Raw genomic sequence first — 104,794 nt, forward strand, 5'->3', positions numbered from 1 at the left:
GCCTGGCGGCAAAATGGCCACCACAATTAAAAGCTTCATTTGCTTCTAAATAGCAATAAACAGTGCAAAATCTCGCAGAAATTGGAGGCAACCCTCTGCTTCCGAGAAAGGTAAATTTGCAGAGAAAGTTTCAAGAGTGGTACATCCTTATATTTTGTCTCACTGCTGTGGGTCATTGATACTGAAATGCACAAACAAAAGTAATTTAATCAATAATAGCATTTGTCCATTCCACCCCACCCCTCACCACTAGCTTTTTAATCAACAAACATAGGGCTGATATCCACTTCCCCTCTGTTTCTCACATGACTCAGGTTTTGTGTGTGGATAAATTGAGTAGCCAAGGCTGGCACTGCCTGGTCTGGATCTTTTCAGACTTAACAGGTCTAGGCCTTACCCAACCTGGTACCCTCTAGCTGCTTTGGACTGCTGGCTGGGGATGATGAGAGTTGTAGTCCAAAACAGCTAGAGAGCATCAGGTTGGGAAACTGACCAATTTACATCAATTGAATATACCATTGAGTTTAAATGGAGCAGAGGGGAGAAGAGGAACCTATGCAAAGACTTCTTAAACCAAGTTTTCGAAGGTTTGGATTGAGAGTTGCAAACTGGAGTCCAGGGATGGATCTGACAGTTGCAGTTGTCTCAATCTCTGTGTTTTCTGTTCTTAAATTCAGTTCTCCACATTGCTTACAGCGATTTACAATTTTAAAAAAACCCTCATGAAACTTCAGCATTTTAATGCAAATTTCTCCTAATAAACTTCTAATAAACACATTTTAGGTGCAGTTTTGACTAATGTACACATTTTTTGCAAGCAATTTCTTCTCATGAATTTTTGTATGTCATTTCACCAATATATTCATTTTTATGCATTCTTTGCCCTGATATATGCTTTTTTGGGGGGTAAACATTGGTTGGATAAGTGCTAACTTCAAAGGATTGCTATGTTTCAGTTATCACATTGTTTCAGAAAGTGTGTATTTGATAGATTTGTCTTCAGTAGCAAGTTATCCTCAACCATGCCTCCGTCTGATACCTGAATGCTGACAGGTGTCCTTTTTGAATAAGATGCTCTGACAATCTATTTCAGTCATGTTGTACTTTTTCTAGAACTTGGTTCTGCAGCAAGTTTTCAAGGCTTCTTTGGCACAGGTCTTCTTCCAGGTCATTTACTTCCTATCCACACCGAGATTGAACTCAATCAAGTTACATAGCTTTGAATTCTCTCAGGAAGCAAATCAGGCCCTTCTGTCTTTCCATCCCCTTCCCCAAGAATGGCTGCCTTGTGCTTCCTTTTATAGACACACACCTTTATGACGTCACTTCCAGCCAGGCATGGACATGTGTGAAGACATGTTGCCTACAGTTCACCTTCCATACAGCAGCTACTTAATAGACTTGGCTGGGAACACTTATTTAACAAAGAAACCTCCTTAAAAACCTTCCTTGGAGGTTTTTAAGCAGAGGTTGGATGGATGGCCATTGGACATTTATGCTTTAGCTGAGATTCCTGTATTGCAGGGAATTGGACTAGATGACCCTCGTGGTCCCAATTCTATGATTCTGTGGTTTGACTATTTTGGCAGTCCCCTTTTTCTGCAGGCTCAAATCTTACAGCTATAAAACCACAGATTTGGAGGAGATCCCAAAACCCCATTTAGTCTAACCCCAGCTTCTCACAATACCAATGAGTACTGCCACAAAAAAACAATATACGTCTGATGCAGTGGACTCTAGCTAACCAAGACGTGCTGTAATAATTCTGTTAGCCCTAAATGTACAACAATATTTCCTTTTTGTTTTGGGTACTTATAATGTATATGGTTTTTATTTCCTCTGCATCTCAGCGGCTTTGAGAGGGATTTCTAACAGCTTCTCAACAGCCCCACCTGTTGCTAAGACAGGAAAGAATAAAGAACAGGTGAAAAAGCAATGATTTTCCATTTGCTGCTTATTTGGGAGGAGTTTGTTTGAGTGGCTACTATGAGTATCTATCAATCTACGCTTGGAGCGCAGACGCTTCATTTCCCTACCCAAGGAAAAGCTAGGCTGCTGCTGAGATTTTGCAGAGCGTGGTGAAAGCATTAGTCAGAAACCAGACCAAGAAAAGAATGGAGCGCTGACCCCATCTGAGCAAACACAAGTTCTGCCATGCTTGTATTTCCTCCGGGTGCTCTGTAGAGAGGCAAATCGAGAGCTGCCTGCAACATGGTCTCAGCCAACCTCAGCAGTCCTGCCGGATACCAAGAACAGAATACAGAGGTCTGCAAAGAGTCCCTGTGCCCACTGCTGCCCATGCACACTCTCATCCCAGTGACAGCCATATGTTTGGCGCTGCTGGTTCTTGGCGTAACAGGCAATGTGCTGACCATGGTTGTGACAGGTTGCTCCCGGGAGCTGCGCAATACCACAAGCCTCTACTTAGCCAGCTTGGCTGTCTCTGACCTGCTGCTGCTGCTACTTGGACTGCCCTTGGACCTGTACCGCCTGTGGCACGCACAGTCATGGGCGCTAGGTGCACTGCTGTGCCACGTGTGGCACTGGTCTGGCGAGGCGTGCGCCTACTGCTCCATCCTGCACCTGACGGCCCTGACGGCCGAGCGCTACATCGCCATTTGTTTCCCATTGCGGGCCAAAGTCCTGGTGACCCAACGGCGTGTCAAAGCTCTGCTGGTGGGACTCTGGGCCGTGGCGCTGCTCACGGCTGCGCCTTTTTTATTCCTCGTGGGAGTCCGACGGATTGGCAACGTCTCCAGCGACGTCGATGCCAGGTATGAGTGTGCCCCCACGGCACATGCCCAACAGACAGGGCTGCTGGGTACCATGCTCTGGGTCACCACCAGCTACTTTGTGCTGCCCTTCCTTTGCCTCTACATCCTCTACAGTTTGATTGTCAGGGAGCTTCTGCGGGTCAACAAGACACATCTTGGCGGGGCATCATACCGGAACCACCAGCAAACAGTGCGCATGTTGGGTGAGTATTGGGGGGGGGCATTATGCAGTCTGGAGGGTGTGGGGAGAATAATGCCTTAGTGCCTCCGTGTCCAAGTCTCCATTGAATTTCCCCTGTCCTCATAGAATCACCATGCAATAGAGCTATCCTGATTCTTTATGGACCCCAAAAGTAAATGGACAAGGATGCCTCCACCCAAAAGAGTGCCTAGAGCATCTCGGGGCACCCTGCCACGGTCCCCAGCCAATCCTGCACGTATTGGATGAGTGTGTGAATGAGTGTTTAGCAATAAGCTGTTGCATGGCTCAGAGTGCTGTGCTGAAGTTCCTGGAAAATAAATACTCGCCCACTGCCCTGAAGAAAAGCCTTTTGCTGAAAACACCAAAGAGATTCCCACAAGGACCCCCCATCCATTGAATTAATGTCCCATGGAACAGACAAAGCTTTTGCCAGACACCCTCTCTATCTCAAGTGGAAGTGAGTTCCAGGGATGTTTATCTTATAAATCAGAGAAAATTGGTGTGGTTTGATTGGGGTTGTTTTTTTTTGTAGTAACTGATTATAAGCATAAAAGTTGAATACAGAGAGCAGGCAAGCAGATGATACCTGTCTCTCAAGCTGCATCAGTTCCTCTGAAGCATGTACTTGACCCCACTCCCTGGCAGGGCTGTAGCTAGGGGGCAGTGAGGTGTGTGGGCCCCCGCTAGGGACGCAGGCGATGGGGAGGGTTTTGCAAAATCAGCTTTAAAATATGTCCATAAATATAAATATTGATTATTGCCTCATAAGAAATGGTTTTAAATAGAGGGTGAATTGAATGGGTGGAGGGGGGGTGGAGGAGAGGCGGAAAGACGAGCTAATTTGTCCGTGGCTAGGGGGCGCAAGATTGACGGTTCTGCCAGGGCCGCAAGATCACTTGGCTACGGCTCTGCTCCCTGGCTCCCCATCATTATCACTTTTAATTCGTATACCGCCTTTCTATCTTACAATACTCAAGGCGGTTTACAAGCTGAAGAAACAAAGAATGCACACCCTATAACAATCTAATGCAATACAAAAATGTAATAATAAAGCATAGCTCCCCAGCTTCTTACCAACAGCAAACAATCTCTCAAACTAAAGTGTTGCCTGTCTGCTTCATGGGCTAAATTCCATTGAACTGAACTGTCTCTGTTTGAAGCCTCAGCTGGGAAAAGTGGAGTATGTCCAGAAGCAGACAACCACTAGCCATCTGACAATGTCTGGTTTTGTTTGCAGAACCGGGGGCGTAGCAAGGGGGTGTAGGGGGCGGTCTGCTCCAGGTTCCATAATGGAAGGGGTGACAAATTATCAAGGAACAATTACTGCCTTACTAGGGCGGATCATAAAAAAACTTTTTTTTTAATGCCTGCTCCAAAGGTCTTATCTTACTATACTAGGGATTATATAGCTATATATGAAATTTCATGCATATCGGTTAATATCTTGACCCTCCTCCACCAAAACAGCTGTTTACTTGGCTGTTTTCCTATGTCGTAAAGGCTGAAATTTCAGTTCAGTGGAGCACTTACTGTTCCCAACCCCAACCCCGTGGAAAGCCATCTAATTAGACTTTAATTTGATTTTGAGATGTTTTTAGGAGGTAATTTAATTATTGTTTGATTTTATACCAATGTTATGTATCTGATGTTAGCCACCCTGAGCCCGACTTCGGCCAGGGAGGGCAGGATATAAATAAAAGTTTATTATTATTATTATTACTTGTTATTATTCCTTTGTAAGAAAATATGAAATAACAAAATCATTTTTGCTGGGGGGGGGGATCAATGGGCGGGGAGACAAGAAATTTTCTGCACCGGGTACCACCTTACCTTCCTACACCTCTGTGCAGAATCACATTCAAGTCCTTTTAACTATTAACTAATTTGAATCCTATTTAAAAAGTCATCTCTTTTCATGATACCAGCCAAATCTTCCAGGAGGAAGGATAGAAATATAGATTAAATATAAATACAAATTAAATAAAAGCCTGCTGGATGATTCCAGTCCTGTTCAGCAACTGTATTCTGCGTGCCAAAGAGCAATCCAAATATTTGGAAACAAGTGTACTTCTCACCTACTTTGAGCAAGCCCATTAGGGCTAGAGTCAGCTGTGGCAGGGCAGAGAGTAACCTTTCTTCCTTTCTCCCCCTTCCTCTTGCAGTTGTGGTAGTCCTGGCTTTTGTAGTATGTTGGCTGCCCTTCCACGTCGGGAGGATAATATACATCAACTCAAAGGATTCCTGGATGATGCATTTCTCCCAGTATTTCAATATTTTTGCATTGCAGCTCTTCTACTTGAGTGCAAGTATCAACCCAATCCTTTACAACCTCATCTCGAAGAAATACAGGGCAGCACTTTATAAGCTACTAGCGTCTCCCAAGTCTGCAGAAAGGGCTTCTACGATTACTAGAGAAACTGTGAGCTACCCAGAGACGAGTGGGTAGTTTAAAACATGGGTAGGCAAACAAAGGCCCGGGGGCCGGATCCGGCCCAACCGTCTTCTAAATCCGGCTTCACATCATCACAGCTTCTTCTTTTTTTAAGACACAGCCTGCAGAAATTAGAGAGTTTCTGACAGGCTAATTGTAAATCTGTTTCCACAATTTTGCCACTAAATGTTTAGATTTGTAAATCAACATTACTTGTAGTTCCATCTGATCATGGGAATGCTCTGGGGTGTTAGTGAAGTGCTAGATTCCAGGCAAGAAAATGGTAAAAGTTTATCTGTCCTACAGCATGGCCAGTACTTTGCTACTGCCAAGCAGGTCTGGATCCTGCCAGTGCTTGAATGGCTGGCCACCTGAAAATCACATGTAATCACAGAATTGTAGGGTTGGAAGGGATGCCGAGGGTCATTTAGTCCAACCCCGTGCAATGCAGGAATCTTTTTGCCCAACATGGGGCTCGAACCCAGGACCCTCAGATTAAGAGTCCCTTGCGTTACCAACTGACACGTATGCTGCCTTGTGTTATGTGTAGGGATTGGAGAGAAATTCTATTCAGTTTGCATTCAAACTTCACAAAACCACACTTTCTATTGTTTCTACTACACGAACCAAAACACAACCATTCTTCAAGAGTCACATTCTTCCGATGCTGCAATATTTAACCAGTCAGGTAAAGTATATAAAAATGTGTATCCTAGGGTAAAGTGTACATAATCATGCAAATATTCTTGAAAATTGCATACCAAAGTGCATTATATATGGGGAATTTTTTTTAAATGCGCCTATAGGAGAAATTGGCACTAAGGTGCTAATGAAGTTTCAATAGGACTTATCACAAATTGATGTAGAAATGTGGAGAACTCAAGTTCAGGTTGGAAAAGTGAGAAACTGAGAGGAATCAAAATTGACAGATTGGTCCATCCCTAATTACATATGTGCTGGACGAAAGGTAAGATATAAATATAATGAAAACGAAGGTTTAGCAGCTGCTAAACCTTCAAATCAATGACTTAGCTCCCTTGTCATATCTTATATGGCTTATCTGAGACACACTTAAAGCAGAGTTGCGAAATTTAATTCTTGCCTATGTCGCCCGCAAGAACAGGGGCAGATGACTGCAGCTGAATAAATGCAAATTCAGTGGTGTGAAACCACAAAAATATTATTATTATTATTATTAATTCTAACACCACTCCCTATGGGGACTTTAATGAAACATGGTTTAACTAGGCCAGTTGCTTTTATCAATTTGCCTTGCTGTCCATTATACAGAAAGATTGGGAATGAGCTGAAAAGCCTGGTAGATTGGGAGCAGGTTCCTTTCACTCAAAATGTGAGTAATGGGTAATAATCCTTCTGCATGGAGCTTGACTGTTTTTGTGCTATCTTTGATGAAGGCTTAATTGTAAAACAAACACATAGGCAGGAATCCATAGTAACATAATGCATGATGGTTCTTCTTGGCATAAATGGCAGGGGGGCAAATCTTGTCACCTTTTGAAATGGGAAATGCTATCAGTCCAAACATAAAATAACTTGGCAACCTAACTAAAAGAAGGGTAGGTCGAATATTACGAAAGTAGAAAGCTGACACGGTATTTTTTTGCAGAAATTAAATTGCCAAGCTATTTGCCACCATTTTAGCTAAAACCTATTGGCACATATTTTGGTCGTGCTCTTAAAATAATGATATTTTGTGGAAATATAAATGGTGAACCATTAACAATGTTATCTGGAAATTTTAAGGATGTGGTTTTTATGAGGAGATGTCAAATTGACAATATGTCAGTTACCGGTAATAGCTACTGGTATGTTGTGGGGATGGACACTTACCGGTATTCATCTAGGAGACTAGATGCAGTCCCCTTACGTTATACTCAGAGTAGACCCATTAAAATCAATTGGCATATCTAACTTAAGTCCATTGATATCAATAAGTCTACCCTAAGCACCGGTAAGTTGGACTCAACTCTCAAAGTTGACTAATATTGACTAATATTGTACGAGTGAAGGAAGGAAGGCAACTTGATAATTTAGTCATTTAAAAATGGAGCATTTTTGTTAAGTATAACATGACACAAGAAAACATTCACCCTTTATGTTATTAGAAACAATTTAGAGAACAATTGTTTATATCTTTTTGCTTGTGACTTATTTTACTGCGGCTGCTGCTGCTTGTTTGTTCGTTCACAATGCAATTTATTCTTCTTCTTTTATCTGTAAAACAAACAAATAAATAAAGATGCCAAGCTACTTTGCTGCTATTTAGATAAAAGGGGCTCACAGCACCACCTTTCACTGACTTTATGCCTGATTGAGAAATGGCAAGTTCAATCCAGAAACTCATGGAAAACATCTATAAAGGGCTATTGGTCAGTGATGTTTCAAAGTTGTTTGCAGAGGACACAATTACGTACCTGAAAGAAGAATGTTTAGATGTTGCTGAAAATCTTAAGAGGACTGTGTTTCTCCGACTGAGGTGCAAATGGATGTGGACTATTTTCCTTGGACACACTAGAACAAAGTAAAGAACTATTATGAGCTGTGAATGGGTTGTGTGTGTGTGTTCCCCCCCCCTTACTACTACTACTACTACTACATCATGCAATAAACATTTGGCAGTGATCTAAAATATTCAGTGTTTAAGACAATATAAGAGGACAGAGCCACTTAGGAAAACATGAACACTTGGCAGGCTAGTTACAGTGGAAATACTGGTTTGTCAAATCCCCCCCCCCTTTCAAATCTCTAATGATATTCTTGACTATGTTTTAAGAATGGGTTTTTGATAGAAAAAAAATTGTACATAAGGGATTTGAAACAAGATTGCCTAACGCCATCATATAGAGACATTGAACTGGGAAGTTTTGAGTGTACAAATATCTGACAAATTATGATATAGTTTGGCTCCAAAAGTCTACTCCACACACATACAAAAACTCATTTAAGAGCAATATGAAAAGTGTTAGATATGCATAGCCACTTTACGTCAGCCAGTAGTTATCTCCCAGCTCTTGTTGGCTAAGGGAAATTGGTTAGATTTTGAAAAGAATGACTTTTTGTTAAGATGCATTACAGAATATATATTAATCTACATTTCATGCTGCTTTCATTGAAATCTTCTGAGAATTTCTACCCTAAGTGCTCTGATAACTAATTACGTTGACCCAACATTTACCCATTGTATCACTTTGTAAGATATGGATTATCATGTTATGTATTGTATGTTTGAACTGTAATGGCCTATAGCCAATTTGTAAATAAAGCTTAATTGAACTTTGCAAAAATTGAATTGTGACGGAAATCCTGGATAACCAGATTTGCCCTGCCAATGCAATGGATACTGATTTTAAAACATTGTATATTCTAAAACCCACAACAATTAATTTATCGTTTGTGGGCAATATGAAAATTCTGAAGGTTGCTATCCCACTGGCTCACAAGTTTCTTCTGATCGGGGGAAACGCCTTAAAGTTTGTACCCAGCAAAGTTACACACACAAAAACAACTCTTGTCTTATTTTGAAGAGCTCAGATTTATTTCAAAAAGATGTAGAAACCAGTGTGCTGCTGGTCTTGTAAGAGTTTATTGTGAAGAGTTGTGTAGGGGACTAAGAGACACATGTTTTATGCTTGGTGGCTAATGATACCATTTATTACCAATTCAAAAGAAGCATTTGAGAATTGTTGAAATTGTATAAGATTTTTTTTTCATACTTAAATTTCCATTTAGAAGTACTTTAAGCAATTGATGTCCGACAATAAAATGGAATGTGAATAGAAACAATAAACATTTTCTAAATTTGCATGTAAACACTTGCTAACCAAGAGAGGTGGCTATACACAAGAAGTGTAGTCAAGAAGTATAATCCTCAATTTTTGTTCTTTATTATTGTGTTTCAATAGTTCCACAACTGCATATTTTTTTCAGGGAATAAAAATCAAAGATGACTACCAAAGCAGCTTACAGATTCAGGTAGGTAGCCATGATGGTCTGACGCAGTCAAAATACATAAAAAATTAAAAAAATTGTCCAGTAGCACCTTAGAGACCAACTAAGTTTGTTCTGGCTATAAGCTTTCATGTGCATGCACACTTCAATCTCACTGTAAACGTGATACAGTGACAATAAAGTATTTCCACTATTCTTCAAATACTTCAGATATCTAATGGCTGCCCAAATGGAAAGTGCCTTGAGAAACTAAACCAGTGTTGTATTGTGGTTAGAGTATCAGAATACCACTTGGGAGACCAGGGTTCAAGTCCCCACTCAGCAATGAAGCCCACTGGATCACCCTTTACCAGTCACTGACTCTTAGCTTAAACTCTTAGCAAAAACCCTGTGAGGATATGGCACCCACCTGAGAGGTGTCGGAACTAAGTTCCTGTGAATTCCCCGTGAAAAAAGCCCTGCTTTCTCTCCAACCCCAGAGGTTGGCATGGGCTGTGTTGCATAGAGCGGCAGTCTTGGGGTTTGGGGTCAAACTGAGCATATGCAAGACCCTCCACCCAATTTTAGATGATTTCCCCAGTGCATTTCAATTCCGAGGACCCTCTGCAGAGAGGTGAAAGGTTGGTGATGTAAGCTGCCTTCTGTTTGTTTAGATACAGTCAAGGACAGATCTAGAACATCTGCATTTCTTTTATCACTCTTGATAATTATTCTTTACAGGACCGTTATAAGGTGTGTGCTCCGTCCTACATCAGCCATTCTTTGTTAGAAGAAAAGCTGTTTGGCGTAAGAAAGGCATGTCTAATTTTTTCTGCAAACAGAAACCCCCAGGAAGCCAGCAACCCATGTTATCTAGCTGCTCTGCTAAAAATTGCTCTCTTTTCATCACTGAACCTGTGCACATGTTGCTTCATACAACAAATATGCTAGTTTGTATGGCAGGGTGTGTGTTTTTGTGTTTTTTACAGTTTCCTGCCAGCTGGACTGCTATTGTAACTAATCAAAATAATGGGGAAAGGATTGAAACTCACAAGTGATTTTTCATTTAGCTGAACAATTCACTTGCTACTCCTTATCTGAGGTGTATTCTTATTTATCAGGAGGAGTGGAGAAATAAATTTAGCTTTCTGGTACATGCTACAGTTTAAAGCTGCAGTTGACTAAAAGGTAGCATCTGTTGGAAGTGATGCTCACTTGGAACGGCAAACTCCAAGATCCCTAAGCGACTCCCAGAATGGCCCTCTCTGGCTGGCATGTCCCTTCAGTCCAGAGTGCCGATAATCTGCAACCCTCCTCATATGAGAAGAGCACACAAGTCTTCTAGCATCACACAGCAAGAAGAAGGAAACATCCGTAGATCTAAACTACGTTTATTTACAGTCTATGTACAGAGAATCCATTTCCACATCTGTGTTCTCCAAGCTCTGGCAGAACAAGTACAAACTGCGACACAGCAGAAGTGAAACTAAACTTACAATAACACTCTTAGGCGGAAGAGATAAGAAGGTATTCCGTTCCCACACACTCTCTCAGAGGCTCATGTGATTTATACTAATCACAATAGTCCTGCTGAAGCAGCAGAGGATACACAAAAATCCATAACAGCATCCTGTCCAATGAAAAGGTTTCCAAATGGAGCACAACAAATTCTTAAAATCTGGTATGCACCCAACCCATCTTCCTAGTTCAAATACTGTAGCAGAGTATTCCACTGGTACTTCACTCTTTAGCTGAAAAAGCTCCCATATTGGCTTACAAAGAATAGCAGAAGGACAGTCCCTCTAAAAAGACATGACACACAAGGAAGAAGGGAAGAGGAGGGCCTTAAAAGCAAGCTCAAGCAGCAATTCTTAAACTTCAGTTATTCTCATGACCAGGTGGGACATGCTTTAAAGTGATATGTAGAGCTTATGGGAATAAAGGTGGATGGAAAGGCTTTTTCATTCATTAGCCCAGGGACAATATCTGGGTGTGGCTTCAATTATTCTTTTTCTTCAGGCTCATAATATGGAGAATCTACATGGAGAATCTATATGGAGAATTGTAAGACTATGAACAAATTAACTGAAGGATTCACTCTGTGGGCCAAACGGTTCTTAGTTTTAAGTCTTTGCACTGACACTCCTGAGCAGACCTTATTTCTCCTAATAACTTACTTCTTGTGATTTCTTGCTGCCTAGCTTTTGACACACACGCACACACTGAAGTGCTAATATAATGACTGTTTTGATGACCTTTTGAATGTTCTTCCATGCCTGCCATTTTAATTGTTTCATGTACTGTGTTTCCAAGAGGTTTTGGGTATTGATCACTTTCCAGCAGTGTAGCAACCCCTGCTGGCACCTGGGGCAGACCAAAGTTGTTGAGTTTTTGTTGGTGAGCTTTCTTTAGGAAACTGAAGTTGTTGAGCTTCTTTGGAATACACAGCTGATCTGAAAACACAGCTACCTAAAAAAAAAAAAAGCGAGATGAGCGCCGCAACCCCAGAGTCGTCCGTGACTGGACCTAACGGTCAGAGGTTCCTTTACCTTTAACGATCCTTTATTCAAACATCAGACATTTTAACTGCTAGGAGAAGCAAGCAAGCAAGCAAGCAAATAAAATTTGACTGGAAAAGACTAAATACCTGGAAGAGTGGACCTATATCCACATCAAACCCAAGGTCAGGAAATCCCGTAGCAATCACTTTGGCTCCTTGTTCATGGCCATCCTGGCCCATTTTTGAAACAAGAAGATGTGGTCAGGGGAAATCCTTCAGCTGACAGGAACTAGCATTAGTGCAGTAAATTTGAGAAGTGTAAGAAATTCTGTGAAATACAAACTACTGTATAGTTTAAATATTCAAAACTTTGGAAGTGAGATGGGACATACTTTCGTAGTGTGCAAAAAGTTAAAAGCCTGATAGCACACCATGTGATTTAATCCATTCCATAGAAACAGCACACCTTACCTGTGGGTTGCTTGAGCAATTTCGTCACTCTCCCCAAACTCCTGACGGTAAGCTCCACTCGCCATGCGATCACTGGCTTTGTGCTCAGCAAACACCTTTTTCATCGCATCCGTTATTTCACCAACTGTACATCTGAAAAAATGTATGCAGCCCAAACATTAAGGTTGGGTAAACACACCTCAGCAGAAAGAAAGAAAAACTCAGCACCTATTTCAAGGGCACTTGTCAGAATAGTTTCATATTACCGGGTATAAAAATTTAATCACAGCAAACTTAATCTCAACTTTCCCCAATTCCACAATATCGGAAATTGGAATGGGGTATTAATGTTCAGTAGGGCTGCGCTAAACGCTCCCAGGAGACGCCTTAGTTGGACCCAAAGCCTACACACTATGGGGCTGGTGGACCCTCACTTCCCAGTCTCCTCCCCACAGCAGTCTTGAAAATGCTCCACTGAGAATATAAAGGAGCAAAACATGTGTTGTGGCTGCTTCTGGCTTCCCTCCACCCTTAGATATTTATTCGGGTTTTCTTTAAAAATGTGTTGTCTTTTTCTTCTGGTTTTCCTGCAAAGAACTCATTGTCATGATTTAGCTTCCTAATCCCCACTGAATTAGCCTCTCAGTGAAAGAAATCAGGCTGAGAGACTGACTTCCCACGGTGAGGTTCACAGATGAATGCCTTCTAAATCTAGGCCTTTCCACCATCGAAAGCATCTCTCTAGTCACACACATGGACCAACACATTCCTTATGCGCTGCCAGAGCAGGGCCACAGGGAGTCAGTGCAGAGCCGTAGAGAGATGCTCTGGACCACCCTTTGGTTCAATGCACACTATTTCCCCCAATACCTTGCACTTGGACGTGCTGCTTCCACTGCTAGGCCCAGCAAATTGCCTTGGCCTGTGGCGGCGCATTCTGACAGGGCAGCAAGACAACGCTGCGCTACAGCTCCATCTCCGCAAACTTTCACCTTCAAGGAAAGGCACAAAAGCAAAACTTTACAACAGCCAAGAACTGTTTGCAGCATAATTCTATAGGGCTCCCCGGCTCTGCTTTAAGATGCTCCTTTTATACAATTTTTGCTGTTTTTAGATTGCAAGCCACACAGAGAGCTTTGGTTATAGGGTGGGATATAAGAAATTAAGTAAAAATTATTCTCTTTTTGGCCCTAGTCTTTCTTTGTTTCATGTCTGAGTGGGGTGGGTGGGAGTTTGGATCAGGTTAGCCATATTGGTAGACTTTTGTCATTATCTTGTTGGGCTGTGTGTGAGATAAAGGCATCTTCTATTTGTCACTGTGTCACTTTCAGCTTATTGGTTAATTTTTCTAGTAAGGCTGTTTCCCATACAATTTGGTACCATTGGTCCATACCATTCTTCTGCCAACCTCTCCTTTCCTCGGTGATGGGGCTGCAGGGTCAGGACTTCTCCTTCCCCGGGTGTCTCTCCCTCTCTTTCCGGTATGGCGGCATGGCAGCAGTGATGGCGGCAGCGAGGTCGGGCCCCCGTCCCCCCCAAGGTCCTTCTCCCCTTTTATTTACCTTGTTTTCGGAGGGGCAGCAGCGGCGACAGCGAGGTCAGGGTCGGGGCTTTCTCCTTCCTCCCCAGGCCTCTGGTGACTCATTTTTCCTCCTCTTCTTCTTCCACATCCTCGAGGATGAGCTCTTCTGAAAGGAAAAGAAGAGAAGACTGGCAGTTAGACTTTCGTACACACACACACGCACACATGCATACAGAGGGGGGGAGGGAGAGAGAGAGACTTTCCAAACATAGACACGGAAATAAACATTACCTTCTTGTTTTTTCCAAGTGGTGGGGAGGAGGTAACGGGAGCCTGCAGGGAAACAAAGAGCCACTGATTATTTATCTAACCCTCAAAATAGGCCTCCGACAGAGACCTTTCCTAAGAAACCTTAGGGACTGGCTAAAGGGTTGTCAGGGAACAGTCTGTCCCCAGCGAAGGGGCACAGGGGATGTCAGGGTATAGAGAGGCCCCAGCGCCCCTTCGATAGCAGTAGCACCGACTCCAGCCAGGATAGCAGCAGGAAGTCGTCCATTGGGGAGGAGAGGCAGCTGGGAAGCCAGGAGGAGAGGGCGCTTGGTGAGGCATCGGAGACCCAGAACGCACCCGTCCCCTCAGGGGAGGATAGTGTCCCCCTGCTTCTGGCGCTCCAATTACATCAAGGTGTGAAACACAAAGAGGGGAGGAGGCGATTTGGGCTGCCTAAGCTATTTGGTTGGTCAAGGACCACTCCCGGATTCTGGGATGGATTCGAGCGTCATGAACTTTAGAGCTCTCTCTTGTGTATATAGTTGTAAATAAACGGTTTCAAATGGAAACGGAGTCCAGCCTCCTTACTCACGAGAAACCACTACAGTAACCTTACAAGGGTCTTACCTTTTTAGTTTTTAGGAAAAGAGGGCCAGAGGGGGAAGTGGTGGGCGAGGGGGAAGGAGGGGTGGTGGGCAAGGGGGAGGAGTCCGGGGCAGGGGAAACTTTATTTCTTTTTCCAATATGAAAACTCTTTTCAGTCTGGAAAACCTAGAAAAGAAAGAGAAAAATGTGAGAAATGGGGCTGATCTGTGTCCCCATAGATTTATTGATAACAGCAATATGAGTGGTATTGGCATAGGCCAGTGGTGTCCAAACTTTTTTCAAAGAGGTCCAGATTTGATGAAGTGAGGGGCCGACCAAAGTTATTGAGCTTGAAGTTATTAAGTGGGCCGACCAAAGTTATTGAGCTTGAAGTTATTAAGATTGAAGTTGTTGAGGTTTCTTAAAGGATTTCACCCCAGGAAATAAACTGACACGGGCTGGATTAAACTGACTGGTGGGCCAGATTAGCCTCCCCCCCCCAACGGACTTTGGACATGCCTGGCTTAGGCATTGGCAATAACTATATCTGACTCCTGCCCGCCTTGCAGGAAGTCTGGAAGTGTAAACCACCAACAGAAGGAGGTCTGTCGATGGCGACCAACTGAAGCTCACCCCGGGGTTCCCGCTGGGTCCTAGCATGGCCCTAGCCTCCCAAGCAGAGTTTGGACGAGATCCAGACCCGCGGATTCCTTTACCGGAATACCCTTGTACCTGGAGGGGCAGGTGATGGCCGCATCTACCCTCCCCCACACTTCACTAAGGCCAGTGCCTAACCTTACAAAGTTGTGACGATTGCTAAGAGGTAGGTGAAAACCAAGAGGCCAGTACCAATTTGCCAAATGGGGAAAAAATCCCACCCAGCCCCTGTTCCAAAACAGGCGACCAACCAAGTCCAGAGCAAGGCCAAAGCACACACCTAAATCTAGGGCGGGCGGGTGTTTGGAGGCGCGAAGACAGGTAACCCCCCCCAACAGCGCCACCTTTTAAAGGCCCCCCTTGATCACAACACCACTCCTGATTGGCCAACAGGCCATGGTGTGATCATGGTGCCATAGCACGGCTCGGCTCCTCCCCCACCCTTCCCAAGGAAGGGGGGCTGCACCTATAGCCTGTGCGCAACACACACCCTCAATTAAGGGGATCCAATATGCTGAAAGAAATCCTACTTACATGTTTGCTCACTTCTCTCTCAGTCACGGAATGATCCAAGCATAGGAGATCCCCAGGCCTTCTAGAGCCAGCAGAGGGAGGTGTCACAATGAACCTCGCGATGCGGCAACCTGGGCCCTGAGAAAAACAGCAGCCACAAGCCCTGCTCCTCTTGAGTGACGCGACTAAGTTTTCTCACATGGTTTTCTTCCATGTTCCACTTTTTATCAATATGCTAAATGTGCCTATTCCTTTGGATTCCAGCTGCAGTTGTTCCTGCACCAACTGAGCACTAGCTATCTCCTATACCAGTGTTTTTCAACCACTGTTCCGCGGCACACTAGTGTGCCGCGAGATGTTGCCTGGTGTGCCGTGGGACAAATTGTGTTTATTTGATTCCTATTCAAGAGAATTACTTTATATATAGTCAATATAGGCACAGAGTTAAATTTTTTAACATTTTCTAATGGTGGTGTGCCTCGTGACTTTTTCATAAAACAAGTGTGCCCTTGCCCAAAAAAGGTTGAAAAACACTGTCCTATACCTGTCTCATACCATCCAACATTTCTCCCATGCAAATAGGAAGGTCTTATTCCATGATGATGACGATGATGATTCTGACTGGGTTGTCTCAGCCACTCTGGGCAGTTTCCAGCATGTACAAAAACAGAATAAAACATTAAATCACCACTTCAATATCATGTCCCAATGCTCTAAGGTAGAGCTTTCCAGACCAGCAAGAGCCAATGGTGCAAGGTGCACAGGTGCAAGAGCATAGGTGCAAGGGCCCAGCCAGTAGGGAATCAAACTTGTGACTATTCCCTGTGTTTGACAATAAGGGCTCCAAATATGTGAACCAGGAAGAGGTATGGTGTTCATCAGCCATGACACCCACATTCCTGCAGTTCACCTGAACTGGGCAGGGGGGGGGAGTGAGGATGGGGCTGTGCAGACACACAGGTGGAGCCAATCCAGCTCTTCCACCCATGTCCACACACAGCCGCAATCTCACCTCTGCCCATCTAGGAAAGCTGCGGCATCACCTGTGTTAGGGGTGCAGCTCTGCCCCATGGCACCAACCATGACTGATCAGACAGACATTTATTTCAACGCTAGCATGGTAATTTTGGCTTCTTGTGAGACTTCTGGAATTGAATGAAAGGGAGAAAAATAAAAGTAGGCACTCCCTACTTGTTTTTTTACCACACAGCTATGGTGTTGCTAAAATGATCCCAGGCTCCTGTCTTTAAAGCTGATAGACCTTTAAATTTTCACCTTTGGCAAGCCAGAACAGGTAAGTATGAATCAAATTTATCTGTAGACGCTATTATGATGATAGCAAAATATTATTGCTTTCTTTAACACATTATATAGCTTGGAAGTCCATAAAAGTTCATAAAACCAAACAAAATGAATATTGAGGATTGCTTTCTTGAAAGCATCACCACCAAAGACTGTGTGTTAGTCTCCTGGCATGGGCGTAGCTAGGGAGACAGGGAGGTAGCTGCTCCCTAAATCAAGTAAATCCATAAAAATACTTAACTAACTGACCAATTGAGCCACAGATAACTTGACTCTGTCCTTACCCCCCCAAATAAAGCCTGCCCCACCGTAAATCCTGTTTACACCCATGGCTCCTGGTATCCATTTTCCAAATCCAGGATGGTGCTTTCAAGGACGCAATTTCAGCCACATTTATCCTGGTCCTTATGAAGAACTGTTCCCTTTCCCTCATCCTCTTAACAAATACAATTGGCATGGTGGCAGCCAGGTTTGATATTCATGTGGGACAGCCATATATTCCTGCACTGCAGGGGGTTGGACTAGATGATCCTCAGGGTCCTTCCCAACTCTACAATTCTATGATTCTTATGTTCTCATGCTACCCTGGTGCCAGCCAGGTGTGGCCCCTCGGTTTCCTCAAGTACTTGAGGAATTGCAGCCTGTCATAATAGGATTACGGCTGATGGGCAGCAACAAGCCTCTCCTATCTGCTGGGATTGCCAGGCGGCAAATTCTGTTCCTGTTCAAAGATGCCTGTTGCTTGCAGGGAAAGGGAAAGGGAAAGGGACTCCTGACCATTAGGTCCAGTCATGTCCGACTCTGGGGTTGTGGCGCTCATCTCGCTTTACTGGCCGAGGGAGCCAGCGTACAGCTTCCGGGTCATGTGGCCAGCATGACGACTAAGCCGCTTCTGGCGAACCAGAGCAGCGCACAGAAACGGCGTTTACCTTCCCGCCGGAGCAGTACCTATTTATCTACAGTACTTGCACATTGAAGTGCTTTTGAACTGCTAGGTTGGCAGGAGTTACAGGTACAGCCATATAATTCTAGTTTGCATAAGGGAGTTCCTACCCAAAGTATCTGCCAGGGAAATGATGGGTCTGGAAAGGTTAACCTCGCTCAGAGCTGCCAAGGCTGCATCACTTGAGAAGATAATACTCTTTCGTATTTCGTATCCATCTCTTAATAAACAACACAACAGGACGTCCTTTCAACCAACTTCAGATGAGAGAGGGGAGCGAAGTTTCCGCCATTTATTTAGACACCTTTGATTTTCACAAATTTAAGCAGTTGTGTTATGTCTAAGAGCTCAATTCTCAATAGGCCTTTCCTAACTCAAAAGCTGACAGCAGAAGTTTGGTGGGTCAAAGGGGTAAGAGCCTCCCTCCCTCCCTCCTTCCCTCCGATTCTGCATCTTATTATAGGAGTCCTGAAAATGACTCGTGCCTCTGAAGGCGCCACACATTCAGCAGTGCTTGGGAGAACCAACAGGGAAGGACAGGTCTCCTTCTTCCACCATAGAGATGTAGAGAGAGAGAGAGAATCTAACTGCACAATTCTGATCAGAAACTTCCACATGGAGGTTAAGAAGTGGGAAATGTCCATAAATCAGGGCTGGTTGACAGACGCTTTCTGCACTGCTCTACATTGCACTTTTGACTAGGATGATATACCGAGGGACGCTGAGGGCAAGAGCCTGCTTCCGCAATGGTGATTCAATAGAAATGGGGCGACTTTTCTTTTTTTTTAAAAAAAAAAAAGATTTTATATGTTTCCCTCCCTGCCGCCGAGGGTTTTAATATGATTTTTCAGGATAGAAGAAAAGAACAGTTTAGTTAGGGATAATTTTAATTTTTAGACAGTAAGGGAGTGTATGAAAAGGGAACCGTGTGAATAGGCTGCATTATTAACACTGTATTTTAAAGCACATTGGGAGCACCTTCTGTGCCTCAAAGAATTCTGGGCATTGTAGTTTTCCCCTCACAGAACTACCATTCCCAGCAGCAGCAGCGCCAGGAATCTTTAGGCGGGAGAAAAGGACTCCCGAGGGGCTTCGGAGAGGCGTTCGGGAGCCGGTGGTGGCGTCGGAAAGCCCTTCGCCCCCTCCGCGCATGCGTGGTGGGGGCGGGCTGCTCGCGGGCGGGGGGAGGGGTCTGTTCTGCTTCTAACGGTTCCCACCAACCGCTGCATCCTTCCCTTTGCCTCTCCCTCCCTCCTCCAGCGCTGCTTGGGGAGCGCAGGTGGGGTCTTCTCCAGGTAAGGGGGGAGGGCACAGTGCTTGCACCCCCTGGTCCTGCGCTGTTGGGGGGCAGGTGGGGTCTTCTCCAGGTAAGGGGGAGAGGCACAGTGCTTGCACCCCCTGGTCCTGCGCTGTTGGGGGGGCAGGTGGGGTCTTCTCCAGGTAAGGGGGAGAGGCACAGTGCTTGCACCCCCTGGTCCTGCGCTGTTGGGGGGGGCAGGTGGGGTCTTCTCCAGGTGAGGGGGCAGAGGCACAGTGCTTGCACCCCCTGGTCCTGCGCTGTTGGGGGGGCAGGTGGGGTCTTCTCCAGGTAAGGGGGGAGAGACACAGTGCTTGCACCCCTGGTCCTGCGCTGTTGGGGGGGCAGGTGGGGTCTTCTCCAGGTAAGGGGGGAGAGGCACAGTGCTTGCACCCCCTGGTCCTGCGCTGTTGGGGGGGCAGGTGGGGTCTTCTCCAGGTAAGGGGGGAGAGACACAGTGCTTGCACCCCCTGGTCCTGCGCTGTTGGGGGGGCAGGTGGGGTCTTCTCCAGGTAAGGGGGGAGACACAGTGCTTGCACCCCCTGGTCCTGCGCTGTTGGGGGGGGCAGGTGGGGTCTTCTCCAGTAAGGGGGGAGAGACACAGTGCTTGCACCCCCTGGTCCTGCGCTGTTGGGGGGGCAGGTGGGGTCTTCTCCAGGTAAGGGGGAGAGGCACAGTGCTTGCACCCCCTGGTCCTGCGCTGTTGGGGGGGCAGGTGGGGTCTTCTCCAGGTAAGGGGGGAGAGGCACAGTGCTTGCACCCCTGGTCCTGCGCTGTTGGGGGGGGTCACCCCCGGGGCCAGGCTCTGTGGATGGAGTGGCTCCTTTCCTGGTACCTGGAATTTAGCACCTGGGCCAAGCTCCCATCTCCATCCCTGGAGGGCCAATCGCTGCTGCTGGGGAGTGTAGTGCTTTGACTCGGGATAAAGCAGCTTGGTAGGTGGGGGGGGGGGCGGCAGAACTACCGGTAAGATATCTGGCGCGATTGGTCAGTTAGGTATTTTTATTTATTTATTTGATCTAGGGGGGCAGCTACCCCCCCTGCTCTCCCGGCTTTGATTAGTTCTTATTTGTTTACCATGCCTTACAAGCTTAGTTACTATTGCATATTCATGCATTTTTGTAGATTCATGCAATCCATATTGTTTTAACTGTATTTTAGCTCCAGTTACAGGTAGGTTGCTGTGTTGGTCTGCTGCTGAAACAAAATTTAAAAAATCCTTCCCAGAAGCACCTTAGAGACCAATTAGTTGGTCTCTAAGGTGCTACTGGAAGGAATTCTATTATTGCATTTTAGCTGTATTATTTTAACATTTGTTTAGGAGTGGCTGGGGAAACTCAGCCAGATGGGCGGGGTGCAAATAAATTATTATTATTATATTATTATTATATTATTATTATTATTATTATTATTATTATTATATTATGATGGCCAGTTTATAACCATAAGGCTAAAATAGAAGGGGGGAACCACAATAAGAGGCTGGGATAGAATGAATGACCCTTGGCTGAAAACTGATTTACTAAGGGTGAAATCTTAATTGCATTTACCTGTGAGTAAGAGCCACTGCATTCAGCAGGACTTGCTTCTGAGTATATAGGATTGTGCTGGATGCTACCGCTATATTAGCGGTAGCAATTATTCTGAGATTATTCTCTTGGTTTTACCTGGCATTCTTACATGCAATTACTTCTCCGTCCATTACTTGGGAGTAAGCCCCATGGAATTCACAAGGATTTAGTTCTGAGTAGACGTCATTAAGTTTATACTGTTAGTCACTTTATTCCATTAAATAGTCCATAGCAGGTGAGACAGTTAAATCAAAAGCCACTCCTCTCTTGATATGAATCCACAATCCTATACAGTGGTGCCCCGCTAGACGAATGCCTCGCTAGACGAAAAACTCGCTAGACGAAGGCATTCGTCTAGCGGAAGGCTGCCCCGCTAGACGAAAAAGTCTATGGGGCTGCCTCTCAAGACGAAAAATTTTCGTCTTTTTTTTCCGTTTTGCGGAGCGCGGCTGCCATTGCCGCTCCGCAAGACGAAAAACCCGCTAGACGAAAATTTTCGCAGAACGAATTATTTTCGTCTAGCGGGGCACCACTGTACCTACTTATTTGGGAGTACCCCCGTTGAAGTCAACAGGCTTACTTCTGAGTAGATATGCATAGGCTTGTGCTGTAAATTAGCCACACTTTCATAAATTAGCTAGCCGTGACTGATTTTAACAGAACCAAAGAGTGGATAGCTTTCAGCACACACCAATACATGGTTCCATGTGCATTCACAGAATCATAGAACTGTAGAGTTAGAAGGTACCTAAGGGTCCTCTAGTCCAACCCCTGAGCCACAGTTTTTCCTTAAAGAATTCTGGGCAATGCAGTTCCTTAAGTGTTGTTGGGACTGGCAACTCTGTGAGGAGTAAACTACCGTGCCAGAATTTTTTGGGGGAAAGAATGTAAGGGTGTAGCATGCACATGTAAAGCCCATTGAAGTGAAGAGCATGGCATGGAAGGGGGTTAACTCAGAAGTAAGGGCCCTTGCATGACTTGCTTTTGTTTTTATATTCTTTCCCTACCAGGACAGTCCAAGCTGTAAGGTGAAGCTCACGACAGCCTGCACTGCTCAGAAGGTTGCCTTCCCATGAGTGCCGTATCCCAGAGCATGCTGCAGTTGGGCCAGTGTTCTGCCTTGCGCCCCAAAGAAAGAGACACGCTCACTGGGGAAATAGCAAGGTTCCTTCCGTGTGGAGCTCTGCCCAGCGTTGATAGAGAGCGATGGCAAACTCCGTGCTCAGGTTCTGTGGTTCACGGTGTCTGTATAAAAGCTGTCCTGCCCCTGCTTTCACTCCAAGTCTTCTATAATAGGTCTTCAAATGGAAAAGAAGAGAAGGCTAGCAATTATAACTGTTTTAGGGACTTTCTTATATACCCTGAACATATCCTTGGAAATAGACATGACCTTCATGTTTTCTTTGTTCCTTCTTCCTCCTGCCACCTTCTTCCAGATCAGCCACAAGAAAAGAAAAAGCACATATTGTGCACAAATCTTTTATTAAAAAATTCTGGGATTACTGCGTAAAACAGTATGAAATTAAGAATGACACACCAATAGATCCATTTCCAGAGAAAACAGGAAATTTTTTATTTAACTCATTAAGCATGTGAGCACACAAACTTTCCTGTAGGAAAATAAATTAGAGCTAAGTACAACCTCAAGAGGACCCAGGTGGCGCTGTGGAGGACCCAGGTGGCGCTGTGGGTTAAACCACAGAGTCTAGGGCTTGCTGATCAGAAGGTCGGCGGTTCGAATCCCTGCCACGGGTGAGCTCCCGTTGCTCGGTCCCAGCTTCTGCCCACCTAGCAGTTCAAAAGCACATCAAAGTGCAAGTAGATAAATAGGGACCGCTCCAGCGGGAAGGTAAACGGCGTTTCCGTGCGCTGCTGGTTCGCCAGAAGCGGCTTTGTCATGCTGGCCACATGACCCAGAGCTGTCTGCAGACAAACGCCGGCTCCCTTGGCCTATAGAGCGAGATGAGCGCTGCAACCCCAGAGTCGGACACGACTGGACCTGATGGTGAGGGGTCCCTTACCTTTACCTTTACAACCTCAAGATGCAGAGAAAAATAGAACTGTTTGGGGACTTTCTATATACCCTGAACATATCCTTGGAAATTGACATTCCTTCATGTTTTCCTTGGTGTTTCTTCCTCCTGCCATCTTCCTCCAGTCTCTTCCTGCTGTTTGATGTCTTCGATGATAGATCTTCCTAAAGGAAAAGAAGAGAAGGCTGGCAGTTAGAGAGACTTTCTTATATCACAGAACATATACACGGAAATAGACATTATCTTCATTTTGTCTTCGTCTCTCTTCACCTGTGGAGGGTAGAGGTATGCGGATCCTACAGGCTCTACAGAGAGCCACATGGGATATGTTTATTTTCTGAACCTCAAAACAGGCCTCGAACAGCTGATTTACACATATGAAACTGACCAGGGAAGCTTGTGGCTCCTGCCAGTCTCGCCTGTAGGTTTAGAAACAGCAAGTGTAAAAACTGAGAGGGAATGTTGTCTTCAGATAGATTTCGCAAAACTCAATCTGCTTTCTTTCCTTAAAAGTTATCAAATTTTCATATATGAGATAGTTTCAGGTGCTCATGAAATCAGCACCAGAGAGCTACATCACAATTTCCAGAACCGAGGCTCCTTTCCAATATGTTGTCATTCTATTGGGTAAATGTTTGGATAGGATATTAAAGGCCTTTGGGGAGATTTTGCCATTTCAGGCTTAGGGGTTAGCGGGGTAGCGGCGGCAGCAGAGGTAGCGGTGGTGGGCCCTGGGAGTACTTCATCTTGCGCAGGTTGGGCAGCCTGTGCGAGACGAAGTTTCTTCCGTGACATCAAGTACTCCCAGGGCCCCTCTGCTAACTGTTGCCGCTGCTACCCCTGGGCCTGCCAGGGAGGGCCCGCAGCCTCTGCAGCAGCAGCCCTCCCCCGATGTCTGCGCCCCTGTTGGTGAGGGTCCCTCAATGCAGGCTGAGCTCTATTGCCTTTCCCCGGTGGGAAGAGGGGTACTCAGCTGACAGTAAGCTGCCACCCATGCCTTTTAATCTTTGGTCAGATCTGCAGTGCCAAAGGTCAATTAATCATATCTTTTATCAGTCATTGATAAGTTAATTTCATTTCTTCAGCAAAATCACTTCTGTGGGTACGCTCCTCTAGCGTTCCTTAGCGGCTTTGGCCGGTAGGCCGGCCACATTTCTTCCATTGGCTGTCTTCCTTTTGCGCCATCTCGTTTCCGCGGCTCCTCCCCAGCAGGCCCAGGAGTAGCGGCCAGCGGGGCCCTGGGCAGTACTTCTTCATCTCGCGCAGGTTGGGCAGCCTGTGCGAGACGAAGTTCTTCCGCGACATCAAGTACTCCCAGGGCCCCTCTGCTACCATTGCCGCTGCTACCCCTGGGCTCTGCCGGGGAGGAGCCGCGGCCTCTGCAGCAGCAGCCCTCCCCGCTGTCTGCGCCCCTGTTGGTGAGGGTCCCTCGCTGCAGGCTGGGCAGCTGAGCAACAGGAAGAACTGAGAATGATATTTTCTCCAGTTTGGCAGATGCTGAGAGAAATCCTACTTACATGTCTAACTTCTTCCTGTAACAGACGTGAATGATCGAACCATAGGAGCTCACCAGGCCTTTTTGCATTCTGGTGACCAGTGAGCCAGCAGAGGGAGGTGTCACAATGGCTTCTGTAAATCTGGGGCCGTCCCTGGAAAATAGGGATGCTTGACAGGTCTGCTGAGGTGCCCAGATGAAGAAGTTCTTCCGCGACATCAAGTTACTCCCAGGGCTCTGCAGCTGCCTCTGAAGAACTTCATCTCGCACAGGCTGCCCAACCTGCGCGAGATGAAGAAAGTACTCCCAGGGCCCAGCCGCTGCCTCTGAAGAACTTCATCTCGCACAGGCTGCCTGACCTGTGCAAGTAGCAAATTTCCATGAGACGTGGGCGCTTTATAATAGAAGAAATATGGCAGCAACCAATCCCACGTCCCCCTATTTTTTACATTAGTTTCTAAGAATAAAACCCCATCTTTACACGTATGTGAAGTATGTGACTCACCATTCTAAACAGAAGGTCTATTTTTTTTTCCTTCGACCTCCAGAATTTCCTCCCTGGAGACTATGGGGAGTATGGGCGCCTGGGTGTTATTTTCTGAAAGAAAAAAAGGAAAATGAATGTTCCCCTTGCCCAATTATCTCATTTCTGACTCTAATATTGGAAAAGACCTGTCTGGCTTCAAGCAGTAATGGCCTCTGTTAATTCATTTTGTTGTGTTAGATTTATTGGCCGAGGGAGCCAGCATGCAGCTTCCGGGTCATCTGGCCGGACATTATTTTAAACATAATGTCTATTTTTTCCCCTTCTACTTCGAGAATGTCTTCCGTGGTCACTATAGGGACATACGGGCGCCTGGGTATTGTATCCCGAACTGTAGGAGGAGGGAAGGGGCTCGATTTTTACATGTTCTTTTTGTTTCTTCTTCTCTTTCTTCTTTTTTTCCTCCTCTATCTTCGGTAAAAATCTGAAAGGCAAGCATGGACATGACTCAGAATCACAAGAACTACAAGAAAAGGGTTAAATCCCATCTGATTAAAAAACAAAACTTTGAATCACCGTGCTCAATCAGAAAACCAAGATCTTTTACCCCTGTTACGGTATTGTATTCTAATCTTGGCTTTCTTCTGATAACTTTCCTCTTGGCTCATTTGTCTCCAGCGACTACATTCTCCGCTTTTAAAATTTATGGTAGCAGAAGAACAATCCAGCATTCAAGGCTGGGTGATGCCGGGGGTGGGGGGAACTTCTGAGCATCAACTTTATAGTTACAGTGGTACCTCGGGTTAAGAACCTAATTCGTTCTGGAGGTCCGTTCTTAACCTGAAACTGTTCTTAACCTAAGGTACCACTTTAGCTAATGGGGCCTCCTGCCGCCGCTGCCGCACCACCGCACGATTTCTGTTCTCATCCCGAAGTAAAATTCTTAACTCGAGGTACTACTTTTGGGTTAGCAGTGTGTAACCTGAAGCGTTTGTAACCCAAGGTACCACTCTATTTTGCAGGTAGTTGTGTAAGCCATATCCAGGGGCAATAAAATGAGAAACCCATGAATGCAACTTGACAGTTTATTCTTACCTTTTCTTCGGTTGTGCCAATCGATCCCAAATTGTGGGGTCCAATTTAATCTTTGGCTTTTCTGCCTTTTCTGCTGTTGGAAACAAAATGGTGCAGATTAAACAGCCTGTTGATGGTTATTATTATTATTATTATTATTATTATTATTATTATTTACAGTGGAACCTCAGCTGTCAAACTTACAGATAATGCGTTCCGGAAGCCTGTTCAGCTTCCTAAATGTTCAAAAACTGGGACTCAATGGGGCGGTCAGCAAGCCCCATTCAGAAAGAGAAACATGCCTTGAGGCACGTTTGAAAATAGAAGTATTCAATTCTAGTTTGACAGAGTTTGGGAGCTGCAACATTCAGCTTCCGAGGTTCCACTGTAGATCACAATGTAGATCTTCTTGATACCTTACCTGGTGGTGCTTTTGATGACTTTTTTCTCTCTGTTGTTGTCATTTCTTATAGAAAAAGAGCAAAAGGGTTATTTGATGGGTTCATTGTGTTATTAATATTTGGATGGGAGCTGCCCAGAGTGGCTGGGGCAACCCAGTTGGATGGGCGGCATATGAAAAATATAATATAATATTATAATTATAATAGAAGAAATATGGCCTCAATATGGCAGCAACCAATCCCACGTCCCCCTATTTTTTACATTAGTTTCTAAGAAGAATACCCCATCTTATACACGTATGTGAAGTATGTGACTCACCATTCTAAACAGAAGGTCAATCTTTTTGCCTTCGACCTCTAGAATTTCTTCCCTTGTTACTATTGGGTTGAACGGGCGCCTGGGTATTTTCTGAAAGAAAAAAAGGAAAATGAATGTTCCCCTTGCCCAATTATCTCATTTCTGACTCTAATATTGGAAAAGACCTGTCTGGCTTCAAGCAGTAATGGCCTCTGTTAACTGATTTTGTTGTGTTAGCTTTATTGGCCGAGGGAGCCGGCATACAGCTTCCGGGTCATGTGGCCAGCATGACTAAGTCATTTCTGGCAAACCAGAGCATTTCACGAAACGCCATTTATCTTCCTGCCGGAGTGGTACCTATTTATCTACTTGCACTTTGATGTGCTTTCAAAACTGCTAGGTTAGCAGAGCAGGTACCAAGCAATGGGAGCTCACCCTGTCGCGAGGATTCGAACCGCCGACCTTCTGATCAGCAAAGCCCTAGGCTCTGGTTTAACACACAGCGCCACCTGTGTCCCAAATGTTCCCCAAATGCTCCCAGAAGCACCATATGAGGTAGAGGTGGGAACATGCACAGATGCATTGCCACTGATTCAAACTGCTGGATGTAAGCTGGATCCCTTCCAACTCTTTGATTCTAACATTGAATTTGTTCTTACTTACCTTTTTCGGAGCGGCTGGTGGAGGTGGTGGAGGGCTCGCTGAAAAGTAAGAAATGATCACTGTTACCTGTCTGCTTCCTTTACCTTTGTCCTCTCTTGTGCTGCGTGTTACACTTGGCCCAGACAATGGGAATGTGGGCGCACCTGACAGGAACAAACCAGCAATGTGGGTCTGGCTTCAGCATATAATCAGGTCTAGCTCGTACACTAGTTTAGCAGCAGGTGGAGGCTCCATGTCCTGTGCAGGACAACCTGAGACGGGAAGAGCTGCAGTCACTCATTCCAGAGGATACAATGTAGGAATATAAAAATGCTTTCGATAAAGTCTCTGGCAAAAGAGCAATTAAATGTTGGAACAAACAGCAAAGAGGCTACATGAAATCACTGGAGATAATTTGCCAACTCTGATATATTCGGAACCAGACTTCACATTGCCTAGTAGGGATGATTTAGAGCTAATTAATTACTTCTGCATGAGAATGGACTGCCTGAATGCAAGAACAGCCCTGTGTCTCAGAGAAGGCTTCTCAAATTGTTCAGTGTCTGACAAGATCCCTCCCTTATTCCCGCACCAAGACACCATTTGAGACTTCAGTGAAAGGAAGGGCAAGGTTCAGCAAGGACCAAGAACTAGCCTCTAAATGGGTCAAGGTGAATATGAATTTTACATACCTGGCTTCGAAGGCGGCTGTGGTCTTTTAAAGACATATTCTGCAAAGGAAAACAAGACACTTATGTAGGTGGCTGAACAAATCCAGCTAAATAAAGGATGACCCATGCCTCCTCCTTTTTCACTGTTCTGCTCCAGAAAAAGAGAAAGGAAACAAAGTACAGTGCTACCTCTGGTTGCGAACGGGATCTGTTCGGAGCTCGGGACGTACCCCGAAGTTTCCGCAACCCGGAGGATCGCTTCCGTGCATGCGCACAGTGCGATAGAGCGCTTCTGCACATGCGTGCGGGGCGAAACCTGGAAATATACTTCCGGGTTTGCCGCTTACGTATCCCAAAGTATGTAACAGGAGGGATACGTAAGCAGAGGTACCACTGTAACTGAAAGGTGATGCAGAAATAAACTTTAACAACAACTATTCCATACCAGTTGAGCTGTTGCCTCCCTGCATGACCACCCCCACACGCCTACTCCTTGGAGCTGGAACTTAGTCTGGGTGCTAGCGGCTGCTGCCAAGGAGATCTCAATTTACACAAATGCAGAACAATAATTCCCTGGAAATAGGGATGCTGCAGAAATGGTCCAATTAGCTACAGTCTGAAAAGACTGGAGGCTACCTCTCTGCCAAACCCGATGGGTCTCAGAGTGTCTCGCATTTACTGGGAAACAAGGAAGTGCACCCATGACTAATTCAGGGGTTGTGGGTTGGTCAGCGTAAGCGTGTGACCCAGCAAACACACAGCCGGCTGTCCTAGCTCTTCCCTGCACAGAGTTGGGTGTTTTAAAATTGCATGTTAGATAACAAATACTTACTGGTAATTCCACATCCATTTTACTTCCGACCACGTAGCTGCAAAAAGATCAAGATTATATAGATGAAACTCTTGATATATTATTCCAACTTAACCTCTTCATCTTTCAAATGCCATTCTAATAGCAATTTATATATTTTTGATAATATTTAACTTTATTATTTAATATTTCCATTCAAATTTCATTTAGTATAACCAATCCATTTTTCTTTAAATCTTCTTTGAATATTTCATTGATTTGGCGATAGTGCAACCAATCATTTACATATCCTTTAATCTCTTCATAAGGTTTTATTATCCAATTGCTACCTTTCTCACGCACGTCACTTTTCATAGTTGGCCCAATTTTTACTCATATTATTTTCTCCACACTCATTGCCTCCAAAGGTGACGGCCACCATGGTGTTTTTTGTTCCAATAGATTTTTATACCTATCGCAAACCTCATATAGAGATTTTCGGAATGTGTGGTTTCCAAATCCTTTATGAACTTTTGTTTTTTGTCATACCATAAATATATGTGCAAACCAAATCTAAATATCTGGGTGTTGATATGACAGCAAAAATTTAACCTTTATAAAGACAATTATGAAAACTTTGGAATGAGATAAAAAGAGATTTAGAAATATGGACGAATTTAAAGTTATCTATTTCAGGCAGAATTTCAGTAATTAAGATGAATGTATTGCCAAAATGTATTGCTATGAGTTAAGACCCTGGGCTGGGAGGCTGCAGAGTGGAATTTCACCTCGCCCATGGACTTAACATTATCTCAGTGGCACAGCTGCTGTGGGAAAGTAAAAGTGTACAAACACAACAAGTCACGTTAGATACAAAAAGGTGTTTTTTCCAGGTGGCCGTTGTCTCTGGGAGTGTCCATAACGATTATGTCTTTTCCTTTATCACAGAACTGTTGGGAGTCGCCTGACAAGATTTTATAGTGCATTTGTGAGTGCATTTTGTCGTGCAGCCTTATTTGCTTAATAAAATCCTGTTTCTGTGTGTTCATTGGGGGTTTTTCCTGAGAGTCGGAGTTTTATTTAGGTCAATATATTTGTTTTCCGTTGTCAGGTGAGAATTTACAGTACCGCAGTTTTTTTACTTTATTGCAACTTCCTGGAGAATATTATCAGGTCATCAATGAAGCCTGCAGCCATCACCTCAGGACTTTCGAGGTGGCTCTGCAGCAGGGGGAGTGATTTCTTTCCTTAATAAATCCCGCCCCCATAAACTTTATTGTCTCACAACAATTACCTCGGGCTGAAGAGCAGACCATGTAAGATCAAGGGTGGAGTGTATGGGATACTTATCACGGAAGATTATTGTACTTCGAGGAGACAGTGATCTTGCATAGTCAGCTTTTCTGTCTCTGGTTGTCTCTTCTGACACCTGGTTACTTATTGCTTTCAATATCCTTGGTGAAGAGGCCCTTGACGTGTTGATGAAACGGTCAGCAAAACCTTTGATGTAGAGCAGTTAGTTCAATAGGACCCAGGTCTATAAAATATCTAGTTGTGGAGCATGCCAAGTAGGAGTTCGCACAGACTCGTGGCCAGAGTGCTGTGCAAAAGAAAGCTACCCAGGGTCGCTTTGGCCATTTCAGGGCGGCTCAATGGCCGATTTGGGTGTTGCTTGGTAATGTATGTTTTTGCTTGTTGTTTGGAATAAAATCTTTAATCTTCTCACCCAATTGCGTTTGTATTGCTTCTGAATCTAAATTTCAAAAGAACCATCTTGCCTTTAGCAAGACACCCTAATTCTGACAGTGGCGGGAGATGTGGGACCAAACGGGTAATTTTACTTACTTCCAGGACTGGTCTGTTCATCTTTTGCCTTCCTTCCATTTTCTTTTGTCTACAGTAATAGAAAAAAAATGCTATGAAAAAACTATCTAAAACATTATAAAATATAACCTGTTTTTAATGATTCTGTATTATTTAAAAAGAGGAAAACATCTGCCTGAGAGTTTGGCACCTACTTGAAGACAAGCATTCTGATATAACAAAGCAGGGCCAATACAAGGCTTTCTGTCACCTGGGTCAAAGACCCAGTTTGGCACCCCACCCTCCAGATGTGTGTTTGCAAATGTACACTTACAGTACAAACACACGCACACACACACACACACACACACAAAGTCAGCATTATATCATTTGAATACATCGTGTGATGCAGCTTGGTAGGGAAAGAGTCTTTTGGCATACACACCCTACTGCTCTCCTCCATAGGAGAAGGGGGGAGGCAGGGCTAGCATTTAATGTTTATAGAACATCATAGGGGGGTGTTGATGGGTTGCATTTTGAGAGCTTCCCACCCCAACTGAGAATCCTGATTATCCTGTCTCCACAATCAGGGTTTTTCTATGGTGTAATCGGTTGTTGATTTCTGTAGGGAGCTACTGGGCTAGCAGCTGCTTTGAGGTTGCAAGCATGTGACTTTGGGGCGTGGGTGTGTGGGTGTGTGTGGGTGTACATACACAAACATGCATGGGGTTTTTCCCCCCAAACCGGGTCTTTGACCCCAGTGACAGAAAGCCTAGTTTCGACCCTGCCCCATGGCATCTCCAGGTGGGGGCTGGGAAGGTCCCTTTCCTGAAACCATGGAGAGCTGCTGCCAGCCTGTGTAGTCAGTCAGTCAGGTTTATTACAGCAAGAGCCAGCGATACAAAACAACACACCTCCAAACAAAAGATCAGTGATATCATCACCGAAGGACAAGACAATGGCACAAAAGAATTATAATATACTAGCTGACCCGGCCACGCGTTGCTGAGGCTCATTTGTGAATGGAAAAAGGAAGATGTAAAAGAGAAAGCACATGCCGCCCCACAGCTTATCTTGTTGAACTCCCGCCTGCCTCCTCTCCATATTTCCCATTTTGCTTGCCTCACCACAGCTTCTCCCATTGAACTTCTGCCTGCCTCCTGTTTGCCTTTCCCCCGTTTTTTGCCTGCCTCCCCACAGCTTCTCCCATTGAACTTCCGCCTGCCTCCTGCTTGTCTTTCCCCTGTTTTTTGGCCTTTCCTCCCCACAGCTCCCATTGAACTCTTGCCTGGCACCTCTCTGTCCCTCCCCCCCCCCCCCGCTTTCACCTTCCTCCCCACAGCTTCTCCCGTTGAACTCCCACCTGCCTCCTCTCCGTATTTCCTGTTTTTGCCTTCCTCCCCATAGCTTATCCCGTTGAACTTCCGCCTGCCTCCTGTTTGTCTTTCCGTTTTTGCCTTCCTCCCCACAGCTTCTCCCGTTGAAGTTCCACCTGCCTCCTGTTTGTCTTTTCCTCCCCGTTTCTGCCTTCCTCCCCACACCTCCCTTTGAACTCTTGCCTGGCAACTCTCTGTCTCCCTCCTCCCCGCTTTCGCCTTCCTCCCCACCAGCTTATCCCGTTGGACTTCCGCCTGCCTCCTGTTTGTCTTTTCCCCCGTTTCTGCCTTCCTCCCCACAGCTTCTTCCATTGAACTCTTGCCTGGCACCTCTCTATTTCCCTCCCCCCCACTTTCGCTTTCCTCCCCACAGCTTCTCCCGTTGAACTCTTGCCTGCCTCCTCTCCATATTTTCCCCGTTTTTTGCCTTCCTCCCCACAGCTTCTCCTGTTGAACTTTTACTATCTCCCCCCCTCTGGAAACCGATACATGGTACAGTCCGCTCTGGCATTGAGCCTGGGGTCAGAAGGGACCATAACGATGCAAGGAGGGGTGATGGGGAACTGGTAGGGTCCTTATACATTTGTGTGCAGCGCTTTTTCCTCTTCTGATAACTGGAGTTTTGTTTGTAAAGCGATACAGCAGTGCAGAAAGGATTGTGTGTGGAGACAGGATAGGGAGCGAAGCATAGTTGCTGAACTTTCTCATCCTACATTCCCCGCCCCCCCTGCCATAAGGAATGGTATGGCCCGGGCCTAAAAAACCTTTTCCTACTGGAGCTGAAACTACTAAGAACATTTCTGGCTGGGGAAGGAGAGTTTAAACTGTTTTTTTTTTGGCGGTAAGGCACTTGGCAGAGGCTGAGGCTAGGGATATTAATGGGGGTTGTCCCTGCTGTCTGAAAATGGCTGACTGAGGTAAAGGAGGTTTTTTGGATCGGCGCACAGTCTGTGACACTGCCCTGCGATGAGCCTTTCTATTGGTTGTTGTTCAAAGTCTTTGGTTCTGTTGCTGGTGACACGTAATGCATGCGCCATTTTTTAAATTTTGCCTTTATTCTATATTTTAGGCATGACAGGTGTGGGGTTTTTTTTGAATTTTTATTATGCTAGATCCTTCCCCCATGGTCATGTTACGCTTTGTCCTAAATTTGATGTGATTTGGTCCAGCGGTTAGATGTTTTGCCTTATTCAAGGGTCCACTACAGAGATATTCAGGGTTTAGGCCAATTTGTTTGATCTTGTTGACAATTTGCGTAAGCCAAGGTGGATAAGGGACTGCAGCCAGAAAGTGAGGTAACATTCCCTTTGGGTTATAATGAATTTTCAACCATAGGAATATTGCCCGTTCCCAGACTTTTAATTCAACTCTGGGGAATCCTGCCTCTTGTCTTAATATTACATTGGGAGTACTCTTAGGGTACCAAGTAGGGATCTAAGAAATTTTGATTGGACCGTTTCGAGAATCTTAAGGTTGGCAGAGAGACCAATTTGTGAGCCATACAAAAGTTGGGCCAAAGATTTTGCTTGAAAAGCTTCAAGGCCATAGGAAGGAAGCCAGCACCTTTCCTTCTGAATAGTCTGAGGATGGCATTTGCACTTCTCTCTGCTGAAGTGGCTGATGCGGTCAGATGTGCTGAAAATTTGGCATTGTAGGAGAAGGTTATGCCTAAATATTGGAAGTTCTTAATTCGATCTATGACATTCCTTCATATTCCAATTGTTTTTCCTGAAAGAGCGGCCAAAGCGAACAATTTTCGTTTTAGAAAAATTAATTGTTAACAATTCAATGTTACATTGGTCATTAAATTTCTCTAAAGCTCGTTTCAAGCCAACTTTGGTTTGGGAAAGAAGTACAGCATGATCCTCGCTTCTGCACGCGGTGTCAACGCAGAATCGGGACCATCCATCGTAGCGGCACGAATCGTCTCGTGGCGGAGCAAAGAAGCCTTACGACGTCGGGCGCTTGCTGAGATTTACTTCCTGGTTGGGCTAGCGGGAAGGGACAGCCGAGTATTTGGGGGGTGGCACTGGCCTGACTTCGGAAGCCCTGTTTGCTGGGATCCAGCCTTGCTTCTGGGTGCTTTGCCGGCTTCCGTGGAATTGCGGTTGCCTTTGCCGTTTGTGTGTTGGGCAGCGCTCGGCTGCAGCCTCTGCTTCTCATTACATTGAGCGGGTGGCTGTGCGCTCCTCACAGCAGCTGCCTTCAGGCATCCCCCTCTCCCCCTTTATATTCCTAGAGAAAAGGTCCCAAATCCATAGTCAGGGAATGTCTCTGAGGTGTAGAGTTGGAAGGGTCATTCTAGGCCAACCCCCGGCAACCCTAGATTATGCAGGTGCCCCTTTTGGGGGCTCATTGGGCTGGGTGCTACACAGAAAAGAAGTTTGGGGTTGGGGCAGCGGGGAGGGACAAAAATACAAAACAATAGTGTGACTGTTGACGCCTTGTTGTTTCTCTCCCCTCACCTCCCAACTCCTGCTGTGTGTTGAACATCCAGCCTGATGAAGAGTAAAGCATGCTTGCTGTTTGGTGCCATTTGGGTTGGCCCTCTTAATAACTGTACAAACTTAAGCCTCTGGGCAAATGCAAATGTCTTTGTCTGCTGCTGAAAGATGCCAGGCACACCTGTTCTGGGAGGGCCATCGCAGCACTGCAGAGAGTGGGCAGGGAGAGAGAGAAAGGAAAGTCACACACCCTCCGTGCAACTCTTAGAGCGCAAGAGCCCTTGCAGGGTCTCTAACCAGCAGCCCTGTTGCAAAAGTGACTCAAAATGCAACTTACCTGTTCCACTTCCTCGCCTTACACACAAGACTTGAGCCAAGTTGACAAGGAGTTTTTACAATGCCCTTGCTTGAACCCACATAACTTCCTCCTCCTTTTCACTGTCTTAGCACTTTGACAGTGGCAGGCTCAAGCATTTCACTTACCTTTTTCCTCCTCGTCACTTTAATTTTTCTCCTATACTCCAGATTGCCAATATCATTGACTGGAGGCCATCACACCTCGCCTGTGTGAGTGACAGCTGGTTTCCTTTGCCCCATGAGCTGCCCCAGTGGCACGCAGGGCAAGATGCCTTGAGTTTGCTCCCAAAGTCCCTAGTTTGAAGACTCTGGGACCTTATAACAGTGCCACGAAGGAATATGCTACAACTGCTCACAGTAAGCAAACATCCATACATGCCTTTTGGAGCCGGTAACCCAAAACCTCTCGCAACAGTTTCTCGTGTACACAACTATTGCCCTTCCTTCATACTCACCTGTGGCACGGAGTCATTTCCTGTTCTTGCCAGGTCCTCTCTCTGGACTGGCTTACCTATGCTGTTGTGTAACATAGGATCTTCTTGCTGAAAACCTCAGCTGTTGCTGCCAAATTTTATTCATGCATTTATACGCAGGCTATTTCTCATGAGCTGTCTTTTATTGCAATTGCAAAAACAGTGACAACTACCTTCCATTCTCTAGTCTGAAGCAACTGGAAACAACGAGAAAATCCTTTATATCACATCAGCAGCTTCCTCTAACCAAACTTTCCCAGCCAAAATACTAAAGGATATTGATCAAATCAAATGTTCATTTGCTGACATCTAATGGCGGGATGCGGGTGGTGCTGTGGGTTAAACCACAGAGCCTAGGGCTTGCTGATCAGTCCAGGCGGGGTGCGCATTCGCCCGGCACCCCTTCCTTGGGAGTCACACTTGCGGGGGGGCAGCGCAGAGTGTCACGCCCCCCCCCCAGGGTGGAAGCCGGAGCTCAGCGCCCCCATCACCCCATCCTTCCTAAACCACTGGTCCCTTTACCTTTACCTATAGTGATAGAGGGCTTAATATTATATATACACATTGTTTTTTTCATTCTTCCTGACTTTTCTATTATTATTTTCTTTCTTTTTTATTTTAGATTAGTTTGGTTTTTATTGTATCTTATGTTGAAAATTCTCAATAAAAATTGTTATAAAAGAAAGCCTGAAAATGAACTGAATGCAGTTACGGATAATAGAGGCAAATTAAGGCTCCAATTACAGACGGCCTTCCTCAATAATGTTACCATTCTCCACACCACAGAGCGGCCGCATTGCTAATGGTATCAGTAATGTACACTAAGAGTGACTACTGGGTTTGTGGAGAGGAAATTGCCTGTAATCCAGCTGGCAAAAGAATGTCAGGTGTTTGAGAAAGCAAAGAGGAGGGAAAATTAAAAGCTGAAATGTGTTCTGGTCAAGCCATGGCTCCTTCACTGGCTTCTTCCCAGAGGATTTGTGGGAATGAATGTCAATTATAACATTTAACAAACAGGTCACTGATACATAGTTTAATAATAATTTATAATATTTTTCGACCATAGATACCGGTAATTGAAAAGCAGGATATGGATATATTGGATATTTGAGAAAGGTGAAAATACTTGAATTGCTTTTAATACCAGTAAGTATCAGAATGCAAATGTCACTGAATGAAGTTAGGTTTGGGAAAGAGACAGGATTTTATTCACTAACCAAAAATTCATTCAAAATATTCAAAACTAGAAAAATATGCCACAAATGTCTAAGCCAGGGGTTGCAATGTGCGGCCTATGGGCCGAATGCGGCCCAAGAAGACCGTTTTACCGGCCCCCGAGCCGCCCGTGAACAGAGCCGCTCGCTTGGCGAGTCCCCAGCCCGCTGCACTAAAGCAGTGCAGCGCAGCACGAGGACTCTCCGAGTGGCACTGGAAATCGCCTCTGTGCATGCGCAGATACCGGAAATGGCATCTGTGCATGTCCAGTTGCCTGAAATCGCTTCTTTGCTGACCCCTGGTGTAAGTGATGTGTCACTGAAAAAGCAGCCTGAAAAAAAATGTCAGGATTGCACAGTATTTTGCAAAATTCCTTAGACCAATCAGGCTCCACCCCTCCCCAGCTGGCTGTCTTGGTAGCCAATCAGAGAAAGGCCCTAGCTCTCTGGTGGAATTCTGAGGCATTACATCACCAGACTCTGGTCTGGCTCAGCAATCCGTAATAAGTTAGCATAATACTTAATTCTATGATTTTTCTGCCCTTCTGCAAAAATTGCAGAGTGCAGACAACTATCAGCATAAGTAGAGTATTCCCACCACATGGCAAGAGTACACTGATGTCTGTCTCTCCAAAACTGTGAATGAAGCAATAGTTTTGCGAAAGGCAATGTAATATAATATATATTCTTTTCTCAATGGTGTATCGTGTGGACCCCCCCCCCCCATAGAATCCCAGGTAAAGGATGGACCGTTAGTGGAGACCTTATGTCTTGATTTATACAATTAATGGGGAAAACAACTTATTTATTATTTACTCGTCAAGAGCTTTTAAGAGCTCATTTTTATGTAGGGTTTGCTTCTTCTCCCGAAGATGTCCCACAAGGCAGTGGGGGTCTAGGATCAGAGTCTTCTTTCTCCTTAGATGGGCTACATTCCCGGGCTGATGAGTCCTATACAGAAAAAGGAGCATAAGATAAGGGGAAACAGCAGATACCAGAAAGAACAATGAACAGTGTTTTCCTGTATCATTTCAGGCTATTATTACAATTTTCTGACCTTCCGATCCCCATGAGCTGCACCCTTTCTGAGCCAGGGTTTGCTTGGCCACCCCACACAGTCTCAACGCAGCCAGGAGCAGAAATGACACAGGCTTAGGCACAAACTTTAATTCTACCAGGCAGCCTTTCAACAGTACCATTCAGAGACTACCTAAAGAGCAAATCAAGCACGGCAAGAACAGAAAGAGCAAATCAAGCACGGCAAGAACAGAAGTAGAAGGGGTTTTTATTAACCAAACCTCTGACTAATCCAGGGGGAGACCAGGAAAGACTTCAAAGGTGAATTATTTTTAGAGGGGGGAGGTCATAAGAAAATAGGAAATGCATCTCAAAAGCATGCCTTGGCTTTGACACAGGAGTCCAGAAACAGCAAGATACTTGCAAGCTACATAGTCAATAGATATTATCAGGCCCTGTTTGGAAGCAAAAAAGCACAGTTATCTGGTTGCCTTTTTGCACATTTTTTAGACGTGCCCATGCAAAGTGTTTTACATGAGCATCCAAAAAGCATAACACATGCATGCAACAAATGTGTACGCAGAATCAGGGAACTGTTCGAGTTGGAACGGACCACGAGGGTCATTTAGTCTAACCCCTGCAGTGCAGGAAACTTTTGCCCAATGTGGGGTTCAAACCCACAACCTTGAGATTAAGAGTCTCAGGCCTTATCAAAGGGGAAGGGGGGGAGGCAAATTTTATCAACACAACTCATTAATTCTCATGGAATTGTTTTCTTTACCTGACAGTTTGGTTTCACAGGCCATTTGAATAAAGGTCATACAACTGATTAAACTGTTCCCAACAGACTTCTCCAGACTAAAAAATCCCTAACCCACGTGGTCAGAATTTCACCCAAAATCATCTGCTTGCATTCAGAAGCTCCCAGGTTCAGCCCCTGACATCTCCAGGTGGGAGAGAATCTTGCCTAAAACCATGGAAAGGGGCTGCTGACCACTGCAGACAATACTGAGCTAGATGGACCAATGGTCTGACTCAGTAGAAGGCAGCTTCTCTTGTTCCTACCGTGACAGCAGCTGCTCCCTTTTCTTGCAATGTCTCCCCATGTGCTTCTTATCAACCTGGGTTCCAGAAAGAAGGTGTCCTGCAGTCTGTTTAGTTTACATCTCAAAGTTCTGGGGCTAAAGTACTGCATTGTCACTTTACCTCCACTGCTTGTGGGAAACCACTCATTTATCTGAGTTGCAGTCCTGTTAGACTCGCTGAAGTTAGAAGACCATTTCATGGAATGAATAATAGTTTGAACTGATGCAGTGTTCCTCCTTAATATCTTGCACCCTTCAGACCTCCTGCTCATGGGGAGAGCCAGGATTTATGTTAGGGGGCAGGATCTTGTTTTGTTTTTATATGCTTTCCCCCCCAGGACAGTCCAAGCTGTAAGGTGAAGTTCACAACAGCATGCACTGCTCACCGAAAAGCTGTTTCTCAGAAGGTTGCCTTACCATGAGTGCTGTATCCCATAGCATGCTGCAGTTGGGCCAATGTGCTCCCTTGAGCCCCAAAGAAAGAAGAGAAGGCTAGCAATTATAACTGTTCCCCTCCCCCCCAAGTTAAATGACTTTATTCAAAACAAGGCTATACAGACAATCACACTTGTATATGCAAAGTACCTGTACAGGAAAACACCCAAATTCCTGTCTCCTCTCTTATCGATCCGTTCCAGGCATCACTCAAAATCTTCCTGCCAATATGGCCGCTGCCTCGCGATGTTCGGGCTTCGTGCTCCTCATCAACTCAATTAGCTCCCTTAGTGTTTCCGGGAGCTTCTGGCTGTACCTTGCCAATGCTAGTGGGTCCTGCAGCAGGTAGCCCAGCCCTCGCATGTTGCCCATCTGCCTAAGGGGGTTGGGTGTTAGCAACCACTCCCTCAGCATGTCCACAATACAGTGGTACCCCGCAAGACGAATGCCTCGCACAACGAAAAACTCGCAAAACAAAAGGGTTTTGCGAGTTTTTAGTTGACTCGCGAGACGAATTCGTCTATGGCTGTTTTTCGCAAGACGAATTCGTCTGGCGAGGTACCACTGTGAGCCGCCGGAGCCGCGTTTTAAGGCTGCAGCGAGCGCTGCAGCTTTAAAACGAGGCATCGCGCCGTAGCTAAAAAGGCTTACCTTTTGGCTCCGGTGGGGGGGGGGTGTTTTCCGCGTCGCATCCGCCATTTTGGATCGACTCAGACATGCGCAGTCGATCCAAAATGGCGGACGCGACGCGGAAACCCCCACCACCACCGGAGCCAAAAGGTAAGCCTTTTTAGCTACGGCGCATTTTAAAGCTGCAGCGGGTGAACAGTTCGCTCGCTGCAGCCTTAAAACGCGGCGCCGCGCGGCTCCGGTGCTGGCCGGCGCCCCTTCCGACCGGCGCCCCCGGACTTTTTCCCCATAGGAACGCATTAATTAAATTTTAATGCGTTCCTATGGGAAACGGTGCCTCGCAAGACGAAAAGTATTGCGGAACGAATTGATTTCGTCTTGCGAGGCACCACTGTATTCGACTTCTTGTGGCCCATCTCTGCATGAAAAAGGAGTCCAGTGAGCAGCCCCATCCACCATCTTGAAGCAACCGCCAACCCCAACATCTCTCCACCCAGCCACGCCCCCGCCAATTATAACTGTTTCAGGGACTTTCTTATATACCCTGAACATATCCTTGGAAGTAGACATTACCTTCATATCGTCCTGGGTGTTTCTTCCTCCAGATCAGGATGGCAGGAGGTCTACAAAGCCTACAGGGAAACAAAGAGCCACATGGGATATTTTTATTTTTCTGAACCTCAAAACAGGCCTCAGACAGTTACAGAGAGACCTTTCCTAAGTAACCTTAGGGACGTATATTAGACCTCAGACGTTTTGCATATTCATACATTTTTGTAGATTCATACAATCCATATTTATGAATGGCCAGTTTATAACCATAAGGCTAAAATAGCGCAGAGGGGGGAAGTAAATAAGGGTAGGGTAGAATGAATGACCACTGGCTGAAAACTGATTTACCAGGGGTTAAATCCTAACTGAACTTACCTAGGAGTAAGAGCCACTGCTCACATTCTCTTCCTGCTCTTCCTCAAGGTCTTCTACGATTAGATCTTCTGAAAGGAAAAGAAGAGAAGGCTGGCAGTTAGAGAGACTTTCTTATATACAGTACACTGAACATATTCTTGGAAATTACCTTCATGTTGTCCTGGGTTTTTCTTGAGTTCCTCCAATGAAGGAGTTCTTCTGCCATCTTTCTCCACATGAGGAAAGGAGAAGGTATGCAGAGCCCACAGGGAAACAAAGAGCCACATGTGATTTTTCTGAACCTCAAAATAGGCCTCAGTTAGAGACCTTAGGGACTAATATTATTCTGAAATCAGTATCTATATGCTGAAGGGTCTTACCTTTTGTGTCCTCTCAAAGAGGCGTCCAGAGGGGGATGCCGAGGGTGAAGGGGTGGGCAAGGGGAGGTCTCTGGGAGAGGGGAAATTCTGTTCTTTCTTCCCAATCAGGAAAACACTTTTCTGAGTCTGGACAGCCTAGAAAAGAAAGCGAAATGGGGCTCACTGTTAGTGCTCTGTAACGCCTCTATGCTCAAGATGAATTCTCTATCAAATAACTTAGATGCTGAAAGAACTTACATGGCTTCTCGCTTCTCTCTCAATCACGGAATGATCCAAGCATAGGAGATCCCCAGACCTTCTAGAGCTCTGGCGACCAATGACCCAGCAGAGGCAGGTGTCACAATGAACCTGGCGGTGCGGCAACCTGGGCCCTGAGAAAACCAGTAGCCACCAGCCCTGCTCCTCTTAAGTGACACGACTAAGTTTACTCATATGACTTTTATTCCATGTTCCACTTTTTATAAATATGCAAAATGTGCCTATTCCTTTGGATTCCAGCTGTAGTTGTTCCTGCACTTACTGAGCACTAGCGATCTCCTATACCTGTCCCATACCATCCAATATTTCTCCCATGAAAATAGAAATGTCCTATTCTATTATTATTATTATTCCCATGAACCCCAAAATCTGCAGTTGCAAGGAAGGCACCAAAGCAGCGCTTTAGAATGGGGAAGATTCCAGCCGTTGGTGGGGGCCGTTACAACACGGGGGGGGGGGGGCGAAGAGAGCCAAAGGGGCCCCCAAGCCCCTTTGAGTGCCTTGTCCATGGTCTCTGGGAGGGGGGCGATGCCGATCGCAGGTGTCCTGGCCAAAACAGCCCACTCTCCCCCGGTCGAGGAGGCGCCCCTGGAACTGGCGCGCTGCCTCTGACGGCGTCTCCGTCCCCCTCGGGCTCCCTGGAGCGTGTCCCGGGAGAAGTGCGCCTCCCCTGGGGGCCCTTCTTGCCCAGCCTGCGCCCCGTCCCTCCGGCTCACCTTCCTCCGAGACGACGAGGAAGCACCAGAGCCGCCCCGGGTCACGGAGGGGTCCGGAGAGCCAGACTCCACCTGGCCCAGCAGGAGCAGGGAAGCGCCGGGGACGCCATAGGGCAATGATGGCCAAACTTGGCCCTCCAGCAGTTTTGGGACTACAATTCCCATCATCCCCTGACCGCTGGTCCTGTTAGCTAAGCACGATGGGAGTTGTAGTCCCAAAGCAGCTGGAGCGCCAAGTTTGGCCATCACTGCCATAGGGGGCCAAGGGGCGGAGAGAGCCAAGCCGGATTCCTCCCCACAGATGCTGCTGCTTCGGGAACCAGCAGCCGGCCCGGCCCCAAACGCATGCGCGCTGCAAAGGGAGAAGAGAGAAATGGACTCCAAATGGCCTTCAAAGAGGCGCTCGAGAGCCGGCGGTGGCGTTGGAAAGCCCTTAGCCCCGCCTCCCTTGGGCGCCACCCCTCCCCTCTGCGTCCGCCTCCTCCGTCGCAGCGCGCATGCGTGGCGTGGTCGGGTAGGGCCAGCCAGCTCCTGGTTCCCAAAGCAGCAGCCGCTGCATCTTCGGGAGGAATCCGGCTCTGCGCTCTCCGCCCCTAGGTCCTCTTATGGCGGCGCCGGCGCTTCCCTCATCCCCGCTCCGCCGCCGGCCACTGCTGCTCGGCCAGGTGGAGGGCTCTCCGGACCACGCCGTGACCATGGCGGCCCTGGTGCCCAAGGAGGACGGCTTCCTCAGCGTGTCGGAGGACAGGTGAGCAGGGACTTGGCGCAGGGCACCGGGGCCGAGGGCGTCAGGCTCCCGGAGGGGACCCAGGGCGCGCCTCTCCCGGCGAAGCGGGAGGCTCCAGGGGAGCCCAAGCGGGACGGAGACGCGCAGCCTGGCCGCAGGGGCCACAGCCGGGCTCCCTCCGAGGCGGCAGCGCTTCATGAGGCAGCCCGTTCCAGAGGCGCCTCGGTCTGGGGTGGGATGGCTGTCGGGGCCACGAAGAGGCGCCCCTAGGCTCCCTTGGCAAGGGGGGGGGTCAGCATGCCCTCCCCCGGAGAGACCATGGACAAGAAACTCAAGATGTTGGCTTTGGGTCCCCTTTGGCTCTCTGCCAGTGACTCCCCTCCTCCCCGGCCACATGGGTCGGGTCTGTTCTCCTGTATCGGCCCCCACCAGCAGCTGGATTCTTCCCCTGAGGAGACACTACCATTTGGGACGCCCCCAGCCTCTCGCACTCCATTCTCAAGCGTTGCTTTGCTTCCCCCATTGCAACTGCACAGGTTGTGTGGGCAGGTGGGTTCCCTAACTACTCTGAGCAAGAGGGGAGAGGCACAATTTTTGCACCCCCTGGTCCAGCGCTGTTGGTGGGGGGCCAATGTAAACCAGGCTCTGTGGATGGAGTGTCTGCTTTCCATGCAGAGGGCCTCAGGTTCAGCACCTGGTGTTGAGTGTGGGCCAAGCTCCCATCTCCATCCCTGGAGAGCCATTGCTGCTGGGGAGTGTAGTTGTTTGACTCCATATAAGGCAGCTTGGTATGTGGGGGGCAGCTCCAGATTTAAGCTGCTTCAGGCTGTTGCCTCGCACAGAGCGCCAAGTGAAGGGGGCGCAAAATTGAGAAGATCCATTTGGATTCTGCACTTGACTGAGCTCTTCCTTTCTTGGGTATTTTTGATATGGACTCCCAGGAAAGTTGAAAGGCTTGTACGTTCTCAGAGGTGCAACACAGAAGCAAAAAATAGTATTGGTTTACCTGCTTGTGTATCTTGTCTTCTAGCACAGCAATAATACTCCCCCTAGAAACCTGGAGCCAAGCAGTTGGCTGGCTGGTTCAAATCAATACGTGACATTTAATCTCACCACCTTCGCACATTGTCTGATGGCCTGCATTGCCCTTCCTAGGTTGCTGAGTACTGCAGTCCCAGGAGAAGCCACGACAGGCAAACTTCCTTACCTGCATAACTGTTAGTTGTACAGGTAGTAGTTTTGTCAGGATCAATTACCATTGCATGTGGATACATAACAAGGCCCTGATCACTGCTTCTTTAAAACGGAAAAAAGCTGCTTGAGATGGGCCAGTTTAGGAAAAAGAAGCAGTTTGAGGGCTGTTTTAGCCTTTCTCTGCCTGCCACTTCTCCATTCGTAAACGTAAAGGGACCCCTGACCATCAGGTCCAGTCGTGTCCGACTCTGGGGTTGCGGCGCTCATCTCGCTCTATAGGCCAAGGGAGCTGGCGTTTGTCCGCAGACAGCTTCCGGGTCATGTGGCCAGGATGACAAAGCCGCTTCTGGCGAACCAGAGCAGCGCACGGAAACGCCGTTTACCTTCCCGCTGGAGCGGTCCCTATTTATCTACTTGCACTTTGATGTGCTTTCGAACTGCTAGGTTGGCCATTCCTATCTAGCCCCAACTGCTTCTGCCTCTGTGCAGTGCTGAACCCATGTTTGTGAGGGTAGAGTGTGGAAACAAACTGGGAATAGCTTGAGAGGGAGGAATCTGTTAGTGCAGAAGAAGGGTATGGAGGGTGGGGGGCTTTCCCTGCTCATTCTCTACTTAAAACAGCCCTCTTCCAACAGTGTTCTTTTAAAATAAGTAGGAGATGACAAATTGTACTTTCATGCATGTGCTTGCAATGTTCATGAGACAGGCGCTTGCAAAGCTTGCTATTCTGTGAGGTTTGGTGCCATTTGCACTTTTCTCCTCCAGCTCCCGCAGTCATTGTTTCTTCAGAACTCTGTTATACATCCTATATTTTTTTTGCTGGTAGGATAAATGTATGTGTCAGCTAAGTGGAAACTTGGAGATTGCAACTTGAAATGTTGTCTGTGGTATGGTGCAATGCAGCTTGTCATGTTCTCCAAAGTTCCTTCTCTCACTGGAGCCTTCTTCCCGTTTCTCTGTCCGTTCTGTGCTTTTCCTCAAGTCTCACTTTCCAGCTCTTCTCCCGTGTTCCTCTTTTTTCAGTCCATTGCCTTGCTGCATGCTTCCACTGGCCACCTTGCCTCTGGCCTCTCCACCCCTTCATTTTACTATCTCCTGTGATCTCTTTCTAGTCCCCAGCTTCCCCATGAAGCTCTCACTCTCCCTAGGGCCTGTGTGGTGTTTTAATCTTAGCCAAAATGACAAAGTTCTTTTTCAGCCTAGAAGTTGAACTGAGAGTATTCTAGCATCTGTGCTCACTCAGCTGTTAGATAATAATCTGTCTGGGGCTTTTCCATCAGAAGTGTAATACAGTGGTACCCCAGGTTACGTCCTTAATTCGTTCCAGGTTGCAGTACATAACCCGAAAAGGACGTAACCTGAATAATTCATTCTGCGCATGCACAAACCAAAAAATCAAAAACAAAAATTCAACTTTTGCGCATGCACGGATTGCATGCGCTTCGGGTTGCGCTTCCGGGTTAGTGGAGTTCGTAACCCGAAAAGTACACAGCCCGGAGTGTACATAACCCGAGGTACAACTGTACAATACAGTGGTACCTCGGGTTACATATGCTTCAGGTTACATACGCATCAGGTTACATACGCTTCAGGTTACATACTCCGCTAACCCAGAAATAACGCTTCAGGTTAAGAACTTTGCTTCAGGATAAGAATAGAAATTCTGCTCTGGCGGCGCAGTGGCAGCAGGAGGTCCCATTAGCTAAAGTGGTGCTTCAGGTTAAGAACAGTTTCAGGTTAAGAACGGACCTCCGGAACGAATTAAGTACGTAACCAGAGGTACCACTGTATAGTGGAAAAAATTATAGACATAGTTTCTATTTGCATATCACTCTTTTTTCAGTGCACCAATGTGCTTGAATTGCGTTATCGTTAAATATTTGGGCAGCCCAGTGACTGGTAATGTGACAATTGCTGAACACATTCTGGAGGTGCTATCATTATTGTGGTGTTAACATTGTTATCTTCTCAGGTATTTAATTACTTTCCAAAAGGCATCTATAAATTACCTTCCTAAGCAGCCTGCTATCTGAGGCATTAAAATATAACTTTTCATTTGGAAAAGTTGCTGAAAAATAATTCATTCTTGTGGTTGGCTTTCTTATTTTAGTTTATTACCCCGGCCTGTCAAAAACCAACCTCATTTTATCTTTAATCTGTATTAGCCACAGAAGTGTGTTGTGAATTGAAAAAAAATGCACCACTTAATCAGGCTAATAAATATTTTGGGTCTATGAGCACAATATTTCAAAATAATGTGTAGGTAGTTTTCAGCAGTGGTTACGGATGTAAAAGCTCAGTTGCAAAGGACATATGCTAGTTTTGTGTCACTGCACTAATGCTTTAATGTTTCATGATGTCTGTAGTTAAGACAGGTTTTGTAGTGTGGAGGTTCACAAACTTTCTTGGAGTGTTGTTTCTTTGAGGTACATGATCTCTTAGAGCTTCACACAGTACCTTCCTAATGCACAAAGCTTGAAAATAATGCACCTTTCTCTGACAGATCAGGGGTTAGTTTGGGTCTCATAGGCTGCCTTTTCTATCTGGGGATACACTCACAGCTTTGTAATACAGCAGCTGTTCTGCCTTTTGGGCAGTCGGTTCTTAGATTTGCAGATTCAGGAAACCCTGTCCACTGAGAGCATGCTGCTCTGTTTTCATGATGTTAATTCAAAGCCTTGCCCTCGGTGGTTACCGGTAAGTTACAAGATGCCATATCATGATGACTACTTTTTGCACAGCTGAGCAGTCAAGTTTGGATTTGTAGCTGGGTGTGTGTATTATAATTACAAAGAATGTGGGCTTGATGAGTCGTTACTAAAAAAATCACGTGGTTCTAAAGCATCTTCCTTGGAATGATTTTTTATTTATTTTTTTGGCTAGGCTAATAAGATACCTAAGGCCCAAATTTATGCAAGGCTGAAACTTTGAAAAGGAGACACTGTGTTGACTGTCCTGAGGGGCAATAGTGCAATAACGTTTCACCTTTTCGATAAGCATGCCTCAATCTAGTCCATTTTGGTGCACATCCCAGCACATGTGAATTGTGCTCTGCTTTGGGGAGTGGCCTTGCCATGAGACTGCTGAATCAGGAATTGAGTAGCAACATAGCATGAGAGAAAGTCACTCAGATCCAAGTTTATTACATGGCTTTTCTGATGAGTTGAGGAGCAATATGGCCCCTCGTGCTTTTGTTCAAGGGTGCCTGTACACAGACACCCCACCCCTCTGCCTGTACAATACATTGGCTGTCCTTGGCCTACATGAGAATGGAAGCAGCTTGCTACATGATTCTTCCTAGTCTGGGTTACAGTTGCATTGAATACTGCTATTCAGCTTCTCTGTTTGCAGAAATGTATTTTGCACTTTGGTGCTGCTTGTGAATGTAACTGAAGTAAAATTTGATGCCTTAACTAGGTCAGGAGGACCCCAGTGATGGTCATTGGCCTTGAATAGGAAGGCTTTGTCACTTTGATTTAGGTGCATATGGTTGCTGGCTCTGGGTTATATGTGTATAATCTAATACAGTATTTGATCATTTTCAAGTTTGTGAAAAATTTAGGGCCTTCTTTAATGACCTTAAGTAGCTCTGTTTGTGGACACGGGTGGCGCTGTGGGTTAAACCACAGAGCCTAGGGCTTGCTGATCAGAAGGTCGGCGGTTCGAATCCCCGCAACGGGGTGAGCTCCCGTTGCTCGGTCCCTGCTCCTGCCCACCTAGCAGTTCGAAAGCACGTCAAAGTGCAAGTAGATAAATAGGTACCGCTCCGGTGGGAAGGTAAATGGCGTTTCCGTGCGCTGCTCTGGTTCTCCAGAAGCGGCTTAGACATGCTGGCCACATGACCCAGCTGTACGCCGACTCCCTTGGCCAGTAAAGCGAGATGAGCGCCGCAAGCCCAGAGTCGGACACAACTGGACCTAATGGTCAGGGGTCCCTTTACCTTTACCTAGCCCTGTTTGTATTGGAGAACTTTGCTAAACTTAGGGGTAATGAATGCCTTTCTATTCTTCCTTCAGCATTAATTGCAGAATAAAGCAACCAAGGCAGAGTCATAAAGTTTGTTTTGTCAGTTCTCTGTTGTGTGACATCTTAAACCGTCTGCCTTGGCATGTCACAATGAACCATGGTTAATGTTTAACTTAACTTGCTCAGAAGTCCCCACTTCCACTGTCTCTGCAAGCAACAAACCAAAATCCACGGCTTGTCCTGTTGTCCAAACCTGGGTTCATCACATTTAGTAGCATTACCCAAGTATGGCAATTTGATCAGTGAAAGCTATCGTAGACCTTGAAGACAACACATCCCAGTAAAGGAGACAATAGATATGGAATTAGAACAGAGCTTATTTTGGGGATTCAAGTCCTATAGTTTTTCATCGGTTTTCTGGTCAAGCTTTTTAAGAAATGTTTGTGCAAATAAGGGACTGTAACTTCAACATCATCTGGTGATTTGGTTTTCTGAAACTGGCTTGATTCTCCACCTATGGAACACATTGTAAAGGCATTATATTATTTCAATTTAGTTCCTGGTTTCTGTAAAAAAAAAGAAAAGCAAAACTCTTCTTATTACCAATAGCTTTTTCCCTTCTAGAATGTCTCAGTGAAAGAACAGATTTGTGTTCAACTGTTGACAGTATTATGCTGACGTAAGCCAAAAATGCATAGAACAATCAGTGTTTTCAGTAACAAAATGATCTCCGTAATCACTCTTTCTCCAGAGCTGCATGGAACTGAATTGGTCTATAGTTATGAGGTGATATTTCTGTGCCCAGTGTAGAATTAAATCCTTTTATGAGCCAAAATATGATCTAAGAAGCACAGACAAGACAGGATGGGTGCCTCAGCCTGCGGTCTCCATTTTGTCTGATTTCATAGTTACAATATCTAGCCTAATTTTTCTACATTATTATAATAATTATACTATTATTATTATTATTATTATTATTTATTTTCTTTATTTCATAACGTTTATACAAAGTTTGGTTGTTTTAAAAAAAGGCAACTCAAAGCGGTTTACAAAAAATTAAAACAAGAAAATCTAGAAAAATTAATACATCATACAACATACAACAGTTAAAATACTAAAACAGATTAAAATCACCTTGATTTTCTAAGCTTTTTTTCACCCTGTGGTTCCCTACTTAGTGTAATTTCTGGCCAAACGAAGAGTTCTAAAAGCTTGCAAAATGTTTTTTGACTTTTTCTGTTAGGCCTAATGAAGATACTGTTAAACTGTGGCGTTTGAGCTTCCCCAGCATGGTGCCCGTTCAGGTGTTTTGACCTACAAAGGTTGTTTGGGGCTGAAGGGACTTGTAGTCCAAAAAATCTGGAGGGCACCTGGTTTGGGCAGGTTGTTTCATAGGTACATAACCTACCAAATCTACCCTTAGCAGGTTCCCAAGTACAGAATCAAAGAATCATAAAACTACTGTCTTAAACACTTTCCACACTAGTAGACTAACAAGATGTTGTAAACACACTGAATTATGATAACATCCTTTTGTACAAAAAATACAACCAATCTGAATGAGAAGACTTGTTAAGCTATATTTCCCTCATGTAAAAGGGTTTTTCTGCCTGCTGTAGCAAGGGTAACGCACTGTGCTAGGTGCTGTATGGTTTTTAATTGTATAATTGTATTTTTTATAGAAATGCGAAAGACCACCTGAATGAATTTTGCAGACTGCAGTTTGGAAACCACAGCTATAGTAAAAAAAAATTAGGTTCATTGGACTAACAGGCCTAGTTCCCATCTTGGTTGATAAGAATTCCCAAGTTGACAATTAGCAATGGTCATTTAAAAAAGCAAGTTGATAATTTTATAAATCACATTCAAATTTCTCTTTGATTGGTTGGTAGCTAGCTGAGATAAATATTTTAAAACTCATATAATCTCTTAATGAAAGATGAAGGCATATTATAAAAATGTCAGATTTGGTAATACTGAAGAAATGTTGCCTGCTATTGAGCCATCTCATGTGCCCTGTTAAGATAAGACTTTGAACCCCTTCTTTGATGTGAATCTAATTTTGATCATAACCAACATTCAAAATTTGCCATCCACATTTTGCTGTTGGCCACTTGCAACCAGCTGAAGATGCCCAGGTGCCAGGATTGCGTTTGACGTCTCATCAACAGCCTAGATTGGGCACGTCCAACTCCCAAGAGTCTGCGATCTACTCCCAGTATTTAAAAACTGGCAGTGATCTACCCATTGCCATTGAGCTTTTTAAAGAGGGGAATGCCCAAAGCTATTCAGCTTTTTTTTAAAAAAAAAACCAACAACAACCAATGGCCCACCTGAAGCACCATGGCGATCAACCTGTCACAATCGACAGGTTGGACATACCTGGCCTAGATGAACAAGCTGTTCTGTACCTCCAACTTGTTCTGCAGGTTCTCCCAATCACCCATAGCAGATTTGGGGGTTCATGGGAACTACAGGGTAAAGAAGTAGTAACTTAGCACGAGAGGAAGTCTGTTCCGGATACAACTCAAAGTTCTTCTGATGTATGCCTTTTTAAGAACACAGTACTGTATGACATTCTGAAACGAACTGTTGGCAAAAGTGAGCTTAGATCTTGTCTGAGAGCTCAGTCCTTCCTTACCAGTATTGTTTGGTATCTTTTCTTTGCATCTTGAGGTTGTACTTAGCTCTGATTTGTTTTCCTACAGACCAGTTATTCAAAGTACCCATATTTTTCCATGTATAACATGCCCCCGTGTATAACACGAGCCCTGTTTTTTGGGACTCAAAATTGAGGAAACGAGGGAACATTGCACAGAGTTGTTGAGCTTTTGGGGGGAGGGATTGCCAACAGTCACTCACCCGCCTGACCACCAATGCCAATCGCACGCATCCACGAAGCCAACAATCGCCTGACCACTTGGCGCCAGCAGCTGACAATCGCATGCCCGATTACTGCAGCACACCTTGCCGCAGCCCAGGGCCGTCTTAAGCTTATCTAGCGCCCTGGTTCAAAGATTCCTCCGGCGCCCCCCCCTTTTCCAGAGTTGTCAACCCAGCCAGGACCATCTTTAGCATATGAGGTGTGGGGTGTAAAGATCCGCCCAGCACCCTCCCCACCATATACTCCTGCTACCCAGATGGCTCCAAAGGAGAAGCAGTAAGGAGCCCACGGGCTGAGGGATCGGCTAGAACTTTTTGCCAGACTCCCCAGGATGAGTCTGGAAGGTCAGACGATGCAGGAGCGGGGTTTAAGGGGAGGGAGGAAAGGAAAGCAAAAGTTATCGCCCGCCCCCCAAGCCAGCACGCTCTCTCTCTCAGCACGAAGAGGAGGAGGAGGCAGCTGTCAGTTGCTGCCGCGGCAAACGCTGAGCAACGGAAGGGGAAAGGACACGGCTGCTAATTCATTCCTAGCCGCGATCTGAGCAAACACAGCAACCGAAAACACAAGACAAGTGGGTGGGCAGTAAGACCCTGAGGCAGAGGCAGGAAAGCTGCACACTGCAGCTATGTGCAGGGGGAAGAGCTGTGTCTTAGAGGGAAGAGGGATCGGCCTCTCCGCTCGCCTCCCTCCCGCTCTGGCCGCCCCTCAGGAGGGGGGTGGGCGAGCGGGGGATGAGGGCCGTGGCGCTGGAGCGGCGCTGGGCTTTGCGCGCCTTTCCAGCGCTCCAGCTCGGGCTTGGGGAGGCGAGGGCAGCTGGCTTGCAATCCGCCCGCGGGCGCGCGAGCGCCCACCCGCCCGCCCACCGGCGGGGGCGGGTTGGGGAGGGGGCGCCCCTGGGGGGCCCAGCGCCCTGGCGCACCGCGCCACCAGCCCCTATGGATGAGACGGCTCTGCCGCAGCCCCCATTCACCCCACCGAACACTGATGACAATCTCTTGCTTGCGGCAGCCACCAATCGCATGTCCCATCTCAGCACTATCTGTGTATAAGACGACCCCAAATTTTAAGCATAGTTATTTAATAATAAAAAAACTCATCTTAAACACAGAAAAAAACATTATATGTGTTCACATGCTTAATAAGCTAAATAAAAATTGCCCTGTTTTCTCTGGAAATTGATCTATTGGTATATCATTCTTAAATTTCAGTAATCTCAGAGGATTTTTAAAAATAGATTTGTAATCCAGCCTATACAAATATCTCAAGTTGCATAACAAACTTTCTCCATTTATTCATAGATCCCTTTGGTGATTATCCCTGGGTATGTGAAAGACTGATGTGGCCAGGTTCAGGACAAATTTCAAACATTGGGTGATTTTACTCAGTGTAGATCCATTGAAATTAAAGGCTCTAACCAGGGTGGATTTGATTTAAATCACTAGTCAGTAAGGCTTGATTTAAATCATAGTTTTCTACATAAAGACTAATTCTTGCTGGTATAACTTTAATATGCAAGTAGATGAAGATTTTTAGAATAACAACTTTTCATATTAGTTTGGATGGTAATATATTTTCCCCAAAAAGCATTTTATTTTAAAACAATCCAATTTTTTGTGTTTTTTTTTAAATCATTGATTTTTATCCACCCTGGCTCTAACTTACTTATGTTTATTTCAGTGGGTTTACTCTGAGTACAACTTGATTACCTTCAGTTGTGTCTTAGCTTTTTTCCCAAATCACAATTTGCTTCCTTTTGAGAGTTAACTGGTGGGCAGCGTGGAAGATTGCTCCATGGTGGCATCTGTTTCCTGAATGCTTAGGGTTGTAGAAAAGTCATTGTGCTGTACTAAGCAGGAGGTCAGTGCCAAAATGTGGGAGGCTTTGTGAGGAATCTGAAAAAGTTGTTAAACTAAATTTGATAATATAGCTGGCATAATCCACATAATGGGGTAGCCGATGGGTCTCAAACCCTCTGTGTATTAGGGATTTTCCTTGCACGCAAAGAAAGGCTCTGGCGGATTGAGTGGAGGAGACTAATAGTGGGTCCAGCGTTCAAGAAGGCGCTTTCTGCACATGCTATAGAGGGAAATGAGGGGCAGATGGAGCTCAACAAGGAAAGGTAGCCCATCTAGGAGATGGAACACTCTGATCCTAAACCTCCACTGCCTTCTTTGTTTCCCCCCTCCTTGCTGCCTGTATGAAATGGGCCTGAGGGCTGGAGGCTTACCACCCATTATGTAGACACAGGGAGGAGCTAGGAAAGAGCAGTGGTTCCTACTGTTGACTTGGCAGGACTGTCTGAGCTCTCTTGGAACCAGATGGCAGTGTAGTTAAGTGTCTATGGTTGTTGGCGGCATCCGTCTGTCTCAGGAGACAATATTAAATATTCAGGAAAAGTCAGAAGCCCAATGTAACTTCGTTTATTCAACAGCTCACTCCCATATTAAAACAAGAACACACTCTGAAAGCCCCAACAAGAACTGCCAGTTGGCAGTTGACAGTTGACAGTGCTTGCCATTAGAACTTTCGTCCACCTACGCTTCTACGATTGGTTAGAATCATAACATGTGTTAAACCCAATACATAACACTCCTCCCCCCAACTTCCTAACAAAAGGAACAAACATAGTCATCAAAGTGTGCTGGCCTTTTCCGCTCCCGCTGGGACCGTCGTGGTTCCTGTGCCCGAATGGGTGACCCAGGAGGTTCCTCCGGTGCCTGCGGTCTAAGTGGGGAGGCCAGCTCTGAAGGGGTAATGGCCAATGGCACCATTGAGGACTCCGGCCTGAAGTCACCTTGCTGGGGTAACTCGGTCACCTGCAACCCATCTGGTTCCCACCCTGGCCTGGGCACAGATTCTCCCAAAGTACCCATTTCTCTGTCCTCTGGTTCCGCTTGAAGTTCCCTGTTCGGAGGTGTCCTGGTTCTGATCTGGTCAAGGTGTCTCTTCCAAACCAGACCCCCCTCCAACCCTACCTCGTAGGAGACCAGACCTGTACAGCGGGCAATGGTACCTGGGACCCAACCCTGTCTGGGCCCATAGTTCCGGACGTACACAGTGTCCCCCGGGAAGAACCCTCTAGGAGCCCCCCGCACCACAGTCAATGGCCGTTGCTCAACTCTGCATCTGGGGTTACAATACGTGCTGTGGCTTTAGAGACAGACACGGGAGAGACATGTTTTGTTGCAGCTGGGGCCGGTGAAAGTGTTCATTGTGCTGCTGCAGATGCACCATGGCGTTTCTTCTCTCTGCGCTCCTCCCAGCAGTCATTCCTCTGCTGGTCACTGCTGTAGATACACAACCTTGACTGAGTGTCTCCAGGTGCTGGAGTCGTCTGCAAAGGGATTCTCAAACGGCAATGGTTGTTATTGCCAGCCTTGAAGTCTTGTTTGCAGACACCTTTGTAACACAGAGTTGGTCTGCCAACAGACTTGGTGCCTGAAGCCAGCTCCCTGGAGATCTCCCTTGGGGATCCTGCCATATTCCATTCTGTGGACATGGGCAAGACAGGGTAGACGTCGCTGAGACAGGAGTGTGAACGTGCTGGGAATGTGGGTTTGGGAGAGCCTATCTTTGTTTGAGAGACTGTCTTGCCATGTGATGCCCAAAATCTTCCTGACACAGCACATGTAGCCCCTGGCAATTGTAAATTGCCTGTGGCTCACTTCCATAAAAGCAGCGTGCTCAACACACAAGCCAGCTAGTCCTACATCTTGGTATTGGATGTTAGCATCACATTGTACCGTGCCCTTTTGGAGAGTTAAGCCATTGCCGTAGCTGGTAGGATACCATCAAACAACCAGGACCAATGTAATTCATGTACGCTGTAAGATAAATGTATAAAAAGTAAATAAAGTAAATAAATAAGACGACTAAAAATCAGCAGAGTATGAAGTTGATGTGTAGGCAGAATGTTGTACGTAGCACAGTCAGACTTGAACTGGGGTTTGAATTTTAAAAGCAGAATTTGAATAAAAAGGATCACAATACAGTCACAATCTATTTTCCTTTCTGCTACAGAAACCTTTGTTTGTGATCACATAGACCCTAGTCTAAGTAAAGGTAAAACCATCAGGTCCAGTCGTGTCCGACTCTGGGGTTGCGGCACTCATCTCGCTCTATAGGCCGAGGGAGCCGGCGTTTGTCCGCAGACAGCTTCTGGGTCATGTGGCCAGCATGACAAAGCCGCTTCTGGCGAACCAGAGCAGCGCACGGAAACGCCGTTTACCTTCCCACCGGAGCGGTACCTATTTATCTACTTGCACTTTGACGTGCTTTCGAACTGCTAGGTGGGCAGGAGCTGGGACCAAGCAACGGGAGCTCACCCCGTGGCAGGGATTTGAACCGCCGACCTTCTGATCGGCAAGCCCTAGGCTTCTGTGGTTTAACCCACAGCGCCACCTGCAATTAAGTCAGTTGTATAGTTCTTTTAGAGTTTAGGGTTCATTTGTGAAACAGATGGAATAAGAAGGGCAGCTTCCCAAAATAAAAGGGAAGAATAAAAGAGGGAAGAGGCAGGGAGAGAGGAGTTGGAAACTATTGCTGATCAGACAGCGGAACAAATATGAAGGAGAAAAAGCTCAGCTCACAGCTGACTTAATCCTGTGGGGAGGCAGTTCTGTGCATCTCCTGCTAAAGGCTTTAATTCAGACTGAAAGTGGCTCTTGGGATTTCACTTCACTGCGTACCAGAGAGATTCCCAGCGATGCTTCAAAAGTGACATTTGAAATGACAATTCTCCTTGAATGGTGTGGGGCACCCAGGTATCTTGCCGTGTGCTAAATGAGCTGGAAGTAGGTGTGCTCAGGATGTGCCTTTTTCTTCTTGTGGATGCCACAGGTAAGAGAACAGGACCTTGCTTCTGGGTTCAGGAGATGTCACAGACCATGGAACGACAGAATCGTCATGATGAGGTCCTTTGGGGGATAGGGTAGCTGAGAGGCACCGCCATTGCTTCTGTGTTTTCATGCTGAACTCTTGCTTACTTTTCCTGGATAGTTAGGAAGGAAATTTTCATCTTTGGAAATCTTAATCATTTTTCATTTGGAGTATTTGTAGATAGAAATATATATTTAACATTCTGCCATTACAAACCCATCAGCTTGCCAGATGGAAGTGTCCCCTGCCACTCTCCCTGCGTGCACACACCCCAGAAAATTTTGGGAGGCCTGCAGGGGAAGGAAAGGGGGGTAACCTCCATTATGCAAGCAGAAGCCCTTGGACAGGTTTTTTAGGTGAATGGTGCCCATTTTATATTACATACTATTACACACTGTCTATACATCTAGATAAACATATACGTGCATACTTGTAATTTGAGTCAAAGCAATGGGCATTGCATCTGAAACTTAGTCTGGAGAAGTCTGTTGGGAACAGATTACGTCAGTTGTATGACTTCTAGTCAATCAGCTTGTGAAACCAGACTGTTAGGTAAACAAAACAATTCCATGAGAATTAATGAGTTGTGTTGATAAGACTTGCCTCCTTCCCCCTCCCCTTCAGCCTCTTTGTCAACCTGCCTGACCTGTGCATAACACCTGGGAAGCTCAGTCAATAAAGCCTCAGACTCTTAATCTTAAGGTTGTGGGTTCGAGCCCAACGTTGGGCAAAAGGTTCCTGCATTGCCGGGGTTGGACTAGACGACCCTCGTGGTCCCTTCCAACTCTACAGTTCTCTGATTTTAAGGACACAATTGTTGCATGCATGTGTTATGCTTTTTAGATGCTCATGTAAAATACTTTGCATTGGCACTCTTCTAAAAATATGTGCAAGAAGGCAACCAGAGAACTGTGCTTTTTTGCTTCAAAACAGGGCCTGATAATATCTATTGACTATGTAGCTTGCAAGTATCTTGCTTTTTCTAGACTCCTGTGTCAAAGCCAAGGCATGCTTTGGAGAATGCATTTCCTATTTTCTTATGACCTTCCTCCTCTAAAAATAATTCACCTTTTAAGTCTTTCCTGGTCTGCCCCTGGATTAGTCAGTGGTTTGGCTAATAAAAATCCCTTCTGCTAATGTTCTTGCTGTACTTGATTTGCTCTTTAGGTAGTCTCTGAATGGTACTGTTGAAAAGCTGCCTGGTGTAATTCAAGTTTGGGCATAAGCCTGTGTCATTTCTGCTGCTGACCGTGTTGACACCTAAGGAACTCCTTCAGCCTGATCTTGCACTAAAGTATTGGGTGGTAGTGGCTTCCTTGAGTTGGACTCCAGTGCTTAAACTTCTTGGATTCCTCTCCCTCTTGTTTACTAAGTTCTAAGCAAACCATGGTTCAGAAAGGGTTCTGCGTTGGCACATAACACCCGGCCATAGCTAGAACAAATCAAGGTTTGTAAGTCAACACAAACATGACTTCAGATTGGCTTGGCTTGCATGTAACACTAAGCCAAAGATGGCTTAATACAAATGTGCAAGCATGGGAAATAGTGGCTACTTTGCTCCTCCTCCCTCTGCTTTGTTGCACTAGTGGGAGATAAACCATGGTTTGACTTGATGTTACCCCTGAACTTGGCCTTGTGGTTTGTTTCACTGCAAACAAACCACAAGCTATAACCAAGGTTTTTTTCATGGCTTAAAAGGTAAAGGTAAAGGGACCCTCACCGTTAGGTCCAGTCACGGACGACTCTGGGGTTGTGGCGCTCATCTCGCTTTACTGGCCGAGGGAGCCGGCATACAGCTTCCGGGTCATGTGGCCAGCATGACTATGCCACTTCTGGCGAACCAGAGCAGCACACAGAAACACTGTTTACCTTCCCGCCAGAGCGGTACCTATTTATCTACTTGCACTTGGTGCTTTCGAACTGCTAGGTTGGTAGGAGCTGGGACCGAACAACGGGAGCTCACCCCGTTGCGGGGATTCAAACCACCGACCTTCTGATCAGCAAGTCCTGGGCTCTGTGGTCCCAAACACCATTAAGCCATTAGGTGGACTTTGGACAATTAAACTATAGTTAATAAACTATCTCTTAGCGTTATGTGTGAACCAAAGGACTATGACTTGTGTATGGTTTAAATTTAAATATAGATAGATAGTCTGAAAGCTGAACTAGATGTACTTGGGTATCTATTCACCTGATCCTGTTGCAATCCCTCTGAATCTCAGGAGCTTCCTCCTAGACTCACCCAGATGCGTACCCCTCATCATTCTCAAGTGTTTTCAGAACATTTTGCTTCTTGCGTCATATTGTTAAATCTGGAATTTCCACCCGTAGGCTTCCCTTTCAGGCACCCAACAGCAGAATGCATGTCCTCTGTGTTGTACACAATGCAGCCATATAAGGGGTCATATAAAGCTGTAGCATTTGAAAGGCCTTGTTTCAGATAATCATTGCAGATCTCTTTCTTTCCCCCACTTGTTTGGGTGTGGGGATTGTCTGAACTTCAAATGAATCATGTCATAATGCGAATCATGTCATAACATAAAATCATGTTTCATTGTGGTATCTCTGTGGCATCTCTGCAGTTGAGGGAGGTATTGCGTTTGTTTTGCATCTTTCCTGGCTTTCTTGAAGCATGAGGCTTGAGTTTGCACTTGGAAATGCTAAGCAGTTCGTTCTCTCTCTCTCTCTCTCTCTCTCTCTCTCTCCCACCCACCCACCCATTTGTTAAACAGACTGAAGGGGAGCAGAGGCATCTACAGCAGGATGCAGACAAATAGGGCACACTCTGCACAAATCTTTCCATACCTCTTCTAACCAGCATATTTATTTCACTTAAAATACTTACACCCCACTCTTGACCACAAATATTCTTAAAGTGGCTAGCAATCATAGAAGTATAAAAGTATCTCTGAAATGCAGAATAGAAGCAAAAGGAGCACAGTCTCAGTGTGCCCAGCCTCCAACGGCTGACACATTCATTGCATAGGATAGTGGTTTGGTTCCCAATTGGCTAATTACTGCGGACCCACTATTTTTCAGAAGCCAAGCCACGGACTCCCTACTTTTGACAATTTTGGTAACTCTATTGTAGTTATCTCTGCAAAGCATTTTTTTTAACAAAATGTGGGTTAGCCTCTAATAAGCAAAGGATTTTAGATACCGGTATACTAAAAAAAAAACAGTCCAGTGAGTGGCCTGGGAGAGGAGGGTCGGAGCCCTACATTCCTCCTTTGTGTCAAGCATAAAAACCAATGGGAATAGCAGTGGTTGAAAACTCCTGTCCTCTTCCAGGCCCAGCACAGAAGTGTAGCAGACAGCTGCAAGAGGGATGGATTTCTTGATCTCGTCGGTGGGACTAGTAATTATTTGGAGGATTGGTAACTTTTGCTGGCTTATTTTTATTTGGCTGCATAAAGATATTACTCTTTATTCACTGATTAACTTTTGCCTAAGAACAGAGAAGGGAAGTGGGCAAACTGCAGGACCCACTCTTCATCTTTCCAAATGTACAGGTAAGGGAGAAGGAGGAGCAACAACCACACAGTTGCCTTTAAGTATCTTATCCTATCCAAACAGTTCTATCAATGGAGGCAACAGACTCCATTTCAAAGGCTCCATTCCACTGAGTGGAATACAGTGGTACCTCTGGTTACGAACTTAATTTGTTCCGGAGGTCCGTTCTTAAGCTGAAACAGTTCTTATCTAGAGGCACGCTTTCGCTAATGGGGCCTCCCGCTGTGTGCGTGCACCTCTGGCACGCAATTTCCGTTCGCATCCTGGGGCAAAGTTTGCAACCAGGAGCAGCTACTTCCGGGTTAGCGGAGCTTGTAACATGAAGCGTTCATAACCAGAGGTACCACTGTAAATGTGTGAGCACTTGCAAACCTGTGATGAGGATTTTGCCCAGCCATGCTGTGTATAGCATAGCATGTCTTAGCTTGCTATAGTAAGATTTCTGGGACAATCTGAATGAGTGATCTGGTAGCTCACAGACAGATTGTGTTGCTGCGGAGGGCTGAGAGGCTGAAAAGCTGCATTAACGAAGCAGTTCACAGTCCGGGCTAAAACTCTGTTTACATATTCTGCGTTGTAGGTAAAAGAAAACCTTGATTAGAGTTGGGAGAGATATTGCAGTTTTCTGCAAGCTATTGGGAGCAGAGCAGGATTTGAGAGTTCATGATTGCTCAGTAGTATTGCGTCAAGCTTTCTGTTTACTGATGGTCTAGCTAGCTGCTGTGAATAAAACATTAGCCCTGGGCTGAACTGTTGTGTTATAAGGGCTGAAAAGAATTCAAAGCTTGTGATTGTGTATGGTGATAAGGAGGGATCTTTAAGTTGTATCTGTCTATACACACACACACAAACACAATTGCTAGTGCATGAATTGGCTTTTGCATTGCAATAATCTAAACTTTACCAGAGGTACACATGTTATGTGAGAACATGTAACATGAGGGCGAAAGAGAAAAGAATAAAAGATGACAATCTCATCGGCGTGGAAGGCAGAGATATACAAACCGATGACGGCTGGAGCTCATTCACCACACAAATAAGATATTTGGGAATCAGTTGTGCTTATTTCAAACTAATTAGCTGACATCTGCCGGGGATTACACTTTTGATTAAGTTTGTAAAGTCTTTCTGGTTTTATAGTCTTAGCTCTGGATGCTATCTTGTATCTCTGAGAGAAGTATTTAAGAGATTAGCAACTGGCTGTTTCTCGTAAAACAGTGTGTCAGCTGTGGCAGATTTCTGTGCACATAATAGTTTGGTCATCTGGAGAAGTTATTTGGATATTAGTATCATAGATAAGAGTGCAAAAGTGGCCTTTACAAATTCCAACAAAAATTTAAGCCATTTGCAACATTAGTGCAATCTGATGGAGGCTCCTTCAGAGCAGATTTGAGGAGGCGACTGCAGCGAGCAGAGTTCGAAATTCGCCAAGCGCATTTTGCACCTGGCTATCAGTCCTTCCGACCAATTGAAGATGCCCGGGTGCCAGGATGGTGCCTGATGTCTCCATCACCGGGAGGTGCATTCCTGGGGATCCTTGGATCTCGACTGTTTTCACACACTAGCAACGCATTTTGTAGAATTATGCCTTGTTATATTTTATCTGCACAATCAGAATGAATTTCAGGAACCAAAAAGTCATATTGAAAAATACAGCTTTTCGAGCCATCTGACCCAAAAATGGCAACTAGGCGTTCCCTTTTGGCGACTGCAACCCTGGTTTAAGGAGCCATTTGGCACCTAGTTTATATATCCAAGTTTCTAACACTGGCGGAAAGGAAAGGAATAAGTCCTATCACTTCAGCTCAGACAGCATGTGTTACCGTACTTGTCCCATTCACACTGCTCACATTTCTAGTAAAATATTGTACATGCATGCCTTGTTCATTTTCTACCCAAATTATGGAAACATGTTCTGCGTGAGGCTGTCCTTGAAGAGTGTTTGGAAACAGCAGCTGGTGCAAAATGCTGCAGCCAAGTTTATGTTGGTCTTAGACCAACTGTACTGTCTTCCAGTTAGTTTTCTGGGCTCAATTCAAGGTGCTTCTTTCCTACCCTTAAGGCATCTAAGTGTGTGTTAAATAATTATTTGCAGTGTATACAACAAAAAACAGGAAACACTAACAATGAGCTAATCTGCGGGGAAGGCCATAGATACACATTACTCCAAAATGGGTGTGTGTCATTTGTTTAAACCGTAATGTGTACAAGTTGTATGAATATGAGAAAACAAGATGATAATCTGTCACCCTTTCATATCTTGGGTTTCTTCCTTGGCAACAACACCACAGATACCTCTATAGAATGTTTCAGATTTCCTCCCTATAGCTACTTTTTAGTGTAAGCGAGAGATGAGTAGTAACAATAGCAAGAACTACAGATGACAGCAAAGTCATGGCCTCTGGGGAAAGTGATTTGCTCGTAATATTCGGCTTGGTACTCATTTGGCTGAGAATATTTTTGAACTTCATAGGACCAAACGAAAGGTGCATTTATGTTTTGCATCTGCAACTGGTTGAGAACTCTTGTAAACACACATCTTCCTAATGGTGCTTCAATATTGAAATGGCCAGAAATGGTGCCAGCTGGGTTCAGTGGTGGTTCTTTCTGCCCTCTGCTTCAGCTGCTTATAGAAGACCAATTTCTGAAGAGGGAGTGCCAGTGGGTGGCATGTTAAGTGTGGGATTGAAGTGCTTTTGTGGGAGAATGTTGCCATATGTCAAATGGCCCTTAGGTGCTGTAATGAAAACTTTATTGCTTTTCTTGTATGCTCATGAGAGAATGAGTTAACTTTAGGGGTATCCAGAATTTCCCAGAAAGCCAGTATAAGTTGCTTAAAAAAAAAAAAAATTCAGGAAATAAGTGGCAAGATACGGCTGTTTGATGCATTTGCTTTTAGCTTACCAGCTACTTTTCCATATTCGTTATAGGAAGGCATGGGACCCATTGGGGTTAATGTTGGGATTCCATGTTGGAATTAATTCTTAATGGCTGGCAAGGCTTCCAAAGTCGAGTTAGCCAAATCCTCAGCTAGCACTTGTGTCCATTTTTTGAATGAGAACTACTAATGATTGGGAAATGCTCAAGATGCTTCCTCCCTTTCTTTTACAGAACTGTTCGTGTGTGGCTGAAGAGAGACAGTGGTCAGTATTGGCCTAGCATATACCACCTACTGCCTTGTAAGTATTTGCAATCTTTAGTCCATTTTAATTCTCAATTTTCAGCACCACTCCCACCAATAATTAGCTGTTGGGAACACAGTGTGGATCTTCCATAATTCTTATGGCAATTAAATATGTCGTACTTTCAAAATCAAAAAGTATTCTGGTGTTTGAAAAATATAACCAATGTGACACCAGTGTTCTTGGATTCCACTTTCTGCCTGGGCCCATTGACTCTGCTGGCTGAGGCTGATGGGGGCTGTTGTTTAGCAACATCTGGAGGGCATCCTATAGGTTAACCTGGCCTGTGATGTTCCTATAGCATTGATTATCCTTCCTGTTTGAGATTCCCAAAGACATGAAAAAGAAAACATCGATAGGAAGAAAGTAAACTCAAATTTGTGTAGTACTTCAGGCGGTGTGTAAACTTAAAATCAAAAGCTCATCTTAATTGTTAGCAAGAGGCATTTTCTGTTACAGTATTAAAATAAATACAGCAGAACCAAAATTAGTTTAAGAACCAGAATTTATTATCTCTCAGCTTCACCATTTGTCACCATTTATCAAAATCAGCTTCTTCCAGGCAACATAGGCTTTAAAATGACTACATTAATCAGGCTTTTTAAAAAGTATTGTTCTCCAAAAGCAAGCTGAAGGAAATTTTGAACTTGATATAATTAAAAAGGCAAAGGACCCCTGACAGTTAAGTCCAGTCACAAATGACTGGGGTTGCAACGCTCATCTCACTTTACAGGCCGAGGGAGCCGGCGTTTGTCTGCAGACAGTTTTTCCGGGTCATGTGGCCAATATGACTAAGCTGCTTCTGACGCAATGGAACACTGAAACCAGAGCAGCACACAAAAACACCGTTTACCTTCCCACTGGAGCGGTACCTATTTATCTACTTGCACTATAAATATAATTAGGGTACTAAATATAATTAGGGTATATTTGCCTAGCATTCGAAAGAAGCAGGCTATTATAATGCAAGAGCTAAAGCTGATATACAGGAGTATATTCATGTATCCACTGAAACAAGAATAAAGACCGCAGAAGCAGAACCTTGTCAGGACATAACGTTGCTAGGATGCCGTTTCAAAGCCAAGGCAGCACAAAACTAGGAAATGTTTGGGAGATTTATAATCAAAGCTGTGCAGAAGAGCATGAAAAAGGCAAAGTTGTGAATTCAGTTATATTTCTTATCCAGTGGGTAAGCAACCATGTATACTTATGGGAGGAGCAGTAGACTAATCCTCACCTGGTTGCCTCATAGCTGATTTGAGGAGCTCAAATATAGCTTTGTCCTGGGCATTGAACAGCACATGCATCCCAAGCTTGCCACGTGCTTCCTGTTCCAAAACTTTAATCCCCAGTTCATGGTTCCTAGGGCTGAGAACATGGAGACACTGCGTATCATAGAACTGTAGAGTTGGAAGGGACCACGAGAGTCATTTAATTCAACCCCCCGCAATGCAGGATTCTTTAGCCCAATGGGGCTCGAACCTACAACCCTGCGATTAAGAGTCTCATGCTCTGTCAAACGAGCTATCCCAGCTTGCCCCCCCTGATATCCTTTTCCCCTAAAAGTGCATTTAAAAGGTACACCAGCAACAGGTGACCGTCGCCCACATTGTAATAAAGCTGCCTTGATTGTCCTTTGACATTTGTGAGCAATAACAGTAAAGGTCTTAAGTTCAACAATATGTTCGTTTTCAGCTCCGTGTTCGTGCATGTGCATTAACCCAGAAACAAGAAGGCTGTCTGTCGGTTTAGATAACGGTACAATCTCAGTAAGTACACATGATAAGATTTCTCATTTAAGATGTGCCCCCATCCACTCCCAAAGTAGGGCTATGTGTTCTGACAATTTTCTTTTTGAGCATTTGATTAAATGACAGATGAATGGAGCTGCAATCTACCTTACAGGAAATGGCAAGTTGCAAGGAAATTTTATTCCTGCATTCAGTAGCACTCTCATAACTAGGGGACCATGATCAGGGGGCTTGGATCCCATGGACAGCATTTTTATAATCATGAGTAAAGTTAAAGGGACAACTCTGGGGTTGTGGTGCTCATCTTGCTTTACTGGCCAAGGGAGCCGGTGAACAGCTTCCAGGTCATGTGGCCAGCATGATTAAGCCACTCCTGGCGAACTAGAGCAGCGCATGGAAACGCCGTTTACCTTCCTGCCAGAGCAGTACCTATTTATCTACTTGTACTTTGACGTGCTTTCTAACTGCTAGGTTGGCAGGAGCAGGGACCGAACAACGGGAGCTCACCCCATTACGGGGATTTGAACTGCCGACCTTCTGATCAGCAAGCCCTAGGCTCTGTGGTTTAACCCACAGTGCCACCCGCGTCCCTATAATCATGAGTAAAACATTTAAATAGTAATTTATTTTGTTTATTAAATTTCTGTACTGTCCTGCATCTGAAGTTCACAAGTATATAAAGGGCAGTGTTCTGAGAAAACTCCTGATTTTTTCCTATGTTATTTACTAGGTACATGGATTTGTACAGTGCCAAGAGTTCAGAGATAGGTTTGTGCAAAGAATTAGAAGCCTGTCCCGTGGACAGAAATTCCTAGCTGTAGCAAGGTTCAGTAATGCTAGTTTTCAAGGGCGCTGTTAAGCGTTGGAGAAAGTGCAAGCTCTTCAACTTCCATTCTTGCCAGCTCATTTATTGTGAGCTGCGTCTTCATGCCAGGGTTAGGAATGCTCATCCATTGCCATCCTTCCTGTTGCACAGATCGGAAGGCCGGTAATGTGGGTTTTGGGAAATTTTTCCTATGCGGATTAGGGCAATTTACATAGGATAATTTACACCATAAACTTGCTGGTGCCCTAGAGGAGGGGTGGGAAGCCTTTGGCAGTCCAGATGTTGCCGAAATACTTCCCCCGTGAACCCCAGCCAGCTTGGCTAAATAGAAACATCTGGTGGGCCGGAGGCTCCCCACCCCTGCCCTAGAGAGTGATCTAATTTAGTGTGTCTTTAATAAGCAAAACTGAATGGTGAAATGGCTAAGCTTGCCTAATGCAGCATTTGCAGTTTGCACCCATTCGTTGTTACTAATGAACTTGTGAAACCGAAATATTTCCAAGCGGAAAAATTAAGCACTAGACATCACTGCTGAAGGGCACCCTTTTCTCCTCATCTTGAGGCTGGTAGTGCAGCTGTCTTTTTGTTCATGAGCTACTTTCAGTTGGGAATCTCAAAATATATCCAGAAGGCGCTGTGTAGCTTCTTCGCTTTTTCTTTCCGTTCCCCCTTCCCTAAGGCCCCATATGGGCATTTTCCTGCCTCAGTCCTTTTGCTTGTATGAGGCAGACTACACTGAGCTAGAAGAAAACAGAAATGACCTCCTGACCTATTTTGTCACAGTCCTCGCAATTCATGAGGCATTTAGTAATCAGGGTAGGGAATAGTGAGAAGAGATCCGGGCAACAAAGGACCAGCTGCAAAAACTTTCAATTCAAATCAGCCAGGTATCTTGTATTAGAGGCTTTCACCCTGCCTTTAAAGTCACTGAATTTGTGTTGCACGCTCATCTCACTTTACTGGCCGAGTGAGCTGGCGTACAGCTTTGGGGTCATGTGGCCGGCATGACTAAGCCGCTTCTGGCGAACCAGAGCAGCGCACGGAAACGCCATTTACCTTCCAGCCAGAGCGGTACCTATTTATCTACTTGCACTTTGACATGCTTTCAAACTGCTAGGTTGGCAGGAGCAGGGACCGAGCAACGGGAGCTCACCCCGTCGCAGGGATTCGAACCGCCGACCTTCTGATCAGCAAGCCCTGGGCTCTGTGGTTTAACCCACAGCGCCATCCACGTCCTGGTGTCACTTGAAAGCTGATATAAAGAAAAGGAAACAGCCCAGGACTGTTTTAACTTGTCTGTTGTGCATTCCACCCAGTTCAGAGACTCATCCCTTGGAGTCATCTTCCTGATACTCTTTATTTTGGGGAGGGGTGTGGATTTACTATTAATCATCAAATTGCTTGAAGCATATCTGCACTAATAAAAAACAAGATATTCCCTGCTGGCATGTTTATTCTCTAAAATGTTTAACGAAACAGGATTGAAGGGGGAAACAAGGCAACTAGGCACCAGTTCTCGAAGTCCCTGCTATCCCATGTCTCCCTTCCCTCTTTTTCTGCTGCAGGTAGATGATAGTTGATGACTTTCACACAGGAGTTAGATGGTCCACTTTCCAAAGTGGAAACCTTTATACAGGGAAGTACAGAGCAAACTAGCTTGGTCCCTGTAAGAATTTGCACAGTATTTCATCATTGAAGCAGCAACTTGCTGTTGGACTTATTCATTTGACTTCCTTGACCTGGGAAGATACTAGAGCATATATTAAACAGCAAACCCTTAAGCCCCTAGAAGAAAGGAAGTGTTTATTAGCAGTCAGCATGGTTTTACGCCAGCGCAGCTCTTTTGATCGCAATTGGCAGAGTAAACAGAAGGAAAATATTATTGGATTTCAGAAAGGCTTTTGAGGCAATTCAAGTATTTTGAGTGATACCTCATGGTATCTAGCTCATGGAGGATGAGCTAGAAGGAACTATCGTAAAATAGGTATTCAACACATGAAATGTAGCAATAGGATATCATGGTGGGGAGACTGTCCTGTGACAATACAAAAACATCATCGTATAACCATAATAAAATCCTGAAATAAACATCAGGGCATGAATTTAATGCAGAATGATGTAAAACTTTCCAGTACACCAATATTACAAATGGCAAATTCTCACATAACATTCATATTAATTATTGTAATGAGGTGGTTACATAATAAAGATGGTTTACAGTTTACAGATGGCAAAAGTCCATTTCAGCTTTAACGATCTTGTATCAATCAAAATATCAATGCAAGCAGCCAAAACACAACTGCTTGGATAGACCAAACCTTTCTACCGAGTGTCAGAAAGGGAGCTCCTGTCGCTTCAGCTAACAATCTTCAGATGAAAAGTATTCAGAAGAGCAAGAATCTAGAGATGACGTGGAATTTGGAAAGCTCTTTTTGCAGTTTGCACTCCCAAAGAAAAGGAGATAAAGAGGACATTTTGCAGATGTTGCATCTCTTTGTGAAAATTGGGGGGGGGCAATTATTAGTTCACAGGAAAGACAGGAGTTCATGGTTTTCGACTACAGTACAGGTAATTAAGTTTAGGTTAAACAAACAGAGCTATGTGTGGCCTGCCCTGCACCACTTAAGCTATATCCCTCCCTTGGGTGAGGTGGAGGATACTCTCCTGTCACCAGCGTTGAAATAAGATTCACCATGAGCCAGTCTAGCCAGCTTCTGTATGAGGAATTGAGGGCACCATCTTGCCTTAAGACAGCAAAATAGCTTTGCCAATGAGAAGAGTGGCTTGTAAGAACTCTTATCATTTAGTGGGGAAGCACCTTAACTTTGGAACTCCCTGCCTATTGAGATCTAGCAAGCACCTACACTGCATCCTTTTAAAGGTAAAGGGACCCCTGACCATTAGGTCCAGTCGTGTCTGACTCTGGGGTTGCGGCGCTCATCTCGTGTTACTGGCCGAGGGAGCCGGCCTACAGCTTCCGGGTCACGTGGCCAGCATGACAAAGCCACTTCTGGCGAACCAAAGCAGCGCACGGAATCGCCGTTTACCTTCCCGCAGGAGTGGTACCTATTTATCTACTTGCACTGACGTGCTTTCGAACTGCTAGGTGGGCAGTGGGTATCCTTTTAGGTACCTGCTAAAAACATTCCTGTTTAGACAAGCCTACCCAGATGCTTAGAAACTTCAGGTAACCTTAAATCTGTTTTAGTGTTTTGACTGTCGTGTTTAAAGCATGGGTGTGACTTTTTCTTGCTTTGACTGTTTTATCTTTTGTAAACCACATTGAGGGATTTTTGGTTCCTGAAGAAAGAAAGTTAACTCACTAGCTGATTAAGAGCATGTGTCTCAGGGATGGAGCTGAGTTGAATTCACTGGACTCTTTGGGGTACTTGCAGTTGTGCAGCATACCAGTCACACAATTTCAGCCTCAATCGTTATTCTTGTAGCTTGCTCCCCTTTTTATTATACTAAAGGGGGGCACATCTTTCACAGTAGTTATTTGTTCACACAACTTGTAGGTGTGATCACTGGGTCACTCACCATACAACAAACTCTGTTGTTCTTCCATTGCAATTATTAAATTTTGTGCAAGCCAATGACAGCATTTTAAAAGAGGTGCTGGGAAGAAATGAAAGCAAATAATATTGTTTTCTTCCCCCTTTCCCTTCCAGCTGTCTCCTCCAGCTTCGTTCTTTTTCCAAATCCTTGCCTTCAGAAATCTTGGATTTTTTTTTTATCTTCTCTATCAATTTATCCCAACAGACGTGCACTCTTTAAAATGCACTTTTTAAAAAGCAAACAAAATACCGTATTTTTCTGTCTATAAAACGCCCCCATGTATAAAACTCAGATTTAAGAAAATGGGGGGAGATGGCCCTGTGTATAAGACACCCCCTAATTTTTGACATTTTTTAGGGGGGGAACCTAGTCTTATACACGGAAAAATACGGTATATTTGAGTCGCTTTTTAATTTGCCCCAGACTTCATCATATGTACTGGATAATAGATCATTTTCTGTATTTGGAACCTTTTATTCTCTTACAGGTGGGTAGCCGTGTTGGTCTGCCATAGTCAAAACAAAATCGAAAATTCTTTCTAGTAGCACCTTAGAGACCAACTGAGTTTGTTCCTGGTATGAGCTTTCGTGTGCATGCACACTTCTTCAGATACACTTCTTCAGACTTCTGTTTCAGTGTATCTGAAGAAGTGTGCATGCACACGAAAGCTCATACCAGGAACAAACTCAGTTGGTCTCTAAGGTGCTACTAGAAAGAATTTTCGATTTTCTTTTATTCTCTTCTAATCCTGAACAATTTTTGCACTCCCAAGAGAGGGTGGGATTCTCCTGGGATTTTTTAAAGAATGTTTCCCCCCTCCCCTTAAATCAGCGTGTTGCTGAATATTCACAGCATTGCAAAGCTGTGTTGTCTTTGGCATGTAAGAGTCCAAATATCAAGGCCATTAGAGTCTTGCCTTTCTTGAGGCTTGGCTGCTAAGGAGTGGAGGAAAGGAACCTCCATTTTCCTTCCTAAGCTGCAGAGAGGAAGTGGAATGGGTAACAGAAATGAAACTGCCAGCAGGGAATTGACCGTAGGATACCATAAGATCAATAAGCATATTTGAGTGAGGTCAGAGTTGGATATTGATCTGCACTGGTAGCATAGTAAACTCTGGCTTCGGTTTTATTGACAATTTTCCAGTGATTGCTATGAGTAGCTTTTTTTTACTTTTTCCACAAGGCTTACTGCTGTTAAACATTGGGATCATCTGGGCTACCATGCTGGGGTTTGTATGGCAATTCAAAATAAAAAATATTTGCATACGAACAGAACACAAAGGGCAAAGCTGGATTTCTGCTTTTTCTTCCATACATGGATTATGAATAGAAAATACGTGATAGAGTTTCCAGAGAACTGGGTTCTTTAGTATTGTCAAATTGCAGTAGTAATGCCTGGCTGGGCTCCAGAGGAAGATTTGCATGTGAGAAAGCTCAGCATTTAGCTTTGCTTGTTGTGTGAAGCAGCGAAAACCACAAGCAAAGCTCTGGGCAGGGGTGCAGTTATCCCAGGCTGAATCTAAGTCTCCCTTAGATTCCATGTAATAATGGTTGCTGTTATTCATTATATGTGTCATGTTACGCCTGTAACATGCATTTTTGTCTTAAAGTCATAGGGTTAAAAAACAGACTTGGGTGGCCTGTAAATTTCAGTTTCTCCTCATGACTTTGTGCTACCTTCATGTAAATTTGTCATCTTTTTGAGATCTGTGCTAAGCTGGGTTTCTGAGATACCCACATTTACCTTTCTTTATTGAGTACTTTATAGCAGTGTTTTTCAACCTTTTTTGGGCAAAGGCACACTTGTTTCATGAAAAAAATCACGAGGCACACCACCATTAGAAAATGTTAAAAAAAAATAACTCTGTGCCTATATTGACTATATATAAAGTAATTTTTCAATTTTTCCCACGGCACACCAGGCAACATCTCGCGGCACACTAGTGTGCCGCGGAACAGTGGTTGAAAAACACTGCTTTATAGAATAAAAAAAAAATTGGGATATGATTTTGGTGGTGGCAACGATGATATTTCTGTCATTGCTGGCATCCTCTCATTTTGTCCTCGCTATTAGTTCCTCGTTGGATTTCTTCCTCAAAGCTGCCTTGCACAACTTTCCCTTCTGCTTCTTAATCTAAATCACATGCCTGCCTAAAGACACAGATGCTCGGTCTGGACAAACAGTACTCAGGAGTCTCATCGTCAGTATTGTGAAACAGTAACATCAGAGTGTCATAGAAGTCTCGCTTCCTTGGGCTGAAAGGAGCCAGTACCCTTTGACCTAAGTGTTAACTTCCTGTTGAATTAGACTGAGACACGAGTAATGAGCACTATTTCTTTGGCAATAGTGCTTCGCACATATATATATATAAACAAAATTAAAAATTAAAAATTCCTTCCAGTAGCACCTTAGAGACCAACTAAGTTTGTTCTTGGTATGAGCTTTTGTGTGCATGCACACTTCTTCAGATACCTGTGCATGCACACGAAAGCTCATACCAAGAACAAACTTAGTTGGTCTCTAAGGTGCTGCTGGAAGGAATATTTTTATTTTTTTATTTTGTTTTGACTATGGCAGACCAGCACGGCTACCTACCTGTAACTGGCACATATATATGTTTGTCTTGCCAGTTGGGAGGCTGTTATAATCAGATACAAGGTTCTGGATATCTGACTGACTTACCGTCAGAGAAAAAGAACCAGTTCCTGCCAGTGCAAATTATTTCCCTGTTCACTTGTATATTTAACTGTTGTGTAAGCTGTATGCCGGCTCCCTCGGCCAATGAAGCAAGATGAGCGCCGCAACCCCAGAGTCATCCGCGACTGGACCCTTTACCTTACCCACATATCACTCACAATCGCAGCCACTGTGTGTGTAAGGTGAAAAGTTACATTTACCCAACTATTCAAGATTATTTTTTCTGTGCATGTGATTTCCAGTTGCTGGTTTCAGTAGTGAAAATGACATCATCCTTGTAGGGTGATTCTAAACTTGTGGGGCTACATCTAACATTCTTAAGTCCAGACCTAGCGGTTCGAAAGCACGTCAAAGTGCAAGTAGATAAATAGGTACCGCTCTGGCAGGAAGGTAAACGGCGTTTCCGTGCGCCTCTCTGGTTTGCCAGAAACGGCTTAGTCATGCTGGCCATATGACCCGGAAGCTGTATACCCTCGGCCAATAAAGTGATCTTGCTTGAGTTCTATGAAGGCAGCCTATAAATATTTTCTGTAATAAAATAAAATAAAATGATTGCATATACCTGACAAAAAGGGGGACAGGGAGAAGCAGAAACTGAATCTGAGGGTGGCTTTCTTGATGCGTTCTCAGTGGAAATATGAATTTCCTTCCTCCGCTAGTAAACATGCACACTGCTTCTAGCCCATTGCTTTAATGCACCTCTGCTGTTTGGGAGGACGGAGTAAGGAGGGAATTTGCTGCATGCCCACAAGTGTATTGAGGAAAGCAAAGATAAGCAAGCCATACTGTGGACCTTCTACAGCTATCCCCAGAGTGTGAAGAGGCAGAGGAGAAAGACCAGGGATATAGGTTCCATGCATCCCTATAACTGTATGATACCCATACACAGCTCTCCTGCATTGCTAACTGGGCAGGTGGAGTTGATGAGCTTAACTTTCCACACATGTTGATCTAAAAAGATGCGACTCCAATCCAGAGCAATGAACAAAGCGATAAATTCTTGGATTTTAACAAGAAACATTACATTGCAAACTACTCTGTAGATATCTACTTCCTACTTCACATTCTAAAGTGGCTACTTTGTTATTTTCCAGGAATTTATTTTATCAGAAGATTACAACAAGATGACTCCAGTTAAAAGTTACCAGGGTAAGAGATGCAAGCTTACTTGTAGAATAAAAAAAAGAGAGATTTACTTTGATCTTATCTTGCCTCATAGGCCTTCAAAACGGGAAACCACATAGGCTTATGAAGATTTAGATCAGCTCTTTTTAAAGTTCTGGCAGGCCTGAGACTGTTTACCGGGAAAATTTAGACTGGTTTCGCAAGCAAGCCAAAACATCTCCAAAACTTTTAATCTGTTCTGTCCTCTTCACTGTTAGATTATAGATTATGAAGTAATAGTTTGGCTGCTATTATTGTGCTTATTTTTTTAAAAATGAATTCATTTTTTTAAAGGAGAACTTGATCATTTTTCAAGTATGCACTTTGAAAATATTAAGTGAGTTTGAAATGAATTGTATACTTCCCAGACCTATTGCTTTTGTATGAAAACATAGTATAATAACAAAAGCACCACATGGTTGCAGAGCAAGGGATTCAGAGGCCAAACAAAGGGTCAGTTTGCTATACGTAGATCAGAATGGCCACCCACACCTCAAAACATTGTCAGGACAGAGTGAAAGGCATTTAAAGAATGACATTACATTTTTATGCATTTCATTCATTGTTCTGTTCCGTATTTTGTCACTTACAAAGCGAAATCAGCTCAGCCTCTTCCCTATGTGTAGCATCTTTCAGGCCCCCAGATCCATAGCAAATCCCTTAGGATTTGCTGAACTCTTTAAAAAAAAAATAGAGCAGGAAATAGTTCTGGAAGCTTTATGCACTTCAAAAAGGCAGACTTGTGCATTGGGCTCCACAAAGAATGTGTAACTTGAATGATAGTTAAATCTGTAGTTCTCAGAGCTATAAGGTGAACGTTGATACTTAAGATCTCCTAGAGCTGTTCATCGTAATTTTATGCCTGTTTGGTCTGTACACTGTGTTTGCAGTTTGCATTTGCTTTTTCAAAGCCTGTGGAGGTGTTTAATAAACCTATTGTTAGGGCTCACGCTTCCCAGAGCACCTCTTGGCAATGCTATACCTGTTACAGGCGACAACCGTGGGAAGCCAGTTTTCTCACCAAAGCCAGTTTCTCATCACATCCAGCCATCTCTTTATCCTCCCCAGAGTACTTAAGCCGTGCTCTGGCTTGTGCATGCTGCAGCTGCTTGCGCGCTCTTGTGCTCAGCGGCGTACACATTTCTAACATTTTAGTCAAAGCGCCAGCATTTGGGAATCCGAAAGCATGGAGTTTCAAAACAGTGGTTTCTTTAACAAAAGCTGTCTTGAATAGCATTGATGTTCTGCGTCATGGAGCTGATGAGGGGAAGAAAGCTAATCGCCATTCTAATTCATTTTTTAGTTGTTATAACCATATTGTGTACATGGCTCTAAGGCATAGGCCTATACTATGTAGAAGGTGGTTAATAAATAACATAATAGGTTTGAACAGATGATTGTTTGAATAAATCCCACCCCCCTGCTTTTAATGGGTAGAATGCAAATAAAATGGCTAAATGTGCTGTGGTGGACTCAGGGGGAAAAAACAAACCACAAAATTGATGTTGTTACAATTTTGGAATCTTAAATGTGGTATGACTTAATTGCATGTGGTAGCGATTGCAGAGGCTTCTGTTCCCTTTGTTCTCTCCTATCGGTGGGAGAACCTGTGGCCTTCCAGATGTTGCTGGGCAGTGGGCTGCAGTTCCATCACCCAACATCTGGAGAACCTCAGGTCTCTCTCCCCTGGTGAAAGAACAATGGTCACTAAAAGCAGGAATAGCTCGCACTGGCATTTTGCTGCCTCTTCTTTTGGTCAGTTGTGTTTTTCTGATGTCTAAAACACCGCATTTAATGCCAGCACATTTTTAGGGCCGTGTACACTGTTCAGCCAACTATTATTTATCCCCGCCCCCACCCCAAACACGCAGAACCCCACCAACACTTTGCTTCTCTCTAGCTGAATCAGGCTTGCATCAGCCCTGATCCTCCCACCCCATTTTAATGGCATTAAAAAATACATAAAAATAGCACAGATTAAGGTAGCATGGAAGAAATGTGAATATCTTTGGGGAAGCGTAAGGATGGAGTGGAAGATGGGAGGTGGAGATGGAGAAAAGAGATGGAGAAACTCCCACACAAGATGTTAATGCCTCTCTTCCCCGTTCCTTTTGCAGCTCACCAGAGCAGGGTTTTGATGGTTCTGTTTGTTCTGGAGATGGAATGGATCCTGAGCATAGGACAGGATAAGCATTTTACGTGGCATTGCTCAGAAAGCGGGCAGCGACTTGGCAGTTACCGCATTAGTGCAGGTGCCTGTGGACTCCAGTATCCTTTACAGTAATTGTGGTGTGTGTGTGTGTGTGTGTGTGTGTGTGTGTGTTGCTTTAATTCTTAAGGATTTAAAAGAGCTTTCAGAGTTTACATTTTCATAACCTTGTTGTGCTCCAAAAATGGTGAGCGTAGAATTTGTAAAAGTGACTTTGCTGCCGAAAATAGCTGCCGAAAGTAAACTGAGCCTTGCAGCAAGTCACAACATATAAGCAGTATAAACAGCAAATAAATTTTATTTTTTGCCATTAGGGGAATCCAAAACTTTTCTTAAATAACATTTTTTTCTCAAAAAGCAATCCTTTAACCACTTTCCAAGTTATTAATTTCAAGTCAGCTTTAGCATCTCAGGGAAACAAAAACTGTAACATGAATTAAGGATGCATATCTGGGCAGCAAGATTTCATGTTTGTGGTTGGTTGCGGTTAATTAACATTCTGAGGTTTAAGCGCTGACTTACACCAGCATTTTTGGTTTGTGTGTCGCTTGCTGCTGGGGTTAACTAGTGGAAATGTGTATATGTCTGCATTTGAATGAATGAATGAATGCCTCCGATAATTGTGTTCTGTAAAGACAAACGTTATTACCAAGGCAGAAATTTGTAGGTGCCGCATAGAAAATGAATTTACCATCACTGAAAAACATGAATAGATCCATAGTATAGTCCTTTCCTCTCGTGCATGAGACTTGAAAGTTTCCATTGCCTGGGTATTTTCTGGCATGCACAGACACATGATGAAAAGCACCCCTTTCCAGGGACCTTGATCTTGTTAACGTTGAGTGGTGGGAGCTTGACTGTGAGTTGTGAGCATGGCAGTACCCAGCTGTTGTGTGCTGCTGTGCTCAGCACTTGCCAGATGAGTTGTACAGATGTTGCCTCTTGCCCAGCAGCCCTGAGTTGCAACCATAGTGGGATTGCTGTGCAAAGTCATTCAAAAAGGTAGCAACACACACACACACACACTTTTAAAGAGTTGGAACTTTGTTAGATTCCTGAGTGCTTCCTCGCCAGATTTGATATGGAGACCCGGCATGTTTTTATCGGTGATCATTCTGGGCAAGTGACCATCCTGAAACTGGAGCAAGAAAACAGCAACCTGATAACAACTTTTAGGGGACATACAGGTATGACTCAGTGCATGTTTAGTCCCTTGGGATTGCTGTATATCAGGCATGTCCAACAGGTAGATCGTGATATACCGGTAGATCACTGGACGTCTGCGGTAGATCACTGGTAGATCATTGGGTCCCCCAAAGAAGCTGAACAACTGTGGCCCTCCTAAAAAAGCACAACATTTCACCTCCTCCCTGAAAAAACTCAACAACTTTGACCTGAACCCCAGAAAAGAGGGTAGATCACTGCCAGTTTTTAACTCAGTGAGTAGATCGCAGTCTCTTGGGAGTTGGCCACCCCTGCTGTATATGAATACTAATGGGGAATGCTATGCAAGTGGCGAGGAAACTGCCTCTTAGCTGTGGGCAGCGGCATAGCTAGCTGCTCGGGCGGCGGAGGAGGCGTGCTTGCCCTGCGCCAGTGCGAGCCGTCCATGGGGTCTGCTGCTGCCCCCACCCCCTCAGCTGGGGAAGACCCATGCTGCCGTTTCAGGCAGCGTGGAGCCTGCAGGTGACCGAGCCACCGCTTCACCCCCAGGAGAGACGCATGGCTCAGGCACACTGCAGGCCAGGCCCGCAGTAGGTGCCACCCCCGCGGTGTGGCGCCCAGTGTCCGTCCCGTCCCTGTCCCCTGGTGCTACGCCTCAGGCTGTGGGAGTTGCTTCAATCTTCGCAGCAAATTTTTTCTTGCTGTTGCGGTTGCTTGGAATTTATTGAAGGTTTAAAGGGCCGTGCAGCTTCTGAAGTATTTTGTAAACGTAGAGAGATCCATCATAACACCAGTGCAATAAGTTTCAAAGTTCGCAAAGCACAAGTGGTAGTTCACAAAGCTGTACTGTCACCTTTCACATGCAAAAGACGCCCATTGCTTTGATTGTTGTGCTACGTAAATAGCAGGTCTGCTCAAAGAGAGGCTGCCCAGAAGCAGGCTGCCACAGTTGGATGTCACCTAGGTAGAGCAGTGCATTCTTCTAACTGATGCTGCAAGCTCAGGTTTGTCATAATTGGGTGAGAAAAGTGAAGTTCAGGAGAAGGAGGAATTCCTCATCAGTACCCCCCGGTTAGTGTAAGCCTGTGCATGTCTATCATCTGTAGGGTTAATGCCGCCAGCCCAGTTCCCAGGCTCTTAAAAGATTTAAAGGAAATGCAGTCAAATCCTTAACTACTTGATGATGATCTGGCAGTTTACATAAGATCCTGTATTTCAATAGTAAAAATCCTCCCTTTCCCCTCTTCCCTGTCCTAATATTTCCAGGTGGAATCACTGCCCTCTGTTGGGATCCTGTGCAGCGTGTCTTGTTCTCCGGCAGTTCTGATCATTCCATTATTATGTGGGACATCGGAGGAAGGAAAGGGACAGCCATCGAACTGCAAGGACACAAGTACAATGCGCTGGTCAAATGCTTCGCCCTTCCAGATATATCTCGCCCACAGAACGTGCCTGCTTTTATTCAGGCAGATATCTCTCACTGAGAATTGTGGATATAATGAAGTTTTCTGAATAAAATTCAGGAGCCTTCAAATCAGCCCACACTCTCTAAAAACTGGTTTCTAGCAAGTAAAGTATAAAGCAGGGGTGGCTAATCTGTGACTCTCCAGAAGGTGTTGGACCACAACGCCTATTGCCCCTGAGTGTTGAGCATGCTCACTGGTGCTGATGGGAGTTGGAGCTACAGGTTTCCCACCCCCCCCCCTGGAGTAAAGAGCCAATTAAAAACACTCCTAGCAACTGCTACTGCTACTCTTTACATCCTCTTGGCCTTTCTCACACTGTGGCTGATTTTGTTCTGATTGACAGGCAACCTGCCTATTCCAAAAACTAACTTAAAACACACACACACACACACACACACACACACACACACACGAGAGTTGAATAGGGTTGGATGAATCTGTTTTGGCACCTCAGTTTCTCATTTTTTGTGGAATTCACACCATCTATACATCATTCTGCAATTTTTAAGAAGTTTGCAGGAAAACTTAACATGTATTTTTGTATGACATTTTTTTCTAACTTATACAATTTTGCAAGCACTTTTCCATGATAATAATGACCCATTTTGTACTTTTTTGGGTGGAGAACTACACTGCAAAAATTTGGAGTATTTTAATTAAAATGTGAACCCATATAATTCACACTTCCAGAACTCACGTGTGCACCCAAGTGCAGATAGCCTTCAGAATTCTCACTCCTCCAAAGTACCGTATTTTTCGCTCCATAAGACGCACCTAGTTTTCAGAGGAGGAAAGGGGGAAAGCCCTGCTTTTTTGAGGATCAGCTGAAAGTGGTGCAGCTTTTTTTGCAAAGGGAAAAGCACTGCTTTTTTGAGGATCAGCTGAAAGTGGTGCAGCTTTTTTTGCAAAGGGAAAAGCCCCATTTTTATGGGGTCCAACTCACAGTTCTGCAGCTTCTAGTCCTACAGCCATTTCTACAGTTTCCAGACAGATAATCTAATCAGCCAGTCCCATGTCGCTGGGGAAACAAACAGCCTCCCTCTGCATTCAACAATGGAGGCCTGGGCAAGGGGGCGGGGCTGGAAAGGGAGCCTTATCTCACTTGCTGAACAGCTGTTCAGCGGCTTCCTTTCAACACCCCCTTCTCTCTTTGTAAAAAAAAAGAGCACAATCTGCTTTTGGCCCCTAGGCAATTCGGCTCCAGGGACCATGCATTCGCCCCATAAGACGCACAGACATTTCCCCTTAGTTTTTAGGAGGAAAAAAGTGTGTCTTATGGAGCGAAAAATACGGTATCAACCAACATGAGGCACAACGGGTTGCAGTGGATTCCGTTTAATTCGGAATAGAGGGTGGGGTTTAGATCAGTCTTGAAACTCACTGGATTATTTAGTTAGCAGCATGGCTTGATTTATGCAGTTTTATCTTCACAACAATCCTTTGAGAACCCCACATGAGAGTCCTTATAGATACCATTCTGAGCTTCCTCACAGGATGTGATTCGGGTATCAAAATACGTATTTGATGCTATGATGGCTAGGTCAGGCTTCTCACTGAATGAATTTATTTTTTAAATAAGGGCAGTAGGATTATATGCAGGCCTGGAATCCAGGCCCTCAAATGTCTGCTTCTGAATGGCAGGAGGACACCCTGGGGGGGGGGGGAATACAGAAATAGACAACTTATGGATGGGTGTACAGTTGCTTGCAGCTGAAATTGCTGCTTCTCACAAATGGTGCCATAGTTTGTTCTTTTTGCTTAATTTTGCCATGCTTTTGTTTCTTCTGCACAACTGGACTTTCTGCTCTGCAGAATCTGACCCATTCCAAGCATATGAATGTGTTTTCTTTGACACAGAGGGAAATTGGCACGTTCAAATTGCTGTGTCCTACTCGTCAATGGTCTTCTAACTTTTATTTTTTGTATATTTACTGCAGTGATAAAGTTCAGTCACTCTTCTATGCCCATCACACACGGCAGCTTATCTCTTGTGGAGCAGATGGAGGAATCGTCGTCTGGAATATGGATGTCGAGAGGCAGGAGGTGCATACTCAGTTCTCCTTTATCTGGTCAGGGACAGCTTTTTCAGTATTGAATATTTTTAGGAGTACACTGAAGGACAGTTTCCCCAAATGTCTCTCTTTGAACTTGATCACAACTTGGGTTCATATAGCACTTTTTCCTGTTAGGTACATTAGCGGGTGGCACTGTGGTCTAAACCAGTGTTTTTCAACCTTTTTTGGGCAAAGGCACACTTGTTTCATGAAAAAAATCACGAGGCACACCACCATTAGAAAATGTTAAAAAAATTAACTCTGTGCCTATATTGACTATATATAAAGTAATTCTCTTGAATAGGAATCAAATAAACACAAAGAAAGTATTTTATAATTACTTTATTATGAAATAGTAAGTAAACAGAAATATGAAAAATTATAAAATACTTCATTCAGTGCGCAACCAGGGCCTGTTTGGCTGAACACAAAGCTGATATTCTGGCTGGAATTTTTCCCACGGCACACCAGGCAACATCTCGCGGCACACTAGTGTGTCGCGGAACAGTGGTTGAAAAACACTGGTCTAAACCACTGAGCCTAGGGCTTGCCAATCAGAAGGTTGGTGGTTCGAAACCCCGCAATGGGGTGAGTTCCCATTGCTCGGTCCCTGCTCCTGCCAACCTCGTAGTTTGAAAGCACATCAAAGTGCAAGTAGATAAATAGGTACCACTCCAGCGGGAAGGTAAACGGCGTTTCCGTGTGCTGCTCTGGTTCGCCAGAAGCGGCTTAGTCATGCTGGCCACATGACCCGGAAGCTGTACACCGGCTCCCTCAGCCATTAACGCGAGATGAGCGCCGCAACCCCAGAGTTGTCCGCGACTGGACCTAACGGTCAGGGGTCCCCTTACCTTTACCCCTGTTTATCCACTGATATTTTCAGCATTAAATGGGCCTTACTTAAGGGTTGTAGGTGTGACACTGTGCAGGGGGGGATGTATGTTTTTGTAGACATATTCTGAATATGGAGGGTTCGTTTTAGTGATTATGACTAATAGCTGCTGATACACCCATCCTCCCTGAATTTATCTAATCCCCTTAAAGTAATCCAAGCCAGTGGCCCGCATCACATCTTGGGGCATCGAATTTCAAAAGATAATTATCAACTCAGTGAAGAAGTGCTTACCTGCTTTGCATCTACTGCCAATCACAGAATTTTTAGAGTTTGAAGGAAGGGACCATGGGGTCATCTAGTCCAGCCCCCTGCAATACAGAAATTTCACCCAACGTGGGACTTGAGCCTACAACCCTGAGTTTAAGAGTCTCATGCTCTACCAACAGCTCGTTGGGTAATCCCAAATTTTAGTAGTATGAGAGGAAGAAAATTGTATATCAGGATCATGCCTAACTTTTATAAATCCCTCTGTTGCTGCACTTAAGTGATTTTGAACAAAAGGCCTTGTGGGCCAGTTAATGTCTTAAACGTAGGCAGCTCTAGGAATTTGTACATATTTCTTCCTAGGAATGAGTTTCTTTGTAGAATGCCTTGCCTATTACAGACATGAATTTCCAATCTCGAAACATTAAATGCTGTTACTCTTAAGAATTTCTCTGTTGTTATTATAGTATTGCCTGATACAGATTTGTAGCAGCAGACCTTTCTGTTTTGAACTTGGGGTGGGGCAAGTTGTAAGCAGTATTCAACAGGGTTAAACAAGCTTGCCTTGAACAAAGACTAGAGACAGTAATTGGAAAATGGCTCTTTCATCTAAAAAATGTCAGCCATGTGTTTATTTCCAAAATTTGTATCCTGCACTTTAGACAGATCCATCCTGGCATACACTAACAACAAGAGGCAATAAAACTAAAAAGAACCTCCCATATTCAAAAAAAACAGATCACAGATTAATGCAAACCTCTTCAAAATTCCCAGTCTTAACCTGGTGCTGGCTTGATCTGCAGATCCATTTCTGGGAATACAAAGTCCCCACTGGGTTTCTAACAATAATCTTGTTCCTTGTTTTGAAAAAGCAGGAGGAAAAGACTCTTAACTATTAGCTACAGGCTAGTTTCCAACCTGTGGAGAGTTCTGCTGCTGTAGTTAGAAAAACAAAGGTTTTGTTTTGCCTCACACAAACTGCAAGTTTCTGTTTTGCCCTGAATGACTTCCCTGCTGAGTTGTACATGTCATTCCAGTCTTGCACCATTAAGGATGGCAGAACTAGTACCTGTTGGACAGGACAATGCTTTGCAGGGCATTGCAGTTACAGTCTATAATCCTAGACATACACAGTCACTGGACTGGAATGACTGCTTCGGTTAAATTTTAATTTGTTCTGTATGGAATCCGGCTCTTGGAATAGAACTTGGATTAAAAAATAAATAAATCTCTGTGCCTATTTTTCAAAGCCGTGTCTCATGATTACAGAGATGCACTTGGTAATGAACAGGTGGCGCTTGAGTCCAGTGTCCAGGGTTGAGGTGCAGATTTTCTGTCTCATGTGTCCCTATATCTCAGGGGTGGGGAAAACCTTCATCTTGAAGGCTGCATTCCCTTATGAGCAACCTCTGGAGAGCTAGAAGTTAAAATGGGTGCGACTAGAGGTAAAAGTAGTTGGAGTAACAGACCTGTTCAGTGTGCTACCTTCCAACCCCATGTCAGAGGTTTCTGTCTCCATATGTACGTACCTGTGTATACAGTCTCTGTCTCTATCCAACTTCCACCCAGGTGAGCAGGAGACATTTCCACAGTTAAAGTGCACAGTCCATCCTGGGGAAAGCGCTTATGGAGGGCACAGAGCAGATTTGCTGAAGGATACAGCCAGGAGAGAGGGGATGTGGCCTGAGCAGTATTCCTCAGATATAAGGTCAGATAGTGAGTGGCCAGGAGTACCACATTCAACCCCCAGGCCTGAAATTCTCCACCCCTGACAGTGGGATTCTCTTAGCCTTCTACTTTATAAGACTGATAGTCAGGTTGAAATGGGCTTACAGATGGGTCAGGCTGTCAGCAAGCAAAGATTCTGATGTAAAAGACCAGCTATTCTGAACAGATGTGTTAAACGAGGGCCTGGGGAACTGGTCTGGTTTGTATCCAAATAAATGGCATTTTCCTTTTAGGCAGTAGACGGAGGAAACCAGTATCTCTGTATACTCTCTCATTTTATGCGTAGACTGACCAAATGGAGGAGGGAGCAGTATTGTGGCCAGTGGCCCCATCCCTGATCCCAAGCAGGTCACGCAAAAGGGCAGAATGAGTCCTATAGGCATAACATCTATATGCATGACTGGGAACTTTGACATGCACTGGTTTCCCAATGTACACAAGTGAGACCCTGTACACATGCGGCCCCTTCTTATTGCCAGCTGAACATGCAGAGTCAGCAGGGACTGGGTCAGCTAGTGAAGTGGCCCTCCCTCTCTGCATTCAGGATTTCAAAGGGTTTCTTTTTGTTGGCACTCTTGTCTGTGGTGAGATTTGATGCTCGTAACCAGATTTGAGTTTATTAAAAGTGGCCTTTTGTGAAGCTGAGATCGTCTCGTTCTGATGGGAAACCGCTTTTCAGCATCAGGGACTCTGAAATTTGCTTATAATTAAATGTATTTAATTCAGCCACACCATTCTCAACTCAGGGTGAGACTATATATTATCCTGGCAAAAGAGATGTTTGCTGGTTAAGAGTAATGTGTGGGGTAAAAAGTCACTTGACAGAAGAGAAATGACAGGTGGGAAAGGAAATGCTTGATGCTTCCCCTGCTACCAGTCCTTCTCCAAGCCAGTTTTTCTCTTGTTAGCTTATTTCTGTTCTCAGAGCATGCTGGGGGAAGGTTTCATGGAGAAATGGACAAGGAATGCAAAGCATTAAGACATCTTTTCCTGCCCACTAGTGCTGCGTCATTAGTATACACAGTGTTGCGAAACCATGTTTGCCCTGTAACTTCTTGCCTATCAGGCCCTGTAGGTAAACTCTGCAAAATAAGAAGATGTGTATAAAATGTGCTAACTTGCACGAAGTACTTTAATGTGGAATTTATTGGCTGCATGGTAGAAGCAGCCCCATAGTGGAGTGTTAGCTTGGACGTCGTAAGAGGCCCTAATCCTGTTACCGTTTTGATCTGTATATAGAATCCTCTTGCAGTTGGACTTGATGCTTTTTCCATCTTCGTTCTTGCATTAGACGCCTGAATGGCTGGATAGCGACTCTTGTCAGAAGTGTGATCAGCCGTTCTTCTGGAACTTCAAACAAATGTGGGATTGCAAGAAAATAGGCCTTAGACAGGTATGTGGTATGCTGCTCCTTAAATAATTGAAGGAACACTCCTGTTTTCACTTGATCAGTGTCTACATTAAATAGTGAACTCATTCACCTAATGTGGATCCTTATATAGCTCACACAGCCAAGATGAGAGTATCACTAGGCTCGAGTGAAATCCAAGGTTTGCAAAAAGAAGCCTATGGAAATGAATCTGCACTAATTAGTTAAAATGGGACTGGTGTAGATAAGCACCTTTCCCACTGAAATAATGTAATATTTTCAAACCCTGTGCAATACTTATAGGTGTTTGCAGTGGATTTCTCAGTTCCTCCATGTTAGGGCCAGCCCAAGACATATTGGCACCTGAGGTGAACCACAAAATGGTGCCCCTCTTTCCGCCAGGGTAGGAGGAGGGGGATTAAGATCTTCATTGGGATCTGCTGCCCCTGTGGATCCTGAGTTGGTTGTCTCGCTTTGCCTCATGGGTGGACCCTGCTCCCTGTACTTAAAATGTGGATGTCATCAAGAAGGGGATATCAGGGGATAACAGAATACCTTGCCCTTTGAAGAAAATAGTGTGGGCTTTGCTCAGCTGTGTGGGGAGCTGCTGGGGAAATGTGAAATCATCCATTGTTCAAATATAACACAAGTTTTATTTTCCTTCTGCTCATGTTACTTAGCATACAAGCTGTAGGTAAACTTATTACCACCAATAATAAATGGTTAAATTGTTGAAGCATTCAAATAAATGAGAAGGCTGCAGTTGTAAGTCAAATGTGATTGTCATAATTGGAAGGTTTTGGGAACTTGTTTTGCCACAGATTTTCATTTTGCTGTGTCTCTGGCTTTCAAGGGCACTTGATCCTATGTTGAGATGGGATGTTTCACAGTCTAGTTTTCTTTTTTAAGGCAAGCCATGTCTCTTACAGAAATAGTGGCTTTGTGTTATGAAATGCTGGTTTAGAGAGAGTCGGAGCTATGAACAGCTCCACCTTTTTCCTCCTCTCCAGAATAGGTTGCTAATTCTTGATCCGGATTGACAAATCTTACAAAATACCCTTGTAACTCCCTTTTGTAGGATAGGCTACAACATGTAAACAAATATATCTGGCCTTGTTCTTTCATCTCGTCCAAGTGGTGCTTCGCTGTGTTTTTAATTTCAGCACCATTGCCGGAAATGCGGGAAAGCAGTATGTGGCAAGTGCAGTTCAAAGCGCTCTTCCATACCACTGATGGGGTTCGAATTTGACGTGAGAGTCTGCGATAGTTGTTACGAATCAATAACAGATGAGGAGTAAGTAGCAGTCCCTGGTCTTCTCCCCTCCTTCCTTGTTGTCTACCTATCCTGCCTTCTACCCGTCCATGACTAAACATTCCAGTTTCTGTGGGGAAACTGATATTGCAACAGACTAAATGTTGGAAATTCTCTTCTCCGGGCCTTAAGAATTATGTGTCCATAGTGATGCTCCCTCAGAGCAATGCAGACATGAGAAATCAACTTGCTAATAGATTCCACCACCCTCTCTAAAGCAGAGCTTGTGTTTCACTCATCGTTTGCTCTTCCCTCAGGCGTGCTCCCACAGCCACTTTCCATGACAGCAAACACCATGTCGTCCATGTACACTTTGATGCAACACGAGGGTGGCTCCTGACATCTGGGACAGACAAAGTTATTAAGGTAAGTATCGCCTGGTGGTATTTATAGGTTTGCCCCCTATATCACAAGGCAGAATTACCGTTGTTTTGCTATTTATAATTTCAAGGACCCTGTGACTGGCCAGAGGTCACCCAGTGAGCTTCATGACTTGAGAGTGGAGATTTTTCAACCCTGATCTCCCGGTTCCTAGTACAACACTAACCACTATACCACACTGACTTCTTACAGTACTTCTGCTATGGGGCAGCTATGTAAATTAAGTAAAGGTAAAGGGACTCCTGACTGTTAAGTCCAGTCGCGGAGGACTCTGGGGCTGCGGCTCTCATCTCACTTTACTGGCCAAGGGAGCTGGCATTTGTCCGCAGACAGCTTTGGGTCATGTGGCCAGCATGGCTAAGCCGCTTCTGGCGAAACCAGAGCAGCGCACAGAAATGTCATTTACCTTCCCGCCAGAGCAGTACCTGTATATATACTTGCACTTTGATGTGCTTTCAAACTGCTAGGTTGGCAGGAGCAGGGACCGAGCAATGGGAGCTCACACCATTGCGGGGATTTGAACCGCCACCCTTCTGATCGGCAAGCCCTAGGCTCTGTGGTTTAGACCACAGCACCACCCGCGTCCCTAAATTAAGTAGATATGGGGAAAATAAAATGTCACTTAGAGAAGGATATTTTATTTTCCTTGGAGTTTGAGTTTGTTTTATTCTGGATTGCTTTATTTGATGTTTTAATGTGAGATTTTTATTTAAAATATAAAGTGGTATAAAAATGAAATGAGTAATTCCATTGTGGGGAAATGGTGCCTAGACATTCTGTTGTGGTGACCACAGCTTAGGTTTAAGGTGGCATTTGGCAATTAGCTTACCGGTATATATCTAACACTTTTGTGAAGAGGCAGACTGTTTTGGGTTTATCTGTCCCTCATTGGGTTCTACCCTGCCTGCTGTCATCAGAAGGCCTTGTGGTATAGACTTGTTAAGACTACAGTGGTACCTCGGGTTACAGACGCTTCAGGTTAGAGACTCTGCTAACCCAGAAATAGTACCTCGGGTTAAGAACTTTGCTTCAGGATGAGAACAGAAATTGTGCTCTGGTGGTGCGGCAGCAGCGGGAGGCCCCATTAGCTAAAGTGGTACCTCAGGTTAAGAACTGTTTCAGGTTAAGAACGGACCTCCAGAATGAATTAAGTTCTTAATCCAAGGTACCACAGTATCCACAAATAATTCTGACCTGAATCTCTTCTTACTGTCCCCATTTGTATCTTTTTAACAGTTGTGGGATATGACACCTGTAGTATCTTGATGCATCGGTGAAACACAAAGCAGCATTACTGAAGAAGGGATTCTTAATGTACTGCAGAAGATGAAGCAAGCTGTGTGGCGACTGTTAACTTCCGGATGGTTTTTCAAGTGATGTACTAGATCCAGGGTGAACACTTGCACCAAACACTCTACTTCTTTGTTCTCAAAATGCAAGAAATATTTTTTTTAAACTTAACAACTATACAATCTGGCTCTGCTCAGCCATTTGGAACTTGTCTGGGGAGTCTGTGTGCGGTGCGGTTTGTGTTTCATGTTCTCTGTCGACTTGTGCTGTTTGGCATGGAGGAATTCTTGCAAATGTGAGTAGCATTCTGCAATATTAGGTTGGAAAGGCTGGATCTGCTCTTAGGGGCTAAAAGCAAAGGATTCCTCTTTCTATCTTTTCCAGCAGAGTCATTGAGCAAGAACCTTAACAGTAAAGGTCGTCTTTGCAACGACATTCTAGCAAATGGCACTGTGGGTTGTGAGGGGGAGAAAAAAGTTAGACAATGTCCAGTCTTTTTCATTGCATAGCCAAGAGAAATGCTTGTTTAGCAACAAATTTGAAAGTTGCTAAACTATTTTTCAGGTTTGACCCATGAGCATAGAAACCAGTTCAAACTGAGGGCAGCATAAAATAGTTGTATGCGATTGCCATACCTTGTCAGTGTGGAAATATTCTTGTTTAGCTGGACCAATGATAACTGAACATTTTTTTTTTTAGAAGGCAGGGTGAGAATTATGCTAGTGTTACTGGGCATGGTTTGAAACTAACTATTCCATTCCTGTCATTTCTGGCAGGATGCGTTTTTAAAATTGCTGATAACTGTAATTTGTTTCTAATTCTCAATGTTGCCCCCTCCCCCAATTAATGCGGTTAAATTTCGTGTTTTGCTGCCTTTTTCAAAAAGTAAATTGCTGAAATAAAAACTTTCTTTCATAGCACCTGGTAATAATAGGAGACTCATCTATTTTATAAACCTCTGCCATTTATTTTTTAAAAAAAAATCCAAACTGGGAAGATCCTCCTACAGGGAAACTTCCACTCAACTTTCACTGCTGGGATTTTTGATAGCAGTGTGCAAATATATGTTAACTTCATTCACATCAAGAAGACTGTATGCTGACTGCCAAGTGATACCAAATATATGAGCTTTATCTACGTAAGAAACTATGCAAAATACTGCCAACTTAAATATGACTTTATATAATTCATACAGATGTCTTTATGAACTTAAATGTAGCTTCAAAAAAAGGATGGCTTGGAACAAACAGAATGCTTTTTCAAACATTAGGTTTTAATTAGATTTTTTTGCAGGAAAACTTCAGAAGTGCAAACCAAAATACAATTTCAAAAATATTTATACACTCTAGCAAATTTACAATTCTACAGAGGTTTTTAAGCAGAGGTTGGATGGCCACCTTTTGTGTATAATCTAGTATTCCTGCATTGCAGGGGAGTTGGACTGGATGACCCTTTAGGTCCCTTCCAACGCCACAATTCTGTGATTCCAGCAGGTGGGCTGTTTAATACTTATTGTGGCACAGTGGGCATTCTTGATGCATGATTATTACATAAAAAGGAGACGTGCCCAAGCCTTCTTACAATTAGCACCTTGAGAGATTTTTAAAAAATAGACACTGTGCTCCCACTGGAAGGTTAGTAATACAAGCACTAACCGTCACAGCATCTCTTCCCCAAGTATTTGGAATTTTTAAAACAACAAATGTGAAATGGGTAATAAAGGGGATACAGAAGTTACAGCATGACAAGGAGGAAATTATCAAGATGCAAAACATGTCAAAACAGAATCACTGAATTTTTAACAGTGCCTTTCCTCCTGCCCTATAATAAAGCATGTTATTGGATTATATACTCACTTGCATGTATTATAGCTTTCCAATTGCAGATTGTCAAGAGGTCACTAGTTCAGTACACACTGTTAATGCTTCTAGACTCTAGTGATTATCTGGGTTTAAACTTTTGTGAGAGCTCTTCCAGAGACTGCAACAGTTTTTCTTCATCACCAGGTGAAGCTTTTGTCTGTGCAAGTGGTAAGTGGGTTGGAACAGGCTGCCGGTCTGGAAACAAAAGGGCAAAATAAGTTATTTCAACAATCAAGAACCTGGGTTCTAGAACCTGCCCTTCTGAACTTCCTCTCAGTGAGTTGAAGGGAGGACAGAGCTTGCAGGAATGTAAATGTTCATAAAGTTAGGGCTGCTTCATGGTAGCACAACAAAACCAAGTTTCCACAATATATATTCAGTAGGGAGTTGCAGCCAATCCCAGCCCTGTATGGTTTGTATACGAGTTCAATGTGTTCATTTTTTCAGGTTTACTCTATTTGGTTTATATATATAACTAGGGACAGCTTATTTTGTCCTCCTCTATTATACTGAATTCAATGATACATTAACTCCCTTACCTTGGAAGAACTGCCCGCTTGCTTGCTTGCCTGCTTCATGGGAGACTGCAAGCCATACCACCGTGTCTGCCCCCTGGCCCTCCGTCCGCAATCTATTCTTCATTTTCTCGTAGAAATCTGGCATAGATGACCTCACTGCTGCAAGGTGACAGTTGTGATAAGCATATGTAACAGCTTCCCAACAAACACATGTCTACCACTAATCATGCTCTTCGACTGCCACTACCGTCATCTTCAGCTCTGCCCAGGGCTTTGGTCTACAAAAAGGCCCTTGGACATTTCTTCATACAAATCTTAACACTCCATATGATTTTATGCTACCAGATTCTATTCTTCCTCACACTACCTAAGCACTTGGATAACGCAGAGACCTTTAAACATACTTAATGAAGTGTGCTTGAAGTTATGCATGGGCACAAGTTACCTGCGAGGTGGCAGGAATTCTCCAAAGCAGCTAAACAGAGGATGAGGTGAACCTATGACCTTCCAGAAGCTGTTGAACAGAATCCTGTCACCTCTCACCATTCACCAGGGCTGAAGAGAATTGGCTTCCAAAAGGTTCTCTATCCCTGAGCCTAGTGCTCTGCAAGTGCCGAGGAACCACATCTATTTGTTCTCAGGTTACCAACAAAGAAATGCAAAAGTTCAAAGAGAAAAAGGAATAATAAGGGTGTGCCACTTCACCACTATTTCTCCCATCCCCTTCATATAATAGCCAAATACACACTCTGTTTAGCTCTGGAGTGGAGGTTGGGCTCTTAACTCCTATCAGTCCCAGCCAACATTTGGGAATGATGCAGTTTGTAGTCTAGTAACAGCTGGAGGCCCACTCCTGATTTAGCCAAAGAGATTAAATATTTCTGCTCAACAAGTACCTGGAGTATCTGCCCAGCCAGGATGCATAGAAGAAAAGTGAACACGGGGATGTGCTTTAGCCCACTGTTCTGTCAAGACCACTTGCTGTCTCTAGGATACGACAAAAGGCATAAAACTGAAAAAAGATCAATAGGCCATTAGTCTGGCACCTTCATATTCAGTATCGACTTACGCAGCAGTTATTTTTTTTGGGAAGCTCAGCACTGCAGCTAGCTCTGCTCTGCCTTCTTTGTGTGTGACAACAGGGCAGGTTTCTATTTCTATAACAGTTTTAGATGAGAGAAGGGCGGAGGAGCCGCCCTCAAGTGTAGCCCCCTGTTATCCTCTGTTAAGTTTATTGCACACTCACTACACATGACACAAACTAGGCCAGAAGAACACCACTGAAATCTGGTCTGCTTCAAGCAAAGCAGGAAAAATGAACTACCATTCCAAGAGGGTGATGCAAAGGTAATGACATTTTCTCCTGCCTTCAAGCAAGTGGAGAATGACCACCCATTTGGTACTGCCCAATAAAGTCGTCGTCTCCCCCCCCCCAAAAATCTTACTCCTGAAACCAGGGTGGAAAAATACTTTTTTAAAAAGCAAGTTTCTCTTAAATAATAACTAGTAAATAATCTATTTAAAAGGTAAAGGGATGCCTGAACATTAGGTCCAGTCGCGGATGACTCTGGGGTTGCGGCGCTCATCTCACTTTACTGGCCGAGGGAGCCGGTGTACAGCTTTTGGGTCATGTGGCCAGCATGACTAAGCAGCTTCTGGTGAACCAGAGCAACGCATGGAAACGCCGTTTACCTTCCCGCTGGAACGGTACCTATTTATCTACTTGCACTGCGTGCTTTCAAACTGCTAGGTTGGCAGGAGCAGGGACCGAGCAACGGGAGCTCACCCTGTCGCGGGCATTCGAACCGCTGACCTTCTGATCGGCAAGCCCTAGGCTCTGTGGTTTAACCCACAGCGCCACCCGCGTCCCAAATAATCTATTTACTTAACAGTAAATAATCTCTGGATTTAAGAATGTTGGATGCAGCCCTACAAGTTTAGAATCTCCGAACTGAATCAATGCCTCTACCAGATACAGTGAATTAAAGGAGTCTTTTCTATGTAAATAAAGACCCAACTTGACAAGTGTGTAATTGTCCCAATACCTCAACAGTCATGGGTGCTGGTTGTAAGACAAGACTTTACATAGAATATTTTAAAGAATTGTCTATAGAAAGAGCCGGCAAAGTACATTAAATGTATAGTGTGACAAAAATACAGGATTGCAAAGCAGCTACGTAGTCTGTGGCTGTTAGTTCAAGAACTATAGATCTTACCTTATTCTGCGCATAGACCATTGTCCCATCAAATGCCACATTCTCTGATTGCAAGTTTGATACATCTAGTTTCTGAACTAACATTCCTCCTGAGGAGACAGTGATCTGCAAAATAAAATAAACAAACCAAAGGAACTATGAAATCCTTATCTACAACTAGACTTGTCTTCACATGCAACTTGGATAGATAATGACAATGACAATGTAAGTTTAGCAGTTTACCTAAAGCATGGGTGGGGAACCTGTGGCCCTCCAGATGTTGGATCCCAGCTGCATTCAGCCTCAGCCAGCATGGGGTGATGAGACATACAGTCCAACATCTAGTGCCACAAGCCCCCTACCCAAGGAGTGGCAACTGAATGCTGAAATTCAGAGTCATTCACAATGCTGGCCGACTCCCTCAACAGCCCTGTTGGTTTCTATCTTGCCAACGGCCCTTTAAAAGTCACACTGCAAGCGTGGATTAATTACTCAAATCGAACGTTCCAAAGGTTCTTGCACAAAATGCAACCACATCAATCAGAACAGGCCAAATCTCTCTTTGTCTATGACACTCTTTCCCCTTGGAAATATATAACTGAACCTTTTATACACCGCTGTTGGAAATAATTCATTTGTAAACTGGAATGATAAATTCTTTTAAACACTCAGTGGCTTCTGACACAATGGAAAACATTGCTTCCCACTCAGGAGGGCAAACACTAGTCTAAATGAGGCAATTAAACTGCTTCGCTTGCACCAAGCGTTTTGTATTGTGTAAATAAAACTGTTTCAGTGAAGCACGAAGGTACATGTTAGCACCACAACATTTGTGCCAGCATATGCAGTGGTTTGTCATGGTATTGAGTCAGACGTTAAATTAGTTTGTTCCCCAATTAAGATGCTATTAGCTGCAATGAGCCTCACCATCCTCCTGTCCTTGGGTAGGTTGCCAGACTACAGAACATTTCATATCTCTTCCTCTGAAGGTGGAGAGAGTGGTCTGCCTGCAGTGAGGAAAATCCTAATTGATAGGGCCCCTTTGCCCAACAGTAGAGCAGCTACTTGCCCGAGGAATTATGAATATTGAGAACAGGAATGACAATGAAAGGGATAGCCAAGTGCCCCCAAAATAAGACATACAAACTTACAACTCTAGGGTCATCTTCTCTTTCCAAGAGAGGTAGAAGGGCTGTTGTTAAAATATATGTACCTAGAAAATAAATAAAAATGTTTAGCATGAATTACCTTCCAAAAGTTGTTTTTTTGTTTGTTCATATATTTAATAAAACTTCATTCTCCTACCCTTCAGCTGGATGGATTGCTCCACATTTCACAAGGCTTTTAAAGAGAAGTAAAACGAAGAGCCCTGTTGCATCAGGACAATCTCCATCTAGGGTCAAGCACTCTATTCTCACTGCAGCAAACCAGATGCCCATGGGACAACCATGAGCAGGACATGAGTGCAGTAGCACTCCTTCAGTTAGCAAAGTACACAGCATTAAAACTTTGTACTTGGACCATGAAGCACCCTGTTATTTGAGATCACCATTCAAATAATGCACCAAGTTAAAAACCTGATATATAATTACTTATCCAAGTACAATTCCATGCCCTAAAGCAGCAGCATACACCCGTTTAACCTGTTAATCTAAATTCCAGAGATACATTTCACAACCAAGAAACTGAACCGCTCTATCTTACAGAGTTAAACCCAAGACTACCTTCCTTCAGTCTAAACCCACTGCTTCTTGTCTGACCCTAACTGGACAAGGAAGAAAACAATCTGAAAGTTATTTATGGCAATCCAGTTCAATAGTATGTTATTTCTATACGCATGTTTCTTCCTCTGTGTTGTTGCTTTTTAAAAGACTGAACTGGGTGTTCAATCTATATGTGTCAGGAGGCCCTATTAGATATTATAAACATTAGTCAAGCTTACTCAGGCATCAGAACAACCCTTCAGAAATGCACAACCTCCACTTCCAGACAACAACAACTTCTGAGGAAAACTGCCCTACATACCCAAAGTATTTGTAGCAAAATTCTTTTCAAGCCCATCTTTCGTTAGTTCTCTTTGGTTTACCATGCAGCCTGCGTTGTTGATCTACAAGAAGAAAATATAGTTAAAATATGTATCTGTGCTATGCCATAGTGGTAGAGCATGCGCTTTGAATATGCAGAAAGTTCTAGGTTAAATTGGGTAGGACTGGAAACAACTCTCATCTGGAACCCTGAAGAGCCACTACCAGCCAGTATAGATAATAGAATACTGTATACTGAGCAAGGTGGACCAATGGTTTGAAAGGAGCAAGGCAGCTTCCCATTTATGGGAGTCAAAGCACTATGCTGCATACAATACTTTAAAGAATGATAAATCTCAACTGTGCAGCATTAAGCCACCATATGAAAATGACGCTTGCACAGAAATTTAGAATTTCTGGCTACAGTGCTGGCAGCACAAAGAATATTACCAAACTGTTTCTTGTTCAAGCAAGTAACTGCTAGTTACTAGGCAAGAAGTCTCCAAACTAAGGCCTGCGGGCCGGATACGGCCCGAGGGACTCATTTATCCGGTTCGCGGTGACCCCCGCCACCCGCTCTTACCGGCACGGCACAGCTGTACACTTCTGGGTCGGAGGATGCCCGTGCTGTTTCCGGTGCTCCAACCCAGAAGTGCACGAGAAATAGCGTTGCGTGATCGGTGCTGGAGACACCGGCCCGAGGCAAGGTAAGTTTGCTGACCCCTGTACTAGGTAGTGTCAATCAGTGTTAGAAACTGAGATGTGAAAGCTAGGAACTAAATGGCACCTTAAACCTAGGTTACGGGCATCGCAACAGAATGTCTAGGCGCACTTTTTAATAACAAGAATACAAATCTGAAAATGAATTAACTGCAGCTAAAATCTTATATTCATTTTTCACATGGTCTAGTACTCATCTGAAGACTACAAAAAACAAAGCCATACTTCCCATGCCACCCCCCAAATAATTCTTATGAGGGTCCCTTCTCAGGTTCTCAGAGAGTGGCTGTAAGTGGGGAGGCAGAAAAGGGTCCTCTTTTTGTTCCAGCAGTGGCAGTTTTAATCTGAAAACTTAGGCACAGTACAGCTTCCACAGCTCAGAAACTGTTCGCGTTATTGAAATTTCCTGTCACAAAATGCACCTAGAACAAGGGTCGGCAAAGTTTACCTTGCCTGGGGGATCACTCCGTGGGACGGGCTGGCACAGCATAATGCTGGAAATCGCTTCTGCGCATGCCCAGATGCCCAAAATCACACCTGTGCAGAAGTGATTTCCGGCGCTTTTCAGAGCCGCGGAAGAGTCCCCGCGCAGTGCTGCTTTAGCGCAGCACGCCGGGACTCACCAGGTGAGCAGCTCAGTTCTGGGGCAGCTCATTGCTGACCCCTGACCTAGAACAATGGGAGTTTCAAATTCTGATGTCAATGTGTTTGGCAGCCCACCAAATCCCTAGAGGAGCTTCACTTTTAACTTCCCAACTCACCAAGACGTTTAATCTGTGTTCATTCTTGAACCGTTCAGCAAATTCCCAAATTCCTTTGGGGTCAGACATGTCCAGAATATGGATAAAAACATTCTAGGAAAGGAGAAAAGAAGAGATGTTAACCAACAAAAAAAAATTGTACAACCAATTCACTAGCTTTCTGCAGCATTACTGGCTCCAAATCTTACATCCCAAGCACAGCTCAATCACCCCACCACAAGATTGAAAGGATTCATTTAACATGCTTTAACAACACTACATAATCAGATAGCAGAAACACAATATATCCAATTAGCCAAGCTGTATCTAAATGGCAGAGAGAATCTTTGAATATTTGTAGATAGAGAAATCCAAGCAGCAAAAAATGCAAAACATAACATAGGATTGTGAGAACTGTTTCATGTGTTGCATAAGAAGTAACCTGGCAACTTACAGATGCTGCCCACAATGAGATTCATAGCTCTAGAAGCTATTATTGTCTCAGGATTCCATAGAAGGGAGAGGATAGAATGAGAGTCCATTTTTCTGATAATGTAGCTGCTGCTCACTGCAGCGACTGCTTACTCCACAAATGCAAGTGCGTACAAGGTAATGATGGTACCATTGTCTGAGACTCAGAGGTAAAGATTTTAATCTCAGCATCATGCAAAATTTATTGGGAGAAACAGTGACTGTTTAAAGTAGCATAACACTGCTTTAAATTACAGCATAGCACAGATGGATCCAAAGAGGGAGCACATTTTCTTAGTTTTAAAGCAGTTTTAATGCGCAATTGACTGTTGGGCATTTGTGGCAATATTTGTCACTCCCTTAGATGCTGCAGCATCTATTTTTTTTAAAAAGGATACTAATAATTTCCGGTGTTTTTTTTTTTATCTTACTTTTAGCTATGCACTAGAAATATCATCTGAGTCAACACATGGAATGAAAATCCTCCATTTAGCTGATCCAGCTGCAACTGTGGTGGAACTTGTCTGCCCACTGTTGAATACCAGGTTCCATATTTCAAAAAACAATCATTATTTATTTCAAATTCCAGGAGCTGAAATACCTCCAAACAAACACTTATCATTATGGGGAAGCGTGTTGATAATTAAGATGAATGTTTTGCCTAAAATGCTTTACCGGTTTCAAACCATCCCAATCATAATTAAAGGTAACTGTTTTGAGGAATGGAGGAGAGATATTACAACATTTATATGGCATGGGAAGAAACCACGTATAAAATATAAATTATTAACGGACAGAAAAGAAGGGGATTGGCACTACCAAATTTAAAATTGTATTATGAGGCAGAATGCCTGATTTGGATAAGAGAGTGGATCAAATTGGAAAAAACTAAAATATTAGACCTTGAAAGCTTCAATTGTAGCTATGGATGGCATGCATACCTTAATTATGATAAAGGTAAGGTAAATAAGGAATTTACAAGTCACATATTAAGAGGAACATTATTTAAAATCTGGAATATAGAAGATATGCAGAGTTGAAAACACCGTGGTGGATTTTGCCGATTGAAGCCTTTGCATTAAATAAGTTAAATACAAGGTCAAAGTGACCAACTTATAAACAGTTAATAAAAGAAGAACAAGGGAAATATAGATTAAAGGCTTTCGAGGAAGTAAGAATGTTTGGAATAGATAGGTGGCAGTATATACAATTGAGAAGTGTTTTCATTGTGGATCAAAAGGAAGGTTTCTCCAAAGAAGATTCTAAATTTGATAGCGAAGTAATCCAAAATAATACAAAATTATTATCTGAGACATATAATTTAAGAACAAACTTAGTTGGTCTCTAAGGTGCTACTGGAAGGAATTTTTTTATTTTTTTATTTTGACTTGACTATGGCAGAACAACACGGCTGCCTACCTGTAATTAGGATTTATGGAGGAAGAAATCAAGGAAACAATTGTAAAATGGTCTAAAGATCTCGGACATACAATTTATGTTGAGCAATGGGGAAAACTCTGGAAAGAGGACATAAAATTTACCGCCTCGTATACGGTAAAGGAGAACTTTATTAAGATGTTTTATAGGTGATATTTAACGCCAGTAAAATTAGTTAGGGTGTATAAATTGAGGTTGAATCTGTGCTGGAGATGTAATATAGAAACAGGAACGATAATGCATATGTGTATGAACAAATTTTAAAAAATTGGATAATGGTACATGAAGAAATGAAAAAGATGCTTAAAAAATTGATTAGTAAAGGACCTGAAGTATATTTACTAGGGCTATTAGACGAAGAAATACTACAGAGAAAGGAAAAAATCTTCCTGTATGCAAGCACTGCCGCTAGGGTAGTCATAGTGCCGAATTGGAAAGCACAGAGGGTCCCAACAAAGGAGGAATGGATTTGCAAATTAAGTATTTATCATTGGCAAAATTAACGGCCGCAATAAGAAATCAATCCAAACAAAAGTTAAAAGATGAATGGAAATGCTATGAGGATTACATGGTAAAATATTGCTCAAAAACTAATATACTATCGCGCCTTGATTAAGAGATATGAAGTAAATGAGACAGAAAATTTAGAAATGAATTGGTGAATCAATATATAAATTAATATAAAGGGAAATCTGGAATGCAAAAGTAAGTTTACAACATTCTTTTTTTGCGGAAGTCAAATTGGTGACGGAGGGAAGTCAGAGGGGTGTGGTGAGGCGATTTTGGTGGTGGGATAAAGAAAGAAATTTGGATAAGGAAGAATTACAATGTGATGTAATTTACTGTATGATTTTGATGTATGAAAAGTATTATAATAATTATAATATTGTAAATAAATATTTTTTAAAAAATAATAAAAAAGAAATACCTCCAAACATCCACAGAAACAGGGACAGGATTTGTAGCACTAATCAGCGGTGGCAAATTCAATCAAACAAAAGAAATGCAACTGGCCAACAGGCAAATTGCTCACAAAAACCTGTAGGGTTGGAACTTACTGAAATAAAAGGACCTTAGTCATTTCCATTAATTTGAATGAATATACTATGAGTATGACTTAGTTGGATGCAACATGTAATCTTTCCAATGACAAAGCATAGAAGAAAAAAACATCCAAGGCCAACTCTTACCTGATTACCCGTTTCTGTTGTTATTTCTTTCTTAGCTTCCTCAGCTCTGTCTTTGTTTCGGCAAACTAGATGAACTAGTCCCCCTGAAGGAATTCAGAAACAATCAGTGAAAAGGACTATAGAACTATCTGCATGAAAGAAATATTCAAATCAAGTTTCCATATAGCTTCATATCTGACAGAATTTTTAATCTGTGCAAATGCAAAGAGAATGCCTTTTTCTAATTGAGAAATTTTTGACAAATGGCAGATCTTCAGGCAGCAAAGGGCTGGATTCAACTAATGAGCCCTGCTAGTGGAAGCCTGGCAAGGACTTCTGCTAGCAGAATCGGGCTTTTCCTCCCCTCTTCTCCCACTCCCAATTGGTTCTTGAGGTCTCAGGATAATCCCCAGAACAGGAGGAGAGGGGAGTCATTCTGCAGGTTACCTGAAATGTTTGTACTGATGGAACAATTGTCACAGTGCTATGCTGAATTCCTCTCAAAGTCCCTTAGCTATTTTAGATGACGAACCTGAACAGCACCTGGGGCATACCTAAGGGCTGTCCAGGTTGGCCCTCGCCAAGGGCACAGGCCCGGGGGTGGGAGGCAAAAACCATGCCTCTCCACTCTGGTTCAGCTCCTCTGGCAAGGATGCAAGGGATGCAGTGGCGCCAATGTCACCTTACCAAGAGCACCTAAGTACGCCTCTGAATAGCACACTCTTACAGGGCCGCTTGAAATATTACCAAGTCCAAATCCTTGTTCTTACATTCACTGGAAGCGACTGCTAAAATAAAGTGCTAGTGGAGCAAGACAAGATAATCTCCTGTCTTTGAAAACCTGATCTTGGGGAGAGCTTGTTCATATTGGCTCCACCCACCCCCATTTTCCCCACCCCTTTTTTAGGAGGAAGACTCATGTGACTGGCCTCCACTTGACATGGGAGGTTAGGAATAGGAGAGAGAGAAAGAAAATGTGACACACTACTGCTCCATGCTATTTCAGCACTGGTGGCCATAGAAAAAATGAGAATATTTTGCTCACACCACCACCAAGAATGCTTTTAGCTGCTCACTCAGGGTTACTTGGTACTGTGGAGAGCTCTATCGTCTATGTTGTTTTTACGTAAGCAGCCTCCCAAATCCACACTGGGGCAAAGTGGGGCTTTATCAGTACAGTCATACCTCGGGTTACGTTTGCTTTGGGTTGCGTTTTTTCGAGTTGTGAATGTGGCAAACCCGGAAGTGTTTACTTCCGGGTTTCGCCGCGTGCGCATGCGCAGAAGCACTCTATCGCGCTTTCGTGCATGCGCAAAAGTGCCGCTCAGGTTGCAGACTTTTCAGGGTGCGAACGGCACCCTGGAACGGATCGGGTCTGTAACCCGATGTACTACTGTATTATAATTCTCATGCTTGTAACAACTGCTATCTCCCTGAGTCTGCCACTGTGAAGCAGTTGGTTCATGCTATATGTAAAGACAGATGTAACATGTAGGGTTGGTTTGGAGGTGCGCAGACCATGCTTATTTAAAGCATATTTTCAGACCCTAGCTCTCAGAAAGCAGGCACATAGATAAAAACCAACTTCTACATAATTACAGCAAAAGCCACCTGTTTAGCACTCATGGCAATGCACTACTCCTTTCAATCGCCAGATATTGCTACTGTTTTTAAAAGTCTTCCTTGAACAGAAGAACAGATAAAGATGTGGCACTAAAAGGAAAAATGAAAGAAACTGCAGGAGCCAGTCTGCAACATGGGAGAAGGGCCTAGCAAGACTATTCAATTTGATAGATGTTGTGCAAATTGTGAAGTCAGGTGGAAGCCGGGCTCACACCACAGGTGAAGAACTAGCTATAACCACTCTCTTTAAATATTATGGTTTTCTTCTACCTCTCCCCACCCAGGTTTCTGCAGGCAGTTGTCAATACAGTGGCACCTCTAGTTACAGACTCAATCTGTTCTGGGGTGCCGTTCGCACCCCGAAAATCCGCAACTAGAGCGCTGCTTCTGCATGCGTGGCGCGATAAGAGTGCTTCTGCGCATGCATGAGACGTGCAGAGCGCTTCTGTGTATGGCAAAACCCGGAAGTATACACTTCCGGGTGTGCCACGTTCATATCCTGAAAAAACGCAACCGGAGACTGATGTAACAAGAGGTACAGCTGTACAACTAAGGAGAGAAAATAAGACCTCTTGTTTTGTATTAACTGAGCCTCAGAAATAATCTCAATAGCAGCAGTATTGCTTCAACTTACCTCTTCTGGCTATCTCTTTTGCAGCCGCCTTGCCAATTCCACTATTTGCTCCAGTGACCATGAAATACCTTCCAGTTACATCTACTTCCAAGTCTTCTGGAACAAAGTGTTTGCTTGCCGATTCATAGCCACTCCTGCATAAGCCAATGAAAACTTAGGTTTGGGAAGAATATTAGCTACATATTAAACAGAAGGGGGGGAAAACATTTTATTGAAAAGTTTTTTGAATGTTTTATACATTTATAATATTACTCAATTCCTCCCTCTAAAGTGTATTTTTTGTTGTAAACTATAAAAAATAAAGATTGAATATATAATGCAAGCATTATTAGCAGCTGACTTTTCACAATGGTAGAGTACTAGCAGAAAACAAAAGGTTTGGAATTTTAGTTTTACAAATACAAGTAACTTTTATTTCTAACAACATACATTCAAGTACCGTATTGGCCCAAATATAAGCCGCACCTGAATATAAGCCACACCTTAAAAATTGGAGGGGGGGGGAGAGAAAGTACCCGAATATAAGCCGCTCCCCGGAGATACTTACAACTCCCAGCTAGGTATTTTACTCAGCTCGAGGTCCCATCCCACAGAAGGGCGTTCACACTGGCCCGAAATCATGTCCTGCCATCTGCCGTATTGGATGGGAGGTATAGGGGGGTTCCTTTGGGCGACAGACTCTGTCCATGCGACTCCGGAGAAGTAGAGACTACAGACCACGTACTTCTCCGTTGCTGCTTTTATAGGGCTTTACGGAATGAACTTATCTCTCCGCTATTACGTGAGTCTCCTGGATGTCCCGAAGAACACTATACTCGTTGGCTCCTCTCAGATGCCAACCCTAAGGTTACAGCTGCGGTGGCAAAGTTCTGTGCTGTCGCTATTAAGCTTCGGTCCGCACAATTAGGTGGCTCCTGATCCTTCTTTTGATTTAAGTATTATAATAATCTGAATTGTTGATTTTTTAATTAATTTCTAAATTTATTCTTTTAAAGCAATAATTATTATTTTTAATGTACTTTAATTTTAATACGTCCAACCCCTTTTAGATCAAATCTCAGATCAATTTTAAATTGCATTTATTATTTATTCTGTATGTGTCTTTGTGTGTGTGTGTGTGTGTGCTGGTCGTCGACCGTAATAAAGTACTATTACTAAGCCACTCCCTTCCTCGCTGCTCCTGGCTGCATACTGGGCAGAGCGGGAGAGTGTGTTGCATTGCTGACGGCCTTTCCTCGCCTCGGGTGCCGTTTGCCCTGCGCTCCTGGCTGCATACTGTAAGGTTGCGAATATAAGCCGCACTTTTAACTTTTCACGGTCGGAATTTGGGGGGAAAGTGAGGCTTATACTCAGGCCAATACGTTAAAATAAAACAACTTTCCTCTGCTGAAGCTTCCTGCATTCAGGCATACAGTCCTCATGGAAAAGTGGCCCTGCCAAGTACCCATCCTGGTAGCAGACCCTGCCCTCAACCTCTGCACAGAGCCTGTCACTGCCTGATCCTGCACCATCCCCAAGGAGACTCACCTAGCAGCTAAAGAAGGTGCAAGGTGAAAACATTTCTCTTCAACCAGGCCTTTGGCTCATAATGTGTCTGTGGGAGGCAGATAATTGCTTTGCTTTGCTCTACTACTACTACTATTAAATTGATATACCGCCATTTATCAAACAATCCCAGGGCAGTGTACAATATTAAAAACACATTGTTGTTGTTTAGTCATTTAGTGACCCAATGGACATCAATGATAAAAACATAGTAACATAATAAAAAGCATGCTGAGGGACAGCCACAGCCTAATAATAATAGTCATCTTAACAGTTCTCTCCCCCACTTTCACAGACCACAGATTACTTAATAGCCATAGGCCTGGGTAAAGAGGAATGCTTTTGCTTGGCGCCTAATGTAATGATGGTGGAGAGCATTCCACAATCAGAGAAAATTATATATTTTTGTGTTTTCATTTTGTCCTTTTATGTTGTGAACCACCCTGTGATCTCTGGATAAAGGGCAGTATAAAAAAGAGTAAGTTGTTGTTGTTGTTGAGTAGCCCCTGCTTGGTCGTGTGAATGAAGCTACACACACACACACACGTCTCTAAAATCTTGCCCAGGGCGAGATTTTAACCGGGCAAGACCTGCTTCCTAGATGGCACCGCAGCTTCCAATTGAATGCAAAACAAGTTATACAACGCTGCAAAACGGGGTGTGTGTGTGAAGAAACCACGGCTGGGGCGACCACCGAAACCCGGAACCTCGGAACTGCAGGGACAACTTTAGTTAGGACTATTAATAATAATGTATTAATTAGAATTGCAAAGGTTCTTCTCATGAGCCCCCTGTGAAGAAACGGTGCGCCTCGTTCGCCTTGACCACCTTTTAATGCATGCACACACACACACACACACACACACACACACACACACACACACCCTCTCTCTGCCGCCCTCCAACTGCGCCTCGCGGCGAACTGACCCCTCGAATCCTGGCGCCCAAAGGGGCTCGCGCGAACTTGGCGCGCAAGTCCCGCAAAAGGGGCTTTGGCGCCGCGCGTGGAAACGCCCCTCCCGTTACATAAAAGTCCCTAAAGCGTGGGGCGGAGGAGGGGGAATGGGCTCAAATCCCACGTACTGGGCAAGGGGGGGGGTCCGTTTTCCCTCCATAAGCTAACGCCGTGTGGAAACGGCCATGGCAGCCGACGCCACCACCCGCCTCTCTTTGCCCCTTGGCTTCGCTTGCGCCGCCTCATCCCGCCCGCTCCCTTACCGGCAGTAATGGCGCAGCCCCTTCACGAACCACACCGAGTTCCTGTACAGGGACATGGCGAGGACGGGACGAGGACCGCTCCCTCTCCGTCGCCCGGCTCCTCCTTTGGCGAAGAGGCGGCGCTCGGCGACGGGCCTTGACTTCGCCCGTGGCGCTGCGTTGAGCCCCTGAGGGAGGGAGGGAGGCCGCCTCCCGGGCAGGGCCGCCGGCCTAGAGCGGGTGTGTGAGAGGAATCCTTGTGTAACTCCCATCATCACTCTCTCTCTCACACACACACGCGCACACACACAAAATGGCCCCGGTTGTAGTGGGAATTGTAGTTCAGCAACGCCTGGAGTTTCCCCTCACTCCAAGGCACACTCCTCTTGTCCTTGATTTTTGACTCCTCAGGCAAAAAGCCTTGTTGTGGAAGCAAAACACAAACTTCAGTTATTTAACTGTGTTTCTGGTCAACCGTATAACACAAAAGTAACTTAGGCAACACACCTGGCCTGGGGGAAGAAGGTTAAGTCTCATCGAACCAATCGGTGCTTACTTCTATTCTGAGTAGGCCCGTTATATTGCACTGTCAGAGGTAGAATTTAAGAAGTAAACAGAAAAGGCACATAAATCACTGTAATGAATGATATCCTTTCCACAGTTATAATTGTTGTCTTTCTATCTATGCGCTGCAACCAAGAAGACCACTTGCTTGTGGAACTTCAAAGACTTAATAACATGCAACTCCCTCAACCGCTTCTATTGCTTCCACATGTCCAGAAAAATGCCCTCTCTTAAATTCTAGGTCCAGCAGTGCATTCCTGTGAGACACAGAACTTAATCTGCAGTCCTATATATTTAACTGTTTAATCCAACGAGGCTTTATTCCGAGTAGACAAGTATGTGTAGGGATTGCATTTTGCCAGAATAGATTTCATGGGCTGCACTCCTGAGGGTGGTTAGCACTGCATTAAGTCTATATAAACTAACAGGTTTATGTTGACACAACTACATATATGAACAGTAGTGGGTTTTATGCCACAATGACTACACTGCTGCACATGTCTGCTCAGAAGTAAGCCCCAGTGAATTTCATGGGGGAAACAGTATTCCTCACTTCCCTCCCTGCTCCTCCTCAACTTCTACATCTTTTCAATAATGTGGAATAAGTCAGAAGAGACAATGGATCAAATCCATACTTGCTCATGGAGTTCACTGGGGGACCTTGGACCAGGGCCATTCCTGATTTCTCAGCCTAACTTACCTCACAGGGTTGTGGGGAAAGAGAAGAACCACGAGTTTCATCTTGAGCTCATTTGTGAAAAGCTGGAGTATAAATGTAATAATAATAATAATAATAATAATAATAATAATAATAATAATAATAATAATAATAATGTCTATATCCAGCCTGCTGCCCCTATTTTGGAGGCCTGTGTTTGTGTATGTGTAGGAGACTGAGTTTGAAGTTGAAGAAAGAAAATGAGAAGAGAGAAAGGGGTTGGGGAGAAATAAAATAATTGCAAAATAATAAAAAATGGAGTGGGAAATAAAAGTTGCCTAATGGGTAAAAGAAGGGAAGGCGACCTTATCTAGCCCACTGAATGCAGTTCAGCCATAACAGGTGTGAGATTGTTGCTTTGGGCAAAATGCCCTTCTTCTGAGCTACGCCAATAAACATCAGAGACAAAGGAGCTAGGAGTCCATTTTGTTTTTTGGGTTCACATTATCATTCATTGTGGCTGGCCCCTTTGGGCCACTGCTACAAGATTACAAGGCAGGCAGGGGAAACTCAACCTATTCCTGTGACTGCAATTTGTTTTAGCTGGTCTTAATGTTGATTTATTTTGGTTAGATAGTTGTGATCCACCCTAGAACCGTAGGCCTTTTGTAGCAGGTAGATAAGCAGAACAGATAACTAGGTGCAGGAGCAACTGTAAAGGCACATAATACATTAAAAAGCTGAGCATGAATTAAAAGCCCTGTACATAAATTTAGCAGAGCCAGAAAGAAGTGCCTGGGGTCCTCCCTAGGTTGCTTGGCAACCCAAGCATGCTAGGTTGCAGAATCCATTGTGACCCAGGCATTGTCACGGTGACACCTCCTCTAACTGCCTCTTGTGTCAGTTGGTCCTTGGCCTAGTGAGAGGCTCTTGTTTAGCTGGTTTCTCTCAAACCAAGTGGAGGAAAAATGTACCGTAAGTAGGGTTTCTTCACAGCTTCTGCACTCTGTGCTTATAATGATCTGTTGAAATCTTAGGCCTGTGCTCCCCAAACAAGGCTTTTACATATACCGGTGTG

General features: G+C 44.4%; 3 protein-coding genes and 1 long non-coding RNA gene across 10 annotated transcripts; 2 read left to right on the forward strand and 2 right to left on the reverse strand.

Annotated features, from left to right (window-relative positions):
* Nucleotides 1–2,211: 2,211 nt before the first annotated feature.
* Nucleotides 2,212–5,422, forward strand: MLNR (motilin receptor). The gene is made up of 2 exons (XM_033145356.1): nt 2,212–2,977; nt 5,139–5,422. Exons 1-2 carry the CDS (start codon nt 2,212–2,214, stop codon nt 5,420–5,422), a joined length of 1,050 nt encoding a protein of 349 aa, XP_033001247.1.
* Nucleotides 5,423–37,288: 31,866 nt separating this feature from the next.
* LOC117043251 lies at nt 37,289–42,042 on the reverse strand. Of its 3 annotated transcripts, XR_004426167.1 has the most exons (7): nt 41,211–42,042; nt 40,974–41,108; nt 40,763–40,819; nt 40,615–40,682; nt 40,261–40,319; nt 39,040–39,087; nt 37,289–37,471 (listed from the first exon to the last, which is right to left on the reverse strand). It is a non-coding gene; the product is annotated as an uncharacterized LOC117043251 (long non-coding RNA). The 3 variants fall into 3 exon arrangements; XR_004426168.1 differs by lacking the exon at nt 37,289–37,471 and having other exon boundaries at nt 38,442–39,087; nt 41,948–42,042; XR_004426166.1 differs by lacking the exon at nt 37,289–37,471 and having other exon boundaries at nt 38,442–39,087.
* A 495-nt stretch (nt 42,043–42,537) lies between these two features.
* WDFY2 (WD repeat and FYVE domain containing 2) lies at nt 42,538–87,198 on the forward strand. Its single transcript, XM_033142740.1, has 12 exons — nt 42,538–42,695; nt 62,221–62,288; nt 63,987–64,060; nt 72,218–72,272; nt 74,405–74,555; nt 75,571–75,683; nt 76,927–77,053; nt 79,064–79,169; nt 83,299–83,400; nt 84,540–84,670; nt 84,946–85,054; nt 86,306–87,198. Exons 1-12 carry the CDS (start codon nt 42,553–42,555, stop codon nt 86,333–86,335), a joined length of 1,209 nt encoding a protein of 402 aa, XP_032998631.1. The 5' UTR covers nt 42,538–42,552; the 3' UTR covers nt 86,336–87,198.
* A 413-nt stretch (nt 87,199–87,611) lies between these two features.
* Nucleotides 87,612–102,638, reverse strand: DHRS12 (dehydrogenase/reductase 12). Of its 5 annotated transcripts, none has more exons than XM_033142742.1 (10): nt 102,516–102,638; nt 99,753–99,886; nt 97,517–97,599; nt 94,440–94,532; nt 92,960–93,041; nt 92,086–92,147; nt 90,956–91,060; nt 89,636–89,726; nt 88,761–88,895; nt 87,612–88,416 (listed from the first exon to the last, which is right to left on the reverse strand). In XM_033142742.1, the coding sequence occupies exons 1-10, from the start codon at nt 102,569–102,571 to the stop codon at nt 88,301–88,303; spliced, it is 957 nt and encodes a 318-aa protein (XP_032998633.1). In that variant the 5' UTR covers nt 102,572–102,638; the 3' UTR covers nt 87,612–88,300. The 5 variants fall into 5 exon arrangements, 3 of the variants coding, with proteins under 3 accessions (XP_032998633.1, XP_032998632.1, XP_032998634.1); XM_033142741.1 differs by having other exon boundaries at nt 88,761–88,898; nt 102,516–102,637; XR_004426170.1 differs by lacking the exon at nt 87,612–88,416 and having other exon boundaries at nt 88,774–88,895; nt 89,636–89,751.
* Nucleotides 102,639–104,794: the final 2,156 nt, after the last annotated feature.

The sequence above is a fragment of the Lacerta agilis genome, chromosome 3, assembly GCF_009819535.1.
Source record: "Lacerta agilis isolate rLacAgi1 chromosome 3, rLacAgi1.pri, whole genome shotgun sequence".
NCBI lineage: Eukaryota > Metazoa > Chordata > Lepidosauria > Squamata > Lacertidae > Lacerta > Lacerta agilis.

Coding starts and splice junctions, on each gene's coding strand:
- MLNR (XM_033145356.1), top strand. CDS start 2,212: ATGGTCTCAGCCAACCTCAGCAGTCCTGCCGGATACCAAGAACAGAAT. Junction 2,978..5,138: donor GCAAACAGTGCGCATGTTGG/GTGAGTATTGGG, acceptor TTCCTCTTGCAG/TTGTGGTAGTCCTGGCTTTT.
- WDFY2 (XM_033142740.1), top strand. CDS start 42,553: ATGGCGGCGCCGGCGCTTCCCTCATCCCCGCTCCGCCGCCGGCCACTG. Junction 64,061..72,217: donor TAGATAACGGTACAATCTCA/GTAAGTACACAT, acceptor GTTATTTTCCAG/GAATTTATTTTATCAGAAGA. Junction 72,273..74,404: donor TCCAGTTAAAAGTTACCAGG/GTAAGAGATGCA, acceptor TTCCTTTTGCAG/CTCACCAGAGCAGGGTTTTG.
- DHRS12 (XM_033142741.1), bottom strand. CDS start 102,571: ATGTCCCTGTACAGGAACTCGGTGTGGTTCGTGAAGGGGCTGCGCCAT. Junction 94,533..97,516: donor CAACAGAAACGGGTAATCAG/GTAAGAGTTGGC, acceptor CTCCTTTCCTAG/AATGTTTTTATCCATATTCT. Junction 88,899..89,635: donor TGGCTGGGCAGATACTCCAG/GTACTTGTTGAG, acceptor GTCACCTTGCAG/CAGTGAGGTCATCTATGCCA.